Genomic DNA, 138,599 nt, shown 5'->3' on the forward strand with positions numbered 1-138,599 from the left:
CAAGCCCATATGGAACTATTTGTTCGATCGCCTTATGAAGTTGGATTGAAATGAAATTTATTGCTACAGAGTAAGAACAAGCTAGCTTTTAAAACGAAAATGTTTCAAGGCTTGCGTGCTGCGAGGCGGCCCGATGAAAACGACGTCGTTGCATATCATTTAACTCCGTTTAGTTGCGGTAATTTTTTTTAAGAAAATATCCACCGTCCACCCGTTTTTTACACTTTTTTTTAAAATACATAATTTCTTAATTTTTTTGCTGGAATCCACTTAAAGTTACATTTTATTTCACTTTTTCACTTCCGTTTGAAATCCGTTAAAAAAACTAACGGAAACTAAAAAAAATAACCATTTTACCCTCAAAACGAAAATTACAATTTTACCTTAAAAATTACCAAAAATAATTAGATTAAATTTTAATTTCTTTTATGATTAGATTAAAAATTAAAATTTACAATTTCACCTTAAAAATAATTAGATTAAAAATTAAAAGTTACAATTTCTTTTATCCTCTCATTAATTTTTGTTTTGGGGGTAAAACGAAAATTACAATTTTACTTTAAAAATTACCAAAAATAATTAGATTAAATTTTAATTTCTTTTATAATTAGATTAAAAATTAAAAATTACAATTTCACCTTAAAAATAATTAGATTAAAAATTAAAAATTACAATTTCTTTTATCCTCTCATTAATTTTCGTTTTGGGGGTAAAATTTTTTAGATTATAGTATAATTTAATTAAAACTCTATTATAAATTTTTTTTTTTGGTTATTTTCATCGAGGGAAAAGTTATAAATATAACAAGTGAGGTTTGATAAAATGAAGTTTCAAAGGGATGTTAGTAGTGCTGCTGTAATGAGCAAAATCCTATAGTTTAAAGGGAGAGGATTCGAGCAGAAATAATAAAATTACGACTTTATTCACAAAAAAATGTGCATATTTATCTATTAATTTGTGAGTATATCCATCACTATGAATTGGAGCAAGAAACCATGCAGCCAGCCATCTCAGCAGCAAATGGAACAAAATCCCTTTCTGGGCTGCTTTTTAATTAGTTTATTTAGTTGTTTCCATTATCAGCCACGTAGCTAGAATAAGATTTCGGCAATCCTAATTTCAACATCCAACAATGACAATTTCCCCATTAATTCTCCACATATGAGGTAACTGGCAATGCAGATTAATCTTGTTATTATTAGCATTCTATGATTTCATTCTCCTCCTCACAAACTTGAGCACAGGCTGCTAGAAATTTCACGAGAAATTAACCAGCAATGAAAAGTAGCTCATGTAATTACTCCATAAAATCTCATCAATAAATTCCGAAACAATACAATCTAAGAATAAGAAAATAGTTATTGTTACGTACCCCTCTTTATATGCACGTAAAAATTAAATATAAAGATTAATATTATGTATATTGAGAGAGATCAGACCTCATTCTGATTTAACTTTTCAAAATGTTTTCGATGTATCGGTATGAAATGTTTTGCAAATAAAAATTACAAGAGAACGAACAAGTCATGAATTCGTAACCATGAAGTTCCGTAATGATGGAGGGGATCATAAACAGAATATTAACTAATTTATAATATTGAGCGAAGAATTTGACTGAGAATTAAATTGAATATAAAATTACTGCTAAACTAACGAATAAATTCAAAGAGTCACGTTAAGTGGGGTAACATTATATTACTGATAAGGATTTTTAACACATTACACATATGTGCAAGTAGCTGGATAAGTTCTAATCACATATGTATCACTCTTATTAAGTAAAGCATACAATTTGAATTCTATGTCCAATGCCTAATTTCGATCTCCATAATGATCCCTCCCTTATATGTAGTTTTTCTTAGTTCTTAATGATTTGTTAGATTTTTTAATACAGTATTGTTGGATTCTTAATTTAACGTTGAGCTTATATGTGAATAATTATGCGTTGTTAACTGTTATATAAGGTTAAGCCCAATTAAAAGTAATCTACTAAGGTTTTCGGTAATATGACCTTTAATGTATTCAATAGTGTGTGGACCTTTAATGTGTAGAGACTTAAGGATAATTTCTATTTCTATGATAAGTTGAAATAGGAATACCTAAAGACAATAAGAAAAGTTGTCTATATAAGTGATCATGATCCTTGGGACACATGTATTTTTCTATTTTTTTGAACATCTCATAATGAGAGATTGAGAGAGAGAGAGCACATAGAAAATTAAAAGATTATTTAGGATAACGTGTTTATATGAAAGGCAAACCACACAACTCTAAAGAGTAATTCAGCGTTATGAATTCAGGTACGCTTCCACGTAATTTGTTATTGATTCTTAATGATATGACATGAATGTTCTTAAATTGTAGGTGATGGTTTTTAACCAACGAATTTCTTGTTCTAACATAATCGACTCAGAAATTACTCATTTTACGGTATGAGAATGATAAATTTTTATGCACCCCTTCACAGAAATTGACCTTCACATTTTATCTCTATTTTTCCCCACTATCTAATGTTACCTGCATTGTCGTTATTAGTTTAACCCCCCGCATTCTATTTACTTTAGGACACAGCTGAATTTATGCCATTGCCTTTTGCTGCCTCGCACAAACCACTGGTTTATCAAAACTAGTAAACTACTGATGATTTAGTAGATATCCTTACTCACATTCACAGGAGTAGGCAAAGACGATAGCTGGCAATCCAGTTAATTTCCCATTTAAAACAATAGCCGCTGAATTTTAATACTTCAAATCTAACGACTGCTTTGTATATGGATAAAAATTTGGGTATCAGTAGCCAGACCCATAAAATATAGTATTCAAGTTACTATTTAGATAGATTTTATTCATTACACTTTTTTTATTGTGGATCACCTTATAAGTTCCCAGCAAATTGCATGCATTGAAAAATTCTAACTTTCATGTGGATGCCAATTAATTTGGTTGGTAAAATGTGCTAGTAGATAGAAGACGACTAAAATTAATTAAATGAGAAAATCATTCAAGACATGCAAAACAGTTAAAGTTAATTTGGTTTAACTAACTACAAAAGGGAACAATAATTTTTTCCCAAAAAAAAAAACACTAATTGTTTTAATTGAATATTCGTTGGGAATCCGACTAGGAACCATTAAGTTATTGCTCTTATTGGATCAAGGTCAAATCTGATTTAAACAAATAAAATTTATATTTAGGAAAAAAATTAGGTGACTTTTAGGTTTAGATGTATTTTTTTGCTATTCGGAGCAAGAGGTATAGCTATAGTGGTCTAGGAAACGAGCTTAGGTGATTTAGGGAAATGAACTTATGTGTTTTGAGTTTAGAATAATATAAAGAGCTTCATGGAGTTAATTTAAAGAGTTGTCATAAGGAGCTTAAGATAGCTCAACAAATAGAAAATAGCTCTATAGAGCTTATTCGGGGACCTCAGTGGAACTCGTAGAATAATTTAGCTGAGCTTATATATGAAATGCGATCTAAGCATCAAAACCAGAAATAAGTATAAATAATAAAGAACATATGAGATTTTATGTGATTTGAACTTTTAGCCTACGTTTATAGGAGTAATAATCTCCATTCCACCGTATATGTGAAGTATTACATAATTTACTTCACAATATCAACAAAACCTTATTCTAGGTTGTTTATGGTGAGTAATAACATGAAAAAGATATGGGTTTGTGAAAATTAGAGAGTTTTCTAAAAAAAAGAATAAAGAAGAAGCTTTTTTTAGAAATGAGATAGCCAAAATTTTCTATATAGGTAAAAGGAGATGAAATAGCCTCTTAAGAGATCAGATCCGAAAAAAAGATTTCAAAGAGTTGAATAAAGCAAAAAAAGAGAGATCGCTTCTTCAAAATTAAATATATGAAGCTTATATACGTGTTCTTAAGGGTATTTTGTTAATTATAGGCACTAGCAAATTTTCATTTTTTTAATCTTCATAAGTAAGTTTATTTTAATATTTTCACCTTTTGTCCTTTGATCATGACATCCATGAGCTTTCAAGGTAAGAAAATCTTCAACTTACTTTTAGCCTCCATAGCTGAACATGTGACAAGTCTCGTAATGTTATGGTCTTATTACTTTTTAAGAAATAATAAAGGACAGTTGATGTGAGCTCCTCTTATTATTTTGTGACTCCTTATTTGTGGCAAAATAAAGATATTTTGTGTTTTTCTAATGACTCTAACTACTAAAACATAGGTTTTAATTATATCTCATGATATTAGGCATATTTATCGAAATTGTCTTTTTTTTTTTTAATAGAATTTATCTTCAACATTGGAGAACTATATTTCATTCCATCAAATGAGCTGACTTCACCTAGTTAATTTTCTTAGCCACGTGTGATCAGGTTATTGGTACATATTCAACAACCATTAACGTAAACTTGAAAGACAAATATAAAAACTTAGCCATCGAATTGGCATGACCGTATACAGTAATTATACCTTAAAAGAAAATTAAAAAGAAAAACAAATAGTAAAGCAAGATATTAAAGAAAAACAAATAGTAAAGCACGGGGCTACACATCCGCATCTCTCTTCTCTCTCAATTTCTAACACTGAAAAAAAGAAAAAGAAATAAAAGAAATAAAGGTCAAGCAAGAGCAAGGTATTCACCACCTTCATTGATCTCTCTTGCCAACCCAAAGATCGCTTATTATTTTCTCTGTGTCGTTGAATAAGAAACAAGAAAGTGGAAGCAATGCCAGCACAGAAGCGCTCTTATGAGAACGCCACCACTAATAATAATAATAATAATCACATTATTATTACCCCGTCAGAGGTCGTTGAGGCTGTTCTCGATGATGATGGTGATGATACTCTGCAACGCGACCACAGTAACAACCTTGAAGAGCAGCAGCCTCCTCAGGATTCTACTCCTGCTGCTGCTGCTGCTGCTGCTGACGTGGACGGTAACGGTACGTACTGCTTGATTATTTATTTGTGAACTGCGTGTGCATTTCGTTTTGGGTTTTGATTGCTTGTTTTTTGCTTTTTTTTTTTTCGTTTTTTGCAGAATCTGATCGAAGCCGTTCGTCCGGTGACGGAGAGAAAGACGAGTATGTTTGCTATAGTGTGTTGTTTGGTTAATTATTTTCCTCATATTGCAGGTGTTTGACTCTGCGATTTGCATGCCTTGTTTTGTCTTGTGTTTCGTGTTACTATCTGTTTCTTGCATTTACAGCCACGTTCAAGAAATGGCCTTGTCAGTTCGGCATTTCTTTCGTTGCAAAATGTGTCCGTGTGCCCTCCCGTTCACAGAGTTTAGTCTTTAGCTTGTGCCTGTGCTTTCGTTTAGAGTTAATTATGGTTACAGTTGTTACTTAAAATGAGAATTATGTGGTTAAATTTGCATGGGTTGATCACTGGGTTGCCTATGATGTCCGGGATTCGGGGTTTTCCTTTTGTTTTTGAAGTTCTTGTGGATCAATTTAAGCACAGTTATGGATGGAGGAGGTGGTTTACAGAGTAGCTCAATCAGGGTCACATAATTATTATATCATGATATCTGTCCAATGACAGGCCAGTTGATCTGCTTGCATGTTTTAAGATGTAATTTTCCCAGTGTTTTATTGTTTTCTCAGAGTTGTTCAACGCAACTAAGATGCAATATCGTATTAGCATTTTCCCTCTCTGCATGTGAGGTGTTGGCTGGAAACTGGATTTGAAAGTCAATTGATATTCTCATGCAGTAATTGAGATGGTTTTGTAGAGTTAGTTGCCATCGACATTCCAGTGCCTCCTGCATTCACACTCCACTTACATTTTAGTAAACATAGGGTGAATAACAAGCATAAGTCTAAAATTATTCCTTGCCCATCATTTCCTTCTGTGGAGAAATATCTGCTAAATGTTAAACGGTGGTGCTAGTCAGGCGAATGTGGATAGACGATCAGTTTATTGGAATATCTTCATTAATTAATTTCCTTGAAATTGATGCATATTTTATGTTATATTATAGTTTTTTGTCTGGATGCTTGCAATAGAATAGATGATTTGAAAAATTCTGACTTCAGATATCTCTTGGTATTTTAACACACGTGGTCATAGTTGTATTATACAGTCATTTTGGGCTGCAATGTGTTTTTCTTTCCCTTGCATATGCGTGTGACAGACCAGTGCTTGTTAGAATAGGTCCAATTACACCTTTTGCTAAAGTAAGGGGTTTGCTGGAAGCTCCAAATATTGAATATCAAATGACTACTGTAGTTCGATCATCAGGATAATGGGCTTGTCAAGTTCCTTGTTTAAACACCACAATTAACTATTATTTCCATGTTGTTATCCATAAGAATGTTCAATAAATTGCTTCATGATGTATGTTTCCAGATAGAACTCTTGTGTATTTGACAGACTTTGTTGAACACCTTTCTTATGTTTGCTTTGGGAGGTTTATACCTTTAAGAGCATAGTACTCTCACATTAGATGGGGTTATGCACAAAATAGAATTGGCAGCAGCCAGGTTTCAATGTAACAAAACCATATTCTTGCTATGTCCTAGAGTCTCATATTAACGATTGGTGTTGTGACATAACATTTTTGTATTGGTAAATGTTTGCAGGTTTGTTATAGTAAAATTGTCTGATATACGCAAGGAAGTACAGTGTCCAATCTGTTTGGGTAAGATTTTGGAATACTTTGTTACACATTTTTACTTCTACATTCCAATAGATTATATCTGACTATTTGAGCAAGCATCATAGTCTGCATATATTATATGAGAACATTGACAAATACTGTCCTATGCATCATTTTGGGTAAGCCTGCTTTCCGTACAGTGTTATACGTTACCAAGGACTGTTGCTCAATAGTTCCAGAATGCAACATAATTAATCGATAAACCTACAAATTTCTATCTTAGTGTTGAGTTGAATTTTCTGTAATGTTGTGTTGCGATGTTTTCATCCTTTTTGTTGCATACAAGTTGACAGAGACATCTTTCTACAGTGGCACAGCCCTTAAGCTGAGGCATACAATGTGAATCTGCTGAATTTGCTGGCTTATATGAAACCAATATATTTGTATGTTTCAACCATTTGAGCAATTTATAAGGTGTAAGCATCAACTGCCAGATATGTGTTTTGGGAAGCATTGCCATTTTATTGAGAAACCCTTAAATATAAACTTCAACTTCAACTTGCTGGCTGTATAGCTGTACGTTCGCAGCTTGTTACAGGAGAGATGTTATTTTCCAGCAAGTGAAGGAGATGGTCTGCTGAAACAAGAAAAAACTCATATATCTTCCATTTTGATTAATTTTTTTCCCCTCAAAAGAATAAAGTTGGTATTAATCTTACTTCAATAGTTTGTTGGTTATTTTGAAGCACGAGGTTAGCGAGATGCTCTAATGCAACTCCAAGATTTTAACTTATATGGGTGCTGATTACTGCTATAAATTACATGGCATCTTCTGCTTTTTGTTGATGCTTGACTTTTGCAGAATTATTATTGGTTTTCCATTTTGTTTCTACAGGGATCATTCGCAAAACAAGAACAGTGATGGAATGCCTGCATCGCTTCTGCAGGGAATGCATCGACAAAGCTATGAGGCTGGGGTATGTTTAAAGTATCTCTTTTCTTTTTATTTACTTGTAGCATCATTGGATTCAAATTTCCTAGTTTGATATTGGAATGGATGATCTGACTAAATTCACTTCAAAAAAATCTGACATGTAAGTTAAGAATGTCTTTCTTGAAAATTTAAATGACAATTCACTGCAGGAACAACGAGTGTCCCGCCTGCCGCACACATTGTGCTAGTCGCCGCTCTTTGAGAGATGATCTAAACTATGATGCCCTGATTGCAGCTTTATATCCAGATATTGACAAATATGAGGAAGAGGTATCATTTAGCTTATTTAGTGCTTCTCAATTTGGAATCTGATCTCTTTTTTAATTGAAATTCAAGCATTCGTGTTTTCACCTGATTTAGGAATTGGCTTTCCAAGATGAGGAGGCAGCTCGCAACAAGCAGGTGATATACTACAAGTTTGCTTATGAGTTTCCCTACAAATCTCCAATCCTGTTTTTCCTTTCCCTTTTAGCTCAATGAAGAATGGATTTTATCTGTTTGTTGAATTTGTAAGCTCACCTTTTAACTTTCTTAGCTCCTATCTCGTGTGCTATGTTATACAATAGAGTAGCTGTGCTTTCTCTAAAGAAAGCAAAACAGGCTAAATGGTGAAATAATCTGTTTGTTTCTGTGAGTTGTTGGCACCACCATTAACTTTTAAACTTTCATAACAGTAAAACCTTGAATTTGAATAACGCATGCCTTCATTTTTGTATGCATACCCTTAGCCTACCTAAGTCTATTACTTTTGCATATGGCTTTGGATGAAAAATATAATGTCTTGTAAGTGATCAAAATTGTCCATTTTGGATTATTCAAACAGATCCAAGCTTCCATTGCGCAAACTTTCCAGCGACAAACAGAAGCTCTGGGCAGAAAACGGACACCTAAAAGCACATCAGCATTGCGAAGATCACATGGTCGCTATCGGGATACTCCTTTGAGGGGGAGAAGAAACTATCGAATGACTGAACTTCAGGGGTCCGATGAGAATGATGATGCAAATGGGGATGCTGGCAAAGATTCATCTTCTGCTGATGAAAGGTCGACGGAAGTCAGACCAAAAAGACGAAAAAGATGGTATGGAGCTCGGTTTTCTCAGTCTTCTTCAGCAGCTGCTGGTATTGATGGAGGTGGTGATGAAAATGACTCTGAGGTACATAGAGAATCCATGGGTGCATCTGTTGGGCTGATTGGTCCTTCGGAACGGCTTGCCTGGGGCAAAGGTGGTATTCGATCTCATACACGACACGGCAGTGTGAGTGGTAGCAATGGTAAGAATGCCCGAAATAACCGCCTCTCTAAGTTGGTTGATTATCTCCAAAGTTTGGAGGAAAAGGATGACCAGGTAAGGTTGCTTTTTTTTTTTGGTTTATGATACTGTTGCTACTCTTGTGATAAAAAATCATGATTTTCATAAGTGGCTTCCAAAATTATCTGAACTGAATCCAAAACTTCTTTTTTCTTTTTCTTTTTTCTCAATGCAAATATAGTTCACAGCTTCTTTATGAGCACCAAATTCATGAGATCATCATTCGTCATTGTTTCTTAGAATCTTAGTTCTTTGGCTTCCTTCACTCTTCACCAACATGATTGGGTCAATGATCACTCCTCTTTATTTCAGTTGGATATCCACCTTGTGCTTGTTTCTTTGGATGAACAAAGAATCCCAGGTTTGCAGCAGCCATACCTGTGCTGCAGGCCTACACTGTCTGTTAGGCACTTATGCCAGGTGACTCTTGTTTCATCCCAAGTCCTTTTTATTGTTAGATAACGTCTAGTTACAATTAGATTTATTCGGTTTTCATTGCTGAAATTGGTTTTTCTTTGCCTGGTTTCTGCAGTATGTTGCTCACCAGACTGCACTGCAAGCCAGTGAAATTGAAATATACTTGGTTAAAGAATTGCATTCCAAAATCAACCTCCCATCCTCTTCTAACTCTCTGATGATAGATCCTTGCAAAGATAAGCTGCAAGTTTTAAATGAACAAGAAACTTTGACAGGACTTCAAACTCAAAATTTGGGACATGGCTTCCTGGTGAGATATACTTTCCTAATGCCAACATCAATAGGTAGATTCATGCACACACTTCAATTAACAACAAAGCATGGCAAGCAACTTAGTTTTTTAACTCATTCTTGCTCATTGATTCATACTTTGAATATCTGACTAATTTTTTTAATCATGTTATTCATATTTGCAGCTTTTGGCATATCAGAAAATTTTGTTGAACTGAGATGAATGATGAAATATTACTGCTTGCTTAAACAAGTTGTTTCGTCATATATTTATAGAGTGATAGTGTATACAATCATACTCAAATAGGGATCACAGGTAGGTTTCAATTCTTATAGCTTCCATGCTCTACGACACATTGTTCGGTATAGTTCTAGGATGGAGAATCAGCAGTTTAGAATTAGGAAAATAGTGGCCATTCCAGTGACTTCTTGTGGCTGGATGTGAACAGACCAATTGTTTCTAACAATGTGATTATAATTGTTGCACCATACAATATGCACTTTAAATTCATCAGTGGTTTTCCTGATGACACAAAGTAAAGCTCTGTTCTTATTTCTTAATTCTGATCAATTGAAAGCAGTCTTTCCTCTACTTGTTGGTCTTGGATAAGGATTTGGATCCATGCTAGCTGAGTTCTTGCTGACATTCTGGAAATTTAGTGTCACCTGGCTTCTATAATATTTAACACTTTGAGATTTGTTCTCTTTTTCCTAATGCATTTATTTAAAAGACCTTTTATTAAGTAAATTTTTTAATTCATTTTATTCCAAAAAACTTGGCTATAAAATCTCAATCTCCTCCAACTGTGTGCTCTTTTTATTCTCTCTTTCTCTTTTTTTTTTTCTTTTTTTTTTTCCATCAAACTTCTTCACCACCTGTTCGACTATAAAAAGGCGCGGCGGATTCTACGCATAACTGTTTTCATAGTCTTTGTTGGACACCTATAGCACTGGGAGAAAGGGATCGGACTGTTTACTTTTGCCCTTATTGTTCCGAAATTTTGAACTTTTTTGTCACTGCTGACTCTCTTATGTGATTGTTTACATAAAAACTTTAAACAGTCAATTAAAAGAATATTCAAGAATCAAAGGTATACATTGATGCAATAATTTGCTTGGACCAGGTCAAGACATACGGGATAGCTTGGACTGACCCCCCATTCATTATCGTCTTTAATATGGTACCAACAATCGCCCTCTATCACTTTCGAACATGGCTGGTGACAATTAATATCTCTTTTATCATTCATAAGGTGTTTGTCTTCTAATCTTACCCATACCTAGCTAGGCTAGCTGCTAAATGGTCCAGCGTGCTCGCATCAATCCATTAATCCTATCCATAATGACATCATATTTAGTGAGCTTCTTCTCTCTTTCGTCAATATTCAACACACAAACATTGATCGAAGACGGCAAAGTTTACCAACCCCATTTATATATATATATATAAATTATTGCATAATTTAGGCCACACAATAACAAGTTCCATCAATGTGTTACTGTTATTGTATGTGTGGCGTAATTACATTAAACGTAACTTAACATCCATTACATATATATATATATATATATATATATATATATATATATATATATATATATATATTTTATTATCTAGTCTTAACGGAGAACATAATTCGAACTTCATCGCAAACAAACAAAAAAAATCATCATAACCGTAGCATAGCAACTCCATTTAATCGACAAGCGTTAAACATTCAGAGAAGCAACTTATTTATTAATAATAAAACATATATGCTCATCACGACCGTCCACGAAGGGATGATCTTGGCTCTTACAAAATGACAATCAAAAACATGTCCTAAACCCAAAAACCAGTAACCTTTCATCTCCGCCCACAAGCTTAGGCAATCCTCACGTCACATACAATTATATGATATAAAACATCACACAGTCTTTGGTTTACTTTTTAGTCAGCAGCATTTAAAACCAAACTTTAGATAGGAAGGACACGTAATACAAATAGCATTAACAAAAACGACAAGGACACGTTGCGAAATCCAAAACGAAACGACACTATCTACAGACTGCAGGCAACTCATCCGGTGAGTTGGTGACCCATCACATTCATTTACATCGCTGGAGCGTATCATCCACTCAGTGATGATGCTTGCTCCTAGTCTCCCCACTGTAAAGCCTGCAATCACAAAAACCAATTCAAAGCAACATCAACAACTCCCGATCCAAAAACACGACGCCCCGATCACGGCGGATCAGATCCATCTAATAATAATAATAATAATAATAATAATTAAAAAAAAAAGGATAATCAATCAGTATAGTTAAATTACCACTTTAATCATCTACCGCAAAGTAAACAGATCCAACAGCCCTAGCTAGAGTACGATCTAATCTTTATCCATGATCACTACATAATACAAAATATATTATCTATTACATCATCATTTGGCTTTAACTAAGGAAGAACTTGCAGGGATTCACAAAAGAGTGTGAATTGAGTGATCATTACTGAATAAGACAAGATCTATTTCAACGCGCCCATGAGACAGAGTGCCACGTTTTCCTCCTTCCTCTTAGCCTTTATTTGGTTGCTGAGAGAAGCCAGTAAGAACGACAAAACAAAAACAGAGATGTTTGAGTTGTTGCTCCATTGATTTGGTTTCATCATTTTTCTTTTTAAAACACACACACACACACACACACACACGCACACATGAATATAATAAGCTGCGGTTTTTTTTCCGATCGGGGAACTAATTCAGTTATTAAAAAAAAAAAAGGGAGAGAAACAGAGAACAAATTAAAAAATATATATATATTTATCAGCAACCGAACATGATTAAACATATATAGATATAGTACAAGTTGCCTTTGCGTTCAACTGATAAAAGTCTAAAGAAAGAATAATAAGTTAGAACATGCATGCAGCATCTATGCAAGTGAAGAGCGAGCGAGCGAGCGAGTGAGTGAGTGAGGACACACGCACGTACTTACCAGTCATAAACAGTGGGAGAGTTAGGATGTGTGGGCTTGTCAAAGACCTCTGCACCGATACCCCTAGTAGCAAGGTTGCTACCGGGGTGAAACACGCTCCTCCACACGTTGTCCTTACGCGCCGACAGCGGAGTCGTCGGCGTCACTGGCGTCGACGGTGCCCCTGGACTCGCTGGCATTGACAGAGACCTCTGGAACTTGCCCGACGACGACTCCGCCTCACCACCCTCTACCCAATAACAATAAGAATCACACATAATTAAAAAAACTGAGAAAAAAAAAAACTTATATATATTTTTTCATAATCTTTGGAGAAGAAGATACTGAAATATAACAATAAATGAGATATTTTTAAGGAGAAAAAAAAAAAAAAAAACTACCTTTGACTACTAAGGGTGTTGTGGTGATTTTCCTCAGCCTGCCAAGGCCACGATCAGGCTGAGGCCCTGCCACAACATCGTCCCAAAGCTTCTCTAGCATCTTTAAATTTAAAATTTAGCTGCTAGTTTCTAAATCCTTAACCAATCCTTCAGTGATTTAGCTACTTCCTCTATTGTTTGTTTATATAGACAAGTTGGTAATTGATAATATCTATAATTGAATCTTCCAGATGCGATTTTTTCTACTTCCCAATTTCTATTTGCTTTTTGGGGTGTCTCGAGTGTGACAGATGTTGTAGTATGGTTGGAGTGGACATAGCGATTAGCTAATAATCGAGTGTGGAAATTGGTGAACAGATGGATAAGGATGAAGACTCAGTAAAGCGGGCCCCGCAAATTAATATCTGATCTTTCTACTCTTCCGGATCCACTGCGACAGTCCGCGGGGTGCTTTTACGAGTGTGCACTTGATTTTGTAACCTGTGTCCTATTTTGAGCAGTGACGTGGGGTCCATCAAGATGGGGGACGTGGACTCTGATAGTGACTTGGGGACAGGGATGGCAATGGAATGGGTTGGGGGTGCGGACGCCGGCTCCATTAAAATTTATGCCTCAATTTTCTTACCTTATTTTTTAATAAATTTAATAGGAGGGGATGAAAAATTTTCATGCGTGGAATAATTTTTTCATTCTCATTTTATTTTTTATTTATTTATTTTATAATATATATAATTTTAATAAATTAAAATTATAACTATATATTTTAAGGCCTGAGTGTTGTAGTTTTAAAATTATAATTATAATTATATATAATAACCAAAAAGCTACAGTATCTCAATATCAAGGTCTCAGTGTCGTAATTTTATAACTATTCAATCTCAATATCAAATAAAACTAATTTTCAAGTTATAGTTGTTAGTTCTTACTAAATATTTTAATATTATAACTTAACTTCAATATTAAATAAAGTTTTTGACAATTAGGCAATGTAATTCTTTCATTGATGTCTACATGATTGCGTGAATTAATGTAATGATAATAAATAGAGTTGGATATTGGCACCTCCCGAAAATCATGTTAAAACCCTTTTTTTAATGGTATTCTATTTAATAACTGACCTCTTTTTCAAACATTATCTCTCCACACAATTTAAAACACTAACTTTCATCAAATAAAAATAATCAATATGAAAAAGTAAGGAAAAAATAATAATGTTTTAAATTCGTGCAAATCAATTATATATATGAGATTGGAAAAAAGAAAAAGAGAGAGAGAGAAGCAAATATGATTCAATTAGTTTTGAGTCGTAAGGGAAGTAGAGGCAGCTTTATTGGTTTATTCTTGAACTACGGCAAATATTTCAACCTGAGCATAGACTTCAAGTTCACTAACTATATGAGAATTTAACAATTGATGGAAGACATTCTTAGTATTGCAACATGATTGAGTTTTGGTTATATACGCAGATTTTATTTAGAAAAAATAGATTAAAGAAAGCGACTGAAAAAAGGTGAGGTCAGTATAATTTCTATTTATTCTTAATTATAATTATATACATAAAAAAAAAAAAAGATTTTAAGAGGATTTGTGGCAGCACTCCTACTTCAAAAATATCGAACCGTCGCTCTTTGTGACCCAAGTGGGGGCCGTTTTTGTCGTAACCGCTGGAAGAATCTGAACTTCTCTGTGGGCTATTATTAAACAATGGGGCGGTCATTTCGCGCATAACTTTATTGCGATCAGCGTCCAATTTCTGGCGAGCAAAGTGCAATTAACTATTAAGACCAAAATGGTATCATAACAACGGATTCCCCTTAGGTGCAACAGTGGCACGGTGCCCATAACAACACATTAGCTGTATTCTCTTTACTCAACGTGTGCCCAAAATGCCTTTTTCCCATCCCAGAATTATCGGAGGAAATGATTCTTCGTGACGGAAAAAAAAGTTTTGATTTGAAAGAGATATGATGAGTACCACCAGCCAGTATCAAATAACAGTTGAGCATAAATGCCCAAACTTAATCAGTCTATCAGAATTTTTTTTTTTTTCCCCTCTTTGTGAGAAAGTTTTGTGTTCCAGTAATCTTTTACAACCGTGGAGTCCAAATCCAGACGAATGACCCAACATCTCCAAATGATTTAGCAGATGTAGCCAACTTGGCCTATTAATGTTTTCAATTGTTAACAATTGGGATCATGAGGCCAGAAGAGGGTCCTGTCGACAATTATGCCTTACAAGACACATCTCCAATCCTAAAACTAACTACCAATATGCAACTACTTTTAAAAATTCGTAAGTGTTAATATCCTTACACTTGAATCGCGATAATATTCTGAAATTTTAGTGAAATTTCGAATAATATAAATTCCTACCAAGAAGAAAGAAAGAACTTTACATTGCGATTTCTTACCAAAAGCATCCACAAACCGTTTCGAAGCAATCCTAAGACAATCATTTTTTCTTAATATATTGGTTGTCCTTACGTTTTGATGACATGATTGTGTCAATCAATTGATTCGGCAACTTTCAGAAATTCATGGAACAGATTAAATTAATCAATTTAATATCGGACCTTCTTCTTGAAAGATCCTAGTCTAAAATTTTCACCGGCATTTTGAAGTCACACAGTAGCAACCCACCACTCAGAGGATTTCACTAACTCATATTGAAAGAAAGATAAAACATATAATATCGTTCCTATCAGCAGCTTCGACAGTTGCTTGGAAGTATGTTTCAACAAGGACATTTGACGGACAGTTATTTGGAACTTTGTTCACAAATTTGCATCAGCTGGAATTATTTTAAGAGTTATGTTCATTTGTTAGATTATTTTACTTCACCTACTCCATTGGTATATCCACCCGGACAAATTGGTGAAAAGCTAGAAACGAAGAAAAACAAAGAAAACATGACATTAAAGTACATCCAAAGATTACATGAACTTACCAGCATATAAGCTCTGGAAAACTGCAACCAGCTTCAGCAACACTGTCAATGGGAACCCTCCATAGAAACAGGGTTTCAAAGGAAACTAAGGCCAATAACAGTTCACTTGACTCCCTCTCCTTCACTGACCTTGTTTGCATTCAAGATCAGCAATCAGAGTCCATTCCGACAAATCAAATTAGCAAACATAATCATGAATTTGAGTTCAGTACAGCTATTCCCAGTCCCAGATCAATTACTCAGAATTCCCCAGCTGTTGAGCTAATTCCCAACAATCAGCTTCAACTACACGCATTCTTATGTCAATCGAAACAATCTCACGTGAATAACATGCCTTGCTACAAAGAAAAATTACCATCATCACAGGACAGCCATGGCCGAAAAGTTTCACAAACATCAATTCATGAAGTGAGAAACCAAGCAAACAAGGTGTGCACTGCAAAAAGTTCATCATTTGCCGAAAAATTGTTCCGGTCATTTGTCTCACCCTGCAGGGAATGCCATGCCTGCCAGCCTACGGTGAAAGCACATATCATACCACAAGAAAATACCAAGCGCATTAGCTAAAGCCATTCTTTCCACTACTCAGATCAACTGAATTTCATTTTGTCATTCCGTTATCGGATCAAAACTGAATTTCATTTTGTCTTTGAGTTAGATTCCATACAGAGACTTAATTCAACCAGTCATTGAAGTCAGCCTAACTGAATGAAACTCATCACTGTTATTTTGCGTTTCTTGAGTTCAATTCTTGGTTAGAGTAACAATTAGAATCTAGTAAGAATAAACTCGGATTAGATACTATTTGGTCACAGAATGTTCTCTCTCTTCTCTTACTACAAGGGTTCTATAGACAAGGACAAATATAGTTATAGCCTTAAAGGTTTCTCTTACCTTTTGAGTTCTATCAGTATTCCCTAGTCAAATAGTTATTCTATGTCACAAATATTAGCTGATTGCACTATATCTAATATCATAGGCTCATTCATCCAATTTTAACTTTATCTCGGCTTCTTGTCATTTCTGTTAAGTCAAAAACAGAAATTTTCATCTTTAAAGATCTCCTAGGGTAGGTTTAAGTTTAGGAAATTTTCATCATTGATCCATGAACTATATATAACTCTTAAAGATAAATTAATCTCTAACAGTGAATATTAAGATTGAATACGCCCACATTTTACAGGCTTTATGTAAATTGAAAAAGATATTAGACACCATACAATCAGTGGCAGAGCTACCTTGAGTTGAGGTTTAGGAAAATGAATTTATTTGCACGCATCACCAACTTGCCCTCTGAATATTATTCTATACACCTTGCCCCTTCCAATTGAAATATTATTTCTTTGCCCTTGCGAACAAATTTGTAACCTAAGAGGAATAGAAAAATAATTTACTCCTGGTAGTTGATATAAATCTCCCTTTTTATAGGCACGGCATCGCATAAAAAAACTGCATTATTCTTAACACTTAATTTTCTTTGTCTAAATTAACTTTCTAATATTAATGTATTTAAGTTACAAGACTTTCTACATCCTGGATCTTCTAGTTTTAAGACAAATACAGGCAAAGAAAGAGCTAAGTCATTTTCTGGACTGAAATATGAAAAAGCAACTGGGATTTTCATTCGAACGGTTGAGCATCATTTCAACAACTTTTCAATTCATCCACAAACACATCACTCATGATTCTATTCAGTTTTGTTTGCATGAGTTAAATTTATGGAAATATATTTATTTTACCAAACCTATTACCTCTTCTGGGATCTACTTCCAAGATGAAACAAACAAAGAAGCATGATATTTAGCAACTGTGAGAGCACCTTAGAATTTTCATTAAACAGTTCAAAGGAAATGTTTTAATGGAAATATAAGCCACATTTCAAATTGATTGCTATCAAACAACTACCAGGTTACGAGCTATTTAGCCAGTGTAAAACCAACTATAAATGTAAACCACATAAAGGTGTTTCACAGGTTAAAAGACACGTCAGTATTATCAGAAGAGTTTATAGAAAACTCAATGAGAACTTGCAAGAGATGTCAACTATAAGAAAAGTGAATCAGGTACCCACTAACTGACAGTTGCAAAGTTGGAGAAAAGTAATGCACACATTATCCATAAACAAAGGAATCTGGAAACCACAACTACAAATGATGACACAAGAAAATAATAATCATAAAAGCAAAGATCCACTTATATTCCAGCAATGTAACTCAATCCTTACAGAAAATGGAAAACATTATACACACACAGACACACTGTACCAAGTTGAATTTTTTTTTTTTTTGGGTTTTTTTTGTTTAGTTATTTTTTTAAAGTTGGAGGGTGGGCAACCAAATTGACTTTTAAGCCCTACTTGCACCTCCCCCAGGGATGAGCCAAAGAAAACTGCTTGAAAACCACTCGGCTAAGCCCTTAGGGGCATACCACACAGTTGAAATTGATATTATAGATGCTAAACAGACGGGCACTCTGCTGGCTTCTAGATAGGCAGTTTAGACATCCTAGCAACTCATAGTTCTATTTGCAAAACTAATGTCTGACAGATTACTAAGTTCATATCCAGGCTTCTTCTGGTAATCACTGATGGCAATAGATGCATTGTCTAATACAAAACCAATAAAACCATTTTGTTAGCTTCTATTGAGTTCAACAAGGAATCATATTAATACAAAGAAAGAGATCCCCAAGAAAGGGCTTTTAAAAAATAAAAATAAAAACTAGTTCAAATAACCCTGAAAGCCTACCAGAGTTGGAAATCAAGCCTTGTAAATAACGTTCCCCATATATTATGGATTAAATAGTATATTCTCCTATGCCAGAGTAACTTTTGAAACTAAAGCAGATATTTACTGTATTTTCTCCAATAAATCAAGAAAAAGAAACATGAATAATCCATAAAGGAAAACATATCATAAGAAAACTTAAAACATTCACAGTAAACCTCAATTTTTAACAAGTTAATTTAGCCTTGAACAAACTGTCAACGACTTCACCAGTTACCGGAATGGTAAGAAACTGTACAGACGATACAATAATCCAGCCTAGCATCTCAAGATTTTCCATACTTATCAACATATCCCTGCAAGTAAAGGAAGCAACTGTCAAAAGCCGAGGACAAGTTATACTCAACATCTAATATCTATGTCCATCCTTGTACAATTGTATGCGTTACAGCTCAACTCAGAACACTCACCTCTACAAGCTTTGCAATTTTTGGCTGGGATGAAGAAAGATATTGCTTAGTTGATTCCATAGTGGTTGGAATTTGGTGGGGATGTAGGGTGGCGAGAACCTTGTCAACTGCTTTCTTAACTATAGTGTTATGAGCATCCTTGCTGAGACGACCCTCACGCCAGCTTGGTTTCAACAATTCTTTAACAAATTCTACAAGATCATTACGGAAATGTTTCATCAGTTTTGATTCTTTGCGCCCATCCCCATCAGCCTTATGCTCAAGATCCATTTCACTGTTTTGTCTTGCCCGATCTACTTTTGGTTCTTTATTGCGTCTACACCTATCATTTTGAATTCTACTATCATATTTCGCATTAGGTTTCTTTGACTTAGAAATATCTTTGAAATAAGTGGAAACTGAGGGATCATTTTCTTTGGGCATGGCACCATTTTGCTCATCAACAATAGATGTTCCTACTCCTTCTTCACTATCAGCAAGTGAATCATTTCTGGCTGTGCAGCAATTCTTATCCACCACATTCTCACTCAATCTACCATGAGATGATACAGAACTTTTATCACCATTACATCCTGGAACCACAGTATTAGATAACATTGAATCGCCACATAGTTTCTGATCTGATGTGTTTAGGGCGGAATCCCCTACACTAGAGAAACCAAGTTTAAGAGATATGTGTCCTATCTTGGGTGAGTCAAAGCTATCACGAAGAGGATCATACTTACTTCCTGGAGATGATGTATCTATAATAACACAAGATGGTTGAAAAGGCACGGATGGTTCCCAATCATTTGATGATATTTTTGTTTTATAATCAGAAGAGATCTGTGGTTTTTCTGGTTCAGAAACAGAGAACGGGGATGTACTTCTCAGAAACAAAGCCAATCTAGAATTACGGCATTCTCTATTACTGTCCAACAACTTTTTAGCATCAAGAGGACTAGCACTCAAAGAGGCAGATGAAAAAGGCAATGACAATCCTGTCCAGGTCGAGATATGGTGAGATGGGAAACCACTAGAAGTTGGACCGGAAGTACCTAAGCTTGAGTTCATAGCATGGCTGAAAGCTGGCGAAGAATAATCATTATGCATATATTTACTTTGAATCCAAGGTCGTTCTTCCAGACTAATAGGATAAGTAGAGGGATTCCCACTATGGTAATTACCTGAGAAAACCGCTGAACCAATTGAAGAAGATCTATACTCGAGATGCATGTTGTTTCTAAATATAGGAGAACTGCCTTCATTTATCAGTGAAGCACAGTTACCATAATCAGCAGGCCAATTATGTCTAAAACTTTCTCTTTCCGCATCCTTAGATGACAAGCTACATCCAATATCCTCTCTGGATGAAGGGGAATTGTCAGAAGATGTATTCTCTTTCTGGAGCAATGAAAGCCTATGGTTTTCTTGAAACTGAGGCAACCTTTTGCTTTCTCCTCGTTCCTGAGTCAGTATTCTTTCTGACGATAAATCAGAAGAAACAAATCATCATTCCCACCCGAACAAGCCAGTGCATCAGGAAAAGAAGGCATTCTTGATCTCTTAGTCATATTTCTTGAACCTGATACAAGCAAGGACGCTAATTAGAGATGCCATGTAGAGAAAGTTCTCAAAGATCACACACGAAGAAAATATTAAATACCTTCATCAAACTGAGCATCTGTTTTCAATGATGCTTTCACAGATGCAGTAGCTACATCTTCCCCAAGTAGTTGAGTGGTATTATTTACATCGTCTTTCACATGAAGAAACCTACACGAATTTCCTTTGATGCACCAACCTTTAGTAAAGAAGTCACAGATAACAGCAGGACGTTTGTTTCCATCCTTAATCTCAGCGCCAGGGGACAAACTTCTAATCCTTACTGCAGGAGAGACAAATCTGGAATAGCTAACGGTTAGTAGGAATTGGTTGAAGTATTATTTTCTATAAGTCAGAAAGGTTACCACCAAAAAGCAGATAGTATGCAGTGCAAGCTAACAGTTCCCATCTTATGATATTAATATCGAAGAAAATACCAAATCAATATCAGCACACCTTGATTCCATTCTCTGTTTATCATCTGCTGAATGTGTGTCCATAGGCTTGCTTTCTTCCACAGAAGTCCCTTCACCAAGGCAATCTCTAATCCGGACACCTCCAGCCATAGATTTTCTAGTAAGACTAGAAGGACTGGTGGTCTCAGACTCCATTATCTGACTATTATGCAAATGAACCTCTCCATCAGTATGCAGTTCATTTTGCTCTTTACGGGCTTTCACTGGAAGAAAGGCTCCTACATATTTCTTAGAGATCTCATATTCTTGACTTCCATTGTCCTCAGCAGGAGTCAGATGTTTCCCTGATTTTAAATACTTGGATTCCTCATGATTCTTGCTTGAAACCACCTTCTGTCTTGAGAATGGCCCATTTGAACAATCAAAATTATCTCTACTCTCTTCTATAGCAATGGTATCAGATGGTAGCCTCACTTTAGATTTTTCTCGAGAGGAAGAACCTGATTCCACATGGCTTTTGTGCTCTTCGGATTCCACTTTTTCACTAACATCTACATAGAAGAAAAATGAAATCAAGAAAAGCAACAATGCAATATGCTCCTCTTGAAAATGGTTGCAGCCAATACACTACCAAATTAGGGCTTATAATAAGACTCTTGGGAGACCATTCAAACAAAAATGGAAACCTTCTTTTGATAAGAAACTGAAATATGAAATAAGACAAAAGAATCAAGACAAAACTAGAAACTTGATCATCAAGCCAAGTGGCTATTGAGTAAGACAATAATACGTCACTTTCACCACTGCATAGTGATGGAATTGCCAAGCCATGTGAGAGGTAGACCAATTGACCTCATTAAAAAAACATACACCAAATTTCTAAAAGCCACCTTGTGAGAAAATATGGGACATGAGACTAAAAGGTGAGAGGAGGGCACGTCAATATCTAACTACAAACCACAATATGGAGATGGAATTAGATTTACATGTAAACATCGGTGTGGGAAACAAGAAAGCAAAAATGTTGTGGGAAGAGCAAGTCGATAGTTTTTAAAGGCTGTCTAGAGAGGAAATGCGGATTCTCATGGAAGTACCTTCAAAACTGTTTAGAAACAGTCATTTATTCTTCATTGTAATTTTCAATTATTTACTCTGACACCTTTTCCAAACATAATGTACAAGTCCTTCTAGCAACCACTTGACATTGACCTAACATGAGAAATTTCATAAACTCCATGTAACTCCAGCTTAAGCTACTTTGGCTAAGGGATGAGAGAATAAGTTATCAACAAGCTACCTATACTATCAAACCAGTTAGAAGGCATACATCTAAGCTTCACGATACTTAGACAACAAACAGACTACTCAAACAAATTCAATAGAAATTCATTAGCGTAATAACGGAATTTGCACCATTTACTGATTCCCAATCCTAATGATCATCTACTTAGCATGGGAGCATTCTAGTAACTTGGTTTCTATCTGTTGCCTAACTGCTCCTATTAGCTGTTTTTGTTACTATCAAATAGTGTTTATGAATTGAAGTTTTTATTCAAATAACTGGTACATGATACCAAAAAAACAAATATACGATGCTCAATGTGTTAATAAAAAATAAAAAAATCAAAACAATCAAATATGCATTTTGCAGCATCAACTAAAGAACAAGAACAAAATAAAAAGTTGACCAAAAAAAAAAATTGACACCTTCAGTCTAAAAGAGAGAATGAACAAATAAAGTATATTCAACTAACCGTTGCGATCCTCAGAGACGTCGTTTGGTGAATCAGACAAATTGTCAACTTCGTCAACATCGTCAGTGCGAGTGGCGGCCACGGCAGATGAAGCAGACATTAGGGGCGTTCCAACTGCTGGTTTAAAAAATCACGGTTCGTACAGTTACTACAGCGTCGAGGGAAGAAGGCGATGCCGACCTGTTCCCTCCGCTTGATGTGATACGCAACCGTGGGTCCCGTCCTCATTTGGCCGCATTGCTTGGAATTTTTTGTCCTACTCTTAATTTGCAGGCACTCCAAAATTCTCAATACACCCCAACTTTAGTAAAACAACTTGATCTCGTTTAGCTGCAAAAATTAGGATCCAGCTAGAATAAATATCGGGTTGTTGGGCTCTTATTAGTTAAGACTTAAGAGTTTGGCCTCTATTTTACACGTATTGTGAAGTAAGGTTGGTAAATTTTGAATTCGGATCCTATGTAGGTGTATTTGGATTCGCATCCGTATTTATATTTTTATATCTGAATTCGTAATTTAGATTTGTAAAAATATATTCGGATGCGGATACAGATGCGGACAAATATTCTGAATATTTGAATCCATAAAAAAATTTAATTATTTAATAAATAATTTAAAATTTTAATAATTTACCTAATAATATCAAATAAAACTCAATTATAATTCAACAATTAATAATTTAGCATGAATAACATACAATGAAATCATAAATCCACAAATAAAATTTAATTTGTAATTTAAAATAAAATTTAACTGGATTCGAATATCCGATTTTTCGGATACACTTACATTTAGATCCGTGTAGATCTCAACTTTTCACATCTGAATCCATATTTTTTAATATGCAGATGCGGGCCAAATCCGGGTTTTATTGCCATCCTTATTATAAAGAGAGTTTGAGACAGAAGTAGGGAGAAATGTTATTCATACGTATACTAAACCTTATTAAATTAATAACTTTAGTTAAATAATAAATTTTATCGATTTCAATTTAGGGCCAACTTAATAAATTGATGATTGACAAATTTGAATCTAAATACATATGATATGTTTATGATTATTTTTTTTTTGTATTGGCATAATGTTTTACACATTTCATCGATAATTACTGCTTTATTTACACATTTTAGATGAGAAGTCATTGTTGAATTCTATATGCTATAGATTATAAAAAAAAAATAAGAGAGGGAATTAGCTTAATATGTTGCCTCCAAAAATTATTCTCTAGTGAGTTACCATATTATCATAATCCGACTACACAATCTAATCAAAGGATTATCAAGTGACTGATTCACTCAATCAAAACCAAATTAGAATTGTATCATATAGTTTGATAGGATCACTATATTATCTAATTATATCTTCTCTATACTTCATAAAAGTTCCTATTATGAACGTGATATTATCTTTATAAAATTAATAAATTATTAACTTATCGATATATTCAATGCTTATGAAAACAATGGAAAATAAATAAAAACCCGAATTCTACTAGTTACTTTAAACCTACGTGTTGGGAAATCTGTCATATTTTTTAATAAGGATTTCCTATGATAGTTTCTTCTGTAGTGGGATTCATATTTAAGAAATAAGTAATATTTCCTTTATGCCTTAAAAACAAGGATCTCTCTAAGTTACATTTACCGTAACTTACAACCAGTGATATGACTACCTGACCAATAAGCACATGCCGGGTGCACATGATAGTAATTAAATGGAACTTATTTAAGTGGTTAGCAACCGGTCACTAAACAAGTCAACGCAAGGGACTTGCACAAAGGACTCTCTTCTGTAACCGGTTGTGACAAACATAACAACGTTGTTTTAACCATCAAATTGAGAGCACGAAAGGAGTTTCTTCTCGTCCAACACAATCATCTTCAAAATTCACTGCCAACCTCCACCACCAAATTCCAACAATGCAAATTTCAAACCCATTTCGGCAGCTTATGAGTATGAAGAATAGAATACCCAAAGCATGAGTTAGTTGTTATAGGAACCACACTTTAAACTCAATTCATCATAAAACTTAACGAAAATTACAGTCACAATTGGCAATGTTAATAATGGCGGATTTTGGAAACTTCTTGAACACAGACAAGAAGCTAGTAAGAGAAGATATAATCACGCAAGCGAAAGAGCCTTCAGTTCTCGAGCTTAACCCAAAACCCACATAAATGATAATCATCATCATCACATTGAAAAACACACATAATCTCTTCATCATCATCATTCAAATCCAACTTCAAAGTCGGTGTTTTTATTCGATTCCAAATAAAACACATATGGGAAACTCGGCTTGGAGACTGGAAAATCAATTTTTAGTTGTGATTTTTTTTTACGTAAATATCTGCATTTTAAGTTAATTTTATGATTGTTTGTTAGTTCTCATGGTTTTTGTTTTTTAAACAGATCGCTTACCTAACCTGGCTTTCGTCTTTGCGCCCCGCAATATAACTGACCATCAATGGGTATATGCCAATCTCGATTCAAAATCAGAACAAAAACTTTAGGCTGATTTACTTCATTTCCAGTCAAGTTCGATTTTATTTATCTAGATCATTCCATCTTCATTTTGAACATTTTTTGCTCTACAAACGATCTTTAAACCATTTCATCTAGTAGCAGATCACTTCAATTAACCAATTCAGCCGATTTGCCATTTGTTACTATTTTTGCACAAATTTAATAATATTTTATGGATTCAAATTCAAGATACCTAATGGTTTCAGATTAGTCAAACAATAAGTTACGTTAAACATAACTTTGGGATTACCTAAAAACAAGTTGTGTTTTTATTTGTTGAGAGTAGCAATGAGTGGTAGGATAAATCTATTAGAAAAACTTGTATTTGATTAGTTATAATAGAAAAAAAAAGTTAGGTGGGTCAATTATCTTTGAATCACTTTATTTTATCATATGTATATCTATCCACCATAAAATTTTGAAATGTTCTTGGTACCACCTTTGCTTTTAGATATGGATCAATCACTCACTTTAACACTAACAAATGACTATTTTACCTCTAAATGAATTAAAAAATATATTATCCTACAAAATTTTGAAGAATACAAATGTTATAATGCAAGAATACCAATGAATTTAATAGAACAAATAAAATCTCAAAATCCAAATGTTAATTTTTTTATAATTATAGTTTCATTTAAAAATGATCACATTAATTTTTTGAAATTATAATTTCATTTAGTTTTTGTAATTTAATTAAGTATAGAGAAGTTAATAAAAATTAACATGAAGAGAAAAGTTCCCTAAAATTATTGTAAATTTCCCGATAGTTAAAAAAATTAAGAAATTTTCCTATATTTAATTTAATTACAAAAATTAAAGGAAATTATAGTTACAAAAAATTATCACGATAATTTTTAAATGAACTTATAATTATAAAAATTAACATCTTAGATTTTGAGACTTATTTGTTTTATTAAATCAACAGGTGTTCTTGTAACTATGATATTTTTATTTTTGAAAATTTTATAGAATAAAATGTTTTTTTAACTCATTTTAGGGTAAAATAATCATTTACTAGTGTTAAAGTGGTTGATTGATATAAGTTTAAAAAATAAATGTGGTGTAGAGAACATGTCCAAATTTTATAGTGATTAGATATACACATGATAAAATAAAAGTGATACAGAGATAATTTTTCTTTAAAAATTCAAATTTTTTTTTGGCTACTTATGTATAATTCTCCAAATTTTCTGATGAACAATCTTATGGATCCATTAGATGATTTGTATTTTTGAAAAATTTATTCTGTTTCCATAAGTTTGGTCCATGCAATAGCAGGCCTGCACCAGTTGATCATGAGTCATGACAGTTACCCAGACTACAAGTCTTCAACGCTATTTGTAAACCAATCTTTCCAGATAACTTAAAAAAGAAATTGTCAAAACCAAAAATTATCGCTATATACTGTCAGCGACAGCGTCATGGCATTGACCCATTTTCCATTATCAAATCCCCGATAGTTGCGCACCAATTGATGTCTCGTAAGGTAAAAAATCCCAAGAGTCAAGAGCAATACCAAATGAATTCAACCGAGACGCCAAGCTTCCTCAATCGTCCGATCTAAATTCACATCAGCATCCCTCATCAAGGCACTTACGTAAATGTAAATTTCCTTTCAGCACTGACCCCTGTATTTTTTTTTTTTTATTTCTTTCCTGTGAATTTTCTCTATTGTCATCTACTAAGTTGAGGTATACATACCTACGCTACAAGGGAAATATAAAAAATTAATTGGAATCGCAGCAACTACTCCCAGTATGGAGCCATAATCAGAACACGAAATCTCTCTTCCGCAAAAAAAACGAAAAAAAACAAAAAAAAAGAAACGGACGCGCAAATATCTTATTTGTACTTGCACTTTAGATTCCATTCAATGAATGCACATGCACCGTCGGATCAGAAGTCTATCAGAATTGATGAACCTGATCACCACATTATCATCTGCTCTTTTCACGAGAGTCAACTAAACCAAGAAAAAATGAATTAAAAAAATGTAACTGTTTACCTGCACTCACGTCCCACTATTCACTCACTTTTTAAAAATGCAGTCGAATCTCAAAGTAGATGGACGTAGATAGACAATGTGAAGCGAAGCTTTAGAGTTTTTTTCGCAAAAAGGAAGCAAGCAAAGCTCAATTGAAACCAAAATGCTTAGATTTCACTTCTTATGGCTTCTTGTTTTCTGTTCGGCTCTCAATTCTTCTTCAGCTCGACATGGTAATTAGCTTTCACTTTATTTGTTGTGAAAAGATTTGCTTGAGATTTGAATTTGGGACTTTGAAGTGAATTAATCTTTCATTTTGATTAATTAAATGTTTGTTTCTTTGAATGAGTTGTTGATCTCGAGCTTCTAAATTTTCTGGACATGTAAGCGGTGAATATGATGAGATGGAAGGATTTGGATTTAAATTGAACGTGCTTTATTTGTTGAATTCTTCTAGCAGTAAGTTTTGGATGTTCTGATCTGTTTGGTTGCTGAGTAAATGTAGATAAAAGGAAAGTATCATAGTTGTTTACTCTATAGTTTGTTACACTTGACCTGACTGCCACTATCGTTACCACGATTTATGCCTTCTAGCATGCGGATATGCTTAATATAATAAACTCATCATCTTTAAGTTTGAAGTCCATTTGGCCGGACTGTTAGAGGAACTAAGATAGTTTATCATCTTTTGATTCCTAAACCCTAGTTTGAATGATAGAGCTTGAAGAGATATAAACTTGTTTTGCGATTGAAAAGCCAGATGTGACCATTGACTGTTGTGTGTTTTCTATTCCTTTAAGCTGTGACCATTTCACCTGTTGGCATATCACTGCTTACATTTGCGATTGCAGGAAAATTAAATTCTGTTCCCAAACTTGACGAAGGAAACACAATTAGAATTTTCTGCTTTAGCTATTGTTTCATGTTATTGGGTGTCAAAATTTATGGAATCTTTTGTTTCAATGCAGCGCCTTTTGCCATGCGTATTAGCTGTGGAGCACGCCAAAACATTCATAGTCCTCCGACAAATACACTCTGGTTTAAGGATTTTGCTTATACTGGAGGCATTCCAGCTAATGCCACGCGTCCAAGTTTTATCACTCCTCCATTAAAAACACTTCGCTATTTTCCTTTATCTGAAGGTCCCGAAAATTGTTATATAATTAACAGAGTGCCAAAGGGACATTACAATGTGAGGATTTTCTTTGGATTGGTTACATTGACTAGTTTTGACCATGAGCCTCTGTTTGATATATCTGTTGAAGGCACCCAAATTTATTCTTTGAAATCAGGTTGGAGTGACCATGATGACCAAGCATTTGCCGAAGCCCTTGTCTTTCTTAGAGATGGTACGGTCTCTATATGCTTCCACAGCACTGGGCATGGAGATCCAGCGATCCTTTCTCTTGAGATTCTTCAGGTTGATGACAAAGCATACTATTTTGGTCAAGGGTGGGGTGAGGGGTTAATCCTCAGAACAGCCACAAGATTGAGTTGTGGTAATGGGAAGCCAAAGTTTGATGTAGACTATAGTGGGGATCACTGGGGTGGCGATAGATTTTGGAACCCGATTCTATCTTTCGGTCAGAATGCTGATCAAAGAAGGTCCACTGAGAGCAGCATCAAGCAGGCTTCAAAGGCACCAAATTTTTATCCAGAAGCACTTTATCAGACTACTCTTGTTAGTACTGATAGTCAGCCAGATTTACAATATACTATGGATGTGGATCCCAACAGAAACTATTCAATTTGGTTGCACTTTGCAGAGATTGATAATACAATCACTGGTGTTGGGCAAAGGGTATTTGACATCCTGATAAATGGTAATATTGCATTTGAAGGCGTAGATGTTGTCAAAATGAGTGGGGATCACTATACAGCACTTGTTCTGAACACAACTGTTGCTGTTAACGGGAGGACCTTAACAGTAACCCTTCATCCTAAAGGAGGAAGTCATGCCATAATCAATGCCATTGAGGTCTTTGAGATCATTGCTGTTGAATCCAAAACTCTGCCAGAAGAAGGTTCCCCCCCCCCCCCCTCCTCAGGGCTCTTTACAGCCGAGCAATGTATTTTTTGGAAGTTTGAATATTTTTATGTTTTACTGATTTTTTTTCATTCTTTATTCTAGTAAGAGCTTTACAGGTATTGAAGAACTCATTGGACCTTCCTCATCGGTTTGGGTGGAATGGTGATCCCTGTGTTCCCCAACAACACCCATGGAGTGGAGCAGATTGTCAGTTTGACAGAACTAGCCACAAATGGGTCATTGATGGACTGTACTTTCTTGATCCCTTTATATTCCATTTATATCTGCATTATTGTTTAATTAGCTATCCCCGTAATTTGCCTTCCATACATTTGAATTTTTTTAATTTTTTTTCATTTCTCTCAATGAACCTTCATTGTAAAGCCTTAAATTAGAATTGAATGAATTAAGAACAGCTGTCCTTACTCATCAGATCACTGCCTTTGTACTTTTAGTTTCTTCTTTTTGATACATTGTGCTTTGGATAACTATTCTGTTCACTGTGATTGGATATTTGATATGGATAGAAGGTACATCAATAATGGCAAAGATCTTTTGTTATTTCAACCAATAAGGCAGGTCCATATTGATTGGTTGGTGTATTTTTGGTTGTCCAATAAGTCCATGCAGTTTTGTCTATCCACTTGATTTTTTTTTTTTATCTGGAGCTACGCAGCTTCTGTGTTCATAATATTTACCATTTTCCAGAATCCTATGCTTAAGATTTTAAAAGTTAAATGTCTTCCATCACTTATATTATCATAATTTGATAAATAATTTTTGCTTCTTCATGACTAGTGGCCTGGACAATCAAGGTCTGAGGGGTTTCTTGCCAAATGGCATATCCAAACTGCGTCATCTACAGAGCATGTAAGTTTGTTGTAGATACCTTCCTCCTTGGATTACAAAGTTGTAGTATTGGTTGCTTTCGTCTGTTAAGTACTACCGCAGTATGTGCTTTTCTCTTTTATCCGAGTCTCACAGCTGAGAACCTTGACAAAATTATGGCAAAGATGAAAGGAATGGCTCTCATTCCTTTCTCTTGGACTGGTCACTAATTGCTGTTTGTTTCTTACTACAATAGTTGAACATTTGTGATCCAAGCTTTTAAAGGGTTTAAAAAATCTCTGTAGCTCACATATGCTGAACTTGTGTAATTACAGAAATCTGAGTGGAAACAGCATTCATGGGGCTATTCCGTCTTCACTAGGGACAATAGCTAGCTTAGAAGTACTGTAAGTGCATCCTAACCAGCTTGTTTCTTTCTGGACATTCCTAATTGTGTCTTGTTCATATGGGGTAAATCCAACTGTGCTAGTGATGTTATTTGCTTTCCAGGGACCTGTCCTACAATTTCTTTAATGGATCAATTCCTGAAAGCCTTGGGCAGTTGACAGCACTACGTAGACTGTAAGTTCTCTTCTGCAGCTGATTAGCACATGAAATGTAACTGTAAAATAGAGTAACTTAAGTTTGTCTTGTTGCAGGAACCTCAATGGTAACTCTCTTTCTGGAAGAGTTCCTGCTGCACTAGGAGGAAGACTTCTGCACCGAGCTAGCTTCAAGTATGTTTGGGCTATGGATTATCTGTAGATATGATTGGGCTTGAGAAAAACTTGCTATAGCATGTATTATCAGTGATGCGTGCACAAACATGCTATAGCGTGATTGTATGTAGATATATTTACTAATATACTTGTTTGTTACTTAGTCTACAATAAAATACTGAAGGGGGATATGCATAGTTTTACTGATAATGCAGGTCTATGTGGTATACCTGGGCTACGTGCATGCGGGCCCCACCTTTCTACTAGTGCAAAAATTGGTATTGGATTTGGTGTGCTTGGTCTTATCTTCCTTCTTATTATCTGTTCAATGGTCTGGTGGAAAAGGCGCCAGAACATTCTAAGAGCACAGCAGATTGCAGGTAAGGACATTCATAGCGAACAAACTCTTTTGAGAGAATATGTAATGTTAAGAGCACAATTTAATTTTAGAATCTCTATCGATGATAAATGTCTAGGATTAACTTTGTTTTCAAATAATGTTCGACTCACAATATACACACCTGATAAAAATTTTGTGCCTTTTTCTGTCTTTGTACAGCAAGAGGTGCTCCCTATGCAAAAGCAAGGACCCATTTATCACATGATATTCAGTTGGCAAGGCACTATAATCATCATGGCAATGCTCGAACTGCTGCAGAGAATGGACCTAGTCTGCTGTCATGATTAACAATTATCAATTCTGAAGTCCTTTAAATCTGCTTCCGTCTTAATTCATGGATTCTAAAATGCTTTTGTTGGACAAGCATGATAAAAGACCGCTCGAGATTTGGTCCTTGTGGATGCTCACATGTTCCTTTCAACAATCTTGTTTGGTGTTGAGTGATGAAGCCAAAGAGGCACCTCCAAGAGCCAGATCTTACCTTGGTAGCCCCCATATTGCTGGATAGTGATAAATTTTGTAAATTGCTTCCGTTCTTTTGTTCATTCTGGCAGTATGAATGTTGTTGTCACATAATGAAATACCAGTGCAGCATAGTCTTACAAAAAATGCACTCTTTGTTGGATCCTTTATGTTTTTCATCAAGATGCTTGAAAGGAAGCTTTCAAGTCCTGGCTTCGCAAGGCCAGAAGAATGGTGTTTTCAAGAGGATACAAGGAGAAAGTGATTGAGACTGTAAATCCTTTTGTTTCTCCATTTTATTGTTTTTATTATTATTGGTTGAAAGTGTTACGGCGTATTGTATGTTCTTCTCAGGTGTTATTGCATTTTGGTCATTCCATATTCCCATGACTGTCATGACGGAAGTGAGAATGTGCCCCCACTAGAGAACAAAATTTCATAATTGAACCAGCCACGTTCAAAATTCCGAGTAACCATGCAATAATGCAATAAGGAAGCAATGTTTTTGAGACAAAAGAGGGGGGGGGGGGAGGGATGGAATGGTTTTAAATGATAAATTCAAGCAAGTGGGCATCAAAATCGATTATTGACGCAAATTTTGTTATGAAAGAAGCAATCCTTGGACCCAATTGATATAATCTGAATTAGCTGTATGCACTGTGCGCCAAAAAGAAGGAAATTGTAAAATCCTCCATGGGTTTGGTGTCCCATGGGATCATGGGGTTCCATCCTAAATGAGATCAATTTTAAATAATTTTTGGGGAATGGGATGGGGGAATGAGGGAAAAATAATCTCCAAATTCTTAATGGGATAGGGTTTGGTTTTGTACTCCCTACCCCAATCTCCATTGTATATAAATATTTTTCTAATTTTTATTTAATAATTTTTGTTTTATCAATTGCAATGTTAGTTAATAAAGTTTCTTTTTATTTTAACTTGACATAAGAGTTATAACTAAAAGAAAACTCTACAATATAGTTTTTATTCAGCCCAAAAATATTATTATATTTTATTTTTTCTCTTAATATACTGTTGTCTTCAAATATTTTTTAATTTTGATATTATTTTAAATATTTGGAGATTTTATTAAATAATTTAAATACTTTATAATATGATAATAATTTTATTTAAGTCTTTAATTTTTTATTTATTGAATCATTTATCTATATCTATTATAAAATAAATAAATGGAGAATGAGGTGAGGATAAAGAAATCATTTTCTACGAGGAAATTCTCTGTCTCCACCTTACTAAATTTATTAAAAAATGAGGGAGGGAATGAAAGTGAAATTTTTAATGGGTGGGGAATGGAGTCGGCATCCCCACCCCCACCCCAACCTCTTTGCCTCCTTAGAAATCATAGCCCCTGCTAGCCCTAGTTTACTAATGGAGGCAGGCAAATAAAGCATAAAGCATACAACTGCCATGGGCCACGGCTGATGATCGAAGCAATTCTCTACTACTTTGCACTAAACAAGAAAAAGTTTTATATGTCGCCATTTTTTCAATCCGACAATTTCGGATAGTATTAAAGTCTGGGCGACTTTCACTTAAAAAATTGGGAAAAAGATCATTTATGCTGTTGTAAACTCGTTTTAAATTTTAATAAAATCTAATATTTTAGATTGGAAGTTGATTTGTGGGGTCCGCCTATGTTAAGGTACCACACTTTTTGTCCTTATTCTCCAAAGTCGTTGGATGCTTACTTGCTCAATCTAACGGATAAAATTAATTATTAGATAATTGATACAGCTACTTACAACCGTTGCAGCCGGTTACGTATTAATATAGCAGTTTTCGTTCTGATTGAACCACTTAAACCCTTAATTCAATCTGCCGAATATGCAGATGCAATCTCTGTTTTCCGTTTTGATTGCCGCCAAATTTGCCGCTGCAAATACCTCCGTCGTTTAGGAGTTCATTTGTGATTGATTATGGTGTTATTGTTGCCCTTCTTTTATTTTCTCGTTCCTCATTTAAGTCATTCGTTTTTCTCGATTTCTTATCAGTGGCTTTTGCCTTCTCTGTGGCTTTATTGTTCTCTCTCAATCTCGCTCTTCCTCGTTTGCCTTCGATTCCTTTGTTCTTCGCCCGTTCTTTCTCAATTAAACTCACTAATTCTTCCAAAATCTCGATGTCGCCTCTACCTGTGTTTTGGTCAATTGGGTCAAGGCCCAAGCTAGAAAAGATGGGAAATTCGGGTTGCTGGGTGCAAGCTTACATCAATGGCAACGTTTATGATGGTGAGTATAACAAAGGGAATGGCGACGTTTATGAGGGTGCAAGTTTACAGCAATGGCGACGTTTATGAGGGTGATTATAACAAAGGGAATTGTTATGGGAGTGGTGTGTATTATTGGTAGATATGAAGGTGACTAGGGTTGATGGCAAATATGATGGATATATAGTCGAGACTTAGGACAAAGGGAGCCGATATAGGGGCCAATGTAGGCAAGGCCTTAGGCATGGATTTGGGGTTTATAGGTTTTATACCGTAGATGTTTATGCAGATGAGTGGTCTAATGGGCAGAGTCATGGATGTGGAGTTCATACTTGTGAGGATGGAAGTCGATTATGTTGGCAAATTTAAGTGGGGTTCAAGCATGGCATTGGCCATTACCATTTTAGGTAATTTTTCTTCCCCTGTGGACTTAGTTTTATTAATTAATTGGGGTGTCTCGTGTTAATTTTTATTAAGTGTTTGTTACTGGATTGTGCTATTTGTTGTTAGAGTTAAGGACTGGTGACCCTTGTTTGTGCATTGGTTTCCATTGTTATTTTTTAGTTTTTACTTCAATTTTGAGGGCATTATTGATAGCACTAAATTGAATTAATGAAATGGTACTTGCATTAATGGGGAAAGATGAGGCACTTATCTGTTAGAATATGGTCAACAAGGATCATATCGTGAGCCGTGTAGTTTTGATTTATGAAATCTATTCCTTGTATCATTTTTTATTTCATCACCAGGAGTTTACTAGAGATATTGATCATGTGATTGTATTTCACTTGTTTCAAATTAGTGTTCTTACATTAGTACTAAACTGTTACCCTTTAGTGGATTCGCTGACAACTGTTGGATGATAATGTAAGTGAGCTTAGGTTTGATTGTAATTTTATTAATCAGTGGATAAAGGTTATAGTGATCTTGAAGATGTCATTCATTAGGATAATTTGTGTTCATTTTGTTGGTCTAGATACCTTGCTTAATTTCATTAGATAGTAAGTTTAATGGTAGATTGTAGCAATTGTTTGTTCTGGTATTTTTTAATGCATAAGCCTATAAATCTTTTCCTTCTCATATTGACATCCAGTTTTCTTACTTAGAAATGGGGAAACATATGGTGGAGAATATTTGCGGAAAAGAAGCATGGATTTGATGTCTATCATTTTGCCAATGGGCATCGGAATGAAGGAGCCTGGCATGAGGGTATAAGACAAGGGCTTGGAATGTACACATTAAAAAATGGGGGTTATTGGCAAAATAGAGGGAGAGAACAGAGGCGACGGCAATAGCTTGTGTTTAAATAATATTTGCCTTTTCCATCTTCTTAAGAATTTTGTAAAGTTAGATGTAACGCAAGAGTTGGAGCGCTGGTAAAAGACTTTCGGCTCAGCCTTTGTTGTATGTGAACTCATTGGTTTTCACAACGAAATATGATCAATGCCGGCCTGTATCTTGGGGAGTTGATGGATTTAATCCAAAAGGATAATCAACCTATGCCTTTGAAGGAATTGATTTCATTCCTCTAAAATACGAGAACAAAACTTTAATTTCAATTGGAGCTAGTTTCTCATGAATGATTACCAATAGTGGAAATCAATTTTCATTGTGGCCCATTTAAATAATTATAGCCATGATGTTTAACACCAAAATTTTGAAGCAACAGACCCTGCAGTTAACACCACAAAACTAAAAGTCCATCAAAATCTGTTTAATAAAGAGATTCAAATTCAAAACTTTCCAAACCAAATATCCAAGCATCGAAATCCATTTAGACAATCCTGCCTCAGGAATTACTCCTATCACAAATAAATGAAAAGAAAAAAAGATAGATTGGCAACAAAATTAACTCAGTCTGCTCCCTCAGCGTCCAAATGGTACTTCTCACGGTCACAACTCTAGCAATACTGGAAAGGAATATAGGACAGAATTTAGAATCATTTAAATTGAATACTCAAAAGTAAATAAGACAAACAATGAGAATCTTACTTCAAAGTGTAAGCACCTCTAGCTTTCACCTTGCCAAAGTCTTTGCAAGATTCCCACAACCTTCTTCTTCACAGCATACTACCAAGAGCAAAAAATATGTAAACATTTAATACATCCACAAGCAAAAGCGAACAGTCATTGAACCATGAGCATAAAAAGAAATCAAAAAGGATAAAGAGTAGGAAAGAGGGGAATGCAGTACCTTCCCACAGAATTCACAGAAGTACTTGCTGAGTGGACTGACCTCCATCTTCTTAAGCTGCTTACACAGATGAACTTTGGTTTCTCCTTATCGTTTATAGCTCCTGCTGCAGTTGAATCAAACTTTTATTACATTTCACAGAACCAGATGAACTTTGGACAGGTTCATATTCTGTAGCAATCATAATCCGATATCCCTGAGCTACAATCAGCCACCGATTCAGCTGCCAATTCTCCAATTTTAAACTTGGATTTCTCCCTTGATCAAGCAAAACTTGATTCAAGCTCCCCATTTGACACTGCAGATTCTGATTCTAATTCTATTTCAGTGTAAACTAACAAGAATAAATTTAAAACTGAAATTTTCGATTGCATCGTGCCTGATTATCTTGTATCATTGCTTTATCCTGGCTTGTAATGTATAATAGGAGAACATATAATTTAGGAACATAAGAGCCTTCTTTCTAGTGGGCTAGGGATATAAATTAGTCTTAGTACCACTTGTAATTTTTACATTTTATTTATAAAAAGCAATTGTAATAAACTTGATTTGCAAATGCTGCATAACCTTCGGAAAACAATCTGGCAGTGCTCAGAATGTGGGAGATGAGTTCATATAAAATCGAATCAAGCAAGACACAGCAGCAAACCATACAAGATTTTTTTAAACAACAGCTAATACAAAAACTCTGTGAAATTCATCAAGTAAGCAAATTCAAAAAGAATGCAACAATCTTACTTCGAAGAAGATTTCCACCATATTACACGGTAGAAGAGAATTAAAACAAAATTGTATTAAGCCAGATTCAAGAATAATAGGAGGATGTTGATAACATTGTCGTTTAAAAAGGTAATGGAGGATGTTAATAATATTGCCGGACATACAAGTTTTAATAGTAGTTGGATGATTGTACCTTCATATTGATTATACTTCTGGGAGACAACGACATGATATCATTCCTAGTAATCCCATAGAAGTTAGTTTGGAAAAGCATCTCCCTGCCACAGAAATACCATCATTTATGAAGTTTCTTTCAATACATCCACAGAATCGATCAACAAGTAAGAATTGTATGTATTTCAATCTCGAAATTATTGTTCATATTAATTAATGCACATAACTGTATTACTTTAACAATATCAAATTAATCTTACCCTTTTTTTAGATCATCATCCATGCAGAAGTTAATCAAACTTTCCTCTTCAATACCAAAAGGCCTAGGCATAAGAAATGGTCCAACCCGATAATGTCCTCTTTCAGGACATATTTTAATAAATGGCAACTCTCGATTGACAAAAGAACAGTACTTTCGGTCACAAATAGTAATGGCTGGCAAATTGTTAATCGGTTCACAATGCTTCTGTCGTAGCATCGACTCCTACAAAATTTGTTCCTTAAATTCATTGGAAGTTGGTGCAATTAAAACGTAACTAAAAATTAATATAAAAGTTAAAGAAATTAAACAAGTAACTCGATGAAAATTAAACTTTTCATATCAGTGATCACCTCAATCTCCATTTTATTGTGCAAGTTTTCAACACATTGTCCAGACACGCATGACCCGGTTACAGTATCTTCCAAATGGACTAAATCCATATGTTGTGCTCCTGAGATTGTCAAGGATCCTAGCCCTGAATGTTCGTTAATTCCAGGAGTATGTATACACATCAAATCAGGAAGCAATTAAGGCTTCAAAAGATAAAACTTTCTAAGCATTTTGAAGATAAAATGGGATACTGTAAATGAATTAAGACTATTATGAATATAATCATAAAAACAGCTGAGAACAATATCATCATCCAAGAACAAAATCAGATGTCCTTTATAATATGTTTACTGCTAAATTCTTCTTATGGGTGTTTTCCTCTGCATGCCATGAGAAAAGCACTCTTTTTTACATGTTCCAAATGCATGCTTAATTTAAGAACACCTGCAAACAACCCTATCCTTGGCTCCTTGCTACTAATGGAGAGGGCAACACCTCACACACAAACAGTAAGATAGACTTCGGAGACACTACATGTTGAACAGGCAGAACTTGTCCAAACAGACTCATATGATGGGAACATTCTGAAAAAAATGTTGAGCCATAAGGTGACTACCTGGTAGAGCCTGACCTTCTCTTAACAGAACCCCACTGAGCAGTCCTACAATATAAAACAATCATGAACATCAACTCATGGCCCATAAAGAACATGGTCAACATGAAAATTTATTCATTTTCTGCAACAGATATATAGCCTATTTTACCAAGTATACAAAGCATTTCAAGGGGGTACATTCCCAAAGCGCATGAACATGCTTGCTTTTATAGCCAAGCAACTCATTTTTTTCCTCACCTACGTGCAGCCCATTCACAAAACTAAATTAACAATTCATAACCCCAATGTCATCCATACATAATTGGCCACCAGCAGATAACACAAAAAACAAAACAAAATAAAAATAATAACCAAGCAAGGTTAATTGAATCACTGATATGGTTACATTTAACCATTACAAAAAGAAAGAAATATGTACCTTCACAGTTGATTGCAAGATAATAGCCCAATCATTCTACAAAATCTTCTCCAAGGAATTATTTCCCTCTCGCTCGCTCCTTCAACGTAGTGCTTATTGCAATCAAATTAAACAAGCAGTACTTGTTACTAATCTCGCCTTCACTTATTCTAACAAATAAACATGACCGACACTCCTAAGCAAATTACCATTGCCATACTGTTGCAAACAAAAATAAACATTTTTTTTTCTTTTTAATTACCTGCTGCCTCCGTTCCAGCGGCACAACAATAGATCAAGTGCACGTGAGAAATTGACTCTGTTCTAAGGCAAATTGATGTGTCTAATTGCTAAACTTCCATAACCACCCAATATCTTTTCCAGTTGGTTCCCGTTGTCATGTATCCGCCGTGAATTTTACTTGCATCGTTTCTGCCTTTATCAGGAGATACCAAAACTTTAAACTTCACAATAGCAATTTCTAGGGGAAATTTATCGTCATTTCTGGGGGTGAAAAAGAATTCAATTATTGGATTTTCTGGGGGAGGGAACGATTTTGATGATCTTAATTCCTTCCTGGGGTGTGAAAAATCTTTTGATGAAGGCCTCTAGTGGACGCTTATTTAACATTTTTTTTCCTTTGTTTAATTATTAAATTATCTTTCAACAACCGGCAATAGGCCTTTACCCATTTTTCTTTTTCGACCGTTAGATTCATTCAGTTTACATCCAACGGCAGTTTAGGATGGAGACAAAAAGTGTGGTACCTTACCACAGTGGTAACATAGGCGGATCCTGATTTGTGTGTATGGAAGAGTGTTCTCCTGACTTAAAATTATTTAATTGTTTATTTATTAGAGTCACCCAATCGAATGGTAGACGAAAGGAGATATGTACGCAACATTTTAACTTCAAAATATTATCATATAATTGAATGAATCTAATAAATGAAAATTAAGAAAATTTTTAAATCAAAATAATAGAATAATTTTCTAATAAGCACATCTTCATTTTAATAAAGTGACAATATTCTTGAAAAATAAAAATTTATAAATTTCAATACACTAACAAATAAAAAAACCACAGCATTTAGAGTGTGTGTGCGTGTATAGACACACACACACAACATTCCAACTTTAAAATATCATCATGTAATTGAATGAATCTAATAAGTGAAAAGTAAGAAACTTTTTAAATCAAAATTATAGAATAATTTTCTAATGAATACATCTTCATTTAAAAAAAGTGACAGTGTCATTGACGAATAAAAAATCATAAATTTCAATGCACTAATAATAAAAAAACAAAGCTTTTAATGTATTAAAATATATGTTTTTTAATATTTTAATAACATCTTCACTCTGAAAATGTTTTCGTTAAGAGTAATATATATATATATATATAGAGGACATCCTCACTTTGATGCTACTAACAAACAAAAAACACAAATTTCAATATATTGATATAAATATTTTTTTATAAAATATCACAAAAATTATACATGTTTTAAATGTGAAAAATCCAAATACATAGCATATTATCTTATAAAAAAATTAACCAATTAAAACTTGTCAAAAGAATAATTAAAAAAACTTAAACTTTTATAATTGACCTCTTCTATTATATATATATATATGTGTGTGTGTGTGTGTATGTACACACACACCCAAGATAAAAAATATATATATATATATATATATATATGTATATAAATTTCAATAAGATCTTGCCAAGTTACCATTTATGTAACTTATACAACTCATATAAAAATCAAGTGAATCCATTGTCACGTTATTATTCTTTTACATGTTTTTGTACATACTATAAGGTAACTTAGCAAAAATCATTTCAATATATTTAAGAGAATGGTCTAAATTTATTGAAACCGTTTTAAGGTAGAACACACATTCATAATTACACGATTAAAATTATAACATATTTTTTTTATTATTTATCATTTTATGTATATAATTATAATTTATATTCGATCTTAAAATTTATCATTTTATGTATATAATCATAATTTATATTATATCTTAAGCCAACTCCAAAATAGTACTTTAATCGAAAAACACTAGTATGGTTTCCTTGTCCTACTGAAGAATGCGTTCAGCCGATCAAAACTGTATATGTTGATATTTAAAATCCCGCATGGTCTCACAACACACGTGTCAAGTTTCATAGCTTAGTCAATTTTAAAGTTAAATAATCATGAAAATGGCTTTCACGTGACCATTTGTCAGTGAGGAGCAGCGTAGTAGTCTTTAGTCATCCACCGTACAGTTTCACTTTAACCCAATATTCTGGACCACACACCACACAAATACTGAATCCTCAAAACCGAGTCAAACACGCCAAATGCAAAATCAATTCCCCTCAATTTTTTAACTCTCCCTCGGCTCAAACCCGGCCCTGTCTCCTGCAACTCAGACACCTCTTACGTATCCTCCACGTGGGATCTCTGCACACTACCCTCCACTCGCTACCCGACACGCCACCCCGCTCTTTCTTCATCTTAATCATCATAATTCCACTCTATTTTTGCCTTTTTTTTTTATTATTACATCAAATATTTATATAATACTAAATTAATGCAGGCGCCGCTGAGCAGCGCCGTACAAAATGCATAGGGCTTACGTCACTTCGGCTCCACGACTAGTCACATGACACTCTCCTCCATCTCTCACGTCTAATCAGGCGGCGGCTCTCTACTTCTTTTACTTTTTTCTCTCTGTCTTTTCACGTAGGTCCCACTTTTATTTTTGTACGCTACTCTCTTTTTCAAAAAAACATCATCAGAATTTCAAAAAAAAAAATCATAGAATCAGCACCGTTGAGTTGAATTTCAAGTGAGAGTTTATAACTACATGAGAATCAGACGGTGGAGAGTGAATTGTGAATTCTTTATATAGAGTCATGCCGTCCAACCGACGATTACGGGTGACTTGGTGGGACCCCAATTTTTTTTTTTTTCTTAAAAAGCGCTACACAAACACAGTAGCGCTCTCTCTTCTGATAATTTTCTACTACTAATAGCTAAACATCTCTTCGGATTTTGTTTCTGTTTCTGTTTTTCTCAATGGCGTCCTCACGTGAGGGACACTACAGGGGTGTTAGAAAGAGGCCATGGGGGAGATACGCAGCTGAAATACGCGACCCGTGGAAGAAGACGAGGGTTTGGTTGGGTACATTTGACACCCCGGAGGAAGCTGCACTCGCGTACGACGGCGCTGCCAGGTCTCTCCGTGGAGCCAAAGCCAAGACCAACTTCCCAGCTCCGGTTACAAACTCTCTTCCACTTGATCTCAACGCACCGTCTGATACCAATACCAGTAATCAGCACCGTTGGATCACTCCTGGTCACCACCGTCATCAGCGCTTTGGATTTTGTGAATTTTTGCAAACTGGGGTTCTTAAAGAAATCAACTTTGCTGATAGGCAAGCAACTTCAGCTTCTGCACAAACTGACGCTGCGGTTATTGATGGCGCTCCGGTGGCTGATAATGGGTCTACTCCGTCCTTCTTTGGGATTGTGAGGCGTGGGTTGCCGATTGATTTGAATGAGCCGCCACCGCTCTGGCTTTGAGCTGTCAATTACTCCTGTGGCTTCTCGCTTAGGCATTTTACGACGTCGCACTGCATCTCACTTTTGTGACTACAACTACTCAACTACTGGTCTTACTACTACCACCTTTTATCATTTTGTTCTTCCTTTTTCTTTTTTTCTTATTTTTAGAGGGATTAGACCAAAAAAAAAAAAAAAAAACGGGGATAAGAATATTGGTGGGAAGTTGAGAGCCCATGTATATATAATGCTTTTTTTTTTCTTTTTATATGCTTGTTGTATGAATTATGAAACGCTTATCAGTTTCAATTCTTCGCGTTATGTATTTTGGTTCTTCGTATCATAGTTCTCGTTTAATTACTGTTTTTGCCTGCTTCCGGTTGAAGCACGAACGACCGTTGATCACATCATTTGCGACCGTCTGACGCACTGACCTGATTTTTGGGTTTTGGTAGTAGGATTTTGACTCGCACCCCTTTCTGGGGTTTCCTACGGATACAAACAAATTTCTTAACGCGCGAATTTTACACGCGCTGGTCAGTTGACTGTGCAAACTCAAAAAGTAGTCTCCGTTACGGAAGAACGCCAAGCAAGCGTGTGCGTTTAGCATTAGCATTTTCCTTCCTTGTAAAGATTGCCAGTCTCATCAGAGAGATCTGGCTCTGATGATTTTGTTGGTCGCGGTCAGTATATACCCACTCGCTGTCTGTACAATCGCGTAGTTTAGTTTTATAAAAAGTCTTAAAGGTCCAAAACACCCCCTTGCCGGTGTTAATTAGTGCCGTAACTAGCAGTCACCGTTGAGTTTCGCTTGAGATTCATTAAATGCGAGTTAATGCGGTAAAAGCGAACGAGACAGTACGACTAATAAAGCAAAGTTTGTTTTTGTAACTCGCGAAATTGAGGAAGTAATCGCGTCTGTTGTGGATAAAGTTTTCTTTGTTGAGACGTCACTTTTTGCTTTTTAAGGAAATTGGGCGCGTTTCTCATGTGCCGGCTTTTTCCATTATTTTTTATTTTTTTGGTGGAGTAATGTGGTCAATTTATTCATAGCTAGCTGCTGATTTTTAAAATAATTAATGTCAATTGGTTTTTTTTTAAAAAAAAAACTTAAATCTCTCTTAATTTTGGCCCAGCCCCATCTCGTAGCTAGCGAATTTGACTCCCAATCGACATGAAATGATGTTTACGACCAACTACTCCAATTTACCATGTATTATGAACTTTATTATATTAAAATATTTTCACAAACGGTCAAAAGTATCCATGATTAATGCATTGTATTTGATTAATATCTGTGAGAATGCGTTTTAGAATGATAATTACGTTTAGAGTGTGTAATTGAGTGGCAAAAGGGAAATATAAATCAACTCTATGACAGCTCAAATCAAAACTCTTGAGTGGGCAAATAATTTAAATGGTAAAAACATTTGGCCAGCCTACTCTTCATTGCTCATACGAAACAAACCTATCACTATGCACGTAACTTTTAAGTATCTACGGGGGTGACAAATCAAAATATAAAATGCAAAAGGCTAGCCAGGCGGCCTATGAAATATAGCAGTCTTCATCATCATCATCACATATCCTATTGTCTCCGCTCTCTTTCTTTCTTTCTTTCTTTATTATATCCATCCATCTCTCTAGAAATAATATAACATTCTTATCACATAGACAATAGGATATGGCTGTAGCCTGTTTGATGGTCATCAGGTCAATGTTTCCTTTTATCCGCCTTGTGTTGGACGGTGCTGGCTTTGTTAATTCATAAAGCATCTTATATATTAATTGCCAACATAAATAAATTCTTAAGATTATTTTCCATGACGACCAACGTAAAAAAAAAAATCCATAAAACAAATTCCGCCACTGAATTATTTGAAATCATTTCCCATGTTGGTTCCATAAACACTCTTCTATATATTTTATTAATTACTCGCAAAGTTTGAATGTAAAAATTGATAAATTGAAAATGTTTACTTCACAAATCTTTTAGACTGCGCCACGAAATATAGTTACATAAATGTAGACTTCTTAAAAATCTAAATTATGATGATTATAGTTTGTCCTATAAAAAAAATGACAATAATTTGTAATTTAAGTGTGATAATTTTAAATTAAGTTTTTTTTAACACCATTATTATATTCAACCTATTACTAATATTACATCATATCACTATTGATATTTACATTGAGACTATTATTAAAATTAATTTACACTAAATACTATTTATGTTTTAATCCTTACTAATACTCGAAGATACTTTCAAGATTTTTATCCTCATTAATTTTTCAGAGATATTTACTATACTCACATGTTGCAAGAGAGAATACTTTTTTTTTTCCTGTAATTAAGGAAAGAATAGTTTTTATAATATTCTATGTGAACTTAGAACTAAAGTACTGTCTCCGCACTATGTAACTGCGGAAAGAATAAAGTCCTTATAATATTTTATGGGAGCTATAAAAGGAATAAAGTCTATAATACACTATGGGGACTTAGAACCATGCCAAAGGCCGGGTGGCTAAGTGCGACATTTTAAATACGGTTGGGGGTGTAAAAGTAAGTTAAAGAAAGTTTTGTTCATGCCCTTTGTAGAGTAGAGTCCAGTCAAGTCAAATAAAAGAAAAGAAAAATGACAAATGAATGAGAAAATTAAAACCAGCACGCAAGCTCAGAAGTCAGAACTCAGAACCTAATACAATCGTCATCACTGACACAGTATCAGCTGCATCATCACTGCTGCACCTTCGCATCGCCGGCCGTCATTTCATGACTCATTGGACCCTCCCATTTGTGGGCCCCCGCGCTCCCAAATACATTTTCTTCATTTGCACTGCTAAATAGTGTGGGGCCTGTTACCATGTACGTGGCGGAAATAGGACTGAGCATGATATGGGCCCCGCACGAACGCATCTGTCGGCAACAGAGGCGTCACTGCGGTCTAGCATTACACTCAAAAACACTAAAAAAACATCAAAACAAGTAAAGCAGATGTTTTGCATTTGTTTGTTTTATGGCGCACAGAAACTCCGTGAATCTCCGTGACGGCGGCTCGATTTCGACGTCGGTCTGCATGCTGTGGAAGTGTTTAACGGCGCCGTTAAGTTGGAGTAATGCATGTGTTCTTCTTTTTATACTATGTCACATCATCTCACGTCACTTTTTGTCCTAAAAGTTCATAATAATCATCATACAAGATGTATGCATAAGTTACCATGCATCATCATCATCATCATCATCATCTATATATGGTAGGTTGCAGGTTTGACCAGCTCTTTGAAAGCGTGGAGGGTAGAAAGCGGGGCTGGTCCCATCATGAGGTGGGGACTCTTCTGTAAAGTTAATTGTCTTCTATATCACAGAACTAATTTTATTTTCTTTAAGGCACAATCGATGTTTAATTAAAAAAAAAAAAATCACTTGATTTGGGGGAAATTCATTATGAATTATTCCCGAAAATGAGTATTAAATTAGGTGGTTACTCATCCAAACTGCAAAGAAGAATCTAAAGCAAAGATCTTCGTTTTTTAAATCATACTTTAGGTCTTAATCAAACAATTAACTGGCAATTTATGATAAAATCTTGTCACAGTCGATCGAGTGTGTGTTGTGGCGGAACAACAAGACCCCGGAATTGGAAATACTGCTTCTTGTAAAGTGGGATGTTTTTGCTTTTGAAAACAAAACCATGGGCTCCAACCTCAGTGGCGGGCCCACCTGATGAAGAAATGTTGACATCATTGAATTTTCTTTTACGTGTGCGCCACGTGTTGTGCGTAGCCGCACATCATTAATCACATGACTGAAGTTGGACGGTGGCTCCGATCTCACCCGCTTCTCCGTTATTTTCCGGGCCCATAATCTTCTTGAAAATATTTTTTTTTCAAAAAGATTTCACAATTATTCTTTGCATCTGTGTGTCTATTAATGATAAATGCAAATCTGATAAGATAAGCCGGGGCCATATACTGTTGAGAAATACAGTACTGTCCCGAAATTAGTATTGGTTTGGGTAGGTCGTTCTGAGTTGGGGCTATGGTTTTAAATTATTAAGACGGCTTGATTTTGACTCGGTTTATTTATTTATTTTTAACACAGCCTAATAGGACATAAAGATTGTGATGTACGGGAGGCGAAAACAATAGTCCAAATCAATAGACCCTAAAATTGTTTTGTGGGACAAAACTACGTTACAGACTCTGTATGTAACAGCTCAAGGTCCTTGTTTTGTGTTCATAAGATAGAATAGGAATTTTGCCAAAATCCTAATATGTCAATGTGATTATTTGTTGTGAGTTTATTATGATTTTAATCAAGTACGTGGGACCAATATTTTGCATTCATTGAGACTTATTTTGTCCCTATTGAAGCATGTTTCACATGTCTAATTACGACTTATGAGGCGGCTTCTACACCTTATAATTTAGGAAACCCGAAACCCTCATCATGTTGATTATTCAACGAAGCTTAAAACGGATTTGAAAATTTTAATGCTCCTTCAAAATTAACTTTTGTTTTCCCTCTTTATATCCATTTTTTGCCTGGACAAGTCAAATACATTGGATATCTCACTATCTCGTGGGGACTCTTTGTTCAGTCATTTTCCCAATGAAAACACGAGGGCCCATCGCCTTTTTTGGGACAATTCTTTTTTTCTAAAAAAATTAAAGGCATACGCCCTTCAACCTCCCAGCAATTAGCCACAGCGAAGCACCTAAAGTAGTTGAAGTTGATCACGCAGTTTTATGCAAAAGAAACCAAACATTAGCATGGTAATAATTACATATATACGACTTCACTTGTATATCTCAAAATAATTCTCCATTCACGGCCAACTTCGTGAGCCAATGGCCCCCCTAAACGTTGGTCAAGGGCGATGCGGTGCTAAACAAGATTTTGGCCAAAAGTCCACATAATAGAAACACAAAGCAGCCGTCTACCGTTCCCACAATTGTGTAAATGGCTCCTTAACAGTCTATTGTCTTGCCACTATGGTTTAGATTTAATTTAAACTTCACGTTCCTAAGGAGTTTCTGCCTCATTTGAATGAGTATGGGTTTCGAGACTAAGTTCCTCTGTGACCTCTTCAACAATCCTCCATCTGCAAGATGTGCAAATATCGGACAAGTATTGAGTTAACATTTAAAAGAAGACTGAAACTAAAAGCTCAAAGACATATTTGCCTATTCGGTACCTTTCAAGAACAAACTTCCCTTCTTTGTATTTTTGGTTTTTGTCGTGTGCAGCAACCTGCATGCAGGTCATAGGCTCCATAAAAATGATTGCTAATTACCATAAGCTGATGTCTGGATGGTGAAATAACTGCTAAAATAAACCAGGAACAGGCTATGCAGCAGCTAACGATGGCCGATGTGTAGCCTTTTAGAGTTTGATCTTAAGGAAAAGAATAATCATTTGTAAAAATGCAGACACTTTATATTGTGTCAAGATAAAAATTTTTCTGGAGAAACGATTAAGATAAATCCAACGGCTCAATGTTCGCTAAAGAAAGCATTTCCCGAAAATTTTCTTCTTTTACTATTTTGCTGCCAATTTCTACTATAAAGCTTGCATGATGTTGCTGCCCCCGAAATATTACTCAAATTTTCGCTGAAAAACAAGAGAAGAATGGCTGAAAGGAGCTTACGTATTTCCAGCCAACAATTTGTCCGCAGCAGCAGCAAAATATATCCTCCACAGTATGCATGCCAGAGAGCATCAACCTCTCCTCTTGAGGTCCAAGCATTATATTCACCCTGAAGATCCAATGTGTCAGAAATAATGGTATGGATACAATTGACCAGGTATCATTTTTCAACCTTTTAATTGTTGGAACATTTAAATCCTTAGGATCATAAAGACAGATTTTCAAATGAGATATAAACAGTAATTCACGAAATTTATATAATTAAGGTCAGCAAACTGAATAACTCTATTATGATATTGATATACATGCCGACTAGATTTTCGTTGAAATCAACCATATGAAGTGTTTGGTAAAATATAAAAGAAAGAAAGAAATAGAGATGACCAGTTTCTTAGCACCAGTAGAATTGGATTCACGGGAACATGATCTGTAGATCAAATATTCAAATAGCAACATTGAGAGAGACAATTCAGAAACTGGCTTTTACGTTGTTGTCTTAAAAATAAGCTGTGTTGGACCAAACCTCTGTATATGACTCATTGCAAACCATAAAAGACAATTATTCACAAATTCTAGAAAAATGAAATCACAAGGTAAAAAGAACCATATTCTTTCTTCAGTCCAACATAGAGGAAAGGGAAGCAGCATAAAGCAAAAATCATAGAAAAACTTACACATCACTGAAGAGGTATGCCCTTCCTCGACGACAATTAAAGGACTGATCATATTAAAAAGCAACAAACTAAAGTCAAAAAGTTGAACAACATTGCATATAAACTCATTCTACATATGCACAAAAAATAGTAGAAACTACTGTTTAAATTTCTTTGTTTCAATCTGTTGATTCAATGATATCATCCTAGATGCAATATACATCTATGAGTGCATATAAACAGGAATTGTGAGAAAGAAACCATCAATGAGTTAAATCCATTGCATAACACAAATTCCATTATAAGAATAACCTTCCCAATAGCACAAAAGAAATGTTCTTTTACCAAGGCCAGAAAAAAAAAAAAAAAAAAAAAAAAAAAGAGTTATAAGAAATTATTGAATTTGATGCAATCCAAAAAAAATGTGTATTTTCTGTGAAATCCCAAGAGGTTCAGGTAATATCCTATATCTATATGGAGGTAGTGTAGTAACCAAGCAAAACTTTGGAGACATCTTTTCACAATAGGACAGTATGACATCAGTTATTGGATAAATGGCCGCTAAATAATTATTTATTGAGAATTCAAATTTGATGGAGTTGAGACATGGGAGCAACCACTTAATGAATTACTATTCTGCAGTTAGCATCCAATGATAACACTTAAAAGGATCAGTACCAGTTAATTACCTTTTTCTTAAAAATTTTAAAACAACGGTGAAGCGTATCTGCACTTCTATCATTCGACTGGAACTTTACATTTACAAGGCCATTCAGTTTGCTTATCCTCATGGATAATTTATTCGTTTATTAAACAGGAACAGAAAAAGGTTCACATAGAGGTTTCTCTTAGTTTGGCGGTTCACTAATCTCATACCCACATTTTTCTCAAGTAAGCTAAAACTTATAATTCTCAATCACATTAAAAACCAAAGTTAGTGACTATTTCCTTTCCTAATTCCACCATAACACCATCTACATCTTTTTAATGTCATTATAGACCAATTAAGACCTATCTTCCCACCCCTTTGATCATCCAGAATAAACTAAAATGTAAAACAATTTTCCCCATTGTCTAAAAAAAACGATTTTAAAAACTACTTTTATATGTCCAATGAAAAATAATATTTTTCCTGTGTATTGTAGTCAGAATTCCTCGGCCGATAATAACACATACAGGCACTAAATCAATTTATCCAAATAATGTGACACTTTTCTAATAGTTAAAATCAACAAGACAATAATTTCATCTCTCCCAACAATTCCAAGTTAGCTCAAAATCCAGTCCATACACATTCACATTCGAATACCAGTTAAGTTCCACAGCAACCCAATAACCCTAAGCCAGCTAAACAATCTTCCTTATCTCCCAGACCCAAACCCAGTTGGTTTTGGCAAAACCCTAGATGCCCGTTAATTCAACATCACGATATTTAATTTCTTTGAAAAACTCCACCCTCTATATTGACCAAATTCAGTGAATTACCCAGGCAATTGACTAAATTTCCAATTAATTTTGTAAATTTAATCACATCAGTTCTAATTGTATGACTAATTATGATTTAATTAAAAAAAAGTTCAGAAGAGAAACAATACCCAGGAAAGGACACTATCAGCAAGAGCGAGATGGCTGTTACAGAATCTGCATTTGTAATAAGACCTGCCTTTCAGCTCCACCAGAAAAATCCTTCCCATTTGAATTGCAATTTGCAAGCAAAAACAATTAAGTTTGACCTGTCATATTATCAACAACACAACAACGTCACCTTCGCAACTAATTAGACTACTTTCTGCTGTTAACTTGGCAAGTTAAGACACCAGACAACGCATGTTCAAGTTTGATTCGCCCGGCTTTCGTCACACTTTATTATTTGATGGGATCGAACTCATCGAGACACTGGGTTTCTCAAAACTGGCGCAATGTCTGCTCATCTTTTAATTTCTAACCTAAAATCCATCTGGAATTACAAAATAACCCTCAGACAAAGGCATAAATTCAAACCACAACAACAAATGTGAAATCTTACCTAAAAATCCTCCACCCAAACGCCATTCTCGAATTCAAATCGTATGGCTTCATCTTTAAGTTAAAGTTTTTTTAATTAGGTGTTAATTTAGCATGATATCATAGCACACTTCACCTAAAGATTTTGCCTAAATCTCCCGCATATTAATTAAATTCATACGAAGTGGTGATTCAAACAATTAACAGCAGAAACACTCAATCCCAATTATTACCCAATAAGGCTACTGTAGTGTTGTATTATAAGTATAAAATAAAATTAACTTAATTTGTAAGTTACAACAACTATTATTTACCGAATACTTTAGTGTTGTACTCAAACTCATTACCAAACAAGGTTTAAAGCTCACTTGTACTTGATCTTTTTCAAGATTAAGACTTTGTTTGATATATATATATATTAATAGAGCTTATTTAAGTAGAACTTTTACAAAAAGAGGTTTTACACAAAAAAAAAAATATTTGAGTTTTTTGATTGTCAATTAGAACTTTTATTAAAAATTATAAGATTATTTTAATAGATAATTTTTAAAGTTATATTATGTGCGATTGTGAAACAAATTAATGGTATGTTTGATTTGAAAAAATGAAAAAAAAAAGAGAGGAGAGGAAAGGAAGAAAAAAAGAATGAAATAAGGGGAGAAAATATAAATTTCATATGATCGTATCAAATCAAACAATCAAATTGAAATTTACAATCTTTTTTCCTCATTTTCTCTTTGACTCTCTTTTTCCCCTCATCTTCTCTCCCCCTCTTTCCTTGAGTGTAAATTGATAATTTTTTTTATCTCACTTGCATAAACGAGACAGGACTGGGATTGACAAATCCCGTCTCATTCTATCTTGTTGGCAATCCTGTTGATTTGATTTATTATTATATTATTGAATTATTTAATATTTTAACATGATTGAAGTTGTTATTGTCCAAATCTATAGTTTTTGAAGAATAAGTCTTAATATTTATGTGCAATGGAAGCAAATAGGTAATTAAAAAAAAATTAGTATAAAATTATATTCAAACATACATTAAGTCATAATAAAACTACTATTTGGTAATTCTACTTTGTATTTATTCAAGATTTTTGCTCTATTGAATTATGATGATCATTAAAAGAAAAAAGCCAGAATTTACTTATTTACATTTGGACTGTTCAGGATAATGGGATAAGACGAGATTATGATAAATTTTTGTCCCAAAAAAATAAAGGAACGGAAATAAGACTTTTTTATTTATCTCATTTGCATGTATGGGACGGGACCAGGATTGGCAAATCCCGTCCCATCTCGTCCATTTGCCAACATGAATCATATGTGAGTTAAAGCAAGTTTTTCAAGGTCGAGTGGTGGGTTGTTGCTTTCACATCTGTAAGGGTAGCAGCTTGAGTCCTAATGGACTCCACTTTCTCCATCAATAAAAAATAATTGAGTGGAGGTTATCAGAATCTTTCTCCCTAACAAAAAATTGTAAGTAGAGCAGACATTTCTCGACTATTAAAAAAAGTGGGCAACCTCGGACAAAAAATTGTGAGTGGAGTACATATCCCTCCAATATTAGACAGGCAGACAATCTAGATAGTGCTTCATAAAGATTTAAGATAAACTAATACCAATAGTTGCATGTATTAATAACAATTTATATATATCTAACGTAATATCCAATTGTCTGTTTGTATTATCAGTATTAAAAAAAAAAAGAGGTTTCCATTTTTTTATACTAGTTTTCTACCATAAAAGTAAGGTCCAACTATCTAATTTTCATTATTGATTATAGTAACTTAAAATAATTCATTCAAATTCTTTAATAAAGTAAACACATAAATTAGAATATATTTTATTTTGGATTTAGATTTCTACAGTTCAAGTAAATAATTTATTCTAATTTTTATTATTCATTCTGATTTGAGCTTATCCCAATTATCAACCAAAAAATGCACCATAGTTAAATCTCTAAAGCAATAGAACTATCATTCTTTTTATTAATGATGGGCTAATCATTGATTAAAGACTTTTTTTTTTCAAATTTTTCTCCCATCATACATCACAAATTTTGACATAGGACATTATTTTAGGATTTAAGAATTTTTTTTAGATATTCTAATATTTTTTATTTTTAATTAGAGTCAAGTATAGTCAGGGTTTTATTTCCATTATAATTGTGATTTGATTTTCTTTTTAAGTTAATTTAGGAAAATAGGTTTCCCTATTATAAATAAGGAGATCGTTATTATTTTCATAACATTTTGATTAAAACAAACCCCTCTTTTATACTTTCTTTGAGAAAATCTATCAAAATCTCTCTTGTAGAGTCGTTTCAATTATAGTGACATTTAATCTCACTTATAGCAATATAAAAAATCCCATTGAGTCTTTTAAATTAGAATGAGATCTAATCATGCTTCGATTAAAGTGTAATTTAATTGCGTTGGCTTGGTCTGATACTAGAACGATATCTAATGTTTATCTAAATTATCAATGTGCTTCCGTTACTCCACTCTATATTAGTATCAAAGTAGCTTTGTGCCAATCACATCCATCCTCACTGAATCCATCACAAAAAAAAAAAAACAAAAAAAAGATCCTAAAATTTTAAAAACCCTAGCCATTACATTCACCACCATTGTCATGGGCGCAACCATCATTCAACACCACAATACAAGATTCCCTATCCTTCAACAACCAAAACCGAACCATTGTTGACAGAAGCTATTGTAAGGAACCATAGCACAAAGCCACAAAAATCCATGAGCTTCCTTACTTTAATCACTGCCAATCTCATCATTCTAGTCGTCTTCTTCACCACGCAAAACAACTATCAACCTCAACATCGGGTAAAAGCTTGTTTAGTCCCTATATTATGAGGTTAGTGTCCATTTAGTCCCTGTATTTTTAAAAACACCTCAAAACATCCCTGCTACTAAATATTGACACTTATGCCATTATTATTATTTTTTTAACTTACTTTTACAATATTACATTTTTACAATAATGTTTCTTTTTTGGATATTAATAAAAAATTAAATTATCAAATTAAACTCAAAAATAAAATAAAAACAAAAAAGGTATATATTAATTTTTGTGGAAGCTCACGTATGTCTAAAAAATTAATATCGTAAAAAATTACATTATCAATTTTTTTAGAAAAATTAATATTTTAACTCAAGAGTGTGTTCCACAAAAATTAATATAAATTTTTTTATTTTATTTTATTTTTTGGTGTTAAACTAGTAATTTATTTTTTTCTTTTTAATAATGTCTAAAAAAATTATTATAATATGGTTATTTTTTTCTTTTTAATAATGTCTAAAAAATTATTATAATAGGACAATATTATAAAAATAAGTTAAAAGGAACAAAAGATAATGGCAAAAGTGTCAATAATTTAATAGTAGGGATGATTTGAGGTATTTTTAAAAATATAAGAACTAAACGGGCACTAACTTTAAAATATAGGGACTAAACGAGCTTTTACCCCTCAACATCCATAGTTTGTCAAATTCTAGCCACTATCGAGAACGACAGTTGCCAAAATATGGCAACCAAACCAAACCAAACTCGTGGCCCAACTTCGTCATTTCCATCCACCGATGTCGCCGTAAGATGATTGCCACTACTAAAATTAGCTTGCTCTGACTCGTCCTCTCTTCAAGATCCGTCTTTTTTTTGTCACAATCACAGACACCAATTGCTGGCAACACCAAAACCTTAAAAGTCAAGTTATTTATAGTTTTTTCGTTGGTTGTATTTTTAATTTGAGTAAAAAAATGACAAAGATAGATTATTAGGGTTCGTATTATCTCCTTAAACTTAAAGATATCTCGATTTTTTATTGTAATATGAAAGATATTTTTAATTGGATTTTCATAATGGATGATTTTCTTCAAATTGTTCCATCGAAAGTTGTTTTCTCTCACGCATCATTTAAGCTAATATATGATGCTTTAACTTGGTGGGAACAACTACAAGAATCAAAGATTTGACAAGGGTAAGATGAAATCAAATAATGGTTTGACATGATATAATTAATGGAATACTATTTTATTCATTGTAATGATGTTGAACTATCTCTTTTTACACCAATGAAAGTATATGATGATACTATTGTTGATTTACTTAAGATTTTTAAAGATGAGGTACAACTTATTCTTGATAAAAGTAGTTTGTGCAGCAAACTCAAGTTGATGAAACCTTAGCAATGATTGACATGATTATGCCTATTTACATTGAAAGAAAAAAAGTTATTTATAAAGAAGATTTGACTGCAAAGATAAAGTTAATTGGCAAGAACATTGAGAATAATTTAACAAAAGACTTGAGAGGCTTGGAAGTGATTTGTTCAAACAAGACATTATCTTCCCGAAGAGTTACTCATAAGTGCAAGAAAAAGATGAAGCATGGAGAATTTCGAGTTTCAAGAACGATTGATGAAAAAAAGCTATAAGTTCAAGCTCAAAGACGCTTTGATGCTTCACTTCAAGTTTCATCCTCCAAATAAACTCAATGATGATTTTTTTTTTTAAGAGTGGCAAACTGATGTAAGTTGTTATTTTGATGTAAGTTGTTATTTTAAGATTTTAGAATTATTATATTTCTATTTTTAATTAGTGTCAAGTTAACTTGTGAAATATGTTTGTCCTATTATAAATAGGGTTCATTTTTTTAATTAATAAAAGCCTCTCTTTTATAATTCCTTTGAGAATATCTATTGAAATCTCTCTTATAAAGTTATTTGGATTAGAGTATCATCTAACTTAACTTAAAGTGATATAAAAAATGTCATTAAGTTGTTTGGATTAGAAAAATATCCAATCATGCTTCAATTATATCATAACCTAATCGCGTTGGCTTAGTCTGATAGTAAAATAATATCTAGTGTTTATCTACTCTATTAACCTACTTGTGCTATCCTGCTCCGACAAACTTTAAAGGGAATAAGTTATTGCATATCTCTTGTAAGAAATAATGTAACCGTTTATATGTTAAATACAAATTTTTTATGTGTATGATTATTATATGACTATACTATATTACCCACGGCTCTGTATTCTACTTGTCATCTCGTCACTGGTTAAGTACTAGAAATAGCTGTCATTTGGTGGTTTTATGTAATTTTTTTAAAACCATGATATTATGTATGTTCCAATAATATTTACCATTAAAAATTTATTAGAATGAGTATAAATCAAGTATATTATAATATAATTTAAAATTTTATCCATTTCTTAGAATTTTTTTAATTTCTAATTTTCTTATTTAAAAAAGAATGGTGATCCAAAAAAAAATTAACAAAGCCGCGAGGCACGTTACAAGTAATATTGTCTTCACAAGAGCAACAAAATATGTTCGCAAGTTCCCCCACCCCGCATTCTTCCAAATAAATATATCCGTCAGTTGCAGCAATAGATTGGAAGACTAAACGTGTGAGACTGCCATTGGATTATTTTAACCGGTGGCTTTAACCTTGTCCTTACGTATGAAATCTGAAAACCATAATTAATTAAATTTTCCTTTTCTTTTTTTTTTAAACGTCGTTTAGAAATGATTAGGAAGGGGCTGCCGATTGAAACAGCCGACCTTTCTAGAAAAGATGAGCTAAATTGCGCTGAAGCTGCAATATTTCACCAACTTAGAGAGAGAGAGAGAGAGAGAGAGAGAGAGAGAGAGAGAGAGCAGCTGTCACCTCAAATGGCAACAAAAGTCCACTCAAGAGGGCAGCAGCAACGCAGCCGCCCCACACCCCACCACCCACCAGCCCTTTTTCCAGTTTTATTATTTATTAATTATTCGGCGGTTTCTTTTTTAATTCAATTACAAATACAAAATTAATTACTTGGTTGTTTGCTCCAATCCCTTGAGCGCGAAACGTGGCGGATCACGAGGCATCAGCCTCTCTCCCTGTGTCTAAATCATGTGGTGGAGTCTGGGCCCCACTTTTGGACAGCTTTAACGCAAACTGCCGGCTTAACTGTCTGTCCTGATCCGACACGTCAGCTTTCCTCAAGACTTCTCCGCGCCGTACTCTTTGTGTGTTTGTTACCAATTTTTGTGATTACTTTATTTGATGATTTTTTGTTTTGAATATTTATTCGATGTATTGCTTTCCCTTCGTGTCCGCGCGTAAAGCAACTACCGATGCCATCATCATTAACATCCATGCACATGCGTCTCCTCCATGCATCGCATAATCACAATTTCCTCCATGCATCATATAATCACAATTTCAATTAACAAATATAGAACGCTAATTCGTATAATTAAACTAATTGTTTATTTTACTTAAAAGAGATAATAAGAATCTCAATGAAGTACGCTTGCATTGTAACGCATATGGTCAGTTCAGACTAATTGAACATAACGTAATACGGCTTCATACGGTTCTTTTATTATCATTTTTTAAAATAACCATACAATTACTTTTCTTTTATTGAAACCCAAAAAACAAAAAATTAGAGTTGCTGTAAATACAAATTTTGTTAATAGAGATTTAAAAAAAAATTGGTTATTTTATTAAGCGGCTGCTAAATTATTTTATTAGTAACTTACAACTGATTTAAAATTAATTTTTCATAATTTCTCCATTATTTGACAACTAACGATAGAGACTGTAAAAAAAATTGATTTGAGTTTTAAAAAATTAATGATAATATAACTTAACAAGATCTAATTTACAATCGATAAGAGTTTTTAGTTGAAATTGTATAAATAACTTAATAGATATCTTTTTTAATATTATGCAATAAAAATTATTAAATAAAATAAATATATTACAGGAAATTTAGTTATTTAAAAAAATTTACAACATCTACTTGTAAAATATTAAATTTGAGCTTTTTTTTAATAAAAATAAAATTATTTTCTAAATCCCAAAAATTTCTATAGCAATTACAATTAAACATCAAAGAAATTGAAAGTAACTTTTGAAAAAAGAAAACTTAAAAAAAACTCTTTTTGCCAATAAGAAAGAAATAATACTAAACAAGTACCAACAATTATTTTTAATTCAAAGAAAAGAAACTTTTGGAAAGAGAAAGCGAAATCTTTGTATGGATATTGACGACCAAAGACCGGGACCCACCAAAAGCGGCAGCCGCGCATCCCCACTTCCATTTCAAGCGCCCGCGTACACGTGGTCCCCAGTTTTGTCTGCTTTCCCTTTTTTTTTTCTTGTTCGGGCACGAAGCTCGTTGAATTACGATACCACACGCGCGCAGAATCCGACGGCCGTGCAACACGTGCAACCAGACACGAATCTCAAGAACTGCCCAGTAAACGTGGGAATCATCTGTCCGACTCCATCCCCCAAACCTCTCTTTATCCTTTCACGCGCTTTCGGTCCTTGTATCACAATCACTCGCTAGCGACATATAATTTTTACAAAAAGATTAAATTATTGATATTACATATCAATTTTTTTTTTTAATTCATGTCAACTACCATTTTGAATGTTTGTTATGGTCGATTGGGTCGGCAGAAATCCCCGAATTCTGATTGGAAATTGGATTTCGGTACATTTTGGATTCCGGACAATATTATTCTAATTTACTATTTAGATTAAGATTGGATTTTAAATGATCCGAAATATGGGTTTTTAAAAATCTACAATAAGTCAGCTGAATGAATCAATCATATAAATTTGACACATCAGTTATATATTGACGATAAATCAATTATAATTAATATATATGACACATTAATTATTAGAGTATGACATGTCAATTATCTCATATGATATGTCGTTTATGATAGAATCTACAATATACGACACAAAACTTATGTCATCTAGAATAATTTGAGATCTCGATCGGACGAAATCGAGATGTATTTTTATCTTGATTAATTGATTTACTATGTAGGACAAAATTAAAATTGGCAAGCCCCAACCCCTGGAATCCCGTTGTAGCGCTAGTGCTAAATGAATAGTTAACATGACACAAAACTTATGTCAGTTTTTTTTTTTTTTTTTGTAAATAAAGGGTCATGAAAGACGCATTTTAAGGTAAAAGAATGATTACAGCTAGATTTTGTATTATGTATTATGCAAAAGAAATATCTTATACAATTTTTTAAAAAATGGTCCCATCAATTTCGTGTATCATTTGGCAGCATGAAGATAAAGTTCGCCCAAATGAAAGAAATTTTTTAAGGCTATAATTGTCTTGGTCAAGGATGAGAATCTTGCGACGAGTTTCGTCGACAACTTTAATTGTATTTAATTAATTCCTAATAATAATGCAAGAGCAGTACGAATATTAATCCCATGTCAAAGCTTTGATAGCAGAATAATAATTAATTATTAAATTAATATAAATATTATAACTTAGGCATAAAGCAATGTGAAAGAAATGTAAGGTCGGCCAACACATTTTATGCAATAATGCGAACTCTCCGTTAATATTAATTGGGCTGTTAGAATAATTTACAAAAACAAATTAATGGACACGAATTAATTTCAAAAAGTTGATCGTGTTACACGGCACCAACGCAGCAATAGGGACTGACTCCCCTAAGACATTTTTTTGTTTTGTCAAAAGTTCACATTTTGTCATGACTAATGTTTCAAATTGCAAGACAAAACGAAAGTGAAAACAGATTTAATTTTAATGAGCAACTACGGTTTATGAAATCATGAATATCTCGTGTCTGTCTATGAGTTTAAAAAATGAATTCAAATTAGAATTTAAAAATTTTTTTTTTTTTTTTATAAAAGATAAGGGCTGGGTCAAATTCAAATACTTTTTATTTTCTCCTTACCTCTCTTCGGATTTGGGTGGTCAGCTGTTATAAGTTTTATATTGTTACCAACCTGACCACAACCTTAGGGGCATTCAAATTAGAATTGAGCATTGAGCATTCACGAACGTGTAATTTTCACCATTGATTAAATGAGAGCACGATCTTCACTTGCTCCGCATCTCCGTCGATGCGTCATACTGAACTAATTCAATGGCAACATACTTCAGCAACACTGGCAATTTCATATTAGCAATCTCGGACGAGGGTGAGGTAAATTTTCTTGTAGTTTAATTAAATTTCTTCTTACTGTTATATGTGTATTGTTAATTTCATATTAACTTTCTCATAAAATGATAAATTTTAAAATATCCTTTAAACTATTGTAAACTTCAACTTATTCCTATTTTTGTTAAGAATACAAATTTTTTATTTTAGCAACTCACTCCATTTGTCCTTCATCTTTTGAGCAAAAAATAAAAAATAAAAAATTAAAATATTTTAAAGATTGTTATTTCATAAAATCACCTTTATATATAAATTTATAAAAAGTTGTTGCATTAGGTGGAAAACAAATCCGACTTAAATTTGGAGCTTGCTTATGTTACAGCTTTTGCAAGTAGCATAGCCAATGAGAATCTTCCACGGGTGTTGGATGCTGATGCAACCTAGCCAAGGGAGCTGTTGATGCAAGGTCAAAATGACAAGGCTGTTAGTTGCAGCTTCTGCAACTTAGCCGTGTCCCTTATATTTAAGTACCGGTTTCCTCCTTTCGCGTAGTTACATGCCACCATTTTATTAGGCGACACTGTCCACTTGTTAACTTCAATCTACCGTCAACTTATTGTTACTGAATTCAGTGAATTGGTGTAGCCATTGAAATCGATGGCTGCAGGTAGAAAAAGACGGGTGGCATGCCAATTAGATTTTTTTTCATTTAATTAAAAAAAAAATTATGAATGCAGCGAAAATACAAAATATCTCAAAATCTAAAGCAGGTAAGTATGAGAAATTTCGTGAGAATATGTACCTTCCAAACAATTAAAGAATATATATATATAAACGGCGAAACTAAACGATAATGATAGAGACCAATGTTAAGAATAACACCTGTCCTACGTTTACTCCCGCAACGAAATTTGGTTTCAAATATATAAATTTACGTCAGCCACGTAGCAGCGAGTAAAAACTTTGGAATATATGCAACGAAAGTACACTAAACTACTAAATTCGTGCATACTCCGTACCGACATATGTAAAACGGCCAGCCCGGAATCTTTTATTTTCCGGCCAAAACACCGTCCTTTTGTGTTGTCATAAAAACTAATAGTGAGAATAAACAAAACTGCATATTGCGAATTTATCCGTGTTGATTTAATTCAGTGAACCGGGGGAAAAGTGATAAAAAAAAAGAAAAAAAGGAAAACAAGGTCACTAATTAAGAACAACAGTGAAGAAACTCCATGGTTTCGCTGTTGCAAAAAAGGAGATCGGCTTCTATTCACATACGTGATCAAAATCACAACAGATCACATGAAACACTGATCTTTGATATTCTTTTTTCCATTTTTCTTTCCTAGTCAACGTTCTTTTTTCCTAAAAGAGGAAGCAGAAACAAAAAAAGTTTCGCCGCTAAAAATATGATCATGAAAGGAAATTTCCGACGATCTCCGATGATCGTGTATCCATCGGCAAAAGTGTCAGGCGAAATCTTCCGGTGGAAGATTAAGATCAATATCAAGAACTCTGCGTGGCTTATCATCGTGATGGTTCAAATCGACAATGGATGATGAGTCAGAGTCGCTCTGCACACTTCCGTCACCGACCGCCGTCACCGCCGCCGCATGAAAATTATAATTCCGGTGATGGTCGAATCTGAGCCGTTGATACTGCTGACTCTTCATCGCAGCTACCGGATCAAAATAAAACACCTGGTTCGCCGCACCGAAAGAACCCCCCACAGGCTGGAACGGAAACCGAATGGTGGCGTTAAATCCTCCACCGGCACCACCGCCGGCGCAAGCCGGACCAAGATTGAGATCTAACGGCGACGAATCGATCATCAGAGCCGGCTCGCGGCTTGAAGACTCTATGGTACTACTTTGACTGGGGCTCTGGTTATTATTGTTGATGTTGATATTGTTGTGACTAATTTTGTTGGTTACATTTTCAGAAGGCAAGGGGAAGTTGGTTTTAGCCTTGGCGCCGCGAAATTCTCTAGCGGCAGCGTCGTAGGCCCGAGCGGCTTCTTCAGCGGTGTCGAAGGTTCCAAGCCAAACACGGCTCTTCTTGCCGGGATCCCTAATCTCGGCTGCGTATCGACCCCACGGCCTCTTTCTAACGCCCCTAAAATGCACCTCTTTAACAATACCGTTACTGTTTCCGTTAACTTTTACAGGTCCCGACGCCTTCTCTCTCGGCGCCATATTATTTCCGTATTATATTTTTATTTCAAGTGGGTAGTGTTTGTTGTTTTGAGCGAGTGACAAAACATAAAAGGAAGTGGGGACGCGAAGGAAATGCGAGGAGGAGAGGGTGATTATATAGAGTGGAAATGGAGAGAGAAAAAAGGGGAGAAAAAAAAAAAGAGCGAGGGGGGGGGGGGGGGGGGGAGGTGGGGGCACAGTCAACGAAGGATTTGACTGTGGGCGGCTATGTGCGGGCGGGGTATTATAGTAATGTTGGTTTCCGAAATACGTGGCATGTGGGTTATCTCGAGATCAGATACATAACCCGCATACTACATATCATTATCTAACGGCTGTAAACGCACACTTGATTGCCTGCGGCTGGGTCTCCGGCTTCCCACACTCCCCCCTTCCAGCGCGTTCAGTATCTACTCGCCATTATTTAATACAAACATGCATATCCCACCAAAATGATTAATTAAAATTCCCTATTATATACTCTGTATATCACAATACAGAAATCTATTTATTTATTAAAGTAATAGTAAGTTAAAAGATACAAAATTAATTTTAATATACTACATGTTAAAATATATTAAATAATATTTTTTATTTTTTATTTCTTTATCTTTTTCATTTTATTAAAATAAAGATCTATTATTAAAAATTAAATATAAGTTTTTCTTTAATTCGATATTTAGAGCCACACTTTGTACGGGGTCAATGTTGTAATTTTTTTAATCAAATTAAATAGTTGATGTTTAATTAAGATTAGACAGTTAAAAAGAATCTTATTTTTTTTATTTTTGTGTTTTGTTTATGGAATAAATTGTGAGTTTTTGAAATTGAAGATTTGAGGAAAACCGGCGCGTGGGCGTAGAGTGAAAAGTGGTGGTAATTAGCCGGTTTGAACAAGTTGTCGGCATATTCTGCTAACTCGCCGCGTGACTTGGGTGAGTTGTTTTGGTTTTTGATTTGAGGAGAGCGGAAGCGGCTGCTTGCCTAATGCCAATGCGTGCTTTGAATTGAATCCTCTCCACTCTCTCTCTCGTATATTTTCAGGCTCCTATTAAAGCCCACGCCTTTATTCCCTTTTGAACCGCTCGTTTGGACCATCTGGTGTAACCCCCCATTAGGCCAATAGCATTCTGACACGAGTCCTTTTGGTCCTTACGCGTGTTCAGGCCAAAGTGTAGAATAACCTTTTATGAACTTGCATACTCTTGCAACCCCACGTGGCAACGTCTGCTACTGCTACCCACATGAGTAGTTTCTGACACCAGTATCAATATCATCCGACAACTCCCTCTCCCGCTCCCTCCATCGTCTCACGCGCCAAAGAATTACTGTATAACCTTTTTGCCCTTGATTAGCTAATTTTTAATTTAAATGCGGCATTAATGCCGAAATAGGTTTTCATTAGTAAGTTTATGGGTAATAGTGTCACATTAAATTCCATATATTTTGTAATCAATATTTTGAAACATCAATCTTGAAGGACTCTCATTTTAGTAACTCATGAAATTATCAGTTTGATGCCAGCAGCATTTGGCAATTCTCGTTTGGAGGTTAATTAATTAGTCGGCATTCAAAGAAATGAATTAATTAACTAACACCGCCGATGTTCTGACATATATTTACCCCATACACAGAGCTGGGTCCTGTCTCCAGTTTCTAATCCGCAGCCATGTGACAGCATCCTGTATTAATTTTAAATATCATTAAAGCGTACATTGGAAAAACCGTTTGATTCGCTTCTTTCTTAATATTTCTTCAAAAAATATTTATCAATTTTAAATCAACCGCAATTAGCCCACTAAATCTAATTAAACGGATAATTCTTGACTCATTCTTTTCTTTTCAAGTTAAAATAATTGTATAATTTTTTTTGTTTAATATTCAACACCAGTTAATAATTTTTTTGTTTAATATTAATAAAAGTAATTTTGATATCTAATATAATATAAATTCTACAATAAAAAAAGGCTAGAAGTTATTTTTTTATAATAATTAATAGATGTTACTACTACTAGTTTAATTGAAGAAGAAAAGAGTGATAAACAGGACAAGAAATTTTCACAGCCTTATCCTATCTAAACCCATATGAAAATAAGGATTAATAATCTCATTAAATTTAAAATAAAATTTAAATGGATCAACTAATTCTACATCTAAATACGACATTAGATTGAATTAGTATTTTTTATTCCAAAATCTAATCCAATCTACAATTTCAAAACATAGCCTCATCGTTACCGTGTTAGCTAGAGAAAGAAGAGTGCTGCTAATGACGCTACCATAAATCTTTTATGGGAGCGGTGTATTAATTGAGTGCAAATAATCCATATGATTCCAGAGACCTCGCCGGAACGACAAATATTATATTTATGTTCAGGTGTTTGATTTTGATTGGCGAAGAGTTGATATCATGCATTTATTCGAGATGCCACCAGCAGAAATCTCAACAAGTAGCTACCAGCTTTGACCAAACAGAATTTTGTCGTTTCCAGTCATCAGAATTTTCGGGTCGATAATTAATAAAACGCACCCAATGCTTGATGAGAAAACACACTAAAACGAGAGCTTCAAACTTTACCAGAAAACGCTAATGCCACTATAAGATATGTGCGCATACAATGATGATATGAAAGGCAGAATCAATACGACACGGTTTTTTTTTTGTTTTTTTTTAATTTTTGAATATTTAGTCGCATGCAGAAGATCAGATACACAGAATTAATGGTTACATTATTTATGGCGTCATCTTCTCTGCGAGCAACATGTATGGAGACACCAAATCTCACAAATCATATAAAATATTGCGGTTGTTATGTTCCCTAGACCAACCACCGTTGATTTTGGCCGCCCACGTATCTCCAGCCTTCATGTTGTTATAATCCAATCACTCGAAATATTTCCCCTGCCGGATGGTGGTCCCCCAAGTCCTAATCTCTCGCAGTCCGCATGAAATCTAATTTATATCTACACAAGAAAATTATCTACCGAGCAACGTTACTGTTACGTAAGTAATGTTTAATTTGATTTTATATATATATATATAATTTTTATTTTTTGGGGGGAGTTGATGTTAAATAATGAAGTTGATTGATATTAATGTGTGTAATTTAAAGCCACGACTCGCACGTATGATGCTGAAACTGCAACTTTACCATTATAGTCAGAACCGAGTAAAGTTGGAATATATGCGTGATGCAGCATGAATCACGTTGACTAAAAAGTGTGGCGTTTTACGTGTTGACAACTTAGCACCGAGCTAAGCTTGTGGCTGTAGTTAATTACGAAAAAGTACAGGCTGATTTCAGCGTAGCCACCGCAGCAGCTTGTTCGGCCCATTATTATTGGCCTTACATGCATACGTGTGAAAATGTGAATGGAGCTACCAAATCTCACTACGACAATAATTTTCGGTTTGTTAAAAATTTGTTTGGACCTAGCTGTTGACATTAACCAGCTGACAGGAGAAGAAATTTTACAGGAAGAAATCAAAACCATGTATTTTGACTTGTTCAAACGTTTTTATATGCCTTTTTAATCTTCTTTTGCGAACGTACACCATAATTGCTGAATTTCGTGTTTACCGGGTTATGCAGACAATTTGAAGACTTTTATATTAAATCTTTTTCAACGATTCTCACAAGTTTAAATTTTTTAATTAAAAAGTGCGCGTTTGTGCGTGTAGGTACATAGCTGCCCCAAACGCGTCTGTAATGTTAAAGTGAGAACGCCATTAAAATGTGAAAAAAAAAACACATATTTTAATTAATCAGAGGTTATATATTAGAAAATCTTATGTGCGGATGCCAAAATATAGATTTCGTGCAAATTTGTTATTGCATTGTATGATGAAATAGTTAATTAAACATAAATGTTATAACGCCATATGGTGCAATAACGAACCACACACCAAGGATATCCTCACTTTAATAAAGTGAGAATGCCAATAAAATACTAAAAATAAAGATTTTAATATTTTTGAAATTGTATTTTTTTTTGTATGTTAGTGAATTAAAATCTAATTTTTTTTGTTTGTTATTGGTATTCTGACTTTATTAAAATGAAGATGTCCTCGTTAGAGGAAAATTACATATATATGTTCATGTCTGTGTGTCTGCTCCAATCAGGGATCTTTAACCATATTAAGCGCATTGATAAGTTAAAAGAAAAATATATATATATTTCAATACACTGTATCAGAGTATGTGTTTCTTTTTTATCCTTAACTATAATATGATTATGAATTCTTAATTGGAAATCTCTGTGTGTGTGTATTTTCTCTCGTTTGTGTGCCCTCATTATTTTGCACGTAAACAAGCTATTAAGGAATATAATTTAATAAAGTCAATATTCAATTAACTATAAGGTCATGTGACTTAATTACGTATCTGAATGGAAAAAAAAAAGAAGAGAATGCCCACACCTAAAGATTTACACAAACACACACCTCATAATAATAATATCAATCACATCTAATATAGGCATTTTTATTTTAATAAAGTGAAATTTTTATTTTAATAAAGTGAAGATATTATTGACAGATAAAAAATATAAATTTTAATATATTGAATATGTGTTTATTTACATATTTAATAATAAGTTGTTAGAGGAGTGTATACATACATATGTGAAGAGAGAATTTCGTCAGTAAAGGAAGCAAGGGTTCATAGGCTGTTGAGGTCTCGTTTTCATATTGAATTTTAGTCTTTTCTCCTCTTGATTAATGATTACATCAGAATCATTAACCTTGACTAATACATATTTAACTGGATGCTTTTGATCAAATGTAAAAATTCCCTTGGACTTTTGAAGAGGTGGAGGTTCTTCTCGATCCAGGGTGCTCCTTAAGCTCGTATAAATATAATGAATTTTCTATTCAACTAATTAATTGATCATTCAACACGCGGTCAATTCAACAGCTCCCGTATTTTTCTAAAGTTTAAACTTGCTATCTTTTCAACTAAAGAGGATACAGTGAGATTTTCTGCCGTTGACTAACAACAGTAGCCTTCGCTTCTTTCCCAGAAGCTGCAATGAATTGGTTTATTGTCTTTTGTGTTTAGTTTAGTTTTGATTAATTCTACGACTTTCAAAACCGTGCTTGTCGTCCTGGTGGGCACACTGCATGCAGAGCTAACCGCTAAGATCCGGCATAGTTCATTAGTTAAGATGAGTCAAAGTTGGGCTAGATCACATTTTTCTAATCTGAGCTTTACGTTCCCTTACAGAAGAAACATATTATACGTCATAAAAGATAAGATCATTAAAATTTTGAATAAGCTCAATAAAAGATCCAAATTTCTCCACAACCCAAGTTTAGTGTTGGAGAAGGAATTGGGCCAGGAGTCATGACCCAAAGCGAAATCTTGGTAAACAAAAGAAGCCCAATTAATTAAGCAATGACTGTACAGCGGTGTTCGCAAAATGAAAAGACGTTAAAAAGAGTCTCATTTTGGCGGGTGAAGGGGTCGCCGAACTGTAAAACACGGCTTTTTCTTCTTGTTCTTGGTAAAACATGCAACTTTTGAAACTGTTAAGCAACACGTTTCTGCCACGATGCATGCAGACAAGCAGCCGCCAACCATCTCGTAAGTCGGCTTGGTTCATTAAAGTTGTGCCAAAGTCAAAATTCAAAATTTACATCGTCAGCAACAACAGCGACAATATTATTAAAATTATAATATCAGTAAACTCTTTGAACCAAAGACCGGTTCAACGAATCATCATAACTCATTCGTCCATCTCCTTCTTCCTTCACTTCTTTGTCTCACTTTAAACCAAAAGCTCAACATTATATCTCCTTTGACCCCCTTCGGATTGAAAAAAAAAAATAAAAAATCAATGGCTTACAATCGCCTGGACCCTCAGTCAGCGGCGGAGAGGGCGGTTTCGGTGATCGGATTCGGCTACGATTTGTGTAATGATATTCGTTTGTCTTCGTGCAAGCCGGGTCCTTCAGGGACAAGGCTGATCGAAATGGATCATAGCGTGACACGGGACTTAGTTTTTCCATGCGGGGTTGTGGTTAAGGATGTTTCTATTTCGATTAAGTGTGATAAAGGCGAGCGCACCAGGTTTCGTTCTGATGTTCTCTCGTTCAATCAGGTAACTTCGAATTTTTTTTCTTTTCTTTTTCTTTTTAATTAAGTTTTAGAAGAAAAATAAATGAACTTTTGGATTTAAGATTCTTCTTCTTATATTCACTGAATCCTCTGACTATGTTAATTTTATTTTATTTTTTTAAATCGTAGATGTCGGAGAAATTTAATCAGGAGCTGGCTTTATCTGGAAAAATTCCATCGGGTCTGTTTAACTCAATGTTCAAGTTCAATGGGTCCTGGCAGAAGGATGCATCTGCGGTTAAGAGTCTTGCTTTTGATGGTTGGTTCATATCTCTGTACAACGTTGAGTTGGCAAGGTCTCATATAGTGTTGTCTGAGCAAGTGCGAAAAGAAGTGCCTACTTCATGGGACCCTGCTGCCCTTGCTGAGTAAGTCCTTGATGCTGACTGAATGCTCCACCATTGTTGTAAGCCTGCTGCATAATTCAGAACACAAAATGCAGCTTACATGTCTTTCCAATTAGTCATTGTAAACTGAATCAAATATCACAACTAATGTACATGATGCTACATATAAGTGTTCGCAATGGGATAGAAGCTGCACATCCTTATTTCTAGAATCTAGCATCTTGATTTTCCGTTATGCCTGCAGCTTTTTCATTCCCAATAATGTGTGATGCTAACCATTTTATGATTTTCCAGGTTCATTGACAAATACGGTACTCATGTGGTGGTTGGAGTGAAGATGGGTGGTAAAGATGTAATCCACGTGAAGCAGTTACGAAATTCTAATCTTCAGCCCCCCGAAGTGCTGAAATTTTTAAAGCTACTAGCCGATGGTAGATTTTCTGAAGATGCAAACCCAGCTGAAATATCAGGAAAACTTAAGGTATATTGAATTTTTAAAAATTCTTTCGTTATTATTATCTAGTGGTGATTACTCTTTTGATAATTATTTAATGTGCTTATAAGATGATGCTTAATGGAGTTGAGGTATGAGGAAAGATTACATTAAAAGGTGGCTGGATGTAGGAATGTTCTTATAACTCTTCGTTCTTTTGCGACAATTGTGAGAAATGCTGATAGATTTATTGTTCTATGCTAACATTCTTATTTTTGTTTAGGATGAAACTTCAAAGCCTTGGGATCTCCAAGGACTTTATGCTAACTCGGTTAAACCATCTATTGTCAATCAGTCAAAGAATAATGTAAGTTTCTTTACATCTCTGCTTTTCTCTTTTACCATATTTTAAAATGAAACCAAAGAAAGAAGTCTCCTTCGCGTAGATGCGGCTTTAAACTATTTACATGTAAATTATCAGGACATGATAAGCATTTCCAGCCGAAGGGGAGGTGTTGATATTTGTCAAACTCATAATCGGTGGCTCTCAACTGTATCACACTCACCTAATGTCATCTCAATGTCCTTTGTGCCGATAACATCACTCTTGGCTGGTGTCCAAGGAAATGGATTTTTAACTCATGCAGTGAATCTGTATCTCCGATGTGAGTATAAGTATCTTTAACTGTCATTTTGGTCTCTCTTTGTACTTCCTATTGCTTTACCAATTTTAGATGCCTAGTGACTTGTAAATGATAGTAACAAAAAGAAGCGTCATTTGCTATAACTGAAATAATTACCGCATTCAGTGATTTTGTTGGTCTCTGATAGATGTTGAATAATGCAGATAAGCCACCAATTGAGGAACTCCATCAATTTCTAGAATTTCAGTTACCTCGGCAATGGGCTCCAGTATACGGTGATCTCCCCCTTGGCCTTAGGCGCAGGAAACAAGCATCCCCATCCCTCCAGTTTTCTTTTCTGGGCCCTAAACTTTATGTCAACACCACGCAGGTAACTTTTTGGGTTGTGCATTCTAAAATTGGACATACAACTCATTTCAAACTTTTGTTGGGGACTGAGCCTAGGATTTCTAGGTGTCTAACCCAAAAAACTAGCCTATTGGGTGAAGATACTTGTCTTGTAGACTCAAGAAATTCTTTTTTACTAGCCAATGTGAGACATAACTCAATATATTCCTTTGATTTTTTAACTGTGGGAAGAAGCATTGTTTTTTCATTCTCATGAATGATGATGTTCACAAAGACAGCTTTCAAAATTTGTATTATGAATTGATCACATTGACACATCCATATCAACTATGAAGGCATGTCAAATTTCAATGCCAGAGTGGCCACAGTAGATACTATGCCTTGAGTAATTTTTGGGTTCTGAATGTTTCTCTTCTCTTCTGTTTTTGTAGATTAGTTACAGTGTGAGTCTACTTTAGATTTTAGGAGGTATTTCTCTTGTATCCCCCACATTGTTGGCTTGTTGGCTTGGGATGCCTGTTATTATGTAAGCATAAAATCACAGACTTTTCTTATGTTACCAAATTTGGAGCCTTCCTGGTTTCTAAAGCGGCAATCTGCAGGTTGACTCTGGAAATCGGCCTGTGACAGGAATCCGCTTATACTTGGAAGGAAAAAAGAGTGACCATCTGGCAGTCCATCTTCAGCATCTCTCAACTGTTCCTCAGTCCATTGAACTCACTGATGATCTCAGTTACGAGCCAACTGATGAGCCAGTAGAAAGAGGCTACTATGAACCTGTCAAGTGGAGCATATTCTCACACGTGTGCACTGCTCCAGTTCAGTATGATGGAGCCTGTATTGATGACTCTGCTTCGATCGTGACAAAGGCCTGGCTTGAAGTTAAGGTTATTGGGATGAAGAAGGTGCTTTTCCTCAGACTTGGATTCTCAACAGTGGCATCTGCGAAGGTCCGTAGATCTGAATGGGATGGACCCTCAACAATGTCTAGGAAATCGGGAGTTTTCTCAATGTTGATGAGCACAAAGTTCAGTACAGGACTGAATCAACCTGAGAAGCCAGTAAAGGTGGACTTGAATTCAGCTGTTTTCCCAGGAGGCCCTCCTTTGCCACCGAAGGCACCCAAAATGACAAACTTCGTGGACACAAAGGAAATGGTGAGGGGCCCTGAGGATCCGCCTGGATATTGGGTGGTTTCTGGAGCCAAGCTCTGTGTTGAGAGTGGCAGAATTTCAATTAAAGGGAAATTTTCATTATTAACCATAATGTCAGAGGATTCTATGTTGTGCTGTGAGGAGATTTGAATAGGAAACAGATAAATTTATTTGTTTTTGTTGTAAATGTCAGTATGTACATCACTTATTTGAGATCATATTTGATAGATATCACTGCCACAACAAGCCTGGTGTGATAAAGGATGATATGTAACACTTAAAAGTAAAATTTTTTAGATGCCCCTCTTCCGCCGACATTGAAACCTTTCGTCATATATTGCACTTAAGTAAACGGACGATCGGGTTTTAGGGATGGTAAAATTCTCCATGAGTTTTGGGTTTTATGGAATTCGATCTTAAATGTGGTGAATTTTAAATAATTTTTGAGGAATAGGGTGGGGAATGAAAAAAAAATAATCCTTAAATTTTTAATGGTGTGAGATTTGGTTTTATACTCTCCATCCCATCCTTACCTCAGTTCTCGTTATATATAAATATTTTTTTAATTTTTATTTTATCAATTATAATATTAATTAATAAATTTTATGTTTATTTTTACCTACTATAGATAGGTTATAACTAAAAAGAAACCTTACAATATAATTTTTATTCCATTCTAAAATATTATTATATTTTTTTCTCTTAAGATGATGCTCTCTTCAAACATTTTTCAATTTTAATAACATTTCAAAATATTATTTCAAGCTTTTGAAGTTTTTTTTAAAAAATAACTTAAGTACTTTATAATATAATGATGATTTTATTTAAGCCTCTAAATTTTAATTTACTGAAATAATGTATCTATATTTACGATAAAATAAGTGGGGAATGAGGTGAAGATGGAGAAATCATTCCCCACATTGAAATTTTCTATCATCACCTCACTAAATTTATTGGGAGAACAGGGTACGAAATGGGGTAAGCCTCCCCACCCCACCCCCTTACCATTTATATTGGGTTCTAGTTTGGGGCAACACTCAACTATGAGAAAAAAATCCAAACCATAAATAATAATAATAAAATAGTTACACTTGATACATATAAAATAAGAAATCTCTTAGAGTATTTTTTTTATTTTTAATTTATCCCTTATTTTAACTTTAAGGGATTTCCCATTGAAAAATTATTCATATGCATGTGTGTTGAAAAGAAAAAAGAAAATCTTGCTTTGAGTAAATGAAACTGAGGTTTGCAACAAAATGCCTCCATTTGAGAGTATGTAAGTTGTTTGCGTAGTCCGAAGAAATACTAACTCTCCTCTAATTACTACCAATAACCTCCGCAAGAACAAGAACCATTTCGAAAATGGTGGAATCTGTTAACATCTCTCACTATAATTTCCCTTGAGACAATTTTACTAATAAACTCGAATGATGTATGGCAGTCCACACAGATTCGAAGATTCTTTTTCACCCTGATGGTAGCTCCTAGTGGAGTTGCAATCAACCCAAAAGCCACAGCAAGTTTCTCACTGTGGTGGCATAGAAGCTGCTCCTTTTCACTTTCTTCCACATCATGGAGGTCAGTCTCTACCATGGGAACATAGCCGGCTTTATTCAGAAGATCACTTACCTCATCAAGCTTTGCGTATATTTCCTTGCTTCTAGCATGACTCCTGTCCCCTACTGTAAAGGTGTATACCTTGTCTTTGACCTCAATCCAACTCATCCCAGGTTCCTTCTTGAGCTTGTTGTCTTTCATAAACCTTCTAACCTTTGCTACATTGTCCCACATGCCAGCTGATGCATAAATGTTTGAGAGAAGAACATGGGTACTGGATTTCTGTGGTTCTATAGCAAACAGCATCTCAGCAGCATGTTGGCCGACCTCAACATTCTTATAGATTCTTGCAGCACCAAGAAGTGCTCCCCAAACTGAGGCGTTTGCTTGAAATGGCATTGTATCTACAAGCTCCATTGCCTCTTGAAACTTCCCTGCTCGGCCAAGGATGTCAATCATGCAAGCATAGTGCTCTTGCATTGGTTGAATTCCAAACTTCTTCTCCATTGATTCAAAATGATGTTTGGCTTCAGCTACCAAACCTGCATGATTGCATGCGCAAAGGACACTAACTAAAGTAATGTGATTGGGAAGTACTCCATCTTCAAGCATCTGACCAAACATTTGCAGAGCCTCTTTTCCACGCCCATGTTGAGCAAGTCCTCCAATCATCGCCGACCACGACACTATTCCTCTGTCAGGTATCTCAGAAAAAGCACGGTCGGCGTCATCTATGCTTCCACATTTGGCATACATGTTAACAAGAGAATTCCCAGCAAAGGTATCTGACATGAATCCAAACTTTATGATATGAACATGTACTTGCTTCCCTTGTTCATATGCTGACAGATTTGCACATGCATTCAGGAGAGAACTACAAACAAATGAGTCCGGATTGATTTCTCTATCTTGCATTTCCAAATAGAGCTTTAGAGCTTCTTCTCCTAGTCCAAATTGCGCATAAGCTGTGATCATTGATGTGAATGCCACCAAATCCACAGCTGAGCTTTCTTTGAATATTTTTACCGCATCTTCTACATGGCCACATTTTCCATATGCATCAATAAGGCTATTCACAATGTAATCATCAGATTCAAATGCTGTTTTCACAGAGAGTGCATGAACTTGCTTACAAACACCAATAGCCTGAAAGCTAGCTACAGATTTTAGGACTGTTGATAAAGTTGTCTGGTCAAATCCTACTCCCTCCCTGTACATCCAAGGGAAAAGAGATGCAGCTTCCATGTCTTCACCATTTTGCAAATGCCCAGAGATCACAGTATTCCAAGCAATCAAGTTCTTCTCAGGCATCAAATGGAAAATCATTCTTGCCTCATCCGTCGAACCGCATTTTGCATACATATCTACCAGTCCAACACCCACAATCGGATCTGATTTTATGTCCATCTTTATCAAGCTACAGTGCAACTGTCTACCCAATTCCTTGAGTTCCATTCCAGCACAAGCTTTAAGAGCACTTGTGTAAGTAAACATATTTGGATTTATTTCTGAACTTTTCATTTGCTGAAACAGTTTCAAAGCCCAATCATTGTGCTCATGAAGAACACATCCAGCAATCACAGCATTCCAGGAAACAATATCAGGATGTTCAATATCCTTAAAAACAGCAACCGCATCCTCAAGATTCCCAACTTTAGCATACATGTCAACTAGTGCATTCACTGAAAACATATCCCAATCATACCCAAGCTTTATGGAGTATCCATGAATTTTCCTTCCCAGGAGACTATCCCCAGAACCCGCGCAAGCATTTATCATACTAGACAAACTAAACTCATTGGGCCTTATTCCACTCAAAACCATTTCTTTGAAAAAACACACTGCTTCTTCAAGAAAATCACAGTGCACATAACAGGAAAACAATGAATTCCATGAAACAACACTCCGTTCTGGTATTGCATCAAAAAGTCTCCTTGAATCAATAAAGTTCCCACATTTAGCATACATAACAACCAAACTATTTGCAACAAACTCATCAGATTCAAATCCTGTAACCACTACAATCCCATGAACCTGCAGCCCCAGAAACAAGTCCTTCTTTGAGGTGCAAGCCTTAAGTACGCTAGGAAAAGTGAACTCATTACACTTAAGACCAAGCAAATGCATCTTCTGAAAGGCCAAAGCTGCTTCTTCGCCCAGCCCATTCTGAGCATACCCAGATATCAAAGCAGACCACGAAACCAAATCTGGTTCGGGACTTTCGTCAACCAGTTTACGGGCATACAGAAAAAATTGAAGTTTTGCGTAAAAATTAATCAAATTGTTTTTGTTCTTTGGGTCCTTCAACAACCCAAATCTGATCAAATGGGCATGAATTTCCTTGCCTAAATTTACAGACTTTGAAATGGTACACTGTGACAAGAGTTTAGAGTAGCGTATTGAAGTGGGAGTAAAATAAAAATTGCTATCGTGGGTTACGTTTAAATTAGTGGTACTTTCAGGGTTTTCACTGATTATAGTGGCGGTTTGGATGTACTTTGAATGGGTTTTCTGAGAGAAGGGTTTTTTAAAAGGTAGGTAAATTCGTTGGTGAAGATTTTTTTGGAGGGAGTTTTCAAAAACATTAAACTTCATAGTCCATTTGGTGCTGATCATTAAAAGTTAAAACAACTGGAGGGGCTTTTTCTTTGCGCGCTATATAGCCTAAAGCCGCGTCCTTTTGGCTAGTGGGCACTTGACAAACCTCTAAATTGCAACAACAATTAGCCAACGAATTGTTATTATGCGACGACATCGTAATTGGGTGGGCCTGTAGATGCACTCAAGAAATAACTCTTGACGCCCAATTTCCTAATAAACTTTAGTTAAGAAATTTGAAAGGTATATATTTTTTCTTTTCATTTTTTATAACAACAAAAATAACTTTAGTTTGTTTTCTTCCTCCCATTGTAGGCATCCCATTTCTATAGTTTCATTATTATTGGCAGCTGCTAACTTACATAATCTAATAATCCCATACAAAAATATGGTAGCAAGTGAAATACTTACGAGATTATGGGTGACAACATTTAAATTTATTGTAAGTTACAAATGTTATAACTTAGTAAGATTCACTGTGATACGACATGGTTTGTATTTTTGAAATCCCTTCATTATCTATCATGCACTCTTTACGTTAACGACATTTTACTTTTCATCACTTCTGCTTCCTCTTTGAGAACTAACAAAAAAGGAAATGTAAAAATAAGGTTAATTTAAAATTCCAAAAAATCATCAATATGAGGAGTTAAACCAAAACATTATTAAAAATTAGGGTAATTTTTAGGGACCTCCCTTGAGGTTTGGCGTATTTACACATAGATAGAATGTATTGATGTAATTACAGACACCACCCCTGCCGTTAGTATAAAAATATGTATAATGCAGCATAGAAGGGTAAATACGTAAAATCATATTTAAATTTTAAAATAATTCAAAATTTAAGCTGAAAATTTGTTGATGTCCGGGAAATATTGACTGTTACAATCTCTTGTCCAGTGCTTTGCGATACTTGATGGACAAAAGAAAGCAAAAATCTTCCCTTTATCTTTCACATAAGCAAAATCCAACATCAATTTCTGCTTTCTAAAGCTATCAAGAAGCAGCTCCTTTTGCCCAAAACTTTATCAAATTGAAGGAGAGTTCAGCTTTTGTTATGAACGAGATGAGTTCGAGTGGTGGCCCAAGACTTCCACGAAGTGAGTACCGGCGGTGAATGGCTTCAGCCGCGACTGGAATTGGAGCGAGAAAGAGGTTAGTCCTCATTTGTGACAGTTCGAAGATGCAAATAAGATGCAGTTGATTATTTTGTTGATTATTTTTTTTTTAAGAATGGGTTGATTCTGAATTACAAATGAAAATGGGCTTTCGAATTTTGATTTTTTTTTATGCATGTAGATCTCGACAAGTGTGGTCTCTGATTTCTTTTTCTGTTAGTCAATTATAGTAAGTTGTTGTTCTGATTGTTGTTCATTTTTTTTTATTTTTCTTTTATTTTTTTAATTTTAAATATTCACTGTGTTTTTCGTCTTTAGAATTGAAGAGCAGTTATTATGTGTTTATGTGTTTGTGTTTTTTTGGCAAAAATCTGTGCTGAATTTATATGTTTAAATCTAGATGGCGATTTTACAGAAGCTGTTTTGGATGAAAGTACTTTCTATGAAAGCATCCATATAAGAGTCATTGCAATAATTTATTGAAAAACTGTTAAATTTTTCCAAAAGAAAACATACAGGGTTGAAATTCTCTCATATGCAAACCTTTTATGTAGCATATTATCTATGATTGGCTTTCTCCTGATATCTGCAAATTAAGTAAGGGTTTTGTTAACTAATTGCTTTGATACTTGGTAATATTCTACTAATGGAATAAAAGAAAGCATATACACAATTACACACACACATGCAGTAGAGGAGATAGATAGATATAACAACAGTACCTTATGAGGCATGAGAGCTTTGGGAATCACTCTATGCAACAAACAAAACATTAACAGAGACATCTTGTAATTCTTTCGTGTATTTTATATGTAAAATAAAATATTAATATCAAAAGAAAGAAAAAGAAAAAAGAAACACTCAAGAAACAAATCATTTAATTCTACAGTTCCTTAGCCAAATCAATCTTACGCAGCTTTCCAATTTAAATTTATTTTGTTTTCCATTGATGGAAAAGCTATTTCATAGCCATAACAAGGTTCTTCAAATCTTTATTATGCCGATTTAATGCTTAATCATTTTATTATTATAAGCTGTCATGTTGGTAGCACATAGGTTGCAAATGAGGAACTAATTTATGGAAATGCAAGCAGAAAGTATTATTACAATCTGATGTTCTCATTCAAAAAAAAAAAAGATTATAATCACTGTGATACTTTCATCTTATCTTGATCTATTTGGAGTTGGAAGTATATCAAATTTGCTTTTAGAATATATCTTTTAAAACACAGCTTTAATTTGTTGTTCTATTAATTTTGTCTGGTTAAACAAGTTGGTGTTGGAGAAGAGAAAAACTAGCCAAACGATATCCATTGCTCACCTAGATCTGCATTTTCATCTCTTCCTTTTTATTTTCTTCTTTTAATTCCATTAATTCTTTTTCTTCCATGATGAGACATCTCCATCTCTTTCAAATGTTTTTGTTCATCCTGATAGTAACATAGCTGATGGATCTTAGGCCTCATAGAATTAGAATTAGCGATGCTGATTTTTTTTTTCTAATCCTTGAACTTTAAATTGGGTTTGGGAGTTTCAATGGTTGTGCCAGCTTGTAATTTTCAATACTTAGGCAGCATGGTGCCATGGCTTTGAAAAGGCTGGTAATATCAATTCTCTTCCTTTGTGGCATGTATCGTTAAAAATTTTGAGCTCATCAGAGCATGTAATGTTAGGAAGCTTTCATCACCAATAGTATTTTCATTCTCATATAGTAAGACAATTATTTGCTTTTACACATAGAAAGAGTTGTACATATCAATTCCAAATTTGTCGACTACACACAGAGTTTGAAGTGTTTTGGCCTCTAAAACTTAAACTCAAACCAGCTTAGTCCATATCGTAATCTTGTTTGATGTTCTCATCTTGAAATGATTATTATTGATGGTATAATTTTCTTTAAACTTTCATGTAGCATATTTTAATTTATTAATGGTTTTTTGTTACTTACGATATGCTGTTGTTTATAACTTGCAGCCATGTTTACATGGAGATCGGGCTGTGGTAGCTGGAGATGAGATTGATGTAGCAACAATAATTCCAGAGTAATACACCAGCTTAAAGAAGATGTGGCAGGATGTCAATGTCAAGAATGTTTGCTTTGACAAGCCTATAAGACATGCTAAGGAAGTGAGAGTTTATGTCATTTTGCCATGGCTCATTTGTTGTATGTTTGATTAACTGGATGTGTTTGAGCTTAGAAAATCCATATGGTTGAGACACTGTTTGATCTTGATTATGTTGAATGCTTCTATTGATGATTTGAATGGATGATATTATTGAAACAAATACAAAGATTTCTTAAGTAGAAGATGAAGAATAAATTGTGTTTTGATGATTTATTTACCTGCAAAAGCCTCCATTTATAGCTGTTGTCGCTGTTCAAATTATTAACATTTATTTACAACGATAATAATGGCAGCTTCATTTGATTTTGAAGAGTTTTTTTATAATAAGCAATGTCAACTACTTTACATTGATTGGTATTTTGGTCTTTTTCTGATGTCGTGTGATTTCAGCCAAACTTATTACCCGTCAGTTGTCAAAGCTTTATTTATCAATTTATTATTTTGGTGGGAAGGATATTATAGTAATTTTAAGAGTCTCCTAACGGTCAATCTAACTTATAATTAACGGCAGGGGTGGTGTCTGTAATTACATCCATACATTCTATATATGTGTAAATACACCAAACTTCAGGGGAAGTCCTTGAAAATTACCCTTAAAAATTATCAACATAGGAAGAAAAATACACGTGACAGAATAAAATCGAAAGACACTATTTTCACAATTTCAGCAAGACCCAAAAAATAAAGTTACAAAGAGATTTTTTTTTTGTTTTAATCCTAATAAATGATATTATTAATGTAATATCAGTTCAAGTGATTATATTGCCGTATATTTGTAGAGAGTTTAAGGCAGACTCTGTGATTGCTTGCTAATTAAATTAGGTTTCTTTGACCAAGCCATGAATGAGAAGGTAATGCATGGTAAGTTATCTGAACGTTGCGCAAGAAAAGATTAGTTGAACTTGTTATCCTTTTTTTTTTTTGGTTATATTAATTTGATATTGATGTTCCAACCATATAAAAATTTAATGGAAAAAGAAAATGGGCGTCGAAAGTTATTTTTTTGGGCGCACATAGGCCCACCAACTGTACCTAAATAACTTGCGACTCAGGCCACCTTCTTCGGTAAGTAAAAGTAAGGCTACTATTATCTTTAATTAATTCAACTTAACTTATATTTATAGATAAACTACTTGCGGTCCTTCCTTACAATTACTTTGCCGTTTCTTAGTGATCTTTTTTTTTTTTTTTGTAAGCTTTAATGACAGCTTATTTGTTATTATTGACAGATGAACAGCAAATCCATGACCATCCTTTACAAATTGGCCAATCGCAACAGAGGTTAATGGTTGGTGGGTAGGACTTTCATTGGCTTCTTATTATTATTAGTTGATGAATTTGGAATCTGTTTGGTCTAATTCTAATAAAGAAGTGGGATGAAATAACTACATTAGGTGCAAACTGCAAAGGACGGTTGTATATCTTTTATTTCATAAGATTGGTGATGGTGGCATTAAATGTATTTATCATGTAAGAAGAATCTTTTGATTAAATAAAATGTCTTTGAAAGGATTCATGGGGGGATGCAACGAGGATCCGTAGCTGTTGCAAGTTTTAGGTTCCACTTATACGGGCTACAAGTTTTTGAGAACATCTCATTCTCAGGCTGCTTTCTAGTGGAAAAACAAGCAGTGGGTTATGGGCAATCATACAAATTTGATTGGAGTGAGGTTGTCTTGTATTGGATCATATGGACTGATTTTCGCAGCAATGATCTATTTTTAATTCTGAAGCTGTCGTCAGGCTATCAAGCATTTTCCAATTGGTAGTGAACAAAACCAAAGAGTCAAACGGAGCACACCAAAGCACGCTCGTTACTTAATTGAATTGATTTTAATCGTGTGATCGAAAGAAAATGAAATTTCAACTTCAATGATTGGGACTAGGGAGGAACCGGAATCAACCAGAACTGTTGCCGTTCACATGATTGCCACTTCTCTATTTTATTCGTTGAAGAACTGATCCACCAAACTATCCAATAAAATAAAACAAATGGAAGAAATGAAACCCCATTTTTATTCACCTTATAATTCCTTTATTTTATTTTTTTAAAATTCCCTTTATTCACCGATGAAGTTTCACTAACAACGTTAAATATATATATATATATATATATATAAAGTAGATGAGTGCACTAAGAAATCATATAACCAATTAAATAAAAATAAATATGCTTGAAATCACTCGGATCGGATTGACCCTTAAAGCTAAACAAAATCTACTTAACATTGTTGCGAAATGAAAATGAATTTCATTGAGATTTGAACGACGCTCTTAACATCGTTGAAAACACTAATCCCCTGTTAAATTATAAATCGTAATGACATTTGATTTGTATGTTTAACACATTATTAATCATAAACCAACAAGAGGTTTGCTATTTTAATAACCTTAAAACACATATAATAGAGTAATTGACTAGATGATTAGAATAAAAAAAAAAGAAAAAGAAAGAAAGAAAGATTATATTATAAGTTCGATTCCTTGGCAAGATCAGTTTGATACAACCTATGAAATACTAGTAAAATATACAAGCCAAGATGGCTAATTGGCCATAAGTAATTCCGATATATCCTTTCATTTTATTTTGATTTTCTCGACTATGGATATTACTTGCAAAATTAGCTCTAATGATATTATATATAATAAATAAACGATGGATCATGTAATGTACGCGAATCAAAAGCGTGACGGCTGGTGCAAAGGCTATCTGCAGCCTACTTCAAGTGCCAATACAATTGGTTGCGTGTCCGTCTTCACTTCTTCTTCTGCTCTACCATCCAACAAACCCCAGAAAACTGAAACCAATCACACAATCCCCCACGTGTTAAAAAACTTTATTTGAATCACAAATTTTCTCATCACATAAGAGTTCCAAACAGTACAAATTAATTATTATCACATGACCATACATTTGTAATTAACCAATGAGAAATTTGCAGATTCAGATCGGACCGGTTGCATAAGAGATGAATACGTGCTGTCAGAATTAAAAAAAAAAAAAGAGAATTTGAAAATTGACCTGATGATGCTCCAGAGCTTGTTCTAATTAACGAACAAAGTTTTAATTTCCGGGAAAGACATGGCAAAATCAACACGAATATTTTCCCATCTAGAGGTTATAAAGTCAATTGAGATCCGTATTTGTGAAGGTAGACGGAATACACACAAGACAAGAAGCTGAGTGTTGAACAACAGTTTACTATGAAATTCAGTTACCTGAGAGAACGGACGGCGAGATGCTGGGAGAGAACATGGAAGAAAAAATTGGCTCCATGAAGGAACACCACAACTCCCGTACAACCCAGCACAAATAACTCCATCATCCTCTGAATGGCAGGAATTATCTGATCAAATTAATAAGCAAAGCTAATAAAGCTTTGGAATATGTATGTATATATATATATATATATATATGCTTCTGAAGTATATGTAAGCGCCGATAGAGAAGACCAGAAGAATAGATGATCTAAAAATAAATAATTAAATAAATTATGAAAAATTGGAAGCCGAGTATGGTTGAATGAATCAAGTTTATTTATAATTGTGCTGGATGCTGACGCCCACCACAAACAACGCGACCGACGATGATGACGACATCGATGCCCACCATTGACTAGTTACTTGCTACACTCTACACTCACTTTTATGTATGTTGTATTTATTTATTTATTTATTTATTTATTACACGCCTTCTTACTTCTGCTTCTTCTTCTTATTATTATTATGCAAATTTAGTGTTATTATTATTATTATTTAATAATTATTATTATTATGTGATAAGAAAAATTTATGCTACCGGAATTCGGCGGTAGGCTTGTATGAGGGAGAGTATTATTATTTTATGTTTTGTCAGGGTGAAGTAACCGACCATCGGGATAGCCGGATAGGACAACGGTCCATTGACATTGGCCTTTATCTTTTATATTGGAGATGATGCTGTGAGTCACCACCAACGAGGACTAGCCAGCAGTTGCTGCCTTTTCTCCCTTTTGTTTAAATTCGGAATAATTATCAGGCTCAGATTTCAGAGTTCATGCATAAACTATACAATTGTAAGGGCATCTTTAAAAAAAAAAAAAAATCTTTAAATAATATTTTATTATTTATTTAAAAAATTGTATTAATATTTAAAATTCTTAGAAACACTTCAATAAAAAAATTTTAAATAAAAAATATTTCTTTCTTTAATTTTATAGAATTATTTTCTTTCTTTTTAATTTATATTTTATTATTTTTTATGAAAAAGAAAAAAATACTTTAATTACCATTTATTTTTTCTTTAAAAAATACTTTAGACGGTGTTCACACTGTCCCATATTGTCGCATTGGAGATATTTGTTAGAATAAATTTACAATTATATACAATTAAAAGTCAATTACATTTTCATTCTTATCTTAAATGATAAATATTAGTAAACTCTACAAAGGTTAAAATATAAATTTCCTTGATTTTATAAATTAAGACAGATAATTATTTGCTGCCACATCCAACAACATTAAAAAAAATTTATACTAATCACCAACATTATTATTATTATTGTTATTATCATTATTATTATTATTATTATTATTATTATCTCTTCGAAGAGATATTTACCATTGGGAAAGTAAACAGTAAACAGGTTATCCTCGTGATCGAGAATATCTTGTTGCTCTTCCTGGGAAAAACGAAAAAAAAAAAAAATTGTAAGGGAAATTTGATCAAATTTGACACTCAAGCAACAACTACAATTTAATGAAAAAAATTTCTTTTCTAAGTTGTGCTAATGAGTCGGTCATGCAAATGATCAGGTGGGAAGAAACACAGAGAGAATAACACGAAATGGCACTAAAATTTCCTCAACTAGTCCTCTTCGCTCTTACATCAACAACATGCAATTTGCTGTCAATTTGGATATTTTATATGAATTACGAAGCATACCGAAGGGAGCATTTCATGTCCACTTCTGCAGATGCAAGCATGAGCTCAAACCTTGAAATGATGATATGCTGGAAAATTGCATAAACAATTGTAGCAATTCAACCACTCGCCATAATTAAAGTTTTCATTTTTCAATAAATTGGAAGACTATTGTTTATCCAGAAATGCAGTACATCTGGAGATGAGAAGCAGCTGAGGATTGGGCCATTATCACGAAGCACCAACTCTTCAGCCGATTCCACATCAAAATAAGGAATTGATTGGCTGGTTAATTTATGTAGAGCTATTAAACTCCCTCCCAGATATACCCATGTGAAGATTTTGAGTTACTCCTTCCATTATTTTCAAAGTAAGCTTACCGTCTCCATTAGTCAATCAACAGAGTTGACAGAAGGAGATCTTGCACAAAACCGGCTCTCCCAGCACCTTGCCTAATCCTTTTTTCCCGCTCTTCATGACTCAAAGAAGGATCAAAACTGTCATAAAAAAATAGATAAAGCAAGGAAAGAGAAACAGAGAGAGAAGGAGAGAGGTTAATATTTAAATCCAAAAGACAGTAGTGAAAGGTGCTCAGCTTATGCATTGGGCATTAAATGGGGGCCTGTGTCTCAGGTATGCATTGGTGCCAAAAAGCAGTACCTTGTTTTCCACATATGTGTTGGTGCAGCACTTTTTGCACTAGTATCTTCAGTACTGGTTACAACAGATTTTGAAATTTCCTCAGCTTCTGATGAAGGAAAATTCAAAATAAGAGAAGAAAGAAAAGGATCGGTAGCTGCATTAGAGATGTTAGCATTGCTAGACCGATATCCACTACCCCCTAAAAGCACTTGCAGATGAGCTTCACGAAGATCCCGGCCCAGGAGAGAGAGTGCTTGACTGCTAGGAATTGCAACTCTACGTAATCTGCGACGTCTCTGCAAGTAATCTTCAGTTAAAAGAAAACATAGATGGTAACCAGTTTTGTCGGCATAAATACAACCCGAAATTTTTGCAACACATTAATTAAAGAAAATATATATATATATATATATATCCCAAATTTTCCATCATAAAGGATATCTTGAACAAGTGTCCATGCTGCAAAGTAATATGACTTAACATGTCCCGTGCAACTTTAACTGAGCAAATGGGACAAACCTGAAAAGGAAATGTAGATGCAGCATAAGAGTCGTAAAGAAGCATCAAACAGGACTGCAAATTAGTCAAAGATATCAGCCCACACCAAATCAACGGTTATGGAACAGTTGAATAGCAAATTCAAGATATTAAAAAAGTTTGCTCTTTTCAACATTATTATTCTGATCTGCATTTTTTTTTTTCAATTGATGCACTTTGGATTGAAAAGATACAGAGGAAAATGGATCGCATTCTCAGAAGTTGGAGTGAATAAAAGGCCAGCACAACACAGTAATCCTTCAATCAGATTAACTATAAGAACAAGAGTGAAAAAGAGTGGCTTAAACCTTCTCACAAACTAGTTATTATTTATATAGTTGAACAGAATTTTAGGCTCAGAAACAATCCATCCTCATCCAAATTTGCCAGTTCATTAACATGGGATTTGTAAGTTTTATACCGTCTAAATATAAGCATAAAACGAGTTTATATGGTTTTAGAGTCAAAGATCTTTCCATCTTGGGTACCTACCCAGATTTCTCATATGAAAGGTTCTCCAATTGTCATCCTCCACTCCTTCAAAACTCACAACATATTGGACACACAAGTGGCCTGGAAAAGGAAGAAGCTATGCAGATGGTAGGGCAAAATAATTTCAAACATGAGGTAAGCTCCTAAAACTACAAGAAGAGTGTCCACGTTTTCTGATTAATTAGTCTACTGGAAGTTGTGATTTTATTCTTCATCATCATTATAACTGACGTAACCTATTAAACATTTTACATCAAAACATAACGAGTTGCAAACCAAACGACTGGGTTTCATCTTTCCTCATTACTCCATGCACAAATGAAAATGCAAGCATCATTATAATTACATGGAAAAAATATCTTCTGGTCCCCAAGGGTTAAAAAGGAAATCAAAGATGTAGTAATAAAATCAATAAGAACGAACGTGGGATAAACATCCCAAGGAAACATATAAAGACAAAAAAGAAAACAAAAGATCATTTGAGGCAATGAATCAGAAAGTCAAACAGAAATTTTACCAAATTAAGCAACACCACAGAGATGATAAATTTTACAAAAATTACAAAATCAAGGAACCAAACTCCAAAGTACATGTAACAATCATTAAACATATCCACAGCATAAATTCATTCTATTATCATTATTATTTTTTAAAAAAAGAAAAGAAATAAAAGGAAAGAAACTTACGGTAACTTTGGACTCGCAGGAGTGCTCATCTTCGAGATGCGAACACAGCGACGCTATATCAAAATCCTCATAACAGTACGGACATGGAAAATCAGGCCGTACATCATCTTCTACCTCAAAATCATCTATGCTCAGCCGATCTATAATTTTCAAAATAAATAAAAATGAAAATAAGTTCACTAAAAAAATTAAATAAAAATATTTACGTAACGGATCCATATTTAAAAGGGACAAAGGAGCGAACCTATTTGAGAGCTCTGATGATGATGCTGCTGCAACGTGTACTGACGCTTGGCGGCCGCCAGACGAGAGGTCCAGAAATCGGAATCCATTGGAATATTAGAAACTGAGCCGCTGCTGCTTCAATATTATTATTATTATTATTATTGATTATTAATGATTATTGTTATTATATTTGATATTAAAAAATGAATCTCGACAAATAAACAAGATGAAAATTTTGTTCGTTTAATCTCTTAGCAAAGATCTCTTCTCAGGTTTCTGTGACTTGTTCTTTGGAGTTGTTTCAGGTTTGATTGCGGGCGAGCTTCAGATACGAGCAGAAAGAGAGAGAGTAAGATAAAATAAAACAAAATAAAAACAAGAAGAGAAAAGAAAGAGAGAGGCGGTAGAGTTTTCCTTTTCTGTTTTTTTTTTTTTTCCTTTTAATCTGAAATATACATTTTTATTTCTAATAATTTGATGGACGCAAGTTTTAAACTGTTGTATGGTACCACAGATGGATCCAACCATTGGATCTAATCCACAGTTGTCACCAGAGCTAGATCCAATGGTTGGATCCAGCTGTGGTACCATACAACTGTGGCACCATAGCTGGATCCGTTTTAATGATAAAAATTGACTTTTTCTTTAATTATACTCTTCTTATTCTGAGGTCTCTCTCCAAATGAGGATGACGATTGAACCAAGGAAGGACAGGACGAAAATGAGAGAGAGAGAAACTTTTGTGTGGTAATAATGACGCGCAGATGAGGAAATAGAGAGCAATTTTCGGTTTTTTTTAATTTTATATTTCGTTATTTTTTACAACGCGTTTTTCTTTTTCTTTTTTCAGTTTATTAGTGGTCTTAAAATTTGGAAATTTTGCTTTTGAGTTTCCATTTTGTTGACCCATTTCTCAGCCACAACTTACTTCTTGTGGTCTGATGGATATCCGATTTTCCTGTTTGGCTTTGGTCTTGGATGAGAGTTTTTTTTTTTTTTTTCAATTTTGGATCTCACAATAATAATATTTACTGATGATTTTTGTTGTACAATTTGCTTGAAATAAAAAAAATAATTATATTATTTTTAAGATAAAATCTTAAAAATAAGATATAACCAGTGTTCCAGCAACAAAGATATTTGGATGTATATGCTTGTTTGTTTATTAGAGGAACTAAAAATCGAAAAATGATATGTAGATTAATAAAATATTAAGCAAGATATACAAAAAAAATTCAGATATGCCTAGATGATTGATAAAACCTTTTCAATTGTAGCCAATGTATTATTACGAATAATGCCGACAACTGTAGATTAATTGATGAATTGGTATATTTAATTCCTAGGTCTAGGAACCACGGCAATTTAGTTTTACTAAAAAATAAGATAGTATATAGAATTTGCGACAAATTAAAGGTATCATCACTGAATTTACAAAAACCTTTCCTAAAACAGATTATGTAACAAAAAATAAAAAATTAAAATATGCAAATAGCGGAATCATTTAATACGGTGTCGTATTTCTTTGATTGAGAATGGGAAAGTGAAAAAAAATGAAATTGCATAAATTCGCGGCATTGAAGGATCATCGAACTCAATGACAAGCTTTGGCCACGACACAATCGATCAGTTTGTTATTTGTCCGGGAACACAAAAACACAATCCAATTCCGATCCAACGGAACTATCAGAAACTTGTTGTTCTGTTTCTTTAAAAGTTATTTAACAAACTATTTTCTTAGATTCGAATCAAATTTCAAATGGCAACAAGAACAACAAAACAGCAGCAAAAAGCCCAAAAACAACAGCAAGGCAGCAGCTCCGACACTAATGCTAAGGTTGTCGAGAAGAGAAAGCCTGTGTTTACAAAAGTGGATCAGCTAAAACCGGGAACCAATGGTCACAATTTGACCGTCAATGTCTTGAAGTCCGAACCCGTTTTGCCTAAAAATCGTGCGGCTTCCCCACAGCTCCGCCAAACCCGAATCGCTGAGTGCCTTGTCGGTGACGATACTGGCACCATCCTCTTCACTGCCCGCAACGATCAAGGTCTCCTCTCTCTTTCTTTTTTTTATTATTGGCATTTGTCAATGTATGTATTTTTCTTTTTATCGAGTAATAATGTACTAAGATTTTGATGATTTTTGGAATTTTGAGATCAACTTATGGCTACCCCTTTTTATTTGTTTATTTTGGTGTTTATAAAATATGATCATAGCAAGTTTGGAACTTTCTAAATTTTCAATTGCATTTGTTCTTGTTGCGTGTTGAGCTGCTCGAACAAGAGCAATGTGTCTTCTCTCAAAATGTTAAAATGGTAAGATTATGAATTTTCGGAGGACCCAGATGTCTTTATATCTTCGCTTGTTCTTATTGAGCTTTGATTTTACTAGTGATTTGGGGTTTTGGCTGTGAATCAATTATGCATAAATCAGCCCTATCAACATTGTTTTCATCCTGCAAGTCTTTTATTATTGTGCTATTTCATGTATAATGGTTTTGCCATTCAATTAATACTTCCGTCCACCATTTTTTATTTTTCCTCAAGATTCTTGTTTTCAAATCTAGTGATCGTTTTTCAAGACAATCTTCTTTTGTTCTCTTTTGCTTAAAATTTTCGATCTCCCAATTTGTTACTTACAAATGAATTTGGTTTTTCTTTTAGTCGTGATAGACGTGTTTGGCACTCATAAATTTTATGTAGTGTTGATGATGGTTAATATAAGAGCACCTTAAGAATGAGGGTAAGATAGGATTTTTAGACTGAGGCTTGGGTTTGAATTTAGTTGCCAAGTGCCCAGGCATCCCACTTTTGGCTAAAATGTTTCTGCCTGCAACCATCAAGCTGAATCTTTCATCTCCATGCTATCAGTACTTTTGCTTATTATGCTAGCCGTTTCTGTACTTTGCAAATGGACTCTTTCTAAGCTTTATGCTTTGCAATTGCAATTCTGGGAATGAGCCTGCCTGCAAGATACTGTCACCATGCTTTTTTTCTTGAGTTTCATGCTTTTGTCAAATCTAATTCTAGATGCGCACACCAATATGATAGGTGATGCTATATTAACCCTCTACGATTAGCGATTGATTATCATGTTATAAATTATTGGTTTTTTCTCTCAACAATATGTATGCTGATATTATCTCCACTCCCAATATTCTGAGTGAAAATGGCGGGTGTGTTTTCTGTGCAGTTGACTTGATGAAGCCGGGCACCACAGTAATCCTCCGTAACGCAAAGATTGACATGTTTAAGGGGTCTATGAGGATAGCTGTTGACAAATGGGGCCGCATTGAGGCCACTGAGACTGCTAAATTTGTTGTTAAAGAAGACAACAATTTGTCCCTTGTTGAGTATGAATTGGTGAACGTGGTTGAAGAATGATCCAAGAAGCTCTTCCAAATGATCATTTCTCATCTGCTTCGTTCATGGCATATTTATGTTGCAATTTTCCAGTGGCTATAGCTTTGTAAACAAATCTAATTAAGGTTGGATTTTTTTTTTTCTCCATTTGATTAATGCCTTTGGGTAATCTTGTGCTATCATCAGCCATTATGTCTAGAACTGGGGAAAATAAATTATCCAATTCTAATATAATTTTCTCTTTCTTTTGCCCTTTTATACAACGAAGGTTGTCTCAAATTCTGAGTTTCTCTTTCAGTTAGCTGGTCGGATGTATACATGATAAGTGGAAGTTGATTTTTCACAGCTGATTACTATCCTTTTGTGATAGTAAAAACCATGTTTGGTTAAAATGCCAGATGAACCAGAAATGATAAACCAAATATCTTCGACTTTCATACTAACATAAAAAAGGACAGGATTAGTTGCCACATCCACACATACTAGACACTACGCACTTACGCAGACTGTCATCGAAGCTGACTACTGACCAGAGAGGGGAAAAACCTCCTAAATGGTAAATCAGTTCAAGAAAAGGCTCCATAGATGTAATTTTTAACAGGGAAATCTCCTAAATGGCAAAAGTTGCCAATCCAATCGATTCCAAGAGATAGAGAAAACAATCATAAATCTTTAGATCATTTTCAAACAAATAATTAAATAAATCTTTAGATCAAAGAACTTAAGTCAAAACTATGTGGACTTATTTCCACAATGTACCTACTTCCAATCCTTGCCCTACCACTTGAGAACCAAGAGGAACAATGCCTCAAGCAAGTCTTACAATTTCAGAATAAAATCCATGGAGACTACGATCATTGCACCGCATCCAAGAAACAACTATCATCCATCTACAATACAAAAAGCACAAATTTTACTACTGAATGATATACATTGTGCCACAATGTCATGGAAATTAACCAAAGATAAATCCAATCACTCGAACAAGAATATTATTGAAACAAAAACAACTAGCTGGGTAGAGTTAAGATCAATGACTACGAAGTTGTGGCAAATGAAACACGAATGAGACTATGAGAGGCAACAACAAAATCTCCAAGTTAAACACAACAAAGAGTGATGGCCAAAAACACTTGAAAGCCTAAGTCAAAAGATAAAAAAGAAACGCGAGTGTACAAATGGGGGCTAAAAGACAGCTGCTGAAAAAATAAATTCATACCTTGTACCTAGCTCCTCCGATTTATGATAGAGTAAAGATGGAAGCTATACTATCTGATTTGCTAACTTTATGCACTATTTGGTGCAGACTAAAGTATAATCTTGCCCGGTGCATGTCTTTGTGCACTCAATTTTTATTGTATCTGACACAAACATCTTAACTGACCATTTAACAAATCTCAAGTCCTTCTCTAAGTAGGACATGCTCACTTTGTTAAAGTGAGGGATGCCACTAAAATATAAAAAAACACATATTTAATACATTAGAGACTTTTTTTTATCTGTTAGTACATTGAAATATGTGTTTTTTTATTTGTTAGTGGCATCCTCGCTTTGTTAAAATGAGGATGTCCACATTGGAGACTTATTCAACAAATCTCTGTGTTCATACACTCAATTTTATCGTATCTGATACCAATATTTTAATTGACCATTTAACAAATCACTTCATTTCATAATCAATGAAGGTTAAAAAGTAGTGTATGAATCACTCAATTTCATAATCAATGAAGGTTAAAAACAGTGTATGGACAATCATAAAAGTAAGCAGAAACTGCAATCCGTGGACCAAATATATCGTGAATGGAATTGAATAAGTTTACAAAAATACATGCAATAGAAAGTAAACACTAACAGATACAACTAAATTTCCCAATGATATACCATATTATCATAATTATCAAAACCACTATAAGACAATCTTATTTGGATTATGATAACATTAAGAAGCATCGGTTTATAATTTAGTTCCTTCCAAGTTCTTGAATCAAAATTTCAATCAGCACCTTGTTGACTTTACTAGGCAAAAAGCATCTAGAAATCCAACTAAAAAGCTTTATTTCGCCACCTTGTCTTAGAGCGCATGTACAAAAACTTTTCCGGAACTCTCTTGACATTCATCATACATCATCATTGCAATCTGAGTGAATGAGATAAATTAGTATAGTCCACATGTATCTATACTGGCATGAAAATGAAGAGAAGACTAGGTTCAAGTTAAGTCATAAACTCAGACATGCCATTTCTAGGGTCCAATCAACAGAAAATCATTAAAGCTGTTCAGCCATCAGCCAAAAGAAAAGTATTGGAGTTACGTACACAATAATTTAACATGACGAAGTGAAAAGGAAGAGCCAAATTTCATGCATTATGGAAGCTGTTTTGCAAGATAACATAAATCGATTCCCACGACATAAAAAATATTAAAATAATACGAGAACTTGCCAAAGAACCTATCAAACTAAGAGATTTACTAAAGCTTAAAAAGTATTTTATTGGTTATATCCAAATCCACAAATTTATACATAGTGTTCAACTTCATGCCTCTCCACATTCCTTTAAAAAGACAATGTTATTACCTAACCTAATTAGAGTCACTCCATCTCCTGTTGCTTGATCTTCATCTAGTCTTGTCTTGCCCTACAAAAGGAAAGGATATGCATTCTTTCATTGTACGCCAGAGATAGAGAGATGGGTTTACCAATCTTGGTAAAGACAAGAAATAGTTCAGATAAAGAGGCAAAAAGATTGTAAAACCTTTGACCTTTGGAGTTCATGTTCAACTATTACTTGCACCTAATTTCTTCTGGATAATGACCCACACATTAGTTTTCATTTAATTTATGATTCAGTTTAAATGCCTAGAGAAGAGTATGATTGAAAGCAAGTTTAGACGTGAATTTCCTGCAAATGTCAAATCACCTCAATACGAAGATCAAGTATTCTCAAAAGGGAATCCTAATTTCATATGTGTTTAAGATAACATAGTAGTCCTGATCAAATTACCAATTCAAAATAAGCCCAAAAACACAATTGGTTTGAGTTGAGTGACTAAAGAGGAAACACTCTTCATCTTAAAACTGTGGCCTTCTAGTCCAAACACAGCCTTCCCTAATTCAAGCACAAATTTCAGTGAACTGAACCTTAATTGGACCCTCAAGATAAAATTATGTGCAGATTAAATAGCGCCTACATACAATGATCTATAAAACAACACCCCACTCCATAGCCAAAATATTACATGACCACAGTGACCAATTTCCATGGTTCAAATTAAAGTCAAATTGATAAAAGCAGATCAAATGAACAAAACAACATAAAAAATCAAATCAACAATCAACCAACAAACCGAATACAAATAAAACCCGGATAAAAAAATAATTGAATATCAAGCAGTAGCTCAAAACACTGAAATAAAAACATACATAAAAGCTAAAGGAATTACCTTCAGAGGTCCAACCATAGCTTCGACGAGAAACAGAGAGCATTGAAGTGAGCAATGCAGAGGCAGTGGCAGTGTGAAACGGCAACATCGTTTCGACGCAGCAGCTCAATTCCACCGGCGACCTTTCAATTAAACACAAGGATCACTCATTTATCAAGCATTAGCCAAATCAAAACTATATGGATGTATTAGCGCACTGATGGAGATATAAAGAGAGTTGGGTTTTCAAGTTTATTACCTGAAAAGTCGTTGAGATAGGGGGTTTTGTTTTGGCATTCGAAAAGGAGAGCTGGTGGGTGCGGCTTTGGGTTTGATGCCTGCAGCAAGCCTGCCCGAGACGGCAGCTCTGGTGGTGGCTGTTGACCGCAGAACGGATCTGGCAGCGGCGACAGACATGGTTTTGGAGTTTGGTTGTTCTCTGACTCCGAGGGTTTTGGTTGGGTTTTTGAGGTAGAGGAGATTTTCAGCGCTGTGTATGCTGTCGTACGAGATTACGGGTATACGGTATACCACAACCGTTGCTAGTTTTTGTGGTGTGCCACGTGTCATTCTGATGTTTAACGATCTTTTATTTTTAAACACATATGTTTACGTTCTAACATATTATCATATGTACAATAAAAATCTTCTTTTAAAAAAAAAAAAAATTATCATTCATATACTCTATATTTACTCTGTTATTAAAAATATTACAATACTTTAACGTTGTATCAATCGTCCACCCTTAGTTGATAAAATGTATCAATCGACCACCAAACCGTTAGTTGCCGTTTGAAAGTTAACAGAGTTACAGTGAATTGACGATTTTACCCTTAAAAATTATCACTTGTATATCCTTAAATTCTCTTTTTATCACTTGTATACCCTTAAATTATCACTTGTATTATATAAAAAGACCAAATTACCCTTCTGACATCGTTATACTTAAACGGCAACTAACGGTTTGGTGGTCAGCTGATACATTTTATCAATTTAGGATAAACGATTGATACACTCTCAAAATATTGTAGTATTTTTAATAATAAAGTAAGCTAAGGATATACAAATGATAATTTTCCAAAAAAAAATTAACTCGTCGAAGCTCGAAACCGGTTGTTAAAAAATTAAAATACAATCACTTAAATTAACCTTGGCTTCTTGGAAGAGGAAAAAAAAAAAGAAAGAAAAAAATCTAGTGTGCCGGTGCCACTGCTCAATTTCTTTTCTTAGATTTAAAAAATTTAGGAGTAATCATTTCGCCCAACAGTCAAACCCAGTCTGGTCCTATGGGAAATCAGTTGTAGATTCGTTAAGTTCAAAAAGTTCTAATCTATTTTGATTTAATTAGATTGTGGTCTAAAAAAAAATAAAAAATTATCGTCTATAAAAATGAAAAACAAAACTCTAATATTCACACTCCGTGTATTTATCATTAGGAAAATGATAATTAAACTAAAAGACGGGCCCATGGAGACGATAAGAGAGAATGGAGCCGTTTCTGTCTTCATTTTGTCTTCACTCAGTCTGAATAGCAGGCCTCTTATCATTATTATGAGAAAAATCACATCAGATAAATATTGTCATGCTGCAAACTCAATTAATTTTTTATCTAAGTAGCCCATTTGGACAAAGAAGTGCAAGATGCTGGTTTTCCATTTATGATGTGAATCGAAGAAAAATTTCAACAAGTTAACAATGAATCCTCTAATTTTTGGACGAAGAACCAAAGACAGCAGAAGGAAGGGCTACATTTGATGTGAATGAGTGTTTATTGATTGATCCCGGTGCGTGTATATGCATGCCAGTGTCACTTCAGCTGAGGCATTGATCGTTTGGTCTCATCCCATGACCATCATGTGTTACCGTTTTGGTTTTGATTCTGCTTCTGCTCATTTTCAGAAGGGGAATGCAAATTCCATGTCCTTTACTCATGTCAGAGCTTGTTCGTCTTATTCTCTCATGTTCTTCGAAACGGATTGCATTTGGGAAGTACAAGCTTCTTCTGTTTCCAGCTTTGAATCCAATTAGCCGGCCTAGCGATACGCTATTATCCTGGAAGAATGATGCTGTGGACTGACAAACAATTATCCATATGTATTACAAAATCTTGCTTCAATCTGAACTATGATCTAGAACAAAATAATTTTTGTGTGTATCTATATATATAGAGAGCAGTTTTGCATTATCATGACAAGTCTTTTAATTGATAGATGGAGTTCAAACAGGATGGCTTATGCAGCTACAAGGGCTATATCACAGGAGAATATATGCACAGGCAAAGAACAAATAACAGTGAAAAGGGGGAAGAAAAGGACACGCTACGCTGGTAAAATTAATTTACCTCAGTGTCAAGGTTGGAGGATGAGAATGAGGAGAAACTGATTGCGCGGACATGAATAGAGTATGGTTCTTCGGCTGGTGCAGGTGCAGGTGCCCGAACAGCCTGTGACTGCAAGCTCTCCGTCACTCGAAGCCTCGTGCTCATAATCTCAAGCCCGAGAGGCCACCCAGTTGACATCTCATGTTCCTGGAAATTTCTCATCAATTAACTCATACCGGTATGCAGATGATAACATTTGCACATGTTTTCATGACTGTTTCCATAGTTTTGAATCATGTAAACCAAAAGCCAAGCAAATAACTTCAAAAGAACCGGAGTTGACATGAATGAGACAATTGCAATGATTTTACAGACGGTTAGTGGTACGGAAAGGCTAATTGACAAGGGAAATAGTATCATCAAATGAATATACAGAAGTTGGAATGAGTAAGATTTTGGCTATTTCATGATGCTGTTTCTCTGCCTCGCTTCTTCCAAACTTGAACCTAGATGATCTAGGTACTTCAATGTATTTTACAAAATCTAAATGACCTCTGACTAGTATCTCTCGTTCAGTAGAATGCAACATGATCTTTGTATTACGCTATAATTAAACATAATCACAGACAATCAAATCTATATATATGTGCATCCAAATTAAATGATCGAAGTACTTATCGGGGGTAGTTGGAGAAAGCACCGACAAATGTTTTTGCAGCCCAGTCATAGAAATATAGGAAGATGGAGAACCCAACTTCAGAGCACGCTAGACCAGTTCAAAAATTGCCATATATAGACACCATTCTTTGATTATACATACAGTTCCCAGAGAAATTATATGTAGGTTAAAAAGAAAAATCCATAAGCGAACAGAACATAACAGAACAGACCAGAGCAGATAATATCTACAGCTTGTCATGAGCAAAAAATCGAGGAAAGCAATTCGACTTACTGTAACATACACAACAATCAAATAGTGGCAATAGTCATTAGTCAGACAATGTAAAGAACAGAGCTTCGACTCCACATTCATGAACAATTCATAAAGGATATTCTTTTCATGAATTTGCTGTAGTCACTCAGTGACAAAATAATCGAAACAAAAAAGCATATACACAGGATAATCAAAATAGAACAAAAATAATAATAATAATAATAATGCAGAGGAAATTAAGTACCTACCTCAGTGGCCATGGGACTCGAGCAGTCTGCACAAGGAACCAAAATAGAAGGCGGAGTTAATAGTGAATTAGTGAGCATAGAAGTTAGAAATTGGAAATATCAACAGAGAGAAGGTAGAGAAAAATTATTCCTTAAACATGAGACAACAAATGAATCTGGGGCCCACATGGGCGTTGTTCAGCTATTCAAGTCGAGTCACAGGTTGAGTCGTTCATATACCAACTACTACTACGTCATAATTAGTTGGATTAACGACTGATAAGCACATACATTCAGATACAATAACAACGTTTTAACCGTTTAGTTACCGCCATATTTTCAAACCAAGTAGTCATTATCGGGCGGGGGCCGAAGGCCAGCCCAGCTTGGAATTTTTTTAAAAAAAAAATCACAATCACTTGAGAAAGAAATTATTGGTATTTTTAATAGAGTGATGCTATTAGGACCCCTTGAAAACTCTTTCGAAACCCCTGTTGTGTGTTTACAATTTTAACCTCTCATAAAATGACAAAAAAACCGATCTTTTTTCTCAACTCAAACTGCAGATTTCTCTCTCTTTTTCTCTCACTCTGCATTTATCGTTACCATTGCTTGTTGTTTGCATTTTTGCTGCAAACCTACAATGAATTCTTTATTCGAAATGCTAAATTAAGGATCGTGTATACAAATAACTTCAGATGAAATAAATTATTTAAGTTTTAGTTTTATTGGGAAGTTCAAAATAATTTTTTTCTATTTTATATACGCACTTGACTAGTGAGTTTCACAAGTGTTAACTTGCACTTTTAGGTTTAAAATATGTACAAAATCATTCAATAATCAGTTTAATGGCTATCAACGAAAGGAAAAAAAATCTTAATTATTTCTTAAGAAATATAATAATTTAAAGGGTTTAAAGCTTAATTGCAGCTGTAGTTCTGACTTCACCATTAGTTATCTTGTTGTCTAAATCATAGTAGCTTCTTTTAGAAAACTTATTTATTCGCCATGGAAGAGTCAGTAGTTCCTTTATTTTGATCAAAAATCTATAATAATACACTAAATTGAGTAATTTTGCGATCTTATGTTATCTTTCCATAAAAGTCTTTTAGGTCTTAGGAAGAAATAGGTAAGGTCATTTATGAAATTAACCCGTGGGTGATATTAGTGATTATGTTATTTTAATTTTCATTGCAGGTGCTTTAAACAAAAAGGGTTTTATTAGAGTTATTGAGGGGTGCCAATAGTCCCACTCTTTTTAATATTAATCAGTGGATTATGCGAACAACTTGGGGAAATCGGGCCTTAATTGAAGAAGGGGATCATGGGTGGGTGCAAATCGTGCAATAATAAAAGCGAAGTTGTTGTATATATCTATATCACTAACACCCCGAAGCCAACCTAACTGAGCTCCTCTCAACTCTTCCGTGCCGTAGGCCCAGAAGAGCTCCAATCCATAGAATAATTAAATAAATAATTTTAAATAATGTGGAAGAGAGAACAATTCCAGCGGATACGGATTCTTTTCCTAATTACTGGTGGTAGTTTCTTGTATTCTTAACAATAATGAGTAAATTAAATTTAAACGAAGAAGAAAAAAAAAAAAAAAGAAGAAATGAGCCACGACGCGTAATGCGTTTGTTTGGATTGTCTGTCTGTCACTGGCACGGTCTCACTCTCTCTCGCTGCTGAGCAATGAATACGCAAACAGCCTTTGGAAAATCGAGACTTCGAGGCTCGCGCACAAAGTGGTGATAGGTGAAACTTTAAAATCGAAGCAGCTTTGGAATTAAGGCTTGCGGGTCTCGTTGCGATCTTAATGGTTCGCTTTTAGTTCCTAAACAAATCGTCCCCAAGCGAGTGACGGTTGCATTCACGGAGGTGATTGTTGGAAGATTCAAGCCAGGGCCAACTCTCGTGCGATCCCGAAACCGCCCGCCTTTGTTACCGAACCGCACGGCCCTCCGTTAATTTCATTTTCAACACATTTTTAAATTGTTTCTTTTATTATGAATTCGTCTAGAGATTGATCGTACGTTGCATAACTTTGTAACCCATCCAATCCTATACAGCACATTCCCAATGATTTCAACATTACAAGTTCAAAATGCTACTCGTTACCGAAAATTCTTGAACCATGTATAAATAAATAATTATAGATATTTCCAGCCTTAGCCCTTAAGTGATAAGAGTCCTTTTATCTTGATTTATGTTGTGACATACAGTATTCAATAATGCTACCTTTACCTACCTCTGATATAAATAATTTATATCTTAAGTGTTTTGCACTAATAAAATTTCCCCCCTTTTTTCTTTTCTTTTTTTTTCTTGGTGTTATTTGAGTTTATTTTTATATCATCAATGTGATACTCTTACTACATCTATCAATAAATGATAAATTAAGTGTCACGTCACTCAACTATGTAAATATAGCATTACTCATTATACTTTTTTTCCCTCATTTGATGATATAGATTACAAATTTTAGTACTAACTTGCGATTCGCAAAACCATCTAAAATGAGTAAAACTCGAACGGTAAATGAATACTCAACTTTTATTTATATGTGAATAAGAAGACAAAAATGAATCGTTACAAAAAAGGCCCATCAGCCCAATACAGTTTCAGACCCTTGTACAAAGTAGACCCGCAATTTGCTTTCTCTTGTTGGGCCTCACTCCACAGGCCGCTACTGGACAAAAGCAATCAAATTTGTTCAGCTATTAACACCCTCCAAAACTCTTAGGATACCCCTATCTAAATAACCCAATTAAAAATATTTTTAAATTTCAGTCTCACAATTCATCTAACTTTTATTTCAAAAACAAAGTAAACAACCCCTCAATTATCAGTTCCATAAGAATGGCAATTTTTTAGCTATACTAGGTGAAAATTTTGTAACTTCTTTGAATGATTTAGGTTGTAGAATGGGAGAGATAAAAAAGGACATTAAAGAAAAAGGAACAGCTAATTGAAGATTGCATAGATCTTTTAACTTCACGCCGAAAATGAAAATTAAATGGGGTCATCGATCTTCTTTTAGCAATACTGATCGAAAGGAACAAAACAAAATTAAACAATAGGAAGTAGAGACAAAATTTTCTTTAGATATGCAGAAATATTTATTGAACAATTGTATGGAGACTAAATTGAAATATCATAATTTTTAGATTTTTAGTGAATGATGATACTTGACCCCTTAATTTAGTTCTGAAACTCCCAATTTTCCATTTATCACATTTATTTTCAGAAATTATCCCTATTAAATAAATGATTAAAAATAAGTATTTTCTATTGATTGGGGCTATTTGAACCCACCAATTTTCTCTCTACACTCATTTTAAAAAATAAATTCATTATTGAAAATTTAAAATTTAAAAATCTCAAAATTGTCTTTTACTAATCACTTTCTCTCTCTCTCTTAATTACAATTGCATATTCTTTATCTACTCTCACGTTTTATAAACTAAACACTTAATGTTACTTTCTTTTGAATTTATTTTTTGGTATTTCTTAGTATATTATGATCTATATTTCATGCTTTCTATATATAAATTTTTTTTCTTGATATTTAAGATTTTATGGTTGGCAAATATTAATTTCTTGATATTCATTAACTGCATGGCTGATAAAAATTTATTGAAGTTCATTTTTAAATGATGGATCTTGTTCCTCTTAATTAGTAACACCAATTACTTACAACTAAAAGGATATATTTAAATGAATTAATGATAATTTCTGAAATGAAAAGAGAAAAAAAAGAAAGGGTTAATTAAAAAATTATTTAGATAATAACATTTTAATTTAAAAGAGAGAAAATCAAAAAGACATTAATGGGTTCAAATAGTTAAACTTTTTTTCTTTTTTTGTGGGGTCATGTCTCTTATTTGATCTCTCAACAATTATCCACTTTTCGACACCAAACTTAAAAATCAGAACAAAACAGGCCGAAACTAGAGAGATAACATCATAATAATAATATAACAAGTTTTTATATCTATCATAAATGAACGACCAATAAGTAACATAGACGCACAACTGCAAAACGAGAAATTCTAGAATACATCTGTTGTATTACAACCAATTAATGCATGCATGACATGTGTAATTGAGTTTAATACAACCATCACTTGCATGATAGTTTACAAAATAAATACATACATATTATGACATTATTTACTTATTATATAAATGGTATGCTATAACAGATGTATTCTAAAATTTCTCTTTGAAAACAATTGAAAGTTTCTTCTAGAATCTTTCACACTTTCAGATGAAACTGAAATAAAGAGTTGCAGATATGAAGTACTAAATACAGGCCCAGTATGAATACAGAGAGCTAAACGATTAATTAATTTAATTTGGCCAACTATATTTATATATATATGCAACTATCTGTGAGCAAATCAAATTTGATCCACCCACTTCAATATTTTAAAATCGTGAGCTTCTCAGTAGGTAGTTATTAAATTTCATCTCATGCACGCCCTCCCTTTTTTTTTTTTTTTTTTAATTTCAGTTTGCAGTTTTCTTCTTTCCTTTTTTTTTTTTTAATCTACATTTCACTGAAAGATGCTATTTAATACAAGAGATGCTGCTGAACACAAGAAGTTCAGAAATGATGAAATAGAGAGTGGGGGAACAACTACCAGTGGGTGGGTATGATGATGACTAGTGCTAGTGTGTGTGTGTTAATTAATTAGTCAACTAAAATGTATAACCTCAAATGCAGAACTGCTTCTTCTTCTTTGATTTTCATTCTTCTACAAATTACACGTTCCTATTTTTTCCATCAATTTCTGTCCTTTGTAAAGACATTTAGTAGAGAGTTGTGACAACTGGGGCAATCAAATATCATTTGGGTTCGTGTTAGTTGGGTAATTAGGAATTAGGGCCACATATATTCCATTTTTTTTTTTTTTGGTTACCATTTTCAATTGATTTGTTAAAACCTAACTTTGAAGTTTGAATCACATATAACCGAATTCCCTTCTAAAATGACAAAGATTAGTCAAAAGGGCAAAGCCAAAAATAAAGTTAAAGAAAGGCAAAGTCATCCCCGTCGATCACGGAAGAAGACAAACGCAAGGGGTGCATAATTTTTGTTCCTTTTTTAATCGCTCCCCTATTTTGAATATTTACTCCTCGATACCTTATACTAAGTGACTTTTTGTTACGAATGAAAATGAAATGGCACGGTGGCCCTACGAGCCCTATCTGCGGCAGAGGCAGAGGCAGAGGCAGTGGTTGCCAGTGGGTTACCAATTCAGTACTCTACAAGTGTTTTGGTGGATAGTAGATGGGGACACCCTTCTAATTAATTGTTGCCGGGCTGATATTGACTTGACAGTTATTCTATCTCTCTCAGCCAAATTTCCAAGCACTGGAAAAACGGATTTTATGAAAAATTAGTTCACATTTTGGTGGATTATTATTATTAGACCGGCTTGGTTCAGGCACTAGGAAGCTAGACTGGTAGAGTGTCGGGCGCCCCAAACGGGTTCTCAATCCCTCACAGTAATATTATGGTGATTAAAGTCCTAATGAATAGATAAACATGAACGAAGCTATAGATTATATATATATTTTTTTTGGCTTTACAAATGGATGTAGATAAACATTTAATAATTAAAGCTATAGATTATAATTGAAGGCCTGATGAATAGATAAACATTTAAGTCACATATTTATGAATATATAATTAGTTATGAGGTTTAATAATTTTACTAACTTTTTAGAAAGATACGATTGAGAATTACTAATTAAATAAGAATATAATACTAATTAAATCTTAGGTGCATGTAATAAGAGATTAAGAAGAGTTGAGTACAGATCAATTCAACACACTAGATGTAAATCTTTAAGAATAATAATAATAATAGAACACGGCTTGCCATAATAATTAGTTACATACCTAGCTAAGCAATAAGCATGCAGGATGAAGCAGTGTTTACGTCACATGTTTTTATCAATTCGCACTATGATATGTCCACAGTTAATCAATTATACAATTTACTTTTAAAGCTAGCAAAAGCAAATAGGACGACGGTATCTTCTATCTCGGTGCTTTTGGATATATTAATTTTATCATAGAGTTTTTTATAAAAAGAAGAGAAAAAGCATTATTTGCCTTCCGCTTAATTTGGCATTCTGCTTTCAGATCGGATGTGATTCAAATTAAAATTTGTTCAAACACATGCTTTTGTCGATCACATAGATGTGAATAGAGAGATACCAGCACGCACATCTTGAAGAGACAGTAGCAAGTGCTTTAATTTAGTGCCTACAAACTTAGGCACTGTCTATACGTTTGAAAAATGGAACTGAAATTTGCGGTGCTCGGCGCTAGGTGCTGGCCAACGCATATTTTCATTGTGTAGCACAGCAAATCACAGAAGCCGTTGGTTTCAAACTTGGAATTCAATTCTTGTTGCGATTTTTGTCCTTTATTAGGAGTTAAAAAAAAATTTCCCCCGTCAAAACGGAAGACAAATCCAATGGTGGTAAGGATTAAGGGATATATACAGTGTATATATATATAGAAAACAAAAACGAAACATCATGTATATATCCTCCACTCCTTTTTTGGACTGCTTGGATGGTGATGTGTGTGTGTGTGTGTGTCTGTATGCACCGACAAGGTTGAAGCTCTTAGTTGGAGCAGATCCGAAAATATACATTAGACCCAATATCAATTAGGCCTTGCTTCGCATCGGCAGTTATCAGATAATAAAAGTTAAAAATAACTAAATTTTAACCAAGTAAGGAGACTGATTGAGATGATGCTGCTGCATGCATAGACTCCAACTCCTTCTACCAATTAATTAAACCAAAAGCTTTGCTTTTACAAATTTGGAAACCATGAGGAACACACAAAGACCAAATCAAAGTAAAGAGTGAAGATCTATCTCCTATTAATTACAGATACTAAATTGAGCTGATAAAAATTATGCAGTAACATGAAATTACAATCTTGAGCTGAAATAAACAGAAACTAGATATATATATATATATATATTAAGTAAAAGTATACACTTTATTAATTAATTTTCAATGATCATAAACAAAGACAAAACAAGCTTATAAATTTCATACCTTAGCTTTTTCAAAGCAGCATGAGTGATGAGACTATGCAAACCCCGAACGTACACGATAACAAAATGAACAACAAGAAAGCCCAGATATAATAAAATAAATCTATTTGCTTACTCTTTCCTATTAATTAAACATAACTTAGCATCTGATCAACACCACGCACATAACTGTAGACCGGCTAGCGGCATCATGTTCAGGGGAGTTCATCAAACTCGTTCTCTTCATTCTGGAAGTTATTGTTATTGTACTCGTAAGTGTTCTCATTGTAGTAACCCCTCGAATTCTGCTGCTGCTGGTACTGATTTGGATTGTAATTTTTCTCATTGTTGACGTCGTAATAGTACTTGCCATTCTCCAAAAACCTCGTGTCACTCATCCCTTTCTTCTCAACATTATTGTTGTTGTAACTGTTCTGGTTGCTTCTGTAGCCACTTTCTTGGAATTTCGAGTCACCCAACCTCTCTTGCTCTGTCTGAAAACCGTTGTTGTTGTAATAGTATCTGTTGTTATTGAAGTTGTACTTGTTAGGGTTGTTGTAGTTGGTGGTGGGAGTTTTGTAGGGTTCAAAAGTTCCGGTGGGGGTGCTGGTAATGGGGGTTGTGTAGGGTTCGTATTGCACGGCGGCGGAGGTGGTCGGAGTAGTGTAAGGTTCGAAGGTTCCGGTGGGGGTGCTAGTGATGGGGGTGGTGTAAGGCTCGTATTTGACGTCAGCAGCAGAGGTTGTGGTGGGGAACTGATCATTATTTTTTTGGCCGTACAACCCGTAGCCGTTTTGAGTCTCTGGGATGAAAGTCGGCTCTTGTTGTTTGTTGAGTGTTGTCGTCTTTTGGGTCTCGGGGACAAAGCTCGTAGGCTCTTGCTGTTGCTTGCTCAAGCTTTGTTGCTCTTTGTTGTCGGGTGTCACTTGAACATAGTTGTTGCTGCTGGAGCTTGGAACTTTGCTGAAGAACTGGCTTTCTCTGGCATGAACTTGCACAGAGAGGAATGCCAGTAGACAAATGAAACTGACGAGTTTTGCTGCAAAAAGAGCCATGAGTAATGGCAAAGGTGTGGGAAAGGATACAAGTCTAGACTGTCTAGTAGTAATGGCCTGGCCGCCTGGGAGCTAAAGCTTTGCTTAAACAATATCTTTATATAGAATGACCTGTGGAGAGTCTCTCCTTTGAGGATTAAAATAATAATAATAATAATAAAATAATAATAATAATAAAATCTCTCACTTTCTCTTGGTTCAATTTTTTCTACTAATTAGTTGCAAATGGGACTGTAGAATGGGCGATGATTGTGGTCCCTTTGGGGCCCAACTTTACAAATCCGCTCTCGGCTCTTTCATATCTGTTTCATTTTTAATCATACTGGTGAGTGCTGACCCTTTAAGAAAGTTTTTTTGCAGCTCTTTACGCACATCCATTGCGCAAAACGACATGAATAAATATAGGCCAAGTTATGTGTTGAGAGGAGACGCTCACCCTCTTTTCATTATTCTTTTTTTTTTTTCCCTTCCTCCGTGTATTTTAAGCAAATTAAAATTGATTTAGCTTTATAAAGCATAATCAAACAAAAACTAGCCCCAAAGCTAGCAAAGAATCCCGAGGTAATTAACTAATCCACCACAATGATTTGAAATGCTACAGCAGTAAACCCTCAGTTACTCGTGCACTTAATTAACCTGTGGGGTTCATGATTATTCCCTAAAATGGGGGAAATTTTTTTTTTTTTTCCCAGTTACTCAATGCAATCACGAAAAAGCTTTGAGGGGAAGGGTATAACGGGGATTTCAGATGATTAGGGGTGACCGAGTAATTATGCGTGGATTGAGGAGTGGGTTGGGGCAATGGAGCCGTGGGGCCGTCCTATAATGGCATTAAGTGCTCGCAGCATGTGCCCCGTACGCTTTGTCTAACACTATGGACTATTGATGATGGACCCTTAACTCCACGCGACTCACGCGCCCGTCCGAGTCCGATATTACGGTGCTTCCACAGTTCAGACTTGGACCCACAATCAATAGGGAGCCCAACCCTTTCTCTAATCCTTATTTGCAATATTTCAATTATTTATTTATTTTATCCTTCATAATTATTATTAGAACATTCATTATTTTGAGTGGAGAAAAAGTTAATTAAAAAAAATAAGTTACAACACTTTAGGAATTGTAACCGGTAAGATTAGTTAGAGGTGAAGTGATTTTTTTTTTCCTTTCTATACTTCTATTGCCTTCTGTTTTAAGCAAGCAAGATGTTAGGATTAACGGGATCATTAATGTTGTTAATCAAAGGGGAGTTAGCCAATTACCCAACAATCACTGTCCTGAAATGAGCATGCTTCCTTGTGTTGCGTAATCATTTATTGGCTGTCGAGCGTGGACATATAGTTACATGGGCTGGCTGGCTTCTTTTGACATTTTGACTTGCCAAGGCAACAACATAATTTGTGTTGGCAAATTGTTGGTTTTACATCTTTTTGTGATGCCCCATATAAAATTTGCATAGCTGGTTAATTTTGATAGCTAGTGCACAATGAAATCCGAGGTCCTATCTTTAATGAAACTTAACTATTCTAAAACTTCAAATATTAAGAAATTACTTTGTAAAAGAGTTGCTTTAATTTACCAAATTAGTGAGATGGGTTCAGGCTTATCCAACGCATGTATGGACTGAAAGCTAATAAAGCAGGCAACAATTCAATACTAACAGCTAGAACCGTAGTAATGGTGAAACGTCCTGCAAGATCGGTGCAACAAACTTAATTCATCTACATGATACGGACCAACAAAAATTGAAGGAGAGCAACTAGATCCGCTTAATTATTTTCATCCGGATTTAGGCATTATATTTACAACTTTTTATTTCATTACCTAATGACTCAATGAAATTTATGATAACGATTGGCGCAACAGCTCAAGGTTGGAGGCAAGGAAAAGTACCTATAACAATAGCTCAGTCTAAAGTCAAAATAACAAAGGAAAAAAAAAAGAAAAAAAAAGGAAGAAGTTTCTATTTCATATACACAATTCATGTGTCAAACTCTCTTTTTCTTTTTCCTTTTATCATGACACATATTTCAACTAAGAACATGGCCCCTCTTCCCACCTAAGCCTAAGAAGCACCAAAAAAAAAAAAAAAAAGGAGAAAGAAAGAGAGAGAAGGAAAAAGATTTTGCAGTGATTAAATGTAGGTTCAAATTTTCCCAAAGCAAAAACTTAAATAGTAATGACTAGTGCGTAATAAAGCAGTAAAACCTTGAAGAAGCTGTCCGATGACTGATGGATGATTGGGTAAAGTAAATTGTGTAGTAAAAATCTTAGAACCATAAACGTTGTCGTTAATTGGACGGGAGCTGAGGCTCTGAGACGGTGTAATGAATGAGATATAGTTAATAGTTTGGGTATATTCTTTAAGTACAGTATTATGGTTGGTCATTGATGCATTGGTGGGCTATGAGAAAGTAACACGTCGTGAAGAGAAGTTAATAAAATTTCAGATGAAGAGATAAACAATTAATAAATGAAAGAAAGAGGCGGTTACATTTTCACAGAAATGCTTTATTAACTTTGTCAACATACTTGTTGGACCAATCTACCAAAGCCTTTTTTTTTGGCTTGCTTTGTGGGGGGGTTAAGTGGGTTTGTTTGTTAATTTGTTCCGTGATCAGCGCAAGGGGAGTTTCCTACTCGACTCCAAGGCGAATGGGAAAGACAGAGATGGAATATAAAGGAGAAATTTGTCCGTGCAGTTTTGTTTTCATTTTCCGATTGCAAATATTCGTTATTTCCTCGTCTCTTTATAATTATTACGGCACGGGCCCCTCTACGATGCTTTTTGGGTCACAATACCGGGCAAGTGAGGCTACTCGATTTTTATTATTCTACTGAGCTTGGGCTTGTTGTCCAATCTTTGCCCCCAACGGGTCTACAATTGGCCGACTTGCCAAGTGTTGCATTGCAATGGTCATGAAAAAAAAGAAAGACCCGTTGAGATCAAAACCGAACTCTAAAATGTAAAATCAACACAAAAAATTTGCTGTTGTTACAGAACCCAATACTAACAACGGTTACACAAACAGTCATCCATCATTTAAAACCCATGTCACTGCAATACAAAGTGAAATCAAGAGCCATTAGCTGCAAATGGGTCCCAAAAGAAGAGAGATAACAACAAAAGATTAGGCACCAAAATAGGAATCAAAGGATTGACGTGACATCCGAGGCGTTTTCTTCGCAATCGTTTCCTAACATACTCGCTTTTCTCCTCATCTCCCCACTTAGCTTCCTCCACCCCCTTTGCCAGAGTCAAAGGCGGAGGCTGCTGATACGGGCACTTTGATCTCCAGGAAGTCTGAGGAAGCCCAAATCTCGAGACCCTTCTGAGGAATAGAGAGAGACCCCACCTCCAGTGAATATAACGAAATTTGGTGCAGAAAACAGGAGGATAATCCCAGTTCAGGTAGCATGGGATTTGTGAGGAGACGAACAACTGTGAGTGGAGCGGTGGTGAATTTGTGGGGCTTGTCAAGACGTGTGTCAAAGCTTGCAGTTTTTGTTCCCATGTTGTGTCATCCATCACTAAATTGTTCGCAATAAATCCCTTTGGCTGAAATATGAGCCATATATCTGAGTCTGATGATAATGGAGCAAACTATTTGTCTTTTTAAGTTGTGCCAAATATTTTGTAAAATCATCTTTCGTCCACAAAATTGTCGGTGTTTTTGCTCTCGCCACTTGCCAATTGATTGAATGTAAATTGAAGGGCAAAATCTTTTATTGCCTTTAAAGTTTTCACATCATAAAAAATGAGAATTCTCATTCATAACAAATGACAACTTGGACAGAATTGACATCGTTGAAGAATTTTGTTGTTGTAAATGAGAAATTTCTCATTTGACACGAGAAATTTCGTTTGATAACTATTCTTTTGGACAAGATTTCCGTGCAACTCGAAACTGACCAAAGTTGCCAGGTCAACGACACGGTCGAAAATTTTGAATTCTAGGAACTTAAGGTGAAATGTCTTTAATATCCTCAATATTTTGCATTTAAGATAATGAAATGTTGAAACAACTCTTTCAACCTAAGAGTTCAACTTCATGTTGCTACAAATGGAATTTACATCAGTCAGTCAAGTATGAAGAATCCACGCACCACTAGAGGTAGCAGCAAATTAAATGGTTAGTAACTGGCATTCTAAACTACTACCAGTAAGATACTTGACATGAATTAATTCATGTGACGAGGAGTCAGCAAGACGACGAGCACTGCCCAAGCTATTCCTTTCTTTCTGGAACTTAAAAAAGAAAACGACTGGTTTGGACGACAAATATCCTCTTCCTGAGAAGCAAGTTGCCTCCTTAAAGAGCAAAACTTTCTATAACTTGCTGAATTGTGATGAAAGCAACACCCATGCAGCCAATATTGGGAAGGTGATTAAAGCAGAAGCCTAGAATGCCAGAAATTTAGTTACATTAGACGATCAAGAGTGAGAACTGGAACGTGGATGACAGGATCCACAAAGCCGAGTCAACAAAAATGATATCAATTACCAAAAGGGGTAAAATCTACAAAGCTTACCACAAAAAATACCAGTTCCTCATTGGCAAGAGCTGCGGTCAATTTGTTTTTTACCATTTCTTGCTTGATGAATCCTTGCAACTGCAAATAGAATGTAACATAGAGTTAAATCCTGTTTATCCATATGAACATGAAAGTTCTGCTGTTATATCTAAACTATTAGGGTTCCTCGGACTGGGTGTGGCTTAGGCAATGTAGTGACCGGACAATAAAGCAGTAACTGGTAATTTCTAGGTGCACGAGTGCTCGCAACCTCTGTATTTGGTTCAATTACAATGTCAGAAACAGAAAATTAACCAAGGTTTTTATGTTAGCATTGCATTTAAAGTTTTTCTAAAGGCAAAACACCTGTCAGTGATTCAATGGAAAATGGCACACATAATTACAGCAATATAGTTTAGAATATCCCTTGTACAGCAATAAAAGTATAATTTTATCTTTCAAACGACAATTCTGTATAGCTTAGTTTAGAATAGTTTAGAATATCCCTAGTAAAGCAGTAACTGGTAATTTCTAGGTGCACGAGTGCTTGCAACCTCTGTATTTGGTTCAATTACAATGTCAGAAACAGAAAATTAACCAAGGTTTTTGTGTTAGCATCGCATTTAAAGTTTTTCTAAAGGCAAAACACCTGTCAGTGATTCAATGGAAAATGGCACACATAATTACAGCAATATAGTTTAGAATATCCCTAGTACAGCAATAAAAGTATAATTTTATCTTTCAAACGACAACTCTTTGCTTAGCAGATGTGAGTGAGTGAATACAAACCTCATGGTGAAACTTTTTAAAAGCCAAAAAGAATCGCTTAAATTGATGTTGAACTTGAGACATAAAGGAGATCAAAATAGACCCTTTGCCTGGTAAATAAGGTACCAACATCCCAGTGAGCTTTGGAAGATGTTTTTCAGAAAAGTCTTTGACAAACTGCAATTCACGTGGAAAATTAGAAATATGCGTCATATTATGAAAACTATTGAATATAGACCAACAATAATAAATGGATATGCAAAGATTAAGACTTTACCAATATTTTCTTTAAAAAGTTCAAATAAATTAACAAAGATGGATTAACATCTCTGCAAATTTCCAACAATTGTTATTACCTTCAAGAATGTGCATCTGGCATACATCAGTTGCCTTTGGACGTTTGCTGCCCTCAACTATAAGAGAATCATCAGCAAAAAAGGAGATAATAAGAATAAACTGTCAGGGCATCAACAGAGATTCACACAGCCTTATTTTCCTAAATCCTGAAGAACTGAGGATATGATTGAAATAACTTTGGACGACCATGCATACTTGTGCCATGTGAAGAGCCTGCTCAAGATGTTGAATCTGAATCCACTGTTCTGTAACAATCTCTGACATCTAGCGGTGACAAACAAATCAAAAGAAAGCCATGTAACAAGCTCAGATCCTAAAATGGAATCTCAAAACAATGAAAAGAATACCACCATTCATGAGTTAGAACCAGCGAGACAGGAAGTTGTCACCAAATGATATGGGGATGAGCAAAAGCATTCACCTTTTCAACTTGTAAAGAAGCCTCTTCCAATCTGTCCTCAGCATCCAGAGCTTTCGATTCTAAATTGTGAATATCAAAGTTGTTCTTCCGGGAAGCAGCCCATAGAAGTCGTATCTAGGCAACATTATCCTACTTATCAAATCAGTTAAACGATCAACAAGTGAAAAACAGAATTAACAAATATAAATACTACCATGTATTTTGAGAAAGGCGATGCACCAACAGAAAGATGAATATCCTATTCGTGACTAACCTCTTCTTCCAGAGCATTTAGCCTTTCCTCAGCCCGGGACGAGTCATCCTGCAATTGAACCGTATGCATTGTCAAAAATTTAATGTGACACAAAGATTGTCTATCCGTCGAAGAAATTGATTCCAGAGTGCGCAAATCTACATTTATATTGCATCATTTGTATGCTTCACTCAACAATAATCCAAAACACGGATCGATCGGTGCCAAACAGCGCCTAAGGATTGAAGAGAAGAGGCACAGCACCTTGATTTTTGAAAGAAGAGATTGGAGATGGTGGATCTTATTCGTCATGTCATCAACTAGCTTGTCGCGCTCCTCTATATAATTACTCTTGCCATTTACTTTCTTAATGCTTTCCTCTAGAATGGATTCTGTGAGAACAGAATAACGCGATGGAGTCTAAAATATCACTATAAAATTGACAACGTCAGCATTATCAAAAGATGAACTAGTAAACACTAAAGAGATAAATTACCTAATCCGGCAATTTTGAGCTTGGCATCCTGCAATTCAGCGATCAAATGCTGCTGGCTGTGTTGTTGATTTTGAGATGTAAGAGTGAAAGACCAAAATAAAATTACCAAAAGGAGAGTTAGATGAGCTGCAGCTGCCATTACTTTTCTATTCCCACTCTCTGTTACTTTCCTAGGTTTTGTTTTGGTACTGAAGATGAAGGAGAACTAATAAAAGACCTAGGAATCGGATTGCTTGGTGGCCTTTTTTTTAAAAAAAAAAAAAAAAACTGAAAGACGGTATTCACTTCTTCAGTTTCAGTTAGGACGTGGTGCACACGTGGCAAGCGCCGCTTAAATGAGAGTAGAATCTGTATCATTCACCATCACTGTCCATAAAAAATAGTACGAAAAATAATACACCATCATTATAAAATGAAAAAAAAATTAAAAAAAAATAACTCTAAAATAATTTTTTAAATCTTTTTGGCTTTTGTATTAAATATAATTCTATTTTCAATATAGATAGCATTACTTTTCATCATTTAATTTGACCCCCCCTCATCAATCATCTCACAATACAACCAATTTTCTACCTTTTTTTTTTAATCACTAACATACATTATACAATTAGAAACTTATCAATATTTACATTAGAACCATTCTAATCCAAATATATACCCTCACAAATTTAGGAAGAATATTTGTTTCACTTTATATTTATTTAAAGAAACTTTGAAAATACTCGTTAAAATTATCAACATTCCATCTAATATTCACAAAGTATATGAATTTTATACTTCATTATTAACAAAATAGTTTAGCTATATAAAATGTCAAAAAATTAAGCTGCAACAAAATATTAAGGTATAACGACTACAATTCTTAAAATTGCTAATTGATAGGTGCTACTGAAGATGTCATCTAGTTATAAAAGGGTGTAGCTTTGCAATTTTTTCTAATATTACTTACAATAATTTTTCTTTCGTTTTTAAGTTCAAATTATATTCCAAATTTATTTGACATTGAAAACTTGATAATATTTTCATATTTTAAAGTAGATTACTTACAATAAGTTTTGAGTATTTTTGTACTTTCATTAAACATTGGGTGACAATCTAATAATTTCCCAATATTTAACAATAGTGTTTACTTATTATTATTTTAGAAGTAAATATTCTTATATAAATTTCAAATAAAGATCAAATGTTGCGGTTTTAAAATATTTTTTCAAATTATTAATATTATAAATCATAATATTAAATTGTTTCTTATGATTATAAAAATTAAAATAATTTGTTTGTAATTAACAATTAATGTTATGAATAAATAATATATAATTTAGTTTAACAAAATTAACTTAAGTGGCTTATCCCACAGGGGTCATGGACCAGGAGAATTAATGATGCAATGCTATCTTGGCCCAACTTGGACCAAACATAAACTTGGATAAAAAATTATCCAATGCCAATCCCATGCCTAATACCACCACCGAACATGCCCTAAATTTCCAACCAGAAAACTGGAATCAAATCAACCTTTGGCTCCGCCGCGAAAGCCACGCTGAATACCCAAGAATAAGCAGCGTGACCTAGATACAACCGTTGTGAACAAATTTTTCTACCACTAATAATATTCTTTGCATTATACACACAAGAAATAAATTTGGAGTCAGCTAGTATTTCAAAAACAAAATAGGAAAAAAAAATTAATATAAATAATGGCGAAAAATACCTCATTGCTGGCTAGCTTACAAATAATAAGCCTCAATTACATGGATTACAATGCGAATCTAATTACTTCTAACTCCTCGTTCTGAACCCCGATAAAATTCAGAAGGGGTGTGTTCTTTTGCTCCCCTATACAGAAATTCCGCTACAACACCAAAAATATATTGCAGCCTGTGTACCAGCAGCAATCCCATAAATACAATTATCAATCACTATACTCTGAAGCAGCAGAGTCAACGCCATCGTCGATTCCATTCTGATCAGAGGCCTCACTCATGTCAATATTTCCCTCCGAATATTCATCCACTGCTTCTTCAATGCCAGCATCATCTCCAAAAGCATCTTCATCCTCATCACTTACTTCCATCACATCCCTGTTCCAGCCATTAGCAGCACCATTAAAACCAACTTCCCAGTTTCCTTGCTCATATTCCACTGCTTGAACATTGTCATCGGAGTCCACAGCTTCAGCACTGTTGCTGTTCTCAGCATCCTCCATATTTATCATCCTTTCTTTTCCAACACCCCATTCCTCTTCATCCAAGTTTCTATGTAATCCACTACTACTGTCAGGGATAACCATATGACCCATTTGGCCCTGAAATGTCTCATTTTTAGATGTCCTATCGGCTCTCTTCCTAACCGTTCGGCGACCTCGACCATTTGTTCTTAATCCCTGCTGTTTCAGTCGGAGATTTAAACCCTCATGTTCTCTTGCAGTCCGCCTGCCAACATCAGCAGTGATACTCGGAGTTTTTTTATGATACTTCCTACTCCATCCGTGATCACGATTGCCTTTTCCACGTCTATAGTTTTTCCGTTTTCCAGCCAGGTTAGAGTAGTTCTCTTCTTTCACAAGTCTATCTTGGTCCAGTTCTTTTAGAACAACCTCTTTGCTCTTGAGAGGTAAATATCTTGAAGGGATCTGCACATATGGAAAAATGGGGGGGTTAGCTGTTCTATTTTTTCTCATTTCTCCCCTAGAAAATGATGATTATAAATAGCTGTCTTATCAAATACACATGTGGCCAGATACAAGTTTGACAGAACCACCAGGGAATTTTTTGATTGCAGGGTTGAGAGTTTTCACTGGCACACTGTGAGCTACAAGGTATCAGATTAAAAAGAAATGGCATAAGAACTCACAACTCGTTTGTTGGCTTCCTTATCTTCTTCAAAGTGCTCAGGTTTTTCTGGCTTTACATACATTATGGATGCATCAAGTTCCAAAAGCCTAAGAGCCACAGCAGCAGTGGTTTTTGGTATCCATGGAAGTATAGGAACCGACCAAGGGTCAGCACATGTAAAAGAGGAGCCCAGTAATTCCTTTGTTGTCTCAAAGTTCGAAGATAAATATGATCGCTTGATGCCACTCTCAAGGATGGTCAATAACTGCAAAAGAAACTCTGAGTGAGCCACTCATCCAACCAAAACTTAAATGTCAACTTACATATATTGCAACATACACAATTTTGCATGGATGCACAGATAGACATAACTACACAAAACTTGATTATGTAACGGTGGAATAATGAACTAAGGGATTTTTTATTTGATTAAACTTCCAATTTTACCAGTCACAAAAAAATGAAATTATACACAACCTGTAAAACTTCTTCAGCTGATGATGACATGTTCAACTTCATTCCCCAAGTCTTTCGACGCTCGTCTGTCCATGATGCTTCCAGTGCTTCTGGTGGTATGTACGCCTGCCAATCAATAAATACAAATTATATATGAGCATAAACATACAATAATTATCAGCTCTTTGAAAAGCTGAAAGATATTATTTAAACATAATTACTTTCAAGAAAATCCAAGTCTTCTCAGTCTCACCTCAATCACAGCAGACAAGGGCTTAAGCAATCGAATTCCCAGAGGAAGAGAAGAATCAGACACATGTATGTCTCTTAGACCTAGCTTCGTTTTCTCTTCACACTGAATGGAATGTTCTGAAAATTTAGAACTCTTATCAACTGCACCAAACGTCCGGTGACAAGAAGGGCAATGGGCATCTTCACAAAGATAAGAATCAAGACACACATCACAAATGACCAAAAGCTGCCTGCACCTTGTCTTCTCATTTTTCGAGGCACAAAGTGATAGTGAATTGAAACATTCTCTCCACATCCACCACTGAAAATCTTGGAACCTTTCCAGGGCAGCTTTCTTCTCGATTTCATTTCTCCCAAGCTCAATTCTGAAAGAAGAAGATGTCTCAAGTGTATCTGAATTTAAACCACAAACTGTACTACTGGGACTGTCAGAACTAGCAAAATCAGGATCAACATCCATTTCAGCAGCTTCATTTTTAATAGCAGTCCAACTTTGACCTACAGTATCAATGCCTTGCAAGTTCCTTCTAACTTTATCTTTGAAGGACGTCTCAATCTTTTGCAACATTATGCGCAAATGAGATTCCCTAGTCCCGCGTGCATCCGAAGACGACAATAGAGCATCAAAGGCCTACACAGATAGAATAGAGTCAATAAAAGCATTACACAGATGCAAATATACCAATCATGTATGCTACATCTTCCTAAAGATATCTTGTGTAGATAAGAGTAGATAGACTTTCAAAATAAATAAATAAATAAACAGCAGGCACATTAATTTTAGTCATATAGTAAGTAACGTGGAACAGGTATACAAACAAACAATAACAAAATACATAAAACAAATTGACAAAAACATGCATGCAACAAAATCATTATATGAGCATATAGTTAAAAGTAATTTGATATAACATCTAGTAGGAAAGTTACAATTACATATTTGTACAAAAATTACCTCTACAGTATCAATAAGCCTCCAAGTTCCATCATGTAATTCAACGAAGATTCTTCCAGAACAAGGATCATTTCTAGAAGCAGATGTAGCAAACTGCCAGTATCTATTACGTCTGCGATCTTGACCGAGAGGCAAGGACCTGTATACATACATCTCTTCTGCCATATGGGCAATATAAGCTTTCAATTGTGAGCGTGACCTTTTTGAAGCATATCCATGTTGCTGGGTCGCAAGGTTATCCAGACCAGTAGAGGGATCTTGAACCGCTACGGTCCTTTCATTAGGGAATTCACTTAGATGATTCTGAAAAACTTGAGAACCAAACATGGGTTTTTGATCTTCTGCAAGGCTTGGAGATGCCTCATTCTTATTATCTACAAATACCGGTAATGGGCTTTGGCCACCCTCCGCTGCAGAACTAGCTAGATGTGTTTCAGCTTTGCTTCCCATTGCAGGTGTAAAATCTAGTTTAGTTATATTCTCTTCTTTCAGACGGCTTTTGTCTAATTGGGCTTCAGCCCACATTTGCTTTTTAAGAGCATTGGCTGCTTCCAAACGATCCTGCAGATCTCTCAAAATCAAATTACATGCAAAGAAAAAGCCAGAAAAGGAAAAGAAAAATAAACAAAGCAGATCAACTGATTAAAAAGAAAAATATAGGCTTACCTCAAGAACAGCACGAATAGAGTTTCCTTCATTTGCAACGCCAATTAAAGCAACAAGGGCATTAAGACGCTCCTCCACACTCAAATGAGAATAATCACCCTCGGCTAGTCCTTGGATCCATGATTCACCAGGCTTGCTTTCATCAATCTCAATATTTTCTTGATTGAGATGACTGGCTCCAAAATCTTCAACAGCAACATAGTTATCAGCAGTGCCTTGACATCTTGCATCCTTGGAATCATTTAAAGAAAAGGATGAAAAACCTTTGTCAACCTCGTTTTGCACACTTAATGCAACATTGTTGCAGGCATTGTCTTTTCCACTCACTAAACAAGTGTTGGCTTCATCATATCGATCAATATTTTTGTTTGCACTTGAAGGGGTTGCTAAGTCTTCAACTTCAGGATCCTCTTCAACATCACATTCTGAATCCTCGTCTCTTTCCACATCATCAGCATCTTCTCCACCTAAAAACCCATTTTCAAATATTCGAATTTTCTTTCTGGCAGCTGCAAGTATTGCTTCCGCATCAGCAGGATCCTTCCTAAAGGCAGGTCGTACACAATATGTTGAAGGAGCTATCCTTTCAAAAAGTTTTGTATCCCTCGTCAATGCAACAGAAATTGATGCTTCTGGGGTCTTGCTTGTTGTAAGGTCCCGAAGTCCAGATTTCTTTCAGAAAAACCGATAAATCAGGAAAAAGCACAGAGGACAAACAGCTACCTAATTTAACAACAATCTAAGCTCACCTGAATCTTGTCTGCAAGTTCTAGCACAGTTAATCCCTTGCTTCCCTCAAGTGAAAGAACATGAAAGGCAGCAAATTTGACAGTTCCAGGAGTCAATTTATGCCGAGATCTTCGTGGAAGTAACAAGCCTTTTTCTCGCATCCATGCAAAGGCATTTTCAGCTGCTGAACCATTACGTATGGTAGAAACAATGTCTTCACAACCTTTTCCCTGAAATTACATACGACTATGTTTTGAACAATCAAGAAATCAAAATTGGCACAAATATTCATCTGTTAAGTGCCTAAATGTGATCAAGCCTTAGAACCTGATTCAGCCACATTTGACATGTAATGCCAATACACCTAATATGCAATTAACTCGACTGACATATCTAAGAGTTTCAGCAATTCTATCACAGCTGCAGTCACTGAATCAAATATATTCAAGGAGAATGCTACTCTGCCACTATAACTCTTAACCAATGATGTCCAAAAAAACTAAAAGGCAACCACAATCTTTTAATTAATCGGACACTAACTAGAGCATAGGCAAGCTAACATTCTGAACAAGACACAAAACAAACTACAGAGCTGCCCAACAATATTGGCAAGGGCCAGAGATTCTTCTAACAGGATTATCCACTGGTGTTAAAAAAGAGCTTAGCAACCTCTAATGGAAGTTTTATGTGGTATATCTCAGATCATCACTGTCATGTCTCTACAAACAGCTTCCACGTCATGTCCTATACCTAATATTACCACTATGAACAATAACACACCAATTTCAAAAAAATTATGTTCAAAAGTAAAATACGAACCTCATGATTATCACCTACGTTGGCCCATTTACTACTCATTTTCTTCAACTTTGGCCCAAATCCTGCAGATAATGCTAATTGCCGAAATATTTCATGCCAAGTTAAGGGATTTAGAAGCTGCTGCCAATTGCGTATGTCGAAACCCCAGGCATATGCCTGATAGATAAAGAAAGATAAAAAAGCGTTATCAACAATGTAAAATAGTAATTATGGCAAATAACTAACTCCGGTAAACATGTAAGTGTAAGGCAGAGCTTACCCCTTCAATGATCCGTGGATGTCCACCTTCAGGATTAGCAGCACAATATTGATTCATTCCTAATCCAGTAGAAGGCGTCCTGGCAACATCTTCAATATCTTTTATTATTGATTTCAGCAGCGCAAGATGAATCTCACCCAACAACCTTGATTCCTGAAATCAAAATGACATGAATTGAAAAAAGAATGTTACATGAAAATAAATTTTAATTGTGCAAAAATGTGAATTAAAAGAAAAAGAAATACACATAACTCACATGGTCATGAAACGCTTGCACAAACTCATCAAGAGTAAAAGGCCATAGCCCAAGAACATCAGCAAAGGTAATAAAAAATCTCCAAACCTGCAAAACCCAAGTCAACCGTTGGAACCTCAAAAATGAAGGCATTGAATTCATCATACTAGTTTCAGTTATCTTTCAGAGAAACAGTGAAGAGAAAAGAAAACAACAGGAAAAAGCAAGAAAGAAACACCATCACATTTGAGGCTTTAACGAAGCAATAAAAACACCATAAAGATAAAGACTCAATTCTTGGCATAGAGTTGTAAGCTAGACTAATGCCCAATAAAAACAACAGATGACATGATGGTAGACCGGTCCCCAATACAATAACCAACAGATCACGTGATATGTTGTATAACAACACAGGTTATACAACACAGCTTATGACAGAAGTGTCAAAATCAGGCACAAGGAAAACCTGTTAAAAGGCATCTCATGAGAGGGCGTAAGTAACAAAACGATGCAGTTATTTAATACCGCCACCAATAAAATAAATAAATGAATTAAAAAAAAAGGTGCACAAATAAGAAATAAATAAGATAAAAAGCAAATGAAAAAAAAATTAAGAATACATAAGTGTTATTATTTCATACCATGAGAAGGTTCCCGACATTTTCCTCTGAATCACTCCATGGTTGAACCGAAAACGGCCTTTTTAGTCGCACAGTCTTGGGAGGGAACACACTTAAAGAATCTAAGGCAAAAAAATTGCACAGCAGTGCTCAGGAAAACTAGCAAAAAGACAATGGAAGAACACTATCATAGTTAATGAAACGAAAGCCACTAAAAGAAAGAACGCCTCATGCTTATCATCTTAAATAAGATAGAAAGGTTATAAAGATCCCAGAAAATTGTTGAATGAAGTAATGGCAGGAAAAGATGTAAAACCATATTTACAACCATAAAACGAATGAAACATCATCGATTTTCTATCAAGGAACAAGGTCTGCATCTACATAAATAGAATAAAATAAAATTTGGCTCTGGATTTCAGTTCCTGTGGCAACTGTTTAGGGTCACGAGGAGAAAATAACATAAATTCCAAGAATAATGTCCACAAATTCTCACAAATGCAGATAAAAAATCATCATCATTTCTCTGATTGGGTCTTATTTTCAGAAACCTTTTAAAGCTTGATATTGTATAGTCTCATAATAATTTCATTCATTGGTTTATTCCAAGAACATAGAAGCGAAGAGTCAACCCAAAAGAAAAAGGATAAAGGACAGTCAATCAAGTAAGCGCATAAGAAAGATATATCAAGCAAGATATACCTCGGAAAGAATCGAGGTTCTGCAAGGTTTCAAGGTCAAGATGAATTATTGAGGACAATCCTTTACTGGCAGCAGCCAAATCCATGAGTTCCAATTGTTCATCCTCAATAAGATCCATAGATTCTTTAGCCATTTTGCGGGCAGTTGCCTTCTCAATGGCAACTTTACGTTTAGCTGCCTGTTTCTCCATGCGAAGCTCTTCTTTGAGCCTCCTTTTTTCAGCCTATGAACAACACCCCACAGAGAGAAAGGTTCAGATCATTTATCCAAAAGAAAAACAATAAATGATGCGATGAAGTGTAGATTCAAATTATTGTTATCCTCTCAAACTTACTCTTAAGTATTCTTTCTGTAGAAATTTTTCCCTCCGTTCCATTTCGCGTTTTTGCTCACGCAGTGATCGCTCTTCCTCTCTCTGTCTTTCACGCATCAACCTTTCTTCTTCCTTCCTTCTTTCACGCTCATGCTTCTCCATTTCTTTTCTCATTCTTTCCTCATTCTAAGAATGCAAAATAGATAAGATAAGCATATGAAAAGCTATTGGTTCCCCAACATGGCACAAATCAGGAGTAGTACAACAAAACCTTTCGCCTCAGATTATCTTGTCTTTCAAGCTCTTTCTGTATCCGAATCTCATTGGCTTCAACTTCCCTTGCAATTCTCGCTTCGTCACACTACAAGATGCAACTTAAAATGCAATCACTTAACTCTCAAAATTTTTCTAAAAGAAAAATATGAAGCTGTACAATTCTAGGCTGAATATTGTAACCTTCCATAGATTTCCAATAAGCAAGTAAGGGATACCTTGCGTTTCTTCTCCATACGTTGCTCAGCGTCATTATTGAAAGTTTGCCCATCAGACAATAAATAAGGATCTTCAGTTCCAAAAATTGGGTGACTGGTAGACTGCGCATTTTTTCTATTATTTGAGGTTGATTCCCGTTGTAGGAGAGAGTCTTCACCTCCATTCGGTGATGAAAAAATGTGTGCTGGCTTGTCTTGTTGAGATAAAACACGAACACGAGCAACATGGCCTTGAACACCATGAACTCTTGATGAGGGTTCATTTGCATGAAGAAAAGAAGTTCTAGCTCTTGAACCATCAATCGGTGAACCATGAAAATAAGGTTGGTCTGAGAGAGACTGATATTCATGGTGAGCCCTTGGGATGACCTGGAATTAGATTCACACAACTTCAACAATGAAATTTATATTAATTGCAAAAAATCTAGCATTTACGCTAGAAAAAAAATAAAGAAAAAAACAATGTCCACATGGGGAAAAAAGTAAACCCAGGATAACACAATCAACAATATAAAAAGACATACAGTGTCTTCATTTTCGGTTACAAGAACAAGATATCTATAGATGCCTAAGAAGCAACTTTAGCATGCATTCTGGTGGAGAAAAAAGAAGGAAATAGAACCAAACAGCAACTGAACAATATTCTTTATTGGAAGGAACCAAATGACAGAACAGTATAAGATCCAAAATTCGCAAGTAGCAATCACAACACAAATGCGCAAGAAAGCGAAGAAAACCTCAAATGAAACAGATCAAGTTTCAGGCATCAAACTAATAACTGTTGCCAAATAATTTCAGCTGAAAAAGAAGACCAATTTAGATTTCGGTTAGAAAAAGGGATAATATTGATATAAAACTACACAAAGTTTTAGTTGAAAACTGAAACCGCTAATAACAATATCCAGTTAATTCAAGCCAGTGTTACAGAAGCAGAACAGAGAAAATCTTAATTGCTGACATTAGTAAAAAGACCTAGACTAATGAACTCCAAAGGCATGTTGAGCATCCAAATAAAAATGCAATCTCACATATTTAGCTATCAAGTAGCTTGCCAAATATATTCATTAGAAACATCTAAGCAAAGAATTGAGAAACCAACTTTATTTGACTTGGTATCATATCGATCATATATTTTGCTCTCATAAGGATGCCCGGACTGCTTCTGCTGCTCAGAGCTTCCTGCTTCATATGCAGTAAGGTTAAAAAAAAAAAAAAAGAATTAGCAGGAACTCTATTTGCTATAAAATCAAAATACATTAGATGAATCTTCTTAAATGAAGACCTTATACCAAGGCATTGTTGCATCAGTGAAATCTGTGAAAACCAGGAAGGTCAATAACAAAACATATTACTTTCTAAAACTAATAACAGAATGCATAGCTTATGGTTCTACCTATTGGCGCCCCAAAAGCATCCGGTGGCAAGGAATCAAACTCCATTCCAAGAATTGGCCCATCCTCTCTCAATGGCTCCCCTAACTGCGCTTCCACACAGGCTATCGCTCTGAGTTCCATTATTGACTGTTGTGACTCATAAGACCTCCTTACAATTGGCATATCATCCATTAAACCTCGAGAAGACCCCACTGCATTCCTAAGCTCCATTAAATAAGGACTCGAGCCTGATCCTGAGCCCGAGCCATAATCACTCCCAGGCTCAGCCCCAGCTCGCAACTCATCTATAGGAGATTCTGGCATTACCACAGCCACATTTTTTCGCATTTTTTTTGGCGGATTCTCCTTTTCCTTCTTATCCTTCAATCTTCTGTGACAAAACCACATCTGCAACTGTCGATCAGATAAGCCTAATTTCTCAGATAGCTCAGCTCGAGTAGACTCAGATGGGTATGTCTCCGCTGAATCAATCAATCAAAGAAAAAATCAACAAATTGAACCAACAATCTGAACAAAATTTAAGTCATATAACACCAAATTAAATAGTAAATAAAAAACTTAAACGTATATATGCATGAAAGGAAATAACATACATATTCAGAGAACATACGAACTGAACAAAGAAATCAAACTGAATTCAACATATGGGAGCTAAATACAACAAATATAGAAATTTTAGCGATCACATCCAAAAAAAAACTAAAAAAAAAAACCATAAAAAAGAGAGATATTTGTACGAACAAGCATAGGCTTTCTCGAGGGTTTCGAGTTGAAACGGAGTCTTCATCTGTCGTTTGGGCTTTCCTTGTTGACCTTCATTAGAATGATTATTATTATTATTATTGACAACAAATTTTTTACATTCATTACTTTTCTCGGCGTCTGAATCGACCTCCATTGAAGCCACCACCAGATCACACAAAATCTAGGGTTTCTTTCTTCAAAGAAAAAAAGAAATCTACTTTATTATAGTTTCTCTCTCCAAAACGAAATATCGTGTGAGTGAAGAAAAGGGGGAGAGGCAGAGAAGAAATAACAAAGAATAAAACGAAAATAATATGAATGCGAAGAATAATAAAAGCGACGACGATGAATGATGATAAGAGATGAAAGAGAGATTGAGACGAGAGAAGAATAAAATTAAATTTAAAATTTAATATTGTCAATATTAATGATGATGATGATAATAATAATAATAATAATACAAATGAGAAAACAAAGTGAAAATAGTAAAAAGCGAAATCAGGAACAGAACAATAGTAGTAGTCCTTCTTGACTCTAATTACAACCCATTCCATTTTTTGTTTTTTTAATTTTCTTAAGACTTATTGATTTTGTTTTTCTTTTGTTTTTATTGAATGGTGTGAGTGAGTGTCAAACTGAGGCCTTGAATATTTGATGTGGGCTAATAACAAATGCAAAAGAAATCAACTGTTTCTTTTTTTCTTTTCTTTTTTCCTTTTTTTTTTTATTTTGATTTCCCTTTTCTCGGTTCTTGATGTTTAAAAAAAGAAAAAAGAAAAAAAGTATTTATCAGAATATTTATTGGATGTTGCTTTTGGGTTGGAATGAATTGAGAAGTTGTTTGTTCTGTGGTTTTGCGGCTTCAGGATCTTTGGGTGTGCGATTTATGTTTGACATTCTAGTTTGCGCTTTTGTGGGGCCCAATTGTGTTGGGCTGGGCTTTTATACCTTGGGCTTTAAATATAGTTTTAGCCTCACGAAATTGACGACAAGTTGTTCTTCATTCAAGATATAAAAGACAAGTCGTTATTCTAATTTTAGAGAAACTGACAGGTCATTCGTGGGTTATGAATGAAAAAAATATGAAGTGACGACCGACGGATAAGAAGAGAGTAACATCGTCCGCGGTGATAAGAACGAGTCAACCACTAGCACAAGGCATGGACGATAAATCATCAAAGCATCATCGACAAACTTGGTGTTACAAATCATGTGCAGAAATAACTTTTTGTACACAAAAGATTACTCGTTATGCATTCTGATTCACAGTTCACTAAATGGTATTATAGGTCTCATTAAAATTTCGCTACCCAAATTGACAGTTGATACACAGGATGCCTGCAAAAGAAACTTTATTCATAAGCAAGTTTAGGATGATATCAGCATTTGTTCTGATCCGTCGTTCGGTTAGAGCGCGACCAAACAATAAAATCCGTCCTCATAATCATATTATTTTCATTAAAAAATGCAACCTTTGGTGATTAATAGTAAATAATTAACAGCTGATGAAATTTTAATATTCACATATTTCATTAATTCTCACTTTCTGTAAAACTCTTCAGAGCTGCTAATTGAATTATATATAAGCTTGTTTTGAGAGACGAAGCAAGTGATACATTATTATCAGTCAACATGAGCTGATTGCAAATTAGCAAATTGTTTGTACTCTGAATTAAAGAAAATTTATGATCAAAAAATAACCTCACAGCCAAAGAAATACACTCAATTTGTCATTTTGATCTTTGGGGGAAAAAGTAGCCCGACTTTACATCGGGACCTTTCCTCATTCACATGCTTCTTTTCTTCTCATGCTGCTTTCATTTGCTGCCAAAAGAAAGGAAGAAAAGAACTTCGCATTAATGCTAAAATCTCTAGCTGAAGTCCCAACAAACGCTTGAAGTGTACAAAAAACTTCAGAAAATATTTCCTCCTTTCAAATAAAATAATATATACATATATATATATATATATAAGGTGTCTTGAGTGTGTTTTGGAAAATATGACTTGTAAGTAAATTGGCATTTAAGATTTATAACACTAACAAATAATAATTATAAAGATAATACTCTTTGAGTGTATTTTGGGAAGACAATGAAATAGAGCACAGCAATTTGCTGATCAACTTCAGCTCCCCTCGCTCTCGTTGTTGAAAGAAAATAAAGAAAACGGACTGCTTTTATCTTAGTTTCTAGTCACCCACATTTATAATTTGTACACATAGGAATTAGAGAGCTAAAGCTGATATCACTTTATCAGATTGGCGGAATTTTCAGAAAATGGGCATAGATTCAGATATTTTGGGGCTCAACTCCATGTGAATTCTAGTGGCTATATGTGTGTGTGTGTGTCAGTGCGGTGGTTATAGAATAGAATGATACTCACTCGTTTCTCTTCTTCCATTTGGGCCTTGATGTAAGAGTAGGCTGCCACTCCAGCAATTGCAATGACTGTTCCAATACCAGTTTGGGTTGAGATCTTGTTGCCTGCAATGAACAAATTGTTTAAATATTACATCTCAAATGAGTACTAGTACTAAGAATTAAATACGAAATACTTATGTGATAAAGAAAAGAAATGATGAAATCAATTTGAAGTCATAGACTTACCAAAGGCCAGGATTGAGAACCCAATCACAAACACACGTTTCAGCACATTGCCAACTGCATGAGTAAGAGGTGCAACCCTCTCCAAGGTGTTCGTAGCCAACTGAAATTCCAAAGGGAAATCTTATTTGTTTATTTATTTATTTAATTATTATTTTCATCACAAACACCAAATTATGATATATTTTTTACTAAACAGTCATAGCAGTAGGGACAAGTAGAAAAAGACTAATTGAATAATATTAAACTAAATGCTGGAAAAAACACTAAACAAAATGATTCATAGATTGAACAAGGAACTAACTTAATTTATACAAATCACACATTGCAGCAAGTCAACAAGATGCATACCTGATTGTAGAGGTGGTAAAACATCCCCACCCAAAAAAGATCTGAAATGAACTTGACCATGCCCACTTTGGAAATTGCATCACTTAAGCCATGCTTAATCAGTTGAGGTCCCTCAACCTAAAAAATCAAAATCAATGGAGATAATGATGAACAAAAACAAAACAGATAATGATAAAGAATAAATTTAGGGCAGGAATCATGAATGGTCTGAAAGTTTCCTTTTACTCACAATGATGGCTGGTGGAATACAGACAAAGAGCGCAATGATGGAAATATAGGCATAAATATTAGTACTGTCCATATCAGTCTGCATAAGAATGAGCAATTGTGATTTGTGAAAAGGAGATTATTTTTAAAGTCCATTAGCAGCAGCTTTGCATGAAGAACAACAAAGAGTTTCATAAAAAATCACCATGGCTTTCTTGGAGTAGATACTCCTGTAAGTAAACGATATGTTGGAAATCATAGCACTAATGAAGCCCGTCCAATTGAACGACAGCTCAGTCAATGATGCCATTGACACTCCTGCAACGATCAGTAATCAGACACAGTCACATTATGCATAAAATCCGAGCTTCCTATTGAATTTAATGAAAAAGAAAAAGGCCACCGTACTGGCAAGAGATAGAGAGCCTACCAATAACCACAGGAGCAAGAGACAGCCACAGAGTCAGAGGTAACTGTTGGCCTAGAATGAATTGTGAAGCACCAGCGTTGAAGAAGGGCTCAAGAGCTGAAAAGAAATAAAACCAATATATAAAAAACAGATTCAGTTGTGAAGTGTATAGAAGAAGAGACATAGATAGTATAAAATGATTTTCCCCTTGATCCGCATAATGCCAAATTTCACCTTTGATGGTATGAGTAAAGGAGACAGCAACTGCTGCAAAAGACACGTTGCTGGTAACATGGCCCAATGCATGACACACAGCAACAGGGATTAACAGCTTCAGGAATTTTGAATCAATAGGCTACACAAAAAATACAGTTACGTGATATTATGAGTACACATGTCTGGGAGAAAATCACATTGAAACAATTGATAACTCAACACTGCAATAAAGATTATTAATTTATGACTCAACATAATAATAATATCAGTCTTATAAATCAAACATACGTCTGACATGATTAATCAGTTTCTACCTGCAATTGTTTTCCAAGCTTGGCATTCAAAAGTATCTAAATTCCTCTTAAGCTTCCAGAAACCATGCTACACATGGGCTGATGGACAGCTACTGTAATGTGTGATCAAGACATGTTTAAATATGTACATTTTTATTAATTTTTTTAGTCATGAATGTGATATGTAATCAATAAAACTCCCAAATCAAAATCATTTTCAGTGACCTTGGTAATGGAAGAAGAAATACACAAGCACCACGTGGCTAAGCAAATATTTAAAATTCATTCATATGAATCGAACCAGCAGCAGTTCATGCAACGTCAAACACTGTGAATATGGCAAGTGGTAAATGGAAAGTCTATACCAAAATCAAAGAAATCGGTCTCAATGAAATACTAGTGATCAATTAGCACAAATTAGTGGGCTGAAATAGGTCCACTTACAGCTCGCTTGGGAAGGCCCACAGCCCAGCTCACCAAACAGTAAACCACCCCAACCAACAAATGAATAACGGACACAAAACTGCACAGAAACAAACTTTCGTACGTAAAACGGAAAAGGATTTTTGATAAAATTCACATCGTCAAACAAAACGAAATGGGAAGTGTGAACCCAACGAAGCGAACTCACTAAGGATATGGGAAGTAATTGTAAATCCTCTTGTTAAGAATGTTGAATATCACGTTCAGAAAGTACCTGCAAAAAGGACAGTTCCGTCATCTCCCGCTGCAAGTTTACAGAACTTTCTGACTTGCAGACGATTTGACAGTTAGAAAGGTTAAAGAGGTCACGTGACTTACCACATGAAGAAGAAGAACCCGGTCACGAGGGCCGGATACCTGTCAAAGAATCCGACCGGAGCGGCTTCTCTGCAATCACCACCGAGTCAGAGAGAAAAAAAAAACGAATTAGTACTGAGTTAGCAAACACTAGTTGACCAAGTCAGAACGGAGGAGACGGACCTCACCCGGTGGAATCGCTTCCTTCGGCAGGAGAAGAAGCGGTGGCGAGGATTGGACGGAGAATCTCCTTCTTTCCGGAGAAAAGACCAGCCGGAGCACTGGAGCTCTCGAGGAGCAGAGCAGGACGTAGCTGTCTTCCCCAAATGACATTCCCGCCTTCACCAACGGCTCCAATCGGCTTCAACGAGACGAAGCTGACGTTTTGGTGGTTCTCACCCGGCGAACTTCGGAGGCTTGAAATGGTGGTGGCGGTGGTGGCGCGTGACAGCACTCGCGACTCCATCGTGTCACCGCTGTGGCTACTTTTGAGAGAGAAACAAATGTGGTTTTCGTAGCCTGTGTGAGCTCTTAACACGAGAGAAGGAAATAAATGTGCTCCGAGAAAGATATCTTGCGCGGGGTAGAGCACGTGAACAGTTATTTTTAGCGGTAGATTTCATTTTTTGTCTTCGTTGACTATTCATGATTCCTAGTTCGGTTACAACACTATTAAACTGCATCGACTTACCTGATTTCTTTATCAAATGTTGATGACTCACTCAAAGGACGATGAACGGTGTGGGGTAGTTGAGGTGAGGATGATATAGTAGATTGAGGTGCAGATGAAACGGGGTGTATTTTTGTAAGGTGATATCAACTGGTGGTGAATTATTGAAAGAAGAGGATACGTGGGGCCATCTTATCCTCGATGAAAGGCCGAAGAGGGGAGGCTTGTCTTGTCCAATCGAGGTGTCTGGCCCTGTTTTCCAAATCCTTATCATTTTTGCCGTGAGATGAGAGCTAAGCTAACCCGAGAAGGGGATGGAAACGAATGGTGAGTTATATATGCTTTGTTATTGACGTGTTGAGGTGAGTTATTAAGGTATTGTTTAATATTGATTTATTATAATTTTTAAGATGCAGTTGTTGTTAAAAAAATTATAATTATAAAATAAAAATTAATAGTGTGTAATAAATATAATTTTTGATAAAACTAGTATAAATTTTTATCATAAAATGGTTTATCAAATTAACTAAACTTCTAAGTTTTAGTAACTAATGTTTACTAAATATTTTAATATTGTAACTTTTAAATTATAATTATCCAACTTTAATATCAAACGCACATCAGTGTTGCAAGTTGCAACTGTAATTACGAATATTAGAATTATATATATTCTCAATACTATAGTCCATTCTCAAACCCTTGCCCCCTAGGTTTTCCGACATTAATCATGAAATTTAAATAATAATTCATTGGGGTTATATATATTTATATTTTGTTAATTGTGTTAACGTATTACTTTTTCATAATTATATCGTCTACTGTTTCCTTACAAATCTACAAGAACCTTATTCAGCAAATAGTTAATTAATTTATTAAAAAAAAAAAAAACCGAGTGCCTTGCCCTCCGTGAGCTAATCACCTTTTGGTCCCAAGGGGTTTGGAAAATGAATATCATGACAAGTTGTTGGATGTATCTTTCCTTCGAATTGAGGTAGGAGAGTAAACACATGTAAGGAATGATAACGACAACTCTCATATTAATCAAATTTATGGCTTTTTATTTAAATAATAACAATAAAACAAAGTTATGGTTCCCATTATCTTTCTTTCTTTTGTAGTTTTCCTGGGGGAATTAAGGAAAAATATCATCTTGAGCCAATAGATAAACATATTTGCATCTAAGTATCAAAGGGGAAAAAAGAAAATTACATCGAGCATAGGATCAAAAACAGTTTCCTAATCCATTATGGAGGATTTGATCGTGTTGTGACATTATTTGTAGATACGGGCATACAACTGGACCTACACTTGGGCCCAAATAAGGTTGGTTTTAATTGGGTTAAATGGTCGTGGTCTACTGTAGGGGTGGGCATCAACCCGTGAACCCGACCCAATCCGTGTAATTTTTTACAGGTTGAGTTGGGTTGTTAAATTCTCAATCCGCATTATTTACGGGTTGGGTTGGGTTAAAAATTTTTAACCCAATCCAACCCGTCAACCTGTATATTCATATATAAATTTTGATATTTTATATAAAAATTAAAAAATATAAATATGAAAACTTTGAAATGTTGGATTTGTTCTAAGGATTTTAATATTTGTATTTTTTTAGTTTATCTAATTTATTTATTTATTTTTGAACTAATTAATTAGACTATAACAATAGATTTTTTTTCAAAAACCCAATCCAATCAACCTAACTCAACCGGTCAACCCATATGTGTGTAAAAATTATTATATAAATTTTGATATTTCATATAAAAATTAAAAAATATAAATATAAAAATTTTAAAATGTTGGATTTGTTCTAAAGATTTTAACATTTACATTTTTTAATTTTTTTAATTTATTTATTTATTTTTGTTCACTATTTAATTAAACTATAAAAATAAATTTTTTTAAAAGTCCAATCCAATTAACCCAACCAGCAGTTTTGCGGGTTGGGTTGGGTTGATATTCAACCCGACCCGTGCCCACCCCTAGTCTACTGGTATTGAATCCACTGATGATGCATTTACTTCCCGAATTGGGGAATCGGAATCCGAAATCGAAATAATTGACGGCGTTTACTTCGCAAAATAAAGTCAGAAATCAAAATCGAATTCGTGAGACCCACCACAATTTAGGAATGAGGAATGGGAGACTCATTCCCAATGGGAGGTGGGAATAAGTCTCACATTCCCATGAATGACTATTTTGCTCTTCCTAAAATTGAAAATGTCAATATTGTCATCATTTATAATTAATTAATATATTATTAATAATTATAGTTTTTGAATAAATAATCACAATAATTAATATACTTTTATTATTATTATTAATTAATCAATATAATTATTACTATTAATTAATATATTAGTATATTATTAACAATAATATATTGATAATTATAATTAATCAATTAATATATAATTTTAATAATTATTAATATAATTATTTTAATTAATTCATATACTATTATTATTAATTAGTTAATATACTATTATAATAATTATTAATATAATTATTACTATTAATTAATATATTATTAACAATAATGTATTAATAATTATAGTTTTTTAATAAATAATCACAATAATTAATATATTTTTATAAGAATAATTAATATAATTAATTAGTATATCATTATCATTAATTAAAAAATTTATAATTAATATATTATTCACAATAATTAATAATAATAATTTTTGAATAAATAATTACTATAATTAAAATATAAAATAATAATTATGACAATAATTCATTAAGTTTTTTTTAATAATTTATTACACTCTAATCCATTCCGATTCCGATTTCAAAAAAAAAAATAAACACATCAATAAAAGTCTAACCCAATTCTTATTCTTATAAATCAAGTAAACAACTTATTATATTATAGTTCCTATTTCCCAATTTCATTTCAACCCATGCTATTATAAGCGTGAGAGTCTGAGAATCGTAAGTCTCAGTATTTAGAGACTGATGTGATGCCGCGGGGTTTCAAATCCGTTATTATTATATTATTCTACAGTCTACACTCTCCTTCACTTGGCTCTTTCTTAGCATCAGTTTCTGCGGCTAACATAAAGATTGAATAGATGTAATTCCTTTCCTTGTCCCAGCTGTTGCCATTTTGTTGAGCTACTCCTTACTTGTTAGGAAATTGAGCTTCCTCCCAAGATCACTCCAAGCAATTTGTCAAGCAACAAATTAATAGAAAAATTTAATGGAGAATACACCAATCACACAACACAAGATTTACGTGGAAAACTCCAAATCCGGAGAAAAACCACGGCCGTTGTCAAAAAGACAACCAGAGAAAAATATTCACTATATGGAAAATTATTACAACCACACTCTCATAAATAATTTTCTCTCACCTAAGCCCCAAATACACCCCAAAGAAATACTCTCTGAATGAAGAAAAGAAACCGAGGATTAGATGCAAAAAACCAAAAATGGGGAGCTTTCTTTATATAGCCAAAATTGGCTATTATTTTAATATTTTCTTTATTCTTCTCGTGGCTTCTTCAAAGCCGTGTTCCAACATTTTTCTTTCTTCCATTTTGGCGTTTCAACCATCATTTGTCAAGATCAACTTCTGCAACATCTTCTTCATTCTTCCTTGGCGGTCCCTTCAACATTTGCTGCATCAACGCTTCTAGATGTAGCTTCTAGAAGTTGCAGCCAAAAACTTTGACATTCTTCCACTTGGAGATTTGATTGAGAACCAATCAATCTTCACACCAAGTTTATTATTTTCCTCACCATAGAGAATTATCATACCCCACCATAAAAGAGTATACCACTTAGAATTAATTACCAATTCTAAGAATTTTACATCGGCACATGTCGAAATATCCTGCTGAAATTTATGGTACAACTTCCATGTTGGTCTTCCTGGAAGTTTGTCAGCCATCGACATAAATTCCACCACACACCCTGCATCAATGCCAACCATGCCTTGTGTGTAAATCTTGTGGACCCGCTAGTAGTAACATATCCCCTTTCATGGTACTAGCAGTATACCATGAGGATGTCATCATCATCCATTTTACAAGGGATCATCGTCTCCCACGATGATGAGAAACTTACCACTAGCAATACTATCAGTATCTGATCTAGAGCCACTTGCCGATCCTGCTCCATTTCTACTATGACAATCTCTTTTTAAGTGCCCCGATTGTCCACACCCCCAGCAGACTCCTTTCTTCTTAGATTTATCTTTCTGCCAATTCCCTACAACTGCCAAAGCCGAGACATCTGTAGTTTTAGTACTTTCACCACCCAGTCTCCTTTCTTCTGAGAGTAAAATACTAGTAACTTCTTCAAGATCTACTGTCTCCTTCCCGTACATCAAAGTAGGTAACAAGTATTTGTAGGAAGTTGGAAGTGACCATAGTAACCTAAGCGTCTTGTCCTCATCTTCAATTTTAACTCCAATGGCTTCTAGTTCTGACACAATACCATTGAGAACACTGAGGTGATCGGAAATTTTTGTACCTTCAGCCATTCGCAGTGTGTGAAATCGCTCCTTCAGGTACAATCGATTTGAGATGCTCTTTGTCTGATACAACTTTTCTAGCTTCTCCCAAAGTTCTTTCGCTGTAGGAATTTTTCCTACATTTGCAAGAACATTCTTTGCTAGACACAGTCACAGTCGTATGGCACTTGCAGCTCTATCATCTAATTCTTCCCAATCTTCATCATTTATACTAGTTTTTCCAGAGCCACTACTGGAAGCAGGGGATGGCTTCCCCTTCAATGCCTTGTGTAACCCAGATTGAATCAACACATCTTTGACTTGAACTTGCCACAAGCCAAAGTTAATTCTCCCATCGAATTTTTCTATTTCAAATTTCACCGGACTTGAAAATTTCAATCCTGACATATTTGCTTTGCAGATAAGCTTTTACTCTTCACCACAGACTGTTTGGATTGGCTCCCACTGCTTCACGTGAATAGTACCGTATACGTGAACAGTACCGTATACGTGAACAGTACCGTATACGTGAACAGTGCCCCGACACCAAAACTTAAATCAATGGCTCTGATACCACTGTTAGGAAATTGAGCTTCCTCCCAAGATCACTCCAAGTAATTTGTCAAGCAACAAATTAACAGAAAAATTTAATGGAGAATACACCAATCACACAACACAAGATTTACGTGGAAAACTCTAAATCCGGAGAAAAACCACGGCCGTTGTCAAAAAGACAACCAGAGAAAAATATTCACTATGTGAAAAATTATTACAACCACACTCTCAGAAATAATTTTCTCTCACCTAAGCCTCAAATACACCCCAAAGAAATACTCTCTGAATGAAGAAAAGAAACCGAGGATTAGATGCAAAAAACCAAAAATGGGGAGCTTTCTTTATATAGCCAAAATTGGCTATTATTTTAATATTTTCTTTATTCTTCTCGTGGCTTCTTCAAAGCCGTGTTCCAACATTTTTCTTTCTTCCATTTTGGCGTTTCAACCATCATTTGTCAAGATCAACTTCTGCAACATCTTCTTCATTCTTCCTTGGCGGTCCCTTCAACATTTGCTGCATCAACGCTTCTAGATGTAGCTTCTAGAAGTTGCAGCCAAAAACTTTGACATTGCTTTCCGCTCCCTAGAACCTCTGCCAATTTGGTGCACACTAGTCGTTCGATAGAATGCGTAAAGGAAGTTTACGAGGGGTTGTTAATTTTTGTGGATCAAGTTTTTGCTTTTAATCGATTCTCAACTTCGTTTGCGGTAATGGGTGTGAAGACTATGTTCAAATGGTCCACAAAGATCACGTCTGCCCAAGTATTGCAGCTGATACGAGCTGAAAAGGATGTAAACAAGGCCCTTGTGATATTTGACTCAGCGACAGCCGAGTATGCTAATGGTTTTAGGCATGATAACTCCACGTTTTCTCTCATGATCTCCAAATTAGTATCTGCTAACCAGTTTAGGCCAGCCGAGGATCTCCTTGATAGAGTGAACAAGGAAAAATGTGATATCACAGAAGATATATTCCTCTCCATTTGTAGAGGCTACGGCCGTGTTCATAGACCGTTGGATGCCATGAGGGTTTTTGATAAAATGAAGGAATTTGGCTGTGAACCTACCCCCAAGTCTTACATTACAGTGCTTGCAATTCTCGTTGAGGAGAATCAGTTAAAGCTTGCGTTTAGGTTTTATAGGCATATGAGAGAAATTGGTATTCAACCTTGTGTTGCTTCCCTTAATGTTTTGATCAAAGCTCTATGTAAGAACAGTGGGACGATGGACGCTGCTTTTAAGATATTTCGTGAGATGCCAAACCGTGGGTGCACTCCAGATTCCTATACCTATGGTACTTTGATCAATGGGTTGTGTAGATTGGGAAAGATTTATGAAGCAAAGGAGTTATTCAAGGAGATGGAGACAAAAGCTTGTTCACCAACGGTTGTTACTTACACATCTTTGATAAATGGTTTGTGCCAGTCTAAAAGTGTGGAGGAAGCTATGAGATTGTTTGAAGAGATGAGAAGCAAAGGTGTTGAGCCAAATGTATTTACCTACAGTTCTTTAATGGATGGTCTGTGCAAGGGTGGCTGTTCTTCACAAGCCATGGAGCTACTACAGATGATGATTAGCAAACGCCATAGACCCAATATTGTAACTTATAGTACTCTATTGAATGGTCTCTGTAAAGAAGGGAAGCTCCAAGAAGCTGTGGAGATTCTTGATAGAATGAAGCTTCAGGGCTTGAAACCAGATGCTGGGTTGTATGGAAAGATCATTAGTTGTTTCTGTGATATCGGCAAATATCAGGAGGCTGCAAACTTCCTTGATGAAATGGTTCTTGGGGGAATTACACCAAATCGTCTAACGTGGAGCCTCCACATTAGGACTCATAATACGGTCGTCCAAGGTCTATGTAAAACAGATCCAAATCGAGCATTTCAGGTGTATCTAAGCATGCGGAATAGGAGCATCTCAGTCGATTCCCTGACTTACAGTTCTGTCATAACATGTTTCTGTAAGAAAGGTGACATACATAAATCTGCTCGTATTGTTGATGAACTGGTGCTTGATGGATGTCTTCCAGATGAGGGAACTTGGAGTGCAGTGATGACTGCATTATGGGATCGGCGCAAAATGCGACAAGCTGCTGAATTGTTATTGCTTCAGCTAATGAACAAATGTGTTGAAGCTGAAGTAGACATCCAAAATCAAGATGTATGAGTCCCAGGTATGTGGTATGGTGTTCTATAAAATAAAACCTCATTTTTATCATATGACATATTCTGTGGGCTCCTTGAAGCATAATGGATCCATCACAAAAGGCCAGTAGCCTGTTGTTGCATTTGAAATGTTGCTGAATTTTATTTAATTTTCTTTACACACACACGCACGCACACAGACGCATATATAATGATTCATGGTCTGATCAGCAAGTCTATGTTATATGGTAGATCTCAAACAGCAGTTGCATTTAAGACTTATATATGTCTAATTCTGCTGGAACTCAGATATGAGAGGGCCAACCATCAGGTGTGAATATCTGAGGAGTGAGTTGTAATATCTTATTTCATATTTTTGCTTTGAATTGGACTAGAAAAATGATCGCGAGTGGAAGTCTATTTCATGCCTTTTCCTTTTCTTCCACTTTCCCCCGCTAGAGTCCCAAAGATGTAATTGGATTTCCCACGAGACATATGTCACCTATAAATATGTTGTGCTGTTCAGTAATTATGATTACAAGTCCTATATGGTGCAGGAATAATTTCAGTACTTTATTTTATCTGAAGTATGCCCTTATTACAGTTATATTTTGACCTTGCATTTATCTTATTTCTTGTACTAATTTCATGCTAAAAGATAAATGACCTTACTGTCAGATTTAATACGTTCACCAAAAGACATTTGCTAAGAGAAAAAGAATAGAAAAAATGATAGTGTACAGATGGAATTAGCAATCTTATGAGATGAATTCTTATTTGGCAGAAAGGGGAAAGCCAATTCCGTTGCGCTGGGTGGGAAACACAATGAACAACATGCTACAAATAACACCAATCCCTACTGGCAATGATGTGAGGATTTCCTGAGCCTCTTGTGAAGGCAATGGGTAGAAACAATTTACCACATTCTGATCAAATAGTGCAACAGCTGCAAATACCAATATTGACATGAAGGCATGCACAAAATCGATAAACCGCATTCTGTATTTAGCAGCAAATTCTGGTGAAATGGTGGCTGACCCATCAATGATCCACAAGCCCCGAATTGAGGCAAACCCATAGAAAACGTTTCCATTCTTGTCTCTGAAACTATCGGTGAAACTCATAAGAAAACATGACAAACTACAGAGGGCTAGAAGTCCGGCAGTCATTGACCTGCTGACTGGATCACAGTTACCTTGGTTTGAAAATATGGGTGCCAGAAGTTGGAAAGCAAGAACTGTTCCTGTAGGTAAGAGGTTAGCCAGATGGGCTGTGCTCTGGAATGTCTGACTAATGGCTCTTTGTATCAGGGTCTTCCTTTCAATTTCTGGAAGGTCTTTATCTTGCAAGAGAGGAAGATTTTGTTCATGAACATGATTAGAGTCAGCTTCTACCTTAATCTCCATAAGTGAAAGCTTCAACGATTCTCTCAAAATTTCATAACCTCTATTTTGATCGTCCTTTGACTTGTACGTACTAATTGGTTCTCCAAGGACTGAGTATGTTTTATAATTGGTGCTGGAATGAGATGATGCATTTTGAGTGCAAGTAAAGGGAGGGTAAGGGTGTATTAGAGTTGCCTTGCAAGAAACAGAGACCGAAATGCGGATAAGTAACGCTTCTACCTGAAAGACTGGGGGGGGGGGGGGGGGGGAGGGGAGAGTTTAGGTTATGTCACTTGTGTAACAGTAACTTCCTCTGAAGATTAGTTAGGAAGTTTTGACGGGATTACCAAAATGTCCCCGAAACTCCCCATTACCGTTGCGAATGTCAGCTTCTAAGAGTTGGTACTTTAAGAGTGATTGTGCTTGGCGTGGGGAAATAACATTACTTTTGTGTCCTGTTTCCTTCGGGTCTGTGCTAGGTTTTGTGAAGTATGATCTTGTCTTGTTTATATTGAGACGCAATGGGTGGGATTTCTTTTATAAACTTTTGCTTTATCCGCCGTCTTTCTAGTTTAAGAGATGGAAAGAAAAGCCGTTTATTTAACTTACGAGTACAGGGTGTAGTTTAGTATTCTAAAATCCATATTCAGACATAAAACTATGTTTCTACTTTTATCTAAAGCATCCTTAATATAATATATTACATAAATTTTATATATAAAAACATCATTACTTGCACGCTATAACTAGCGTCTGTGATTAAACAGGATTTGATCATCTACTCGGCTGAGCTTGGAACCATTGATGCAAGCTGAAGCAGATCCCATGCTTTGGAGAGTCCTCATCTCATCTCATTTAAATAATTAAATTGATTGATATCATTTTTTCAAGGTATTTTTTAGTAACTTCTCATCCTTTCATGTTTTTCTCATTATTAAGTTTTGGGCCTAAATGATTTCAAATTTCAAAGTAACCAATTTTGGGTCAGTTCTTCGATTTCACCGAAAGGTGGTGCTAATAACACCCCTCTGGAATCCTGAAAAAAATTCGGATTCTATATGTTGACATTTTTACCCTTAAGAATTGGCGTATAGAATAGTGAAACACCTGGTTTCTTCTATTTAAATAAGGGGAAGACCAACCTTTCAACGTTTATAAAAATTGGTTCTAAAGACACCTTTTTACAAACATGATTTGAATACTCGAAACTCGTGCCTCGAAAGCCTTGAAATTAACACCAAAATAATCGGCAACTAAAGCAATGGGACTGTATTTTAAAGATATTTATAGAAAAGAGTCGGAACATTCACTAAGTTCTTATAATTTTTTAAACAAAACTTTTACGCCTTTGAAAATACTAAATTTTCTTTTGATTAAAGAAAGAAGAAAGGATTATAAAGATGTCTTTCAAGCAACTTCTCCACTAGTAGATAATAAAGACTAATTGAATGTGATCTAAATTTAAAACCTAAATTGTTCAAACTTCGATTGAATCCATTAGGGGAAAAATTTGAAGAGCAATCTACCAAAACACAAAAATGCCAATAAGTAAATTATGCAAGAAAATGAGTACCTTTGATTTTGATCAATTCATGTATATTCAATAATAATTTGAAGAACCCACTAATGTGAAATTCATTAGACTAAATTATATATATATATAGAGAGAGAGAGAGAGAGTATAAGTGAGGATAATTTTTTATTATTTATAAAAAAATTATTTAGAAAAAGAGAGAATTAGAATCACGTTGGTGCCATGCAGTTCCTGATGGGTGTATTTAGAAGCGAGTCAGTTTCCTGAGCAATTTTAAAGGGGGTATGTTTAATTAGAGCGGTTTAATAAACATGTCAAAGCGGTGTTAGAAGAGGGGGTTAAAAAACACTTCAAAGGGGTGTTAGAAGTCTCCCTCTTTCACCGAACAGTTCTTGAAAATTTTGAGATCATAAGCCCATGCAGCCCTTGCATCAGGAGCCCTTTGTAAGAAGGCCCAGTATTGACTATAATGCTAAAGTTGTCAACCGTCACTAGAAACCAATAAAGGAACAAATATGAAATGCTCAAGTAAAGAATGTTCCATATCATTTATTCTCAGACTGGTAAATGAAAACGTTTTCGTCATTCGATTTGGGAATAATTCATGTTCATCGAGTATTGATACGCTCGTGTAGGC

At 34.8% G+C, this 138,599-nt stretch overlaps 21 protein-coding genes, 1 long non-coding RNA gene and 1 pseudogene across 39 annotated transcripts in view; 7 read left to right on the plus strand and 16 right to left on the minus strand.

The window, feature by feature from the left end:
• Positions 1–51, minus strand: part of LOC18053443 (glyoxysomal processing protease, glyoxysomal) — a 6,131-nt gene extending 6,080 nt beyond the window's left edge. For both annotated transcript variants that reach the window (XM_024190509.1, XM_006449311.2), the window contains exon 1: positions 1–51. This exon is cut by the window's left edge and continues 57 nt beyond it. In XM_024190509.1, coding sequence (XP_024046277.1) covers positions 1–9 — 9 coding nt within the window. In that variant the 5' untranslated portion in view covers positions 10–51.
• Positions 52–4,507: 4,456 nt separating this feature from the next.
• Positions 4,508–10,194, plus strand: LOC18053444 (putative E3 ubiquitin-protein ligase RING1a). 2 transcript variants are annotated; one of them, XM_006449312.2, is made up of 10 exons: positions 4,508–4,927; positions 5,026–5,068; positions 6,572–6,630; positions 7,484–7,565; positions 7,732–7,852; positions 7,943–7,984; positions 8,406–8,930; positions 9,207–9,314; positions 9,427–9,621; positions 9,788–10,194. In XM_006449312.2, exons 1-10 carry the CDS (start codon positions 4,711–4,713, stop codon positions 9,818–9,820), a joined length of 1,425 nt encoding a protein of 474 aa, XP_006449375.1. In that variant the 5' UTR covers positions 4,508–4,710; the 3' UTR covers positions 9,821–10,194. The 2 variants fall into 2 exon arrangements, with proteins under 2 accessions (XP_006449375.1, XP_024047548.1); XM_024191780.1 differs by lacking the exon at positions 9,788–10,194 and having other exon boundaries at positions 9,427–9,753.
• A 1,118-nt stretch (positions 10,195–11,312) lies between these two features.
• On the minus strand, positions 11,313–13,366 carry LOC18053445 (dormancy-associated protein 1). Of its 3 annotated transcripts, XR_002907142.1 has the most exons (5): positions 12,959–13,261; positions 12,579–12,807; positions 12,094–12,175; positions 11,915–11,991; positions 11,313–11,760 (listed from the first exon to the last, which is right to left on the minus strand). XR_002907142.1 is itself a non-coding variant. In XM_006449319.2 (4 exons), exons 1-3 carry the CDS (start codon positions 13,056–13,058, stop codon positions 12,109–12,111), a joined length of 396 nt encoding a protein of 131 aa, XP_006449382.1. In that variant the 5' UTR covers positions 13,059–13,261; the 3' UTR covers positions 11,313–11,760; positions 12,094–12,108. The 3 variants fall into 3 exon arrangements, 2 of the variants coding, with proteins under 2 accessions (XP_006449382.1, XP_006449378.1); XM_006449319.2 differs by lacking the exon at positions 11,915–11,991; XM_006449315.2 differs by lacking the exons at positions 11,915–11,991; positions 12,094–12,175 and having other exon boundaries at positions 12,959–13,366.
• A 5,268-nt stretch (positions 13,367–18,634) lies between these two features.
• Positions 18,635–23,190, minus strand: LOC18053447 (protein FRIGIDA-ESSENTIAL 1). Its single transcript, XM_024191878.1, is given in 6 exon segments — positions 18,635–18,987; positions 19,102–20,582; positions 20,585–20,665; positions 20,747–20,985; positions 21,142–21,652; positions 22,856–23,190. Coding segments are annotated over 6 exon segments (2,442 nt in total). The 5' UTR covers positions 22,956–23,190; the 3' UTR covers positions 18,635–18,957.
• A 3,543-nt stretch (positions 23,191–26,733) lies between these two features.
• On the plus strand, positions 26,734–32,187 carry LOC18053448 (receptor-like protein kinase At3g21340). The gene is made up of 10 exons (XM_006449322.2): positions 26,734–26,987; positions 27,433–27,601; positions 28,337–29,392; positions 29,500–29,647; positions 30,196–30,267; positions 30,561–30,632; positions 30,736–30,807; positions 30,885–30,962; positions 31,143–31,324; positions 31,504–32,187. Exons 2-10 carry the CDS (start codon positions 27,532–27,534, stop codon positions 31,626–31,628), a joined length of 1,875 nt encoding a protein of 624 aa, XP_006449385.1. The 5' UTR covers positions 26,734–26,987; positions 27,433–27,531; the 3' UTR covers positions 31,629–32,187.
• Positions 32,188–32,994: 807 nt separating this feature from the next.
• LOC112101066 lies at positions 32,995–35,323 on the plus strand (annotated as a pseudogene).
• A 2,272-nt stretch (positions 35,324–37,595) lies between these two features.
• On the minus strand, positions 37,596–38,889 carry LOC112101137. Its single transcript, XR_002907228.1, has 3 exons — positions 38,743–38,889; positions 38,325–38,369; positions 37,596–37,853 (listed from the first exon to the last, which is right to left on the minus strand). It is a non-coding gene; the product is annotated as an uncharacterized LOC112101137 (long non-coding RNA).
• Positions 38,890–41,160: 2,271 nt separating this feature from the next.
• Positions 41,161–42,631, plus strand: LOC18053449 (ethylene-responsive transcription factor 12). Its single transcript, XM_006449324.2, has one exon. It carries the CDS (start codon positions 41,801–41,803, stop codon positions 42,305–42,307), a length of 507 nt encoding a protein of 168 aa, XP_006449387.1. The 5' UTR covers positions 41,161–41,800; the 3' UTR covers positions 42,308–42,631.
• A 4,400-nt stretch (positions 42,632–47,031) lies between these two features.
• LOC18051601 (protein yippee-like At5g53940) lies at positions 47,032–50,472 on the minus strand. Its single transcript, XM_006449325.2, has 5 exons — positions 50,186–50,472; positions 48,612–48,655; positions 47,938–48,046; positions 47,485–47,540; positions 47,032–47,391 (listed from the first exon to the last, which is right to left on the minus strand). The coding sequence occupies exons 1-5, from the start codon at positions 50,282–50,284 to the stop codon at positions 47,313–47,315; spliced, it is 387 nt and encodes a 128-aa protein (XP_006449388.1). The 5' UTR covers positions 50,285–50,472; the 3' UTR covers positions 47,032–47,312.
• Positions 50,473–60,675: 10,203 nt separating this feature from the next.
• Positions 60,676–61,875, minus strand: LOC18051602 (ethylene-responsive transcription factor 4). Its single transcript, XM_006449326.2, has one exon. The coding sequence runs from the start codon at positions 61,763–61,765 to the stop codon at positions 61,040–61,042; it is 726 nt and encodes a 241-aa protein (XP_006449389.1). The 5' UTR covers positions 61,766–61,875; the 3' UTR covers positions 60,676–61,039.
• Positions 61,876–67,402: 5,527 nt separating this feature from the next.
• On the plus strand, positions 67,403–71,056 carry LOC18051603 (MACPF domain-containing protein NSL1). Its single transcript, XM_024191086.1, has 7 exons — positions 67,403–67,867; positions 68,014–68,252; positions 68,526–68,712; positions 68,948–69,031; positions 69,146–69,329; positions 69,512–69,678; positions 70,259–71,056. Exons 1-7 carry the CDS (start codon positions 67,604–67,606, stop codon positions 70,958–70,960), a joined length of 1,827 nt encoding a protein of 608 aa, XP_024046854.1. The 5' UTR covers positions 67,403–67,603; the 3' UTR covers positions 70,961–71,056.
• Positions 71,057–72,017: 961 nt separating this feature from the next.
• LOC18051604 (pentatricopeptide repeat-containing protein At5g04780, mitochondrial) lies at positions 72,018–75,100 on the minus strand. Its single transcript, XM_006449329.2, has one exon. It carries the CDS (start codon positions 74,984–74,986, stop codon positions 72,137–72,139), a length of 2,850 nt encoding a protein of 949 aa, XP_006449392.2. The 5' UTR covers positions 74,987–75,100; the 3' UTR covers positions 72,018–72,136.
• A 5,559-nt stretch (positions 75,101–80,659) lies between these two features.
• Positions 80,660–86,106, minus strand: LOC18051605 (protein DEHYDRATION-INDUCED 19 homolog 4). 4 transcript variants are annotated; one of them, XR_002907082.1, is made up of 8 exons: positions 85,717–86,106; positions 85,473–85,612; positions 84,199–84,276; positions 83,776–84,059; positions 83,496–83,612; positions 82,813–82,873; positions 81,432–81,541; positions 80,660–81,010 (listed from the first exon to the last, which is right to left on the minus strand). XR_002907082.1 is itself a non-coding variant. In XM_024190436.1 (6 exons), the coding sequence occupies exons 1-5, from the start codon at positions 85,802–85,804 to the stop codon at positions 83,504–83,506; spliced, it is 699 nt and encodes a 232-aa protein (XP_024046204.1). In that variant the 5' UTR covers positions 85,805–86,106; the 3' UTR covers positions 82,957–83,204; positions 83,496–83,503. The 4 variants fall into 4 exon arrangements, 2 of the variants coding, with proteins under 2 accessions (XP_024046204.1, XP_006449393.1); XR_002907083.1 differs by lacking the exon at positions 82,813–82,873; XM_024190436.1 differs by lacking the exons at positions 80,660–81,010; positions 81,432–81,541; positions 82,813–82,873 and adding an exon at positions 82,957–83,204.
• Positions 86,107–87,231: 1,125 nt separating this feature from the next.
• Positions 87,232–89,308, plus strand: LOC18051606 (uncharacterized protein At4g28440). Its single transcript, XM_006449337.2, has 2 exons — positions 87,232–87,745; positions 88,891–89,308. The coding sequence occupies exons 1-2, from the start codon at positions 87,457–87,459 to the stop codon at positions 89,079–89,081; spliced, it is 480 nt and encodes a 159-aa protein (XP_006449400.1). The 5' UTR covers positions 87,232–87,456; the 3' UTR covers positions 89,082–89,308.
• Positions 89,309–89,801: 493 nt separating this feature from the next.
• On the minus strand, positions 89,802–93,068 carry LOC18051607 (protein NUCLEAR FUSION DEFECTIVE 6, chloroplastic/mitochondrial). Of its 6 annotated transcripts, none has more exons than XM_024191248.1 (4): positions 92,741–93,068; positions 92,503–92,624; positions 91,637–91,697; positions 89,802–89,950 (listed from the first exon to the last, which is right to left on the minus strand). In XM_024191248.1, exons 1-3 carry the CDS (start codon positions 93,049–93,051, stop codon positions 91,678–91,680), a joined length of 453 nt encoding a protein of 150 aa, XP_024047016.1. In that variant the 5' UTR covers positions 93,052–93,068; the 3' UTR covers positions 89,802–89,950; positions 91,637–91,677. The 6 variants fall into 6 exon arrangements, with proteins under 6 accessions (XP_024047016.1, XP_024047018.1, XP_024047017.1 ...); XM_024191249.1 differs by lacking the exon at positions 89,802–89,950 and adding an exon at positions 90,842–91,197 and having other exon boundaries at positions 91,642–91,697; XM_024191247.1 differs by lacking the exon at positions 89,802–89,950 and adding an exon at positions 90,842–91,197.
• A 941-nt stretch (positions 93,069–94,009) lies between these two features.
• LOC18051608 lies at positions 94,010–96,153 on the minus strand. Of its 3 annotated transcripts, XM_024191315.1 has the most exons (4): positions 96,114–96,153; positions 95,984–96,009; positions 94,823–95,008; positions 94,010–94,554 (listed from the first exon to the last, which is right to left on the minus strand). In XM_024191315.1, exons 2-4 carry the CDS (start codon positions 95,993–95,995, stop codon positions 94,294–94,296), a joined length of 459 nt encoding a protein of 152 aa, XP_024047083.1. In that variant the 5' UTR covers positions 95,996–96,009; positions 96,114–96,153; the 3' UTR covers positions 94,010–94,293. The 3 variants fall into 3 exon arrangements, with proteins under 3 accessions (XP_024047083.1, XP_006449403.1, XP_024047084.1); XM_006449340.2 differs by lacking the exon at positions 96,114–96,153 and having other exon boundaries at positions 95,984–96,107; XM_024191316.1 differs by lacking the exon at positions 96,114–96,153 and having other exon boundaries at positions 95,980–96,107.
• Positions 96,154–103,173: 7,020 nt separating this feature from the next.
• Positions 103,174–104,224, minus strand: LOC18051609 (protein E6). The gene has a single exon (XM_006449341.2). The coding sequence runs from the start codon at positions 104,088–104,090 to the stop codon at positions 103,251–103,253; it is 840 nt and encodes a 279-aa protein (XP_006449404.1). The 5' UTR covers positions 104,091–104,224; the 3' UTR covers positions 103,174–103,250.
• A 2,782-nt stretch (positions 104,225–107,006) lies between these two features.
• Positions 107,007–107,814, minus strand: LOC18051610. Its single transcript, XM_006449342.2, has one exon. The coding sequence runs from the start codon at positions 107,617–107,619 to the stop codon at positions 107,167–107,169; it is 453 nt and encodes a 150-aa protein (XP_006449405.1). The 5' UTR covers positions 107,620–107,814; the 3' UTR covers positions 107,007–107,166.
• Positions 107,815–108,062: 248 nt separating this feature from the next.
• On the minus strand, positions 108,063–111,121 carry LOC18051611. Of its 3 annotated transcripts, none has more exons than XM_006449343.2 (9): positions 110,880–111,121; positions 110,648–110,775; positions 110,405–110,452; positions 110,152–110,265; positions 109,926–109,994; positions 109,730–109,786; positions 109,395–109,550; positions 108,624–108,704; positions 108,063–108,492 (listed from the first exon to the last, which is right to left on the minus strand). In XM_006449343.2, the coding sequence occupies exons 1-9, from the start codon at positions 111,016–111,018 to the stop codon at positions 108,421–108,423; spliced, it is 864 nt and encodes a 287-aa protein (XP_006449406.2). In that variant the 5' UTR covers positions 111,019–111,121; the 3' UTR covers positions 108,063–108,420. The 3 variants fall into 3 exon arrangements, with proteins under 3 accessions (XP_006449406.2, XP_024045877.1, XP_024045878.1); XM_024190109.1 differs by having other exon boundaries at positions 110,648–110,814; positions 110,880–110,962; XM_024190110.1 differs by having other exon boundaries at positions 110,648–110,803; positions 110,880–110,918.
• A 1,453-nt stretch (positions 111,122–112,574) lies between these two features.
• On the minus strand, positions 112,575–122,730 carry LOC18051613 (homeobox-DDT domain protein RLT1). Of its 2 annotated transcripts, none has more exons than XM_006449345.2 (18): positions 122,346–122,730; positions 121,604–122,065; positions 121,310–121,389; positions 120,211–120,579; positions 119,991–120,080; positions 119,741–119,905; positions 119,407–119,629; positions 118,726–118,826; positions 118,106–118,192; positions 117,850–118,002; positions 117,591–117,746; positions 116,792–117,001; positions 116,043–116,714; positions 115,377–115,937; positions 114,423–115,052; positions 114,191–114,295; positions 113,733–113,978; positions 112,575–113,511 (listed from the first exon to the last, which is right to left on the minus strand). In XM_006449345.2, the coding sequence occupies exons 1-18, from the start codon at positions 122,500–122,502 to the stop codon at positions 112,792–112,794; spliced, it is 5,187 nt and encodes a 1,728-aa protein (XP_006449408.1). In that variant the 5' UTR covers positions 122,503–122,730; the 3' UTR covers positions 112,575–112,791. The 2 variants fall into 2 exon arrangements, with proteins under 2 accessions (XP_006449408.1, XP_024045863.1); XM_024190095.1 differs by having other exon boundaries at positions 121,310–121,392.
• A 1,161-nt stretch (positions 122,731–123,891) lies between these two features.
• Positions 123,892–127,790, minus strand: LOC18051614 (triose phosphate/phosphate translocator, chloroplastic). Its single transcript, XM_006449348.2, has 12 exons — positions 127,396–127,790; positions 127,229–127,297; positions 127,059–127,124; positions 126,872–126,950; positions 126,153–126,273; positions 125,940–126,035; positions 125,715–125,827; positions 125,532–125,609; positions 125,303–125,419; positions 124,955–125,054; positions 124,731–124,831; positions 123,892–124,172 (listed from the first exon to the last, which is right to left on the minus strand). The coding sequence occupies exons 1-12, from the start codon at positions 127,671–127,673 to the stop codon at positions 124,155–124,157; spliced, it is 1,236 nt and encodes a 411-aa protein (XP_006449411.1). The 5' UTR covers positions 127,674–127,790; the 3' UTR covers positions 123,892–124,154.
• Positions 127,791–133,261: 5,471 nt separating this feature from the next.
• Positions 133,262–135,908, plus strand: LOC18051615 (pentatricopeptide repeat-containing protein At5g46100). The gene is made up of 2 exons (XM_006449350.2): positions 133,262–135,072; positions 135,828–135,908. The coding sequence occupies exon 1, from the start codon at positions 133,608–133,610 to the stop codon at positions 135,063–135,065; it is 1,458 nt and encodes a 485-aa protein (XP_006449413.1). The 5' UTR covers positions 133,262–133,607; the 3' UTR covers positions 135,066–135,072; positions 135,828–135,908.
• On the minus strand, positions 135,083–136,674 carry LOC18051617 (protein DMP4). The gene has a single exon (XM_006449349.2). It carries the CDS (start codon positions 136,447–136,449, stop codon positions 135,817–135,819), a length of 633 nt encoding a protein of 210 aa, XP_006449412.1. The 5' UTR covers positions 136,450–136,674; the 3' UTR covers positions 135,083–135,816.
• Positions 136,675–138,599: the final 1,925 nt, after the last annotated feature.

Source organism: Citrus clementina, unplaced genomic scaffold (genome assembly GCF_000493195.1).
Source record: "Citrus clementina cultivar Clemenules unplaced genomic scaffold, Citrus_clementina_v1.0 scaffold_2, whole genome shotgun sequence".
Classification (NCBI taxonomy): domain Eukaryota; kingdom Viridiplantae; phylum Streptophyta; class Magnoliopsida; order Sapindales; family Rutaceae; genus Citrus; species Citrus x clementina.

Coding starts and splice junctions, on each gene's coding strand:
- LOC18051605 (XM_024190436.1), bottom strand. CDS start 85,804: ATGGATTCCGATTTCTGGACCTCTCGTCTGGCGGCCGCCAAGCGTCAG. Junction 84,277..85,472: donor CCTGCGAGTCCAAAGTTACC/GTAAGTTTCTTT, acceptor TTTCCTTTTCAG/GTTTGTCCCATTTGCTCAGT. Junction 83,613..83,775: donor ACACATATGTGGAAAACAAG/GTACTGCTTTTT, acceptor TTTTTATGACAG/TTTTGATCCTTCTTTGAGTC.
- LOC18051602 (XM_006449326.2), bottom strand. CDS start 61,765: ATGGCGCCGAGAGAGAAGGCGTCGGGACCTGTAAAAGTTAACGGAAAC.
- LOC18051610 (XM_006449342.2), bottom strand. CDS start 107,619: ATGGATGACACAACATGGGAACAAAAACTGCAAGCTTTGACACACGTC.
- LOC18051614 (XM_006449348.2), bottom strand. CDS start 127,673: ATGGAGTCGCGAGTGCTGTCACGCGCCACCACCGCCACCACCATTTCA. Junction 125,420..125,531: donor GTATTCCACCAGCCATCATT/GTGAGTAAAAGG, acceptor TTGATTTTTTAG/GTTGAGGGACCTCAACTGAT. Junction 124,832..124,954: donor GTTCTCAATCCTGGCCTTTG/GTAAGTCTATGA, acceptor TGTTCATTGCAG/GCAACAAGATCTCAACCCAA.
- LOC18051601 (XM_006449325.2), bottom strand. CDS start 50,284: ATGGGAAGGATTTTTCTGGTGGAGCTGAAAGGCAGGTCTTATTACAAA. Junction 48,656..50,185: donor CTGATAGTGTCCTTTCCTGG/GTATTGTTTCTC, acceptor TAATATGATCAG/TCCTTTAATTGTCGTCGAGG. Junction 47,541..47,937: donor AAATTGTTGGCTGGAAATAC/GTAAGCTCCTTT, acceptor ACCTGCATGCAG/GTTGCTGCACACGACAAAAA.
- LOC18053448 (XM_006449322.2), top strand. CDS start 27,532: ATGCTTAGATTTCACTTCTTATGGCTTCTTGTTTTCTGTTCGGCTCTC. Junction 29,393..29,499: donor CAAAACTCTGCCAGAAGAAG/GTTCCCCCCCCC, acceptor TCTTTATTCTAG/TAAGAGCTTTACAGGTATTG. Junction 30,808..30,884: donor TTGACAGCACTACGTAGACT/GTAAGTTCTCTT, acceptor GTCTTGTTGCAG/GAACCTCAATGGTAACTCTC.
- LOC18051609 (XM_006449341.2), bottom strand. CDS start 104,090: ATGGCTCTTTTTGCAGCAAAACTCGTCAGTTTCATTTGTCTACTGGCA.
- LOC18053449 (XM_006449324.2), top strand. CDS start 41,801: ATGGCGTCCTCACGTGAGGGACACTACAGGGGTGTTAGAAAGAGGCCA.
- LOC18051603 (XM_024191086.1), top strand. CDS start 67,604: ATGGCTTACAATCGCCTGGACCCTCAGTCAGCGGCGGAGAGGGCGGTT. Junction 67,868..68,013: donor ATGTTCTCTCGTTCAATCAG/GTAACTTCGAAT, acceptor TTTAAATCGTAG/ATGTCGGAGAAATTTAATCA. Junction 69,032..69,145: donor TCAATCAGTCAAAGAATAAT/GTAAGTTTCTTT, acceptor GTAAATTATCAG/GACATGATAAGCATTTCCAG.
- LOC18053445 (XM_006449319.2), bottom strand. CDS start 13,058: ATGCTAGAGAAGCTTTGGGACGATGTTGTGGCAGGGCCTCAGCCTGAT. Junction 12,808..12,958: donor AACACCCTTAGTAGTCAAAG/GTAGTTTTTTTT, acceptor GTTATTGGGTAG/AGGGTGGTGAGGCGGAGTCG. Junction 12,176..12,578: donor TCTCCCACTGTTTATGACTG/GTAAGTACGTGC, acceptor GGCTTCTCTCAG/CAACCAAATAAAGGCTAAGA.
- LOC18051604 (XM_006449329.2), bottom strand. CDS start 74,986: ATGATCAGCACCAAATGGACTATGAAGTTTAATGTTTTTGAAAACTCC.
- LOC18051613 (XM_024190095.1), bottom strand. CDS start 122,502: ATGGAGGTCGATTCAGACGCCGAGAAAAGTAATGAATGTAAAAAATTT. Junction 117,747..117,849: donor ATCCACGGATCATTGAAGGG/GTAAGCTCTGCC, acceptor TTTATCTATCAG/GCATATGCCTGGGGTTTCGA. Junction 115,053..115,376: donor GGCTTATTGATACTGTAGAG/GTAATTTTTGTA, acceptor CTATCTGTGTAG/GCCTTTGATGCTCTATTGTC.
- LOC18053444 (XM_024191780.1), top strand. CDS start 4,711: ATGCCAGCACAGAAGCGCTCTTATGAGAACGCCACCACTAATAATAAT. Junction 6,631..7,483: donor ACAGTGTCCAATCTGTTTGG/GTAAGATTTTGG, acceptor TTGTTTCTACAG/GGATCATTCGCAAAACAAGA. Junction 7,985..8,405: donor AGGCAGCTCGCAACAAGCAG/GTGATATACTAC, acceptor TTATTCAAACAG/ATCCAAGCTTCCATTGCGCA.
- LOC18051617 (XM_006449349.2), bottom strand. CDS start 136,449: ATGGAGATTAAGGTAGAAGCTGACTCTAATCATGTTCATGAACAAAAT.
- LOC18051608 (XM_006449340.2), bottom strand. CDS start 96,061: ATGCTCACTAATTCACTATTAACTCCGCCTTCTATTTTGGTTCCTTGT. Junction 95,009..95,983: donor CGAGTCCCATGGCCACTGAG/GTAGGTACTTAA, acceptor AGAAATTTCCAG/GAACATGAGATGTCAACTGG. Junction 94,555..94,822: donor CCTCCAACCTTGACACTGAG/GTAAATTAATTT, acceptor ATTGTTTGTCAG/TCCACAGCATCATTCTTCCA.
- LOC18051606 (XM_006449337.2), top strand. CDS start 87,457: ATGGCAACAAGAACAACAAAACAGCAGCAAAAAGCCCAAAAACAACAG. Junction 87,746..88,890: donor CACTGCCCGCAACGATCAAG/GTCTCCTCTCTC, acceptor TTTTCTGTGCAG/TTGACTTGATGAAGCCGGGC.
- LOC18051607 (XM_024191248.1), bottom strand. CDS start 93,051: ATGACACGTGGCACACCACAAAAACTAGCAACGGTTGTGGTATACCGT. Junction 92,625..92,740: donor CTATCTCAACGACTTTTCAG/GTAATAAACTTG, acceptor TTTAATTGAAAG/GTCGCCGGTGGAATTGAGCT. Junction 91,698..92,502: donor CTATGGTTGGACCTCTGAAG/GTAATTCCTTTA, acceptor TTCCTTTTGTAG/GGCAAGACAAGACTAGATGA.
- LOC18051611 (XM_006449343.2), bottom strand. CDS start 111,018: ATGGCAGCTGCAGCTCATCTAACTCTCCTTTTGGTAATTTTATTTTGG. Junction 110,776..110,879: donor GCTCAAAATTGCCGGATTAG/GTAATTTATCTC, acceptor CTGTTCTCACAG/AATCCATTCTAGAGGAAAGC. Junction 109,995..110,151: donor CTTCTTTACAAGTTGAAAAG/GTGAATGCTTTT, acceptor TGTCACCGCTAG/ATGTCAGAGATTGTTACAGA.
- LOC18051615 (XM_006449350.2), top strand. CDS start 133,608: ATGGGTGTGAAGACTATGTTCAAATGGTCCACAAAGATCACGTCTGCC.